Here is a 122,190-nt window from a genome sequence, read left to right as displayed (position 1 = left end):
ACACATACATACATTGGAAGTATATGTTACTAATAAAATTTATATTTGGTGTATGTGTTACTACTAAAATGTATATTATTACTAAAAATACTACAAACTTACAATGTTTCGACAGATAATTTTGTTTCTAATAATTTGTTCTTTATCTTTGTTTAAAAAATTTGTTTTATGAAAAAAATTTGTTTAGATTTGTATGAATCCTTTGTTTAAAACTAAAAAAATGAATTGTAATTTCTTTTCCAGATTATTCATATATTAGTTCCATCTTGTTCATCTTCACCATTATTCTACTATTGATTTCAACTAAATTTTCCTGTCGTTTTCAATTATTTAATTTATTTGTAGAAAAATAATGTTATATTTCATCCTACCATGTAATAAAATTCAATTCGAAATATAGTATTTCAATCATCTATGTATTATGTAAATTCAAATATCATTGAATAACAAAACAGGTTCATATGATTGTAAGTTTGTAATTTTATTAATAACGGTGTACATTTTAGTAGTAACACATAGAAAAGATATACATTTTAGTACTAACACATACATCCAATGTATGTGTGGCCCACATACATCGAGTGTATGTGTGGCCCACATACATCGAGTGTATGTGTGGCCCACATACATCGAGTGTATGTGTATCATCTCTCAAAATTTGATATTGAAAACGGATTCAAATAAGTGTTTTTATTTCTAAATGTTTGGTATAAGTGTTAAGTCATAAATACCGGTTCTGGGGGGAAACGGAATTCCCCAATTCGCTACCCTTATCAAACTAGTGGAAACAAATTATCTTTCCTTCCTTAATCATAAACCTCAATTGTTTCCACTCCACTAGGATACCAAACAACTATTAAAGGTAACAATTATTATTTTCATTTCTCCTCGTTATTCAAATCATTTCCATTCCATTTACATTGATTATACCAAACGCCCCCTAACGAAGGAAAGGTAATTTGTTTCCACTAGTTTGATCAGGATAACAAATTGGGGGATTATTTTTCCCTCCAAAAACAGTATTTATTACTTAACACTTATATCAAACATTTAGAAATAAAAACGCTTATTTAAATCCCTTTTTAATATTAAATCTTTTCATACCAAACACTCTTATAGACTTATCTTCTTTTTATGTGCATAAAAGAAAATAGAATATATAGTAGTAGTGATTTAGCAAGGAACACTGGAACACTAATAATGCTTTCATGAAGCTTGTTTCCTTGCTTGGCATATAATTGCCACTTGCCAGCACTGCGGCTTAAGTTACGACTAGGAAAGTTCCTTAAGAAGATGGTTTTCTAAGCTTTAAGCACTATATACAATGAACGAGGATATCTACCAATAATTGCTTTAACATTATGCTATGATCACCATTCCTCGGACTGATTAAAAGCATACATGTTTGATTGTTTAATTTATAATTTATGAGTGCATAGCCCCTACATTATCCCAAAATAATGTATCAACTAGTTTGTTTTTTTTCCAAGATGTCACGGATCAATTACAATTATCAAATATATATTTATCAAAAATCTTATATTTGATTTTATTAGCTTTTTTTAATATTTTGTTTAGTGTAAAATTGAAAAATGGATGTTATGACATGATAAGTGTTAGAGATCAAAAAATTTGTCTATATCATCATTATGCTTACATATAATTATGAGACTTTATTATGTTTTACTTTGAAACATTAAGCATTGAAATTGTAGTGGATTAGTGGTTAGTTGGACACTCACATTTTATTTCAAAAGTCATGTGTCTGAATCCTAGTTATTACATATAGTTAATATTTTTAAATGAGATTATAAACATGTGTATTATTAGAAGTTTGAGCAGAGTGTCATGTGGCATCGTTCCTTTGATAGGAACGCCTTTTAATATATTTGTTTAGATAAAAGGAATTTATTACGTTATATAACATACTCCCTCCGTCTCATGATATAGTGCTCACATTTAGGGATGGGCAAGGGTAGGGTCTGGGTAGGGTCCAGCCGGACCCTAGACCCGAACCCTAAATTTTTTTGCAGACCCAGACCCGGACCCGACCCTAAGGGTCTGAAAAAATTGGACCCTGACCCAGACCTTAGGGTCTGAAGGGTCTAGAGGGTCTAGAGGGTCCAGGCTTAATTCTTTAATTTGCCAAATTTTCAGCATTATTAATATCAATAATCATCTGAAATTCGCATGACACAAACAAAAAAAATCGCATGAAACAAACACAAACATATAAATTGAAAAAAGAAACAGACGCAAACTTATAAACTGAAATAAAAACGAAACAAACACAATTCACAAACGTATAAACTGAAAAAAAAAACAAACAAAAACATACAAACTGAAAAAAAACGAAACAAACACAACTTACATAAGAGTTCAGAATGGGTGTTTTGGTGTTTTGGTTTAGCTATTAGTCTTTTAGAAAATCAATTCGTTTTTTTAAAAAGAGTAAAAATGTATATATTAAATAAGTTTAGGGTCTAAGGGTTGGGTCTGGGTAGGGTCTGGGTCCAAAATTTTACGACCCGGACCCTAAAAAATTTACTTGGACCCAGACCCGGAACCGGACCCTTAGGGTCTGAAAAAGTTGGACCCAGACCCTTAAATTAGGGTTGGGTCCAACAAGGTTCAGGTAGGGTCCTGGACCCATGCCCATCCCTACTCACATTCCTTTTCTGGTGTCCCAAAATGTTGTGCTTGTCTTCTTTTCTATTAATTTGCTTAGACTAAATTATCCTCAATTTCTACACAAACTCTCCAAACTACCCTACTTTCCTTTCAAAATATGTCCCCTATTTATTGTTTTGGGAAATTCTCACTGGTACCATCCAACTATCGACTTTTCTCAATGGTAGGCATTATTCATTTACCTTCCCAATGATACCACTATGTTTATGACTTCTTAATTAAATTGATTTTTTTTAATTAAAGAAAAGTTAAAATTATTAATGGCTATAAAGTACTCCCTCCATCCCAAAATATAGTTCCCATTTCTTTTTGCACAGTCTCCGAGACGTATCTTTGACCTATTATATCTTCTATTTCATATTAGTTAAAAATATAAAAATTGATATTATAAATGTACACGTTGAGAGGAATCCAACAAGACAGCACATGAATATGTTTTCTTGTATACATTAATGAAAATATTTAGTCAAAGATTTTAAATTTTGACTCCTAAAATAGAAATGGGAACTATATTTTGGGACAGAGGGAGTAGAAATAGAATCCTACCCATTATCTTAACTTTTCCTCCTATAATTCAACATCCCAACGATTCATCACATTCCAATTAACAGGGGAAGGTCCAATTTTGATGAGGATGAATTTTTGGTGTTGGGTAGTGCGTATGACAGCCAAGTATTAGATTACAGTAAATATTTTTTTTTAATATTTATTAGTTACATTTAAAGTTTAGCCTAATTTCTGTTAACAATAAAACACTTTAAATAAAAAGTCATAAATATAGTGGTATTATTGGGAAGAAATAAAAAAAAATGTCTACCATTGAGAAAAGTCGATAATTGGATGGTACTAGTGAGAATTTCCCTTTACACTATTTTAAGAAACATTCATTGTTTTTTGATCTTTTTTAAAAGAAAAAATAAAATAAAGTGCTAGTTTCAAGACAAAAGTACCAAATAAATACTTTCTTAGATATATTTTTTTAGAAATCCTACCACTCCTATTTTCCTTAATTCTTGTAAAAAATGAGAAGTGTGCACTATATTATGAGACGGAGGGAATATTATTTTGCATAAATCTTAAACTGATTTTAGTTAATATGACGAACTTAGTTTTTTTTTTTTTTTTTTGACAGAAAAGAACTTAGTTAAAATAACATATACATTGGTAGAATCATAAGAAAATTGATCGGCTTATAGAGGTTTTGAGTTATTTTGACAAATTTCTTTGGTTATCTTGTTTATTGTCCTTCTTAAGTTGTGTGTTATAGATACGAGCACTTTACATTTTCTTGAAATAATGTAATAACAAAGGTAGAACTGAACATATGAATAAGAAGCTAAAAGTAAAGTAAATATCTGTTACATCTTGCATACCATATAGTAGTATTATAATATGAATATGCTTACTAATTAATCATAACCTTGAACAAAATATTGACTTCCTCTGACAAATCTTTTCATTCTAGAAAAAGTGCCAATACTTAATCAAAAATTATTAAAAGAGACGATCTGATTTTAATATAAAAGTAGAACTAGTCACTAAATAGATTAAATTATTCACGAAAAGAAATTATCCTACTCACTATTGGACTAATTCTCTTGTTAATATTGGACTAATTATTGCCTAATTTTGATTTAAAAGTAGACGGTCTCTTACAAGACAAACTCATCTTATCTTATGGCTTCCATTTGTCGTAAGTTTAGATCCTCTATCAAGCTCTAAAGCAACATTAGGATCTGATTAACAATTAGAGGTTAATCACCCCTATATAAGTTTATCTCATTTATTCTTTCAAAAAAAAAAAAAATTTATCTCATTTATACATTAATTATCAAACTATATAGTATATTATACTTCTATAGTTCTATATGCAATGTCCGAATTAAACTGATCTCATTCCCCCAAATGCTGATAAGCTATTATGGGAGATTGGGAGTATTAAGATAATAATACAGATCAATAAATCCAAACCGACCAAGAATTGAGGGGGTCCTTCGGTTTAAGATAAAAAGGTTGCAGGCCTACATTAGGTAGATAATATAGATTAGAGATATTTTGTGATTTGTAAATTTTATTTATATAATTTCATAGGATATCAACTAGTTTTTGACTTGAGTTATGTCTTGAATTATTGTATGCAATATATCGATGGTCTAATTGGTAAAATTGTATATTCAAATTGCAATAGTTTACCTGGATTTTAAGTTTTTTAGTTTTTAGCTTATACTTTCTTCGTTTTAAAATACATGTAACATTTTTTAAATTGCGGATTTTGAGGTAATTTTTCCTAGTATACAATTAAATGGGAAGGGGTATGTGATTAGACTAATAAATAATATAACTGATACATTATAAATTACGGATTTTGAGGTAATTTTTCCTAGTATACAATTACATGGAAAGGGGTATGTGATTAGACTAATTAATAATAATTAATAATACAGCTAATACATTATAAATTGCGGATTTTTTGAGGTAATTTTTCCTAGTATACAATTAAATGGGAAGGGGTATGTGATTAGACTAATTAATAATACAACTAATACATTATAAATTGCGAATTTTGAGGTAATTTTTCCTAGTATACAGTTAAATGGGAAGGGGTATGTGATTAGACTAATTAATAATACAACTAAATTATAAATTGTGGATTTTGAGGTAATTTTTCCTAGTATACAATTAAATGGGTAGGGGTATGTGATTAGACTAATTAATAATACAATTAATATATTATATCAACACCTAGGATCCACAATCACCACCCTACCATCGCCAGCCGCCACCACTCCGCCAACATCACCACCAAAACCACCCCGCCAACACCACCACCACAACCACCCTGCCACCACCATCTTCCATTTCACGAAAATTCACCAAGATTTTCATCTTCTATGTGAGCAAATTCAAAAAAAAAAAAAAAAAACAGATCTAACCACAACCCATTTAGGATGAAAAAGAGCAAATTCAAAAACGAATTCCGACGAGATCTAACCACAAACCGATTCAGATCTACTAGTAGTCAAGCCCTCAACACCAAAATTTCCACAATCGCAGGAGAGAGAGACTCTTCTTCTCCGACAACCTCCCTCTTCCTCGTCCTTTTCCCGCCATTAACATATCTCTCTCTCTCCGTCCCTCTAGATCCAACCTCCAATCGCAAAAATATCCCACTTAAATCAGAGAGTGACTTTTCGCCTAAAATTGCAGCAAATGATGTCATCAATGTGAAATTCATATTCAAACGATGAGAGAGAAAGGGGAGAGAGATATTTTGTTTCCATTGAAAGACACGGGAAGTAGAAGAGGAGATAGAAGAGTTTCGATCGGAGAAGAGCCATGGCAATTGCTATCTTCATCGATTCAACGGAACTTTTCGCCGTCGTTGGAGCCCTAAAATTTGAATAAAGAGAGATTGAGAAACGAATAGAAAGAGGACACAGAAATTGTTAATACTTCCTCCATTTCTTTTTACTCGCTACACTTTCCATTATGGGAAGTTTCACATTACTTGCTACACTTCTTTTTTTGGGCAATAAACTCTCTCCATCTCTCTCCTCCCACATGGGTCCTTTTCTTTTTACTTTCTACCTCTGTCTTCTCCAAAAATTGCCTAGGAGTCCGTGAAATGAGAAGTGTAGCGAGTAAAAAGAAACGGAGGAAGTAGATAAGAATAAGTAATGAAATTGCATCTCTAACCATTGACAATATGAGACATAAATAATGCATTCCTTTTTCTCTCTCTTCAATTCTTAGTTACTCTCCTAATTCCCAAACTCATCTCTCAATTTCACGCAATTCTTTTTCCCTCTCTATATAATTGAAATAATGCAGTCGTCACTTTTTCTCTCCTTTTCATCATCTTCCTCAATTCCCCCCAAATCAAACCACACACTCAATTTTCATTTTTAGCTAAACCTCTAAATCTCAATCTTCGCTTCTGTGGACTTCGAAGAGAAGCATTGAGTTCTCTCCGAGTTCAGCTCCTGAGTCGTCGAGTGTACACTCCCGAGACCTTCAATTATGATATCGTCATCATTGGAGCTGGCTTTCGCTGTCATTGGCGATGCTCTTCATATCGTTGATAAGGTATTTTTACATATCGTGTTGATGGCTGAAATTTTATTTTGGGCACAAATTTTTGATTTTAATATATGGGTTGAAATATGAGTTGATGGACCAAAACTTGTGCCCAAGTGCCGGTCTCTACTCTATAGGCTCCAGCCAAAAAAATATGATAAAATCTTCCAAATGTCTACAATAATAAGAAAACAGCCCAACTTCATAAAAACCCACAATTTACACAAATTCTACCTTCTTCATTTCTTCTTTCCTAAACAATTCAACCTCCAACAAAAATACCCGCCAAAAACTCTCTATAACAAACAATCAACAATGGCGCTCAAAACCTCCATTTTCTCTCTCCTCACTTTCCTCCTCATCCTCCCCAATTTAACCCACTCACTTGAATACCCACAACATTTACTCGACGAAACTTACTTTCAAGACTTATACAACATGAATATCCACTTTCCTGTCTCTGTCTCCCCTGCATCTTCCTCGCTATCACCCAATGCCAAAACGCCTCGCGTTCCGGCGTTATTTGTTCTGGGAGATTCCTCTGTTGATTGTGGAAATAACAACTTTCTGGGTACTTTTGCTCGAGCTGATCGCCTACCTTATGGCAGAGATTTTGATACTCATCAACCTACTGGAAGGTTCTGCAATGGCAGAATTCCTGTTGATTTTCTTGGTCTGTTTTTATTCTTGATTTCTGATTATGGGTTCTTTCTTGATTCTGGTTTTTTGCTGAATTTCACTTCTGGGTATATGTGCATTTCCATTTCTGATTCTTGGGCTTCATTTAGTTCATAATTTTAATGTTTCAAGTTTCTGTAAATCATGGGAAATTTTTTTTTAATTTCACTTCTGGGTATTAAATTAGCGCATTTTTGTTTCTGTAAATGGATGTTTTTTTGTTTATCTGTGAAATTTGGTGGAATTTCTCTTGATTTTGGCTTTCTTGATGAAATTTGCTTCAACTGATCACATTAATTTATTTTTTTCTGAGTTTTGAGTGTTTATATGTTAGTAATTCTGTGATTAGTTCCTTGTAGAACAAAATAAGTTGGTTCATTTTAGGTATAAGCGTCTTATTAGGCTTGTTCTGTGCATTTTGGTGCATTTTCTGATCTTTTTTTTTTGTCAGTTTACTGATTGTAATCATTGTAGCATGAGTAATTCGTAAACTATGGTACTGTAATTTGTCTGTAATGCTGATTTGGGTAGTTTAATTTGTTGTTTAGCAATGCGATTAGGGCTTCCATTTGTGCCAAGTTATCTAGGAGAAGTAGGAGCAATTGAAGATATGACTCATGGGGTAAATTACGCTTCGGCTGGAGCTGGAATTATTTACTCAAGTGGCTCTGATCTGGTAAAAACCCTCAATGTTAATCCTTCCATGTTTATATTCTACAAATTTTATTTTCTGGCTAAGTTGTTTCATGATGAATAACTGTTGTTCTGCTGAATTAAGTGGTTATTATGTAGAAGTAGTACATTTCTTGACTGGGATTTAGTGATCTATGGAAATTTGGCACCCTGATGTATTGAGTATTAACTATCAAGGGAAATATCACGTATGACTTGTATTACCAATGAAATCTTCTTATGGAAAGTCTATGTTACTCGATTCTTTAATTCACCTCAAGTATCCGTGTCAGATGCTCAACAATTTGACATGAGCATGAGAACTTTGACACTTTATTTTTCAATAAAATGATGGAACTTTTACTTAAATAGCCAAGACGGGTGTTTGGACACACACCTATAAGTCTATGACCTATGTCATATACAAATACTCGAGTCTAAGAGACATAGATTCAAGTTATGTTCCATGAAGCATAGGGATATGAAATGAAGCATCTGTGAGCTATTTTTTAGTAGGGTTGTAATGATCTATGTATGGAAGTAAGAAAATTATTCATATAGCCATAGAGTAGAATTAGGGAATATAAAATGGAAGCATTCTCTGAACTTGAGGGTATTCATGAAGTAAGTGATGCTATAGTGTTTTACTAGTATATCTGTATCCTTTAATTATCACCTATAAAGATCAACTGGTTTGAGTAAATAAGCTAGTGGAATGGTAAGAACCATGTAGTATGCTGTCATACTAGTGTCTCTCATGAGTCATGAAACAATGGTAAGAATCAGTTAGTATGCTGTCATACTAGTGTCTCTCTTGAGTCATGAAACATAGAACTTCAGACGTCCAATTATGCGGTGAAAAAAGCTATCCTGCGGTCAAGAAAGCGAAATTGGAGTATGGCTCACACCAAGTAGATATACTAAATAACCACCCTCTGGCCTCTCATCTTTTTGTTGGAGATCAACTGTTATCCATTTAGCCATATTGATATGCAGTGCAACCTGATCTTTGTGTGTGTGTGTGTGTTGCAGGGGCAGCGCGTCTCCTTCGCTCAGCAAATACAGCAAGTTACAGACACATTTCAGCAGTTCATGATGACCATGGGTGAGGATGCTGCAAATAGTCTCATCTCTGATTCAATCTTCTATATATCTATTGGAACCAACGATTACATACATTACTATCTTCAAAATGTATCTGGTGTTCAATCTATGTATACTCCGTGGAATTTCAACCATTTCCTGGCAACCTCATTGAAGCAGGAAATTAAGGTAACTACCTCTGCCTAATTCATATAGTTAAGGTCATTTATATAAAGATTTACATTTAATAGCCTTGATATATTTTGAATCTAACATATATGTTTACATATCTGGGTTAAATTTGACAGAATTTACACACTGCAAAAGTGAGGAAAGTAGTGGTAATGGGAATAGCACCTATGGGATGTGCTCCTCACTACCTTTGGAGATATAAAAGCAAGAATGGGGAGTGCATTGAAGAGATCAATAACATGATAATGGAGTTTAACTTTGTGACAAGATACATGATTGAGGAGCTTAACCAGGAGCTTTCGGATTCCAAAATTACCTTCTGTGATACGTACAAAGGTTCTATGGATATAATACAGAACCATGAAAGATATGGTAATGTCAAAAAAACTAATTACTTAAACTTACCCCTGATTTGATTGATTTATCACTAGTTATATACTATGTTACTCGGACTTGGGTAAGAGAGAGTATGCGTCCAAGTATCTTATCCATGGACCATGATTTTAACGCATAGTAAAGTATCGAAATATACATACTCATATGTATTGGGGAGCCAAGAGTATGATACGGGTAAGGATGAGAGCTAGCTCATGTGGTAGAGCACTCCCTCTGATCTCTGAGGTCAGGGGTTCGATCCTTACCCCCAACATTATGTTGGGGTATTTCCTTAGCCTGCTTTACCAGCCAATGTGCTGGTAGTTCCTACAAGGCTAGTAGCCTTGCAGGGGTGGGGTTATCCCTTGGGCTGACTTAATTTCCTTATAAATAAATAAAAAGAGTATGATACGGGTATTTAGTATAAAATAAAGAGTCCGAGTAATATAGTATGATAACTAATAAGCAATTAATTGGTTTATATTAATGTAGGGCTCCAAGTTACAAGGGAGGCATGCTGTGGATTAGGAAGGTACAAGGGATGGATTATGTGTTTGTCACCTGAAATGGCTTGCAAGAATGCTTCTACCCACATCTGGTGGGATCAGTTTCATCCAACAGAAGCAGTAAATGCTATATTGGCAGATAATGTTTGGTCTGGATTGCATTCAACTATGTGCTATCCTATGAACATCAATGACATGATTCCTGCAAACTCATAGATAAATACACTGTGTTTGTGACAAAAGTTAGTAAATCATGTACATTACCAACATATTTTGTTAAGGGGTATTTTTTTTTGTACTATATTCTGGTAAGTATATAGATACGTGAATGTTAAGATAGTTCATGGTATTATAAGCTTCTTAAGGGTATATCCTGTAATCTTCTTCTGTGTCTTTCCTTTGCACAAAGATTTAGAAGATTTTTTCCCACTTTCTGTGAAGAGATTAAACATTTAGATTACTTTGTTCTAATTGTCATCATTAAAACTTAATGTTCATGTAAGTGAAAAACTTAGAGGTGATCATGCGTTGGGCCGGGCCGGGTTGCGGCCAAAAAAATTGCCCAATGGTCGGGCCGGGCCTAAATTTGGGCTGAATTTTTGTGTCCAAACCCTGCTATTTCGGGCCTAAATTAGCGGGCTTTGCGGGCCAAAACGGGCCGGGTCAAAAAATATACTAAAAAGTCATTTTTGGCTTGCTCAAAGCCCAAAAAAATACGGACGAGGCCGGGGCCGGGGCCAGTCCACGGGCTGAAAAATTCTGCCCAAAACCCGGCCCAAAAACGGGCCGGGCCAGGCCAAAATGATCACCTCTAGAAAAACTCCAAACTACTAACAGAGTAACATGTAGTCAGTAGTAAGAAGCAGTAATATAGAACTTTCTTTGGGGCATTGGTACTAAGAAGTGATTATCTAGTACTAGAAACTGTTCCAATAAATAATTATGAATACGACATACTTTTTGAAATTTGTATGGTACTTGGTATTTACTTGGCCAGTACCAAAAATTGTTCATTCGTGCCTATAGTGATAGTAAAACTAGTATTTGGACCCGGACGTTACCCCGAGTTGGTATTGTTTTCGAACTTGATATGTATTTTTTTCAATTTCCATTAAAATTTATTAAGGAAAACTCAATATTTGAAAGGTACAAATATAATAATATGAACACTTAAAGCATGATTAAAAGTTGGTTGAGATGGTAATTATATCACACACGCCGTCCGAAATAGTTGTCGAATTGTTAGTGACTAAGGGCCCGTTCTCCCCAGTTTATGTTAAGTTCAATTTAGTTCAGTTCAGTTCTGGACAATACTTTTACTCTCATATATCACTATTCATTTCATTTCAATTTGGTTCAGTTTACTCCAATTTAATTTAGTTCAATTCACTTCAACTGTTTTGCGCTGGAAAAAAAAAAAAAAGCCCTAGGGCAATCTCCAACAACGTCAGCTGTTCAAGGATATAATGTTATCCTGGCGAATTGAAGAAAATTGTAGCCAAGATTGAACTCGTCAGTATGCAGAGTAAAATACATGAGCTCCTTAAAGTGTGTCTTTGATCCCACTATCTCTTTTAAATTAATGACAGATGAGAGAAGTTGAGTGTTAATTAAAGTTTGTATCTTTGATTCAATGAGTTCCTTCGTCACTAAACAGGATTTGATGGCTTTTACTTCTGAGAATACCAAATAAAGAAATCTAGACATTTGACATCTGTTGTTGATGTTCAACGGTTCAAGCACCAGTGTCGACTTAAGTAGTGAATGAAACCATCATCAACTTTGCAGCATCCACTTCAATTGTAAAATTTATTAATGCAAAGTAAAGAAAAGTTCCAAGAATTATAGGACACAATGAACATATTATATACATTTTCTACTCTAAGAAGCTCCATAAATTTATTAAATTGGTGACAACTGACAAAATGTGTTTTGCTAACTTAAATGTCTTAAGAGCATGTTCTCCTCAACTTATTTTCAATTCAGTTTAATTCGGTTCAGTTCAATTCAGTTCGGTTTAATTCATCTGTTTTATGCCGAAAAGAACATGACATAACTCCTAATAATCCAAAATTTATGCATAATTTTCACTTCTTTCTCTCAATGTTCTTTTTTATCTCAATGTTGTCATTTTGCTTAACTATGTGCAATTTTCTAATGTATAGGTTAATATGGGACGGGGATATAATCTTTCATGAAATTTATTTATCCAGAATATGCATGAAAGCTTCTTGCACGGAAGGAAAGGAAAATTAAATGTTCATGCAAGAGTACTAGTCATGGGGAAGACAACATGTTTTTTTTTTTTGCTAGATTGATGAACGTTCATTCTCTTCATCTTAAAAAACCTGAACTTATTTGAAGTGAACTGAACTTATTAGATCTGATTGACCCTTATCATTAGACTTGCATCGAACTTATTAGACCTGAAACTTATTTTTTAAGTTGGAGAAAACGCACTAGTAGAAAGTTTGCTAATTCCGAATAATGAGCAAAGAGACATAAGTTCAAGTGCGTCCATCTCCAACTCAAGTACATCAAGTTCGTATACAAAATTTCTAGGGGGAAGGTGACCTTTAGCCATTACGATATATTCTTCTCAATTTAATTATAGAAATTTCAGCCAAATAAGTTAAGTTAAGGTAAAATAAATTTAATTAGCAATTATAAATAGATTAATAAAAAATTATTAAAAAAGACGGTATAATGTTAATATAAAAGTAGACCTAGTCACTAAATGGATTAAACTAGTCACACCGAAAGAAATTAATGTAGTCATTATTGATATAGATTTTATAGTACTGCTTCAATTCCTTAAATATCCCAGTTTATTAGAAGAATTTGCAAGAAGACTAAGTGACCTTTACCACTCATTAGGCTTATTTGGGCATTGTTATTTATATATATATATTATGTAGTATGTACCTAACAATTTACTGCTTTCATTGTCCACTTCAACCATTTACCATAGTCATCTTCCATGAATCCATGTTCTTATTGGAAAAACTATATTCTAAGGAAATATCGAATTTACTAAAGGTAAAGCATCTTTTTGTTCATTTCTTTATTACCAAATTAGCAATTGAGCTTTAGCAAGATTTGGGTAATTGTTCCCAGATAGAAGGCCAAAGCCAAGCATGATACTTGAATAGTGATTATATATACCAATTTTTTAATACCAACTAATTGTACAAAAATTATTAAAAGATCGACGGTTTAATCTTAATATAAAAGTAGACCTAAATACTGAAGGAATTAAATTAGTCACCGAAAGAAATTAACCTAGTCACTATTGAGCTAATTCTCTTTTTAATATTGGACTTATCATTGCCTAATCTATACGGAGTTTTAGTTCATGTAATCCATGTACAACAAAAAATTAAGAAATTACATAATATAGGGTTTGATCTTGAAACCTCAAGTACATATACTAAAGTTTTATTCACTAGGCTAAGTTGTATTTAGTGTTATTATAATAAAGTATTATATTAATTAATGAAATTTTTTCTTACCCGTGATATTGCCCGGGCCTAATAGCTAGTTTTAATTTAAAAGTAGACGGTCTTTTATAAGATAAACTCCTAATTGTAACTAGTGGGTTATCTAAATTTTAATGTCAAATGTAGGTTAAGCGCATGAATAGCACGTTAAACATCTTAGTCACTGAATCAGCCACGCACTACGTGGAATTTTCAGCATCATTAGCTCAAATGTCTTTCGGGTGTTGCGAGAGACAACGGTTCTATCTGACCCCTTTCGATCACCTCATCCCACCATAACAAAAACTACATACACAAATACACAATTTTAATATATGTTGTGTAAAGTTTAGCAACTTTAATACTTCCTCCGTTTCAAAATAGATGGTACATTGTGATTAAAACGGACTCCTAGGCAAAATTTCATAAGTATGTTTAAGTAGTATAAAGGGTGGTAGATTAATTCTAGTGGTCCCATGTGAAGAGGAGGGAGAAAGAAAAAGTTGGGGACCACATGTATTAATTAAGTAAAATGGTAAAAGTGTAAGGCAAAAGTAACTCAATAAGGAAAAAAAAAACAATGTATCATCTATTTTGAAACACCCATAAATAGACAATGTATCATCTATTTTGAAACGGAGGAAGTAGTATTTTCAAACTTATACAACAACAATAATATCCAAGTCTTAGTCCTTATTCGATGACGTTGTCTGCATAAGTTAAAATTTTGTTTTGGTATAATCTTGGTTTAATAGTCGTCTTTAAAGATGGTAATGGGTAGGATTTGGACAACGTCCTCTAGGATCCAAATGCATTTTTTAGGCAAGATTCTGATCCTACCCGGATTCATTGAGTAATAAGAATGAGGATCCAGATCCTATGGATTCTACGGATCCGGGTCCAAAATAGATCCTTGCCTTATTTCTTCAAACTACCCTAATTTTCACTATAATTAAAGATTTTGAACAATAAAGTCATCTAATATTAACCAAAAGTTACATTTAATTTCTGAAAAATAACCATTGCAACAATTTACAACTATTTAATTATCAAATTGTAGATTAATTAAATATTTCTAAAAGATTAACAATTATCAACCGATTTTTCAAACTCAGTAATCCAGTAAATTCGCACATTAATAATTCGAAATTCAAGCAAAAATCCATTATTACATGTAATAACTAATATTATAATATTAAATAATAATACTATTATAGAAACGAATAAATGGATCTGGATCCGGGTAATAATTTAGGACCCCGTCCAGATCCATTTTTTCCAAAGAGGATCCAGATCCTACCTGAATCCATAGAGTCCAAAATTTGAGGATATAGATACGTAAAAAATAAATCTGGATCCACGGATCCGAGTAGGGTTCATTACCCACTGACATCTCTAGTTGTCCTATAGAATTTTACCGTTGACCTCAAGGGTATGCTATGATCGTAAATTTTGTGATATGAACATACGAAAAAATATAGTCGTGTGGGATCTTGTTAGATTTGTCTTGATACATCCTTTCACAACACTTTTTGTAATTTTTACATTTAGGGAGTTATAGATATCTATAGTTAAAGTTTTGCATTGACAAGTGCGTGCCTACTGCCTAGAGAAGTGTGTCAAGTATTTTGAAACAAATGAAGTATATAATATGCATAAATGATAAAGGGTTATTAGTCATTAGCGGGGATGAATTTGGGGATCCCATTACGCAAAGAGCAAGAATCGAATCCTAATACAGAAGTGGAAGGAGATACTTTAACCAATTAGGTCAACCTTAATTGTAAGGGGGAAAAAAGGTAATATAAATGCTAGATATTGGTTCCTAACTTCTTATACCAGTAAGACAGTAACTTACCATCTATAAGGTGTTTAGGTTGTGTAAAAAAAAATTTTATGCAAAAAAGGGACAAACAAACTAAGAAATAAAACGGAGAGTAGTAGCTCCCATGATATTTTCACGGAGAAGGGATAGTATAGAATGCGGAGGCGCATTGTAATAGACAAAATAGTTGTAATATCAAGTTATATTATGCACCTAACAGGCTAACACTTATTGCATTCCTGGTTCCACTTCCATCGACATCATCTTTTTGAGTTGTGAATCTTGTGATTATAGGAAAATAATTTCCAATGGAATTATGAATTATTAAAGCTAAATCCTCCTTTTGTTGTTTTTTTATTCATCAGTAAAGCAAGTGACACACCCATTTTGATTATGTAGGTCCTAGATGTCAATATACCAATTTTTTTGTATAAAAAAGTAATAATTGATCCATGTTACTGTAATATCAATTGCAACAAATGGGATAAATGTGAGCAGAGGTAGAGAGAGCTTGTATGAGTCAATAGATATTTCTATGCAACTAATACAGGGCGAAGATAGCAAGATGAGTAAGAGTTGTAACCTGCCACAGGTTACACTCTTTATGTTAATCTCATACGGTCCGTTTGGTCAGTGGTACTAAATGGTAGTAATAGTAATGGTTTTTAGTGTAACTTTGTGAAGATTTTTTTTTTGATCCATATGAGCCACGAAAGCGGTAAAAAGTACAAAGAAGGGGAGGGGGGATTCGAACTTGTGACCTATTGTTCACAGCACCTCAATCTTAACCACTAGGCCAAGAGTCCAAGACATCCTTGGTACTTTGTAAAGATATTTCCAAGTTAATATCCATGGTAATAAAACTTGATGTCAAAACATGAGTTTTCCTTTATAAATTGTCATTACCACTCAATACCACATTCCCAAGTGGAAATAAATGGTAATGAAATTTTAGGAAGAAACAAGTATTTTGGGATAAAGTAGTAATACCATGGATGTTGACATAAAAATGCCTTCACGGATTTATACTGAAAACCATTATAATTACTATTATTTAATACTACTGCCTACTAACCAAACAAGCCAATAGAGTCATAGGAAATATCGTGGATCAACAAAACAATCGAATCCTGAATTCTTGGTAAGATGAAAGGTGTTAGTTTTATAAAAAAACAGTTTAAAAATGGCCTCAAGATAAGATTTTGTTAGCTGAAATTTTGTCAAATAGTACCATTCTTATAAAGTATGTTAGATGGTTGTGGTCGTGGGGCTGTGGTGATATGTTCTTATTGGCACTTCAAAAGCTTCCGACAATAGTGAAAAGACTTGTGGTAATCAACGAGATAAGTATTGATAAACATACTACAATTTATCACCTTAATTACATGTTCTAACAAGGATTCAAATCTTTTTTAGAATGGATGGAATATGATTTTGTTAAAATAGAAAATCAACCTATCAACATTTGAAGAATTCAATTTTAGTACGACATTCAACAATCAATCAGGTATAAAATTCATGGACTGTTTGGTAATCACCTTACACAAGTGCTGATACTTCTACTTGGTACGTGACAAGAATCGAACCTTTATCACAATTTACAGGTGTAGGAGGCCCTACAACCAACTTAGGTCAACCTTGATTCTTAGTATAGAGTTAATATGAATGCGAGATCCCTCATTATCACCAAAAAATACTATAAACGTGTAGATGGATAACAAGCGCCAATAGAGTAACTGATTGTACATATACTACTTCTGTAATTTTTAATTGTACATTTGCTTTTCACATACTCCAACATACTTTTTTGGATATTAATACTCCTTTATCTAATTATATAAGTAAAATTATTAAAAGCTCATAATTGAAATCCTCCTATTGAAATGAATCTAACAAGATTTTGCTGGACTATAGTTTTTCTTACATAAGTTGGTAGATGAATAGTGTCAAAAATACTATACTATCATTTGAGCGTGCGGAGTGTCACATCCAAACAGGTTGTAAATTTGTAGTAAGATTATTATTGCGTCGTATATCATGAAACAATTTCTGAATTACTGCTGATATATATATAAATGGTGCTTGGTGAACTTCTAACACAAGCTGCTATAGTCAAATCTCATCCTTCCCCTCATCCTGAAGCAGCATTAGCTGGTAACTTTTCCAGCTTTACACGAAGTTCAATCACAGCATTTGTAGCGCATTTTGAGTCTCCCTTGGAAGCGCCTTTTGCAGGCAGATAAAATTTCTTCCCAGCTGAGACACATAATCTTTACCAGCGCTGGCTATTTACTTTTTAACAAAGCTCGGATATACTACACCAACATCCCTGCAAAAATATAGAATGAAAGGTTAAGCTTCTTAAACTGAAAAGCATCAAAATGACGTACGTTAGTACGTTACTTAGGCACAGGTATGGTTGTCATGTGGTAAAGGTTCGGTCCCATAACTTCAAGGTCACAGGGATCAAATCCCACTATGGGATCTTTGGGGGTGACTGGTGAGGATTCCCTTACCATCCCCCTCCTCCCAAGGAGTCTGACGTGCAAACCTGGTTGGCTGTGTGAGGTGTCAGTTCAGTAGGGTCCGTCATCTTATCAACTTAAAAGAAAAGGTATGATTGTCATGTGCGGATACATAACCAATCCAACCTCCTAACTTCTGTCAAGACTTGCTATCTAAGGATTGTAACAGGCTTTATGCCATAACTCTTTACTTTATGAATTTCCCTAGTTCACCAAAAAAAGAAAAAATACGTACACAAGTGTCAAGTACATACGGTATAGTAGACTTGAATATTTTAAATACTAGGCTATTAGTACATTGTCCCAAAATTGGACACAGTTGTAGGAGATGACATTCATGAAACTTGTACATAAACCGATAACACATCTCAAGTTGACTTTTTTGCTAGTTTTTGTTATGAATAAAACCCTTTTTCAATACGTATCACATAATTTTCTCTTCACCTTTTGGAGTAATAACTGATGAGTACATGAGTACATATGTGACTAATGTGAGACAAAATGATTGGCGAAGCAACCTAGAAAATAACCTATCCATTTAATCCTTACCGATCAGTCTGAGTGCTTGAACTTCATTGAAATATCAAACCTAAGCTAGAATATCGATGATTTAAGAAAATAAAAAGATCATTATTCTCTATTTTCGGATATAAGACATACATTAAATATGGAAGCGTCATGTTTTTCAGAAGTGATGGATTGTTTGCCACAAATCCTTTCCATTCTTCTAGATCGATCTTCCCATCTCGTTTGGAATCTGCTTCCATGAAAGCCTGTATAATTAAAAGCACGATAAGATTTTCATTTTCTTGTTGGTCATGAAGAATAAATTAGGTTGATATACAATCAGTTCTAGCACACAAAGCTTTCCATAAAGAAGATCAAAGTAAGTATGAAAGTACATTTTCTACTATTGCTTCAACAATATCATCTGGTAGTTCTAAATCCGATTCTTCAAGAATAGCCACGACCATCTTTTTCACCTGCGAAGATCAAAAGATACAGAACTAATAAGAGACCAGAAGAATGAATCATAACAAGTTTTAGCATCAAATTTAGTAATGATTTCAGAATTATGAATGAATATATGCTAGTCTTGTGAACAAGTAAAAGCTGTTATTTGGATGAGGATCAAAACTAGTGCAAGTGTGCAAGTGTGCGCTCTCCATATCTCATAGAATGACGTCACTTTGATAGACTTATGAAAGGCTGCAGGTTTTAAGAAAACTGAGAATCTATAGGTGAAGAATGAAAACAAAAGTTAGACTAATTGAAAGACAAAAGATATTTACCTCTTCACGTTCAATATAACCTTTGTTATGTACGTCGTACATATTGAAGGTAACTGCATCAAGAAAAATAAATCTTCAGTGAATTATAAGTCAAAAATTGCGCTTAACTTTTTAGTAATATATATGAAAACATAATTATAGGCATTGATGGCATTTACATTAAAAACTATAAAAGAAAAAAAGAATTAGGAAGAACAAGGAACAAAGAGAGTACATTTTATTGACAATTTTGAGTTAGCTTCTTACATGAAATCTTGTCTGCTATTGGAGATTTGGGGTGGAAAATACTGAGTGACAGAACAAACTCTCCAAATTCAAGTACGCCATTATGATTAAGATCAAACATGTCAAAAACCTGTAATAAGATTCCAAGAAGCAAGAAAGACGAGATTTAATGCATTAGCTTCTTCAAAGGAAGTGTTTAGCACATAAATTAGAAGTATCAATCAGCAAAGTGAGCAAGGTGCACTATGTCTATATGAACCGCAGCCATATTTTTTCCCAGCACTATGAGATATGCAAGATGTGAATTCCATCAGCATAACCATATCATTAACTTTAACACATTTCTCTAGAAATTGAATTTTTGAAGGGGAAAATGAAGCTTAGTGGCACATACCCTGTCTACAAAAAGATTTGGTTTCCCACTGTTCCTCAGAAGGGCTTGTCGAAATTCTTCCTGCTCAAGAAACCAAATAAAAAGTTAATGCAGAAATAAACAATGGTAAATATGAAGCCTAAGGATGTTCTTGCCTTTTATTAATACGAAAAATCATAATTGTCCAAGAGATATTAAAGAGCCTTTATTCTTTCAGAACTTGTTTTGGTTTCGTGAGGTGAGACCCAAGTTCCAGGGGGAAGCTGTTTAGTGTTGGGTGTGTGTTTGAGGGGAAGAGGTGTAGCTTAAGTGGGCTTGGCTTTTTACTTGAGAATTGAGATACATTGCTCCAATGGTACACAAACCCTCTTTAATTTATCTCAAGTACGATTGTCAGATCCTAGACTCTCCAGCATGAGCATCACACTTGGACACTTCATTTTGGGAAAATCATGAGAATATTTTATAAAATAGCCGACTAGGACACATAACACGTACCCTATCTGACACAAGTACCTAATTCCGATAGCATAGGGTCTCCCAGCCCAATCCCGTATAACTATACAAAAAAAAAAAGATTGTCTAGAATGAGCATACCTTACGAATGAGGCCATCGAGAACTATGCAACTGCACACTTTCTTGTAAAGGACATATAAAGCTTCCACTTCACTTGCAGAAACTGGGTAAAGTAACAAACACAATAAGAACAAATGTAAGAAGTATACAATTGTTAGCAGTCAGGTGCATTGCACATAAAAAATGATCACAGCAGGTTATAGTATCTTAATATTGATTACACTTATTTTGTCAGCTAAAATTGTCAAGAGAACTTAAAATTCTGCCAATCTGAAAAGGAACATGTTCAATTCAACAAACTTACACATTGTTTCAGATGCAAGAAAAGCAAAGTCCTTGTAGTTGGGATCTGTTCTACAATTTTTAGAGGAGTTGCAACCCATTGAAGCTACCAAAAACTTTAATCAAAGATTCAAAGTAATGAGCTCTGAATGTTGAGTGGGTGCTTGTCTCAATAATTTTTTTGCCACAATAAACAGAGAGAGAATGAGAGACAGAGAGAGAGAGCACTTTGACTTAAGAAGCTCTGACTCTCTTGTCAATATGAGGCTATACCTGGTTGAATTCAAAATGAAAATGACACAGGCAGATATATATAACAATGCCCAGGGACCCAGATAAAGTGGCATGGAAGTTTCTATCTAAGAAAACACGTCCGCGAGCAGTAACACATTTTATATGAGAAAACAGGTCCAGAACCGTAAAATCCTTGATATTGTTGGATGGGCCACAGGCTGAATTTTATGATCCCGGCCCATGAAAGCCTGTTGGCAAAACCGCCCAACCCACAGAAACCCGGCCCACGAAACCGTTAATATTTCTATTCATTTTTATTTAAATTATGAAAGTGTATATTGTAATGAGTAAGATGTAAGGACAATAAAACTAAATATCATTGATCATGAAAATTACTAATCGTTATTTATTTAAATTACTTTCCAAGTGTAAAAAATTGAATGTTATGATAGCAAAAAAATTATTAAGGCCAAAATCACACAATAAATGCTATATATTAATATACCATTAACATTACTCAACCGCTAACCCGTCTAGCCCATTAAACCCATGGTCCGCCGATGAACCGGGAAAGCCATACCAGACCGTCGTGGGCCGAGCAAACTGGCCCACTAGACCAGCCGCCCAGTCCACGAAACTCGTGGCTAGATGATGGGTCATGGTGAGCCCGCCCAACCCTCCCATTGGCCACCTCTACTTCCCACTAGGCCACTATGCAACACTTCTGTCCCTATCCTCCATAATATCATAAAAAACCTCTATGCATCCTACGTGACGCAACCAATTAACAATTACCCGTTAAGCAATCAAATAAATGTTAAATCCTTCTCTTTTTATTCAACTTTTCAAAATCACCCTTCTTTTTTCCAAGTTGAGAGAAGGTTAAAATCTATGTTTTATTCATAGGAGCTAAACCAATATACCTCGTAAATAAAAGAAAAAGAAAACCACCAATAGTCAATAGACAACCACTATGTAGCATGGGTACTTCTTTTAGGTCATGTACTCTTACTCGTACCCGTGCCCGATACATATCCTCTATGGGTACGCATACCCATTCCTAAAATTTCAAAATCTTGTCGTTTTCCGTCTCCGTACCCGTTCCCGTATCCGTCTCCGTGCAACCTAGGACAACCAAAAGAAAGGGGAAAATTTGAAAACCAAAAAAAAAACAAAATGAACCAATGAAAATCCAATCAAAAATTTTGCACAAAAAAGAAGTTTTTTTTTGGATCCCCCTTCCGGGAACCCCTTGGTAAGAAAAATTTCCCCTTGCCCTCGCACAAGGTCGCTCACCCACAGGATGCATCGTACTATCATTCTATATACTTATTACTAATTTATATCCTGTACCTAATCATTTTTTGCTTTCCTAGGTCGACTTCCACTTATCATCATCTTCCACTTTTAAGAATAATATTTTGAGGGAACTCTGTTTAAGAACCAAAGATAAATTATTCAATTTACTTAATTTCTTATAATCTGAAAGAGGCAACTGATCCTTTGCTTACCACAGCAAGATTTAGGTATTTGTTCCCACAAAAAGGACTAAATTCTTGTTCAATCATTAACTTATTACCACTTTACCAATTTCTGCTGCACGCAAATAAATTGCAATTAGTGGCTAATCTAGTGTCAAAGCAACATTGACTAGAAAGAAAGCATGATTCAGCATTCAAGTCTCTGAATCAGCCACGCAGAACATCTAGATAAACTCTAGCCTGGCTGTGTACGTCACTTGAGATACTGCAAGGGACCATGGCTCTGACTAGCTCTCTTGCTAATTTGCTATCTTGTCCCTTCCCTTCATTCCAATGAAAGGAAAATGATGACAGTTAACAAGGAAAAAGGAGAACAAAAACTTTAAGCATCCACTAACTGCAGATAAAATTTTAAACCATTTGTCATTGTTTAATACCTGTTTGTGTCATAGTCATAACTAGGAAATATCCGAGCCATGATCGATTTTTCAATCTACAGTATATGAAATTTTTTGGAGTAAATTCTAAATTTGAAATCTATGTATATTATCTAAAATTCAAATCCAACAAATTTCATGATTAACTTACATCCCACAATACACCCCCCAATTATTAAGGAGACCCAACATTATATTCAATTATCTCAAAAGTTATAGCCAATAATACCTGGCAGCTCATGTGGCCCGTCAAAATTGCTGGAGCAAAAGTACACACGTCTACTGCTAATAGTCCTTCCTTCATTTGCTTGCTCCATACCCATCAAAATATCTAGACCAACCATCAAACACACACTCGGGTGACTAATCAAACCCAACATTATCATACAAGTTTCAAGTACAATTGTTAATCTTCCCTTCCCCATTTAGGTGTTGCATACCCATGATACCACATGTACATTGTACTCCCTCCCTCCCAAACAAATGATACAAAGTAAACAATAAAAATCTATGTGTAAAGACTCTGACATAAAACTTCTCATTTGAAATACAAGCACACTAACCAACTAAACAATCTCATATTGGTTTGATGTGGAAAAATAGATATTTAACGACAAGATAGCATACATCCAAATAAAAGTATTAAAAAACATGATAACAACCCTACAACTATTGAATTCAGTAATTGCTAATTTCTGAAGAAATAGAAAACCCATACTCTATAATATAAAATGAAGTGTTTTAAAGCTAAACATATCACCTCTCATTTGAAATGCAAATGCATTAACCAACAAATCTACAATATCATATTTGTCTTTGTAGGGGAAAAAGTTATTTATAGACAACATAATATTTGAATTTCAAAAAAAAAAATTAAAAATTATATGATTGACATATCTGGAAAGTTTATAGCTTACATTTCATAATTTATAGCTATAAACTACATTGCTTCTAATTTAAGAACCAAATTGTAACTACAACAAGGGTGTTTAGGATACCCGATACTTTTGACCCATCAACCTGAAAAAGATAATAGATATGAAAATTCATTTTTATGGGTTGGGTACCCGACTCGGAAAAGATGCAAGAATCGGGTCAATTAATGTACTTGCTTTTAAGTTACACGTGTATCCCGGATGAACGCATCATCAAATTTATTTTCTCTTTCTTTTTTCACAGTATATTTAATCTCCTCTTATATGAAACAATTTTGAAAAATGTATTGAGTCAGCTTATTACCTACCCAATACCACATTATTGTGTTTGTGGCTTTCAAAGGGAAAAGAAAAGATGAATAATAAGAAGAATCAACATTTTATAGGAGAAGTTGGATCAGACGAATCAACATTTAAAAAAATGGATCGGGTGAATATTTACGTTATGATTGATTAATAGTAATTCCTTTTGAGGAATGAGGATTAGAATTGGCATGCAATTGACACTTGGCACTCATGGTAATACGATAATAACCCAACGAAACAAGAATAAAAAAAGAACGACATAACCATGTTGAATAACTATATGTAATGCAATAAGAAGAATCAACGACCAGGTCAACAACTAGTTCAATACATAATGCAATAAGACCTCTAATTACACTTCCATGATAATTGCCTATTAATTCTTGACATGCTTAATTAGGAGGGAAATTAAGAGTGAAAACCAAATTTAAGGGTCTTTGATTTGGTATAAAGGATAGGAGTTTTTATAGGTCTTTCTCTGGTGGAGTCGTGGAGACTAAGTATCTTTCAGGTAAATTAAAATAATTTCTTGCAAAAAATAGTAATCAAAAGTGGTTTAATTGGGTGCCTATTTTATATCTTTATTGAATTGGTACATTAAGTGATTTAATTAGTACAGAAAATGGTTTAACTGGTACTCGTATTGATACCAATTAAACCACTTTAGGTACCAATTAACAACAAAATAACAAAAGAGGTGATGATAGATACTTCTAATTTTAATACTTCCACAGATAAATGTCAAAACTTTCTTCAGGGACAAAACCTGGGGGAGAAACAACATAACTCTTCTATAAAAAGTTGGGCCACTCTTTCTAGGTGGATCCAAATAGAACTACAATTTCAAGGGAAAAGAAATTATAATTCCAAAATCAAGTGGTGGCAAGGACATTGCTACAATACCTACCGGGTAGACAACCTGCTACTAGAAGAGCATTAAAAAAATATATGTTGAGTTGGATTCCATTGCCACGACCCTCAACAAGTCTTTAATAATGGTGGGTAGTCTACGTAGTGGCCAGTGGGTAGACAAAGTTTTTTCCAGGTGGTAAGGGAACCCACTCTTCCCAAGCTAGATCCCCCACAGCTCATCAAAGCTATAGCTTTGGTCAAAACTTAATAGTTCAGACTGGCATGTCCATATAATTCCTGCAAACATGTATCCCCAAATGTTATAAAAAGCGCTTCTAGTTCATATTACTAGAGATCTAGGGTGGTATTGAGAAAATAGAGTGTGATATACTCAATAAGGCCGGTCGAGATACTGCTTTGAAATAATAGAGTATCAGATATATTGGACACAAAAAATACCAATCGAGTTGACTTGACAAAAAAGAAGTTCACATTTTTTCAGTATGGCATAAATTTGTATGCAAGGACCATATATTCGCATAAAACATGCAATAAGTAACATCATTTGATAATAGGTATTCATCTCCCAGCCATGTATTCTCTAAATAATAATGAATATCCCACAACTGACCTATAGTACTGATTATTCACATTCTTCAATAAGGTAGATCATCGCGTGCATCATGAGACATGGATTTTTGTCAAAATGTTTTTCTACTCATCTTGATCAATCTTTTTTCCTGTTTAAGATCTCCTCCAAAGAAATTCTGAAACATACACAATAGCAGATCTGATAAAAAAGATAGAAAGTGATAAAAAGATGCACTGTGTTACAAGTAACTAAAGACAGGTTTAGCATGGATCATCTTATCTATTGTACCTAATGTTGCTTCTACAGGTGTACTTGAAAGTATGACCAATTGACCACTACTAGATGTCTAAGAATTGCAGGAGCATCCCACACACAAGTGACTAGTCAAGAATAATATACTACCAGTCAGCAGATCAAACGAACTAATAGTACAGAAGATTAGAAAATATGATTGAGCCATTGAGGAACAAAATACTACCATTCATAGCCCCCTTTGCCATCGATGATCGCCTTTAGGCTACTCCCAGGAGGCACCTCGTGCAGACGAGGTGAGTCGCTATTTAAAACGAGATATGAATCTAAAACTTCAGCATTCACAAGAAAACTTGGTAATGCTGTAGTAGCATCGCTAGAAAGATCACTCCTACCATAAAGTATAAGATAAAATACCACAAAGATTGTAAAGAAAAAACTTTTGTATTAATGCGTCAACATATCTTCTAAAATCTGTTTCTTTTCAGAATGTGAGAGATAGTATGAGAAGACTGAAAATTTTCATTCCACCACTCAATTTGGAGATGGCTTATGTTCAAATATATGACCTTAAACCAATTATATTGATGGATAAAGCCATTCAAGATGTATAGAATATTGCTCTTGCATCAGGGAGGCAGAAGTAACTACTCAAGCTAACTAGCAAGGTTTTTTTTGGCTTTCAACAACGGATAAATATCTTAATGTGTAATGTGTAAAGTATGGTAAAAAATTTAGAAATAAAACAGAAAAAGAAGACAAATAATAGATCCAAGGAGAAATTTACATCAAGGTTCAAAAGGACATTGATCAGCAACAGGAGCATATTTCAAATCAGGATTGAGCTTCATACTTGAAACCTCATCTGCATCAGAACACAGGGGTGGAAAATACTCAGTGACAGGACCAATTCTTAAATTCAATTAGCTCGGTCTGCTTGAGATAACACGATTAAAATATCTGTGTTTTTATTTGGTGAATAAAAGCAGAAGGAATATTGCATCAGCTTCTTCAATTTATTGCAATAAATCTTGAACTTAGTGATCAGCAGTCCTATGTTAATTAGTGGAAGCAGAGAAAGGAAATGGGCAAGCTTCCAAAATTGGCCCTCAAAAACACAACAAATAATTACACGAGCTAGTTAGAAGGCAATTATGTACATAATTAAAGGTTAGTATTTTGAGACTAGTTACTAATTAAATATTCGAGGTCAGAGAGATAAAAGAGCATTGAGACAGAAGTAGAAGTGTCCTCTAAGTTACTAGAGCAATTACATAAGAATCTAATAGATCCTTCAAACTACTTCAACCCTCTGAATTTTTCCTTCCTTTGTTAAGAGACATTAGAAGAAAAGAAGAAAGAAAACAGCAAAAAAGGTAGTCCAGGCATAATATAAAGAACCTAGGAACAGCATATCTGCAAGTCTGCCTTAAGGATGTAATAATATATGGCAACCCCTGCACTCCAAAAATGGTATCTGCAATGGTATCTCTAAGGTAGTAATTGTAAATGCAATATGTGAACTTTACAGTAAAACAGCAGAAGTGCTGCTAAACCTTGCTTCCAAATTTTCCTCCTCACTGTGTAACACTAACGTCTGCTGGGAAGCTCCTCGATAGTCAAGGCTTAGAAAGATATAGAGCCGAAAAATTCCTTCTAGTTTCCCCTTATTTTCTTTTCTATTAATATTAGCACCTATTTTATTGAGTATAAATCTAACAAATGTTGCCGCACAATCCAACAAATATTACAAAAAAAGGCTGACCTCTTCACTTAGCATGTGAGCCAAAACAAATACTCCAGCAACCTCAAGAAGAAAAGGTTCCCACAATTTCTCTCTAAGATCCCTTTTACTTTCCATGTTGCTTCAATAGAACTCCTACAAAAGGTAAGGGAGGTATAATGTCCATCTAATGGAATACCTAACTTTCACTAATATATAGATTGCTGTCAGTCATTTCTCGCTTATAGCTATCTAAAATCCAAAGCCTACTTGATACGATGAGTATATGACCAATGTCCTGAAACCGAGCTAATAATATCATATTCATGTAAAGAAGATATGAGGGCATCAAAACATGGCTCATAAAAAATTGACAATTAGGACTCAGTATGAAGCATCTAGAATCATGTCAGGAGAAATCTAGAACGCTATAGATCCATTTCTTGTCAGATCCAAAATCTGTACATATAGAGAGCTACATTACAGGAAAAATTATATGTCTTTCCATGAGGGGGTTGATCATTGGCATAAAGTATCGCTAATTACACCGTCAAATATTGTCAGATTCGTCACCTAGGCGATATTTGGCATGAAAAGTAAATCAGTAATTCACTCCCTAACTCGCATCACTAGACCTCGTACCTAAATTCTCAATCACCAAAAGGTGAAGAGAATCCCGCTAACTATAGGCCTTTAAGTCTTGGAGCAGCCAAGGTTGCTCCTTTCTCAAAAGTGTTCATTGATGGTAAAATTATTTTCATTCATATTAAGCAAATACCTAACTAATGGCAGCAATAACTAAGTTACACAAAACCACCCTTAAGTCCCAATATCTATTAATTCAAAACCTATTAACATTTTTGTGCAAGCAGACATCGAAAGTTACATCAAAAAACATATTGACACGCAATTTTTTCACCAGCTTTCTGTGTCCTTGTTCATGTATATATTCGCCTTGAGAAAACTGAATTTTGCTTACAAGTGAGGGGTGAATATGAGTTCCAAGAGGTTGTTCAAATAAAGATGATTAAAGTTGATATCACCACTTAATCTTTTCTTTTTCCACATTTTTAGAGTTTGAAGAGAGTGGTTTTCAGATTTTCCTTCATTGGTCATGTAAATAGAAAACTATTTGGTTGAACTAAAAAGAATGTCCTAATAACGGAGAAATGCCACAATTTTCACCGTATCTCGTATCTTCCTCCTCTCCTCCCATATATCCCCTTTCTCTCTAACGATATAGCAAGTTACTAGAAATACAGATCCATATATTAACTCCCCTAGTGAATTCTGCTAAGAATCATTAAATGTATTGTGGTCAATAATATGCACCAATTTTTTGAGCAATGCCTTGCCATAACAAGTAATAAGATCATAATTACATGGTAACAAGATCATAATTTCACATCACGACAGCACAGAATAGAGAAGATAAGAGGGCTGCAATAAACCTATGTACCAAAAAAGGAGGAATGAAAAAGATTTGGAAAATAGCTTTGCGAATCTAGAGGAATAGAGATTGTAGATCATGGCCTCTTAAGCCTCCTTGAGGGGAACTCAGAGGAGGATAGGATAAAAGTTCGTCTATTTTCAGTGATACATGTTCGATTCCCCCCCCCCCCCCCAAAACCCCCCTTTCCTTCACAGCAGCTATGGCAATATCTTGTTATAATATAAGGCAACTGTTTTAGATGTTGATTTAATATACCAGCAGTTTATTAACCCGTTCTATACTTTATTCAACATCCCCTTCCAGGTTCTTTGCCAATACTTTGTAAACTGTGGATCACGTAACTACGACTCTAGATCTCTTATTACATGCATTGATTATCTAGAGAGATAGTAATAGGGACGTATTATACAGCAATTATCTACGAAAAGGTTTAGCTTCCCACAGTACGCAAGAAATGCCAGCTGAAGTTCTTTCTGTGAAATGATTATTAAAGATCTCAATATTCTCCAAAAGAAGGGCCAAATGAGTAGCATGTTGTTTTGCTACTATCTCAGCCAGGTATGGAGTTCGAGAATACTATTGTAGATCAAAATACTTTTTCACACTGATAAAAATATGCTTCTGTCAGCATAAAATCCTACGCAAAGATAAAGATTAAAATTGGGTAACAACTGAATTTGTACGCATTGCAGGAAGTAGAAGACGTCTATTTCAGGATGACAGATGAAAGAAGAGAGAAAGAGAGAGGGGCTTTGAATATTAACTTTTTAAAGCATTATTCGAAAAATGAAACATTGAAATAAGAATCAGTGAATAACTAAATGCGTTGTTAGTCAGGCCTTCATCAAAACAGAGCTGCTAAGTCTATTATAAAGAAGATATAGAGTTATAGACCCTTAACCTCGTGCAAAGAACTTCTTAGCAACTTCAAAAATAATAACAATAGTAACAAGAGCTTTACTATTTTCATCAGAATTTCGGCATCAGTGGTGACTAATATCATGGAATCAGCCCAAACCATCCAAAGATGTAGAACAAGGATCACGAGTCACTGCTTAAGAAGTAAGAACACACAAACGGGAGTAAATAGAATTTCAATTACTGAGACTTCCAGAGAAAACATCACTCTTCAGCAAACTACTCTTTTCTGATGATTAGTTACTCTCAAGTGAACTCTAAAGACCTTTTCTCCACATAGACATTTCCTCTAACACATGTTTCATCCATTTTGTCTACATTATGGGGTGTGTGTGTGTGAAAGATTGAGATGATTATAGGGACTTACAATATGTTTCGAAAGCAAATGATGCAGTCCCAAGCCCCAGGTTTCTCTATCTTTCTTTAACTACATGCAAATCATGGAGGAATCAAATTCAAATCCATATCACTCTCAGATACGGATATGCACTCCTTCCCATCCTATGCAATATAGACCTTTCGAAATAGCTATCTAAATGCCAACAATATGTCAGCAGACACCAGCTATTAAATGATACTTATTGAGATGTTTGTATCCAAAATCGTTGGAGCTCCGAGCTAGTCATACTGCATTTTGCATTTTTCTTTAGCTTTTACAACTCGTACATGCCTGTTACAAGGTCGCAAAACTATTGCAGGTCAACCATTATCAAATCAACCCATGAAAAACTCCAAAGCTGAAGGTTGCCTAAAACATAATATGACAATAACAAATGTCAATGAAGATGCTACTTTGGTGTGTGTAGAGCATGCTCATACCATGACAGAAGCCCCGCGCCTCATGTGTATTGTACCCTTTAAGTTAGTCATAACTCACAATTGACCTGTATACTTTTACTCCCTACCCATTTTAATACCCAATGTCCTACCACCAGATAAAACACCATGTGGGACAGGAGGATCCCTATAGTATCGCCTACCTTAGGTAGTCGGATGTTAACAATCATCTCCCATAAGTCACACAAAACCCTCTATCATGGCTCCTAAATCCTAATCCATCAATCTTATTACAAAAAATAACGGGTTTTTCTACGTAGTGCCCCCATATTTTACGAAGTTCTATTTTGTACCCGGACATTTTGAACTCTCCACATTGTACCCCTAAACTTTCTAAATGTAACACAAAATATCAAAATACCCTTACTAATAGAAAATCCTATCCCAAGCCTCACTTAGCTTTCAATTTATCATATCATATTCCAAACCTCAGTCAACTAACAAGGCTAATGCCCACAGGGTAAGAAAGTCCCAAAATCTACTGTTTGATATAGTGTAGAAGGGTATTTTGGGTAACGTTTAGAAAGCTTAGGGGTACAGCTTGAAACTTTCAAAAAAGCCAGTACAACATAAAATTTCGTAAAACACATTGACACTACATAGAAAAACCCAAATTAAAACATGAAAGCAAAAGGAATAACCCAGAACGCAACTAAGATTAGAAAATTCCTTCCAGCTATGTCCCCTAGCTAACCTACATTACATGCTTACTGCACTTCAAAGATCAGCGAGGGCCATTAACTAAACTAATTAAAACAAGATGAAAGTTTGTTGAGATCCAATTTTTAATACATGTATTGCAAATTGCAATATTTAAATGCAGGATTCGAATATGTAATGTAGTATCCCAAGAAAACGAATTTGTAAATTGTTTGATAATCAACTATGAATATGTAATAAACAATGCCCACTAACCAAATTATAGTATCATAATCATATAATTACCAAGGAAGAGCCACCTTTTAAATCATAACTCTTGATATTAGTATTTTTTTGACGGTTAGATCATACCTTATGAAACATGAGCAACAAACAAATGAAGTTTTCTCTGGGACATTTTATCAAACACTTTTGGGGCATAGCTGATTAGCTGGTCTAATATCAAATCGATCTCGATCAGCATATTGTTAGTCAGAGAATTTGTGGGTTTAGAATTGTCGTTGGAAAGGTAGAGCTTTCAATCGGATTTAACTATGAACAATTTGTAAACGCGAAATTGGTGAATGGTGAAGCAAGAACTACTTGGGAAAAAAAAAATTAGTACATACCCACGTCCATGCAATTAGTAGAAGTGTGTACATATGTAATTGTGCAAAATCGGATGGTACTTTCAAGCATAGAGCTATGCTTTCATATAAGAATTTTACCGATATACTGAATTAACAAGAATTATGGTAAATTCTTGTGAGATAAGAAAAAGAATCTCTAGAGTTTGATTGATGACAAATTACATACACTACTATGTAAGGAGAGTCATCTAAAAATAAATCTCGTTAGGCAAGTTTGTGAATAATTCTAACCCCATTCCATATGTGACATTTAGGTAAGATTTACAGAAGAAAAGACTGAAAGCACACAACCTTTCATACGAAAAGATATGCACCATTTCACGAAAGAAATGCTTCGTCAGAAAAACTGACGAACGTGGAGCCAGCGTTCCCCTGTGGAGCGAGCACTCCTTAGCCTTGGGAAAGGACTTAATTCTAATTCCAAATCCATGCCAACTTTGTGCGTGCACTCTACTGGAAAGCGAGCGCTCCCCATTTACCTTTTCATTATTTTTCTTCTTTCTCACTACGTTTCATTACACCACACCATCGAAACATAATCATCAAATATCATCAACAAACACATAACTATAAATATTCTAACAATGATGGGCATTATATACGCATGATGAACATGAAAGACTAGATATGTACATACAGACTATTACCAATGAACATGTACCAACATAAATGTACATTTATTTAATTGGCTTGTTATCCATGTGCATGTGTTCATTTGGCTTTATCCATGTACATTTTAACTTGCTATCAGTGTGCATGTGTGCACCATGCTCTATGTACTAGCGTGTGCACCATCTAGGTTTTGTGAAAAATGCCTAAATCTGAATCATAATCGTTTTGAATATTTTTTAAATTAAAATTATTTAATTAATCCAAAGACTCAAAGTTATAGGACATCTTTAATAGAAGTCAAAACTGATACATATATGTCAAAATGAAATAAAAGCAATTCTATTATGACAAAACCACGATAGTTGAACAGATGTAACACTTCTGAAAATCCTCGACTTTCACATCATTATCTGGTGCAGGTATGTGGCCTTCTAGAAGGAGGTCTATCAAAGTCGGTTTGAAGTAGAACTGCCTTTAATTCAAGTGATTGAAAACGAAGTACTGACATTTGTTGCAACCCCGCGCAAATTTAGATCAACAAATCAATCTTTTAAATTGCACAAAACACCAAAAAGAAATTCCCAAACTTTCACATGGAGAGGATAAAATCCAATATATGTGTAGATACAACCTAATATATGGGTAGTAAAACTCTGAATTAGTAAGAGATTGAAGTTCATTAGAAACAATAATATAAAAACTAGTAAGAAATGGAAAAAAAGGGCCTTACCAAGGGTGGTGATAGCCCTTGGGTTTAATATTAGAACATTTCTACGTTGTCCCCAAATGTTTTTCTATTTTCAAGTTCTGCTCATCCGTTTATATTAGTATATTTGTATAAATGGATTATGCCAACAACACACTTACTTTTATTTATATTGTCGGTACACTCAAAAGGATAACATCTTAACTATCATAAATCATTTATTAATAAGGGTTAACTTTTATTAACTAATGTCATTAGCAGTAGAAAAAACTATAACGTCTCTATCTAAACAATTCCCTCCATGATTTTCCTTATCTCTATTATATAAGGGAAGGGGGGAGCAATGGCGTCCTCTTTTGAAATGCCTAATTTGCCCCCCTTCTCTTTTCTAAATTACTAAAGGATTGTCAAAATCAAAATCGACACTAAAAAAAACTACCGAAAATTAATTTACAACACTCACTCACAAATCACTTAAAAGAAGAAACTTTACAAATCACTCATACAGTTGAGAAAATCACGTTATAAAAAATCACGCAAATCACTCAAATAATCAGGAAACTTTATTAAAACTTAAAATTAACATACAAACTAAAACTAATAACTTAGAACGTCAATACATACAAAAACATTTACAAAAATTTACTTACAAATCACTATTCTCAAGAACCATTCACAATTAATTATTTAGAATTTAGAAGTTAGAATTAATTATTATAGTGAAATCAGAATTTAGAAGTTAGACAAGGAAAGAAATTATTTACTTTTTTATAGTGTTTTCTATATATAATAAAAATTACATATATTTGGAGCTATCTTTTTCTATTATATAATAGCGATCAATTATCAAGGTAAAAAAGTTTATGTAAAATATCATTCAAGAATTAAAGTACAACATATCTCTATTATATAAGAGAAGGAGAGCTATGGTGTCCCCAAATGAAGAGACTATGTTACCCCCTTCCCACTCTAAATTAAAAATTCACTTACAAATCAAATGAGGCTTCAAACAAAAATACCAAAAATATAATTATAACAATCACTCACAAACTACTACCTATGAAAAAATTGACTTGAAATCAAAGTGTCCACTTTCTTTACAATTTATGAAGTATCGTACTTAATTCAAAAATCAACAAAAAAATTATAATATTAGAAATCATAAATAAATTCAATAAAATTTCTATTTTGTCCATAGAATTTAACTTTGAAAAGTAAAAAAACACAAAAAGGATGGTGAGAGACTTAAGTGACAAAAACTACACCAATCAAATTTTGCAACTAAAAACAATTATATACTTCGTATGTCTAATGTTCAAATTTTGACTTTTATGTCGAAGAAAATCGAGTTTATGTTTTGAAAAAAAATTCAAGTACGCATCGCGTGCAAAAAATTCTAGTTTTATATAGTAGTAGTGTGAATTCCATTAAAAAAAGAAGTTTGTTGTAATATTATGCTACTTAGAATTTACAAATGTATTTGAGAATTTGAGGAAGATGGAAAATATAATGGAACAAAGGAAAAAAAGGTGAGAAAAAAAAAAGGAACAAACCACTGCGACATGTTGAATTATACCAACATATGATCATTCTGGTTTATTTTATATATATAAATATATATATATGGAAAAGCTATATGCAGCTCTAAGGGGTAAGGGTTGTATATAAGAAGCTAAAAATGGGAAATTTGCATTAAATGATCATTTATTACATCGGTTGATGCAAAAAATTTCCATAAATTCACAACTTATTTCCATTTTAAGTAGTGTATTTATGTCTTATATGCAACCCTATAGCATAGTTCATATATATATACTCAATTCTTTTTGCAGTTTTTCCCACTATTTATAATTTTTTGTGGAAACATTTCACGTTTCATGCAAGATGTTTCTCGAATCTTGCAGCTGTTAATGGAATCGTCTATCACATAGTTTAGAGAAGAATATATTCTTCATCTAACAATGTGGACCGCATCCAAGTTTCTAGTACCTTCACGTTAATAATCTTAAACTTGTACCAACAGGAACAATTTCTTATACCTACAATCAAATAATCAAAACTCACAACTCTTATATGGGAGAAGGGTACCTCCACAACAGAGACATAAATCTCATAGCAGGGTTCGAAAACCTCTAATAAATAGAGACTAATTTATTCAACGAAACTATAAAATAAACTAAAAACAAGAGGGAAAAAGGTCTTATCACGAGTGAGAACATTCATGACAACCCCTCACAGATGCAGAGAAGAAAAAAAAAGGCACGGGAAAAGAAAACGAGAGATTAGATTTTTTTAAAAAAATTTAAGGCGATAGTCTTTCCTATAAAGCTATAACAAGATAGACCCCATATTTGGTTTTCGAACCAATTATTTTTTTAATTTTTTAAAATTATACTCCCTCTGTTTTTTTTTTAATCTATACACTTTCCTTTTTAGTTTGTTTCTTTTTAATCTATCCTCTGTTGCTTTTTCTATTTTTTGTAACATATTACATCTACTTTCTCCTCTTTTTCCCACCAATGTCATTCACTTTTTTATATTTTTAAGCACTCTTTTGTTTCTCTCTCATACTTTTGTACTTTATCCTTTATTGAGTTTATTCTCTTCTGAAGTGAAGCGAGTAAATTAAAATAAAACGGAGGGGGTCTGTTCTCTTCGGCATAAAACAGCTGAACTGAACTGAACTGAACTGAATTGAACTGAACTGAACTGAACTGAAATGAATAGTGATATGTGAGAGTAAATGTATTGTTAAGAGCTGAACTGAACTGAACTGAACTGAACTGAAAATAAGCTGGGGAGAACAGGGTCCGAAGTAATAAGTTAAATAAATACCCAAACACACACATCCAAACACAGAAATGAAAAAAACACGTTGTTCATCTCTTTTGGCCCACCAAGCCTACGACCTTTGAAGGTCGGAAATTCTGAACGTTGAACACTTGCACCGTGTCCGTGTGTAGATTTCCACTTTATAGTTGGACTTCACATCGATATAAATAAAGTATACTACTATTAAAATACGTTTCTTTCTAACAGCAAAGCATCTCTATTTTTTTTTTTGAAACCTCATTAAATTAAATAGTAATTTCGAAAGAATACTTTCTTCTTCCAATTTTGACTACATCAAATTATCAGCAACAATCTTCCAGCAATGGCACTCTTCATTTCTCACTCTTTGCGCTTCTTCCAGGTTTTTCTCTCTCTTCCAAATTCATCAATTTCTTTCAATCGCTTTTTTTTTTAATTTCATTTCTTTTTGCAATAAATTAACATGATATGATCTCAACTTTCGGAAACCCTAAATTTTTAGCTCATCGCTGAAATTATTCGGATTCCTTGATATTCGTGATTTTCTTGTCGTGAATTTGATTTTCATTTCAATTTTTGATAATTTATTTTTAATTTTGTTGTTGTTATTATTTATCATTTACAGAAAGTCCTGAATTGAGTTGGAATTGTCAAAGAAGGAAATATGGAGGTTGAATTATTCAGCAATGTACTGTCAGAAGAAGATACAGTTGAAGTTGATGCTGAAAATGTATGTTTTTGGTGGAGTATTTAATTTTGAGTTGCTTTCTTACTGATCAAATAGTTAAATTGTTGAATAGTTTGGTATAGATAAATTATCATTTTGATGAAGTTGTGGAGTATTAGAGCTGCAATTGTGTTTGAGATGCTCAAGCTATTATCTGGTGTGTGTTTTGGTTATAAATGCTGATTGAGATAGGATTAATTAGACAGAGGAGATCAAATGCTCAAGCTGATTGGGAAAGGCGTGACAGAATAATTTATATGCTAATGCACATGGACATGGTCATCTGAACTTCCACTAGAATCGTTTGTGCACGAGTTTGCTCTGTGTCTTTATACCAATATTGTTGGATTTACGCTCAGGAATGAGTTCTGATAGTATCGGATATGGAACCCTTGTGTTGTTTGTGTTGACAATGTGTGTACGAAACTACTGTTTCCAAAATGCTAAAGTTACTAATTGGATATATATAAATATCAGAGAAAGTACTTTTAATTCTCAAAATCCCCCCCCCCCTTTTCTCGCTGATGTTTTGACAACAAAAAGTTGAGTTTTGAAGTTGAACATTACCTTTCGATGTTAATGGAACAGAGAAGTTGCTTTTGGTTTTTAGGATAAAGCTGTTGGCTGTTTCTTTTCACGCCTTTAGTAAATTGCTATAGGACATAGTACATACATTTTTTTGGAGTAAGAAACCAGGGGAGTAATCACTTTGAAGGTGGGAGCTTAGATCCGTAAGACTGAGAATATTTATTTGCTTTAGTTTAGCTGTTTAAAATAATTTCATTTTCTCCATAAACAATTTAGAATTTGATAAATCCAGCTCTTGGGTTTGTAGAAAACAAAGCATTGCCTTAATCTCTAGGAGTTGCCTGGCCTCCGTATCTGTGTGATGTTCCCAGTTTTTTTTTTCTCATTGGCCCTAAATGGTGGACTAAGGTGTTTGGAATAAAGGTCTAGCTTGGGTCTGGCCTGTCGCTATTGCTAATAATACGTAGGCCTAGCTTGTTGGTTTGCATAGAGGAAGGAGATATAGCTCCATGTAATGATTGTCTTGGTGATACTTTTATGCATCTTATTAGAAATGATTTTTTTTGGATCTCCTCTCTTCCATTTCTCTGTCGTCGAACTGGGCACTCTACCTATTTTCTCTTTGGTCTAGGGGAGCAGGGTTTTGTAGTGGTTTCCCTAATTGACATTCAGTACAATCGGGAGATTGAAAGTCTTATTCTTCTCTGTTCTTATGTTTCTTGTATCTTTTGCAACTTTTTTTAAAAAATGTATAACTCTTGTAGTCATGTTACTTATTAATTTATTGCCATTTGACTTTCTCTATGCAATACTTTTTGTAATTTATGAATCCTTTTGTATCCCTTCTGTGAGATATAATTGATTTAGAGGCAAACCTTTGTTGGTTGTCTGCAGGACAATTTGGGTGCTGAAGGTGAAAGATGTGGGATATGCATGGATGTTGTAATTGATCGAGGAGTTCTGGATTGCTGCCAACATTGGTATGGAAGCTTCAATGTCTTTGAAGTAACTTTGTTGACCTGTGAGTTTAGTTCGAGGAGTAATTGTCCTCTGTTCTGATTTCAGGTTTTGTTTTGTTTGCATCGACAACTGGGCCACTATCACAAATCTTTGCCCATTGTGCCAGAATGAATTTCAACTTATCACTTGTGTTCCAGTGAGTTTTTTCTTTATTTGTTGTTTGGTTTCTTTGCCCCTTATTTGTGTCATGGTCAATGGATACTATTAACTAGTGGCAGATTTAGAAACTGTATGCAACGGGGTCACTAATCATAAGTATCCCAAATAGTAATGTTAATGTAGAACGGGGTCCTTTTTTAATGTTGAGTGGGATCCCTTTTACTACTAATTAACACTTTTATCTATATTTATACATAAAAAATTAGGTTTTTTTTATCATATTATTTTCCCCCAAGCGAGATCAAGTGACCCCTCTTTCATGAACTTGCATCCGCCACTGCTATTAATCCCTTGGATCTCAAGTCACCTCAGCTTATTTTTCCTAGACCTCAGCTTATGTGATTATTGATGTTTTTCTGAATGTATTGCAATTGGTATATTATCAACTTCATGGATCAAGAAAACTTAAAAACATCTGTACTTGAGATAATATAGGTGTATGACACAATTGGAAGCAGCAAAAATGATGAGGACTCAGATTCCAGGTATAAATTTTCCCTGCATTGTCGTAAGATTATTGTAATAGGTCCATAAATGACAATTGACTTGCGTGGCTTGACTTCTTTGCAGAGATGAGGACTGGTGCGTTGAGGGGAAGAACAACACTCTTTCCTTTCCATCATATTACATTGATGAAAATGTAATTGTTCTCTTACTTACAAACTTGTGCACTGATAGTAACTTTTGTTGCTGAGTAATCCTGAAATACTAATGTGCTTGTGTAAGCTCACCAGGAAATGTTTTCAGTTTTTACGTAGTATCAAGTTTCATATGACTTACTTCATATATAAGTATATAATTATGTATAAACTTATTGTTTTTTTCTTCTGCATTAGCCGTCCAAGATCTTTCTTTATGTAGTGGGAACTGTTTTTTCTAATCTGAAGTTCTGGCTCTTCTACATGCACCCAGTACCCAAGCTGGCACTCACAGAAGCTCTCCGTTTGTGTCTTCATTATTATAGCTCTTATTAACTAGCATTCATTGGTGCCTAATTCTTCTATTCGCTTTGCATCAATGGGTTTCTTGCCACAGCGCCACCATTGTGAAGTTTTTAAGCTTATTGGTAGATTTTATAATTTCAGTTTGCTTTCTTGCTGGAGATGTTAATTCGGATTGCTTATGTGCTATCGGCTGCATGACTTAGACACCAATGCTAGAGTATGCTTGTAATTATTTTCATTGGTGAAATTCTGCTATGTTTGCAGATTATCAATGTTTAGATTTGCTTTGTTTAAAGAATTAGAAGCTTATGTTTGATAATATGGTTGTGAAGGGTCTTTTTGCTGTCTAGTGAAGCTGTCGAAAGTATGATAGGTTGATTATCGTTTTCTGTACAAGACAATATTATTGTGGCTAGTATTTTGCCCCGGTGCTTGAATAGCTTGTTTTGCTTTGGAGCAATTTGTAGGTTGAGCACATGCTAATCTTGCTATGCAGGCCCGTCTCGAACTATATAGAGGCCCTGTGCGATCTCGTATTTGAAGAATTCAATAATGTAATAGTTCATCCATACTTCACATAATCATATTATGAAAAAAAAAAGTAGTCCAAATAAGTAGATAAACTTTTTCTTTTTACTACTTGAACTTTCTCTATTTTGGGGCCCTCACAATTAAGGGGCCCTGTTCCATGGAACATGTTGAACATGCTAAAAGCCGCCCCTGTTGCTATGGATGCTATTATTGTTATCACCTTTTAAAGTTTGTAGCTAAAGGGATGGCTGGTGTTTTAATTGTGATCCTTAATGATGGTTTTGATGGAGTTCTAAATCGTGGCTGTTTCGAGAACTATAATTTTCTTATATACCGCGAATGTTACTAGTTGTCATAAGTAGATACCTTAACCTCAAGATGTTCTATGCTGCGACATGTGATGACCATGCCAGTGATTGCCTTGTTGGTGTTTGAGATAAAATTGAGTGTTGCTGTCTTGCTGCTGAGTGCTGAGTTGCTGACTCTTTATTATGCATTATTCATCATGGTATTCGAGCTGTAACTGAGACTGATTCAAATTAAAAGTTTAGGTGTTCTTGGTTTCTTGAAACATAGCCCTGATGATCATCCAAGCTACCTATTATTTTTCAAATATTAATTACAAGCCTCTTATGTCTACATCCACTATACCAAACAAGCTCTTATTTTTTTCAGATTTTTGTCTGAGTCATATGTTTGCTTATGCCTATATATTTGACTTCTTTGTGTATGAGCTACACCTCATTCCAAGTGATGGAATGATTTCTGGTCATAATGAAGGAGATTTTATCTGATTACTTTGCACTCTGTGTGTAGGCAGTTACCTGCTTGGATGGAGATGGCTGCAAAATCCGAAGTGGATCAGTGAGCTATGAAGAAACATTGACTCTTGATACTTCTATTGCTTGTGATTCATGCGATATATGGTACTATGTTGATTTACTTGCTATTATGTCAAATATTAATATATCTATGCTGTTGACCAGGAGCTTCTGCTTCTTGCTGTTTCCTGGATGTTAGTGCTCAAATTCCCAAGGCAGCATTGATATATGGACAAATTTTTTGAGGCATTTATTCATCCATTAGCTATTGCTGTCCCGTCTCTTGCTTGATCCATGTGGGACAAAATATCCATTATGTTGCTTTTTACCCTTTCTTGTATGGGACATGTTTGACATACAGCTAGTAGCTATTAGTTCTCATTTTCACTCTTTTGTTGACTCCTTTTGGTGGTAAGTATAACCTAGAAAGTTAGGTTGTCATTGTTTTGATGACTTATTTTTAGTGCTAAGAAAATTCGAGGAAGCTAGGGTATAATGGTGTTGCTGTACTCATTTGTTGCTTAATTTTTGCTAGCATCTTTTTTCTTTTCTTTTTGTTTTTGTTTGTGGAGGGGATGTTGGACTCAAAATAATTGATCAAGAAGTGATTATTTTCTTTTCTCATCTTTGTCATAGAGTTTTGGATTGTTCAAAGTTGCTTCTTAGCAGTTATGTTGCTGAGGTCCACTGGTATCTGGCAGTTCGAAATTATGTTCTGACATATGGACTCACATGGTGGCAGGTATCACGCTTTCTGTGTGGGATTTGACCCTGAAGGTACAGGTGTAGATACATGGTTGTGCCCTAGGTAACTTTCTAATACAAATTCATCCATTTCATCATCAAATTAACTTAAGAGTGTTTTTTTTAGTGTGAACTGTGTTGCTTGACTTTTATGTCAATGACTGTTTCCATATGCACAGTCGTATTCTGCTTTTTTAAGGCACCCAGCATAGGGTTGGCTATGGATTCAGGGCCCTACTTGGACCTTACCTGCAGGTCTAAATTTTTTCATACCCAATGGGGTCCTGATACGGTCTGGGTCTAGGTCTAGGTGCTAACAAAAAAACAATTATAGCATATTCATAACCCTATGCAAAGACCTCTTTTCATTGAGGGGTTCCCCCAATTTAGAGCTTCTCTTACTCTCTAGTCTGAGTAATTCAGCAGCTCATCAAGTCACCACCAAGCTGATGGTTGAGTATGTTTGTATGGTTGCTCAAAGTTTGCTGATGTGCTTCATTCAGTTTCAATTAATGGTAGACATTTTGCAGTTTTCACCTTCAGGGACAATGGTGTATCTGCAGAGTTTGCCTGCTGCATTGTTTTGTATCAAGTAGGGATGGCAATCCAGTCCGGATCCAACCCTACTTCGCTCCGAACTAAAGGAAAAAAATTCGAGTCGATTCCGACAAAAAAATCATCCGAATCCGACTCTGTTTGAAAAGTCCGGCTCTCGCCTCTCAGTCGGAGTAGGGTCGGAGTTGGATCCCATAAAAAAATCCCACATCTGATTCTGACTTTAAGGCAATTAAGCCTTTTTTTTATTTATAGTTATGTATTATGTATGTATAATCTGACTAGTACTTTAAGAAATCGTATTATTTGAGATTTTAACATTGAAGAAATGATTGTTAAAAATAATAGTAATGTTTAGATTATTTGTACTATATATGGTTTCTATATGATTATTAAAATATAGTACTCCCTCCGTCCCATAATATAAGTCCTGATTCTGTTTTTACGCGGGAATTAAGGTTAAATGGAATTTTGTTGTATTTGAATAAAAAAAATTATTTTTATTGAGAAACACTTGCATTATTTTTTTCTTTTTAACAAAAAATAAAAACTGTCATTTAATGTTGCATAGTTTAATGTGTAGAGGAGTTCAATGGGTAAAAGATTTCATTTTGTCATTAATAATGGTGCATTGGAAGCTGAAATTATGATGACATTTTGGGAATTAAACTATTTTCATGGGGGTATTTTGGGAATAATTGTTGATTGAAAATAGAAATAAGACTTATATTTTGGGACACCTTATAAGGAAACATGACTTATATTATGGGACGGAGGGAGTAATAATTAGTTTATTTGTATTATAGAAGATTTTTCTATGGAATAAATGGGGCGGAAAAAAAAGTCACATCAGAGTCGGATGTTAGGATTTTAATTCGGGTCGGAGTCGGATGTTGGGATTTTAAGTCGGATCGAACTCGAATTTTCGGAGTCGGACTCAGATTTAAAATCCGACTTCTTGTAGGGTCAGAGTCCATTATAGCTAAGTGTACTAAGTGACTTGCTTTAAACACTTTTTATACTGATGACTTTTGACTCCTTTGTCACTTTGATGTAGATGTTTAGTTAATGAAGCAGGCCAGGCGGCAGATCTGAAAGAAATGTATGATACTGAAAAAGTCTTCAATAATCATCATCTTGTTGACACATCTTCTGGAAAAGTGTCCGTAACTGTTGCTGATACTGGAGAAACAGCTGTGGTAGTCTCACGGATTAATGGTGAAATTGCTGACAATGAACCAATTATGAATTGCCTGTTCAATGAAGAACTCACTGATGATTGTAAAGTTGAGAAATCCTTGCTGGCCCGTGAGTGTTGCTCATCAGAGATGAAAAACTCGTTGGATCAAGGGATTACCACTAACCAACTAGAAGCAAATGTTCCTTCTGCTACGTTTGGGGAATGTGTTGTAAAAAGTGAGCCAGTCGAAAGCGAAACAAGAATGTCTCTTGACCTGGGGCTATCTTTTGCTTCTTCTACCTTATCTGGTAAATGTACTAATTATGCATTATACTTCCTCTGTTCCAAAATACTTGCAATGCATTCCTTTTTAGGATGTTTTGACATACCTGCAAGTTGCAAGATTACCCTATGGTTGTGGGTTCTTTCTATTTCTGTCCTCACCACATGGGGTACTTTTTTTTTCATTTCTCTCTTCTTAGTAGATCTGCTCTTTTCTTTAATCTCCACTGGAGCACCCTTGTTGCAACTAGCGAGTATCAGAGAACAGAAGAAATTTTTTTGAGCATATAGTCATCGAGAATACTCCTGAAATTCTGTCATTGACATTGACTTTTTCCTATTTAATGTTGTGAAAGATGACAAAGGTAACAATTTATCGGTGCGAGATGAATCTCTGCATGATGCTTCAACAGATGAGCACTTGGAAGATATGAACGCTGATGTGGCTCCAAGACTCGGTGAGAAGCGGAAGCATCCGGGGAAGAGGTATCATTCTTATAAGAAATACTTATTTTTTCTCCCCGTTTGCCTTGTCTAAGCATGCGTGTTTTCTTGGTGTTTCTGTTGACCCAAAATATTGTATGACTTCACTCTGACAGAGTTCTAGGTGTACTGTCTCTGAAGGGTAAATGATGTTGCAGAGCTAGGTAACTTTATCATCTCAACTCCAATACAAAGCATGATCATTCAACATAAAAAGTTTTTCCAAGGTGGTACGGAATTTTATTTGGAAGGATGATGGGGCCACTGCCTGGGAATGTTGAGTATGGTGGTTAAGTGTAGGATTGAAGCTTAATATACAAAGGAAGACAAAGGAATCAGATATCCAAGAAATAGTTATAATATACAAACAAAATAAATAGAAACCTTCTTATAAGAGGACTCCCTTAAACTCCCATGATTAAATATCAAATGAATGATTACATGATACTACAAATGTGGTATACCTGCAGGAATGGCTGGCTTCTGGATCTTAGGTGGTAGAGTGGGTTATATTACAGCTCAATTTTCATTTAGTTCCTGGTGCTCATTGATTTGGGTTCTAGACTTCCAGTTCCATTACCTTTTTGCTGGCACTAATCCAGTTCAGTATTCATAAGAGAGTTGGGATAAACTGGTAAAACCAGGTCGAATTCTACTTGATCCAAGTTACTCTAAAATGTCACGCTTTGGGTATGGATTGCTATTTTGGGATTACAGGTACCTTATTTTGGACCAAAACGAACTTGTGCTCTCTTTCTCCCTTTTTTTTTTTTTTTTGTTGATTTACATGTCATTCTCTAGTTTGTAATTTTGAAAATTATAATTCTAAACGGGGCTATAATTAAAAGTTCTCTTTTGTAATATTGTTCTATATACCGAGACTGGGAATACAGTTGCTGGAAGTTTTTTTTGTCTACGGGCGCACAATTTCATCTGGCCTGAACTATTAAAAGTTCTTTGGTTTTGGTATGAGTAGCAGATTTTTGATATGTGGAATTCTTGGACTTGGAATTCGCTCATGCACAGCCCTTATTAGTGGCTGCATCTTGCAGCACGTAATTCTTTTGGACTAGGCAGTTAGCAAAAATTTTCTTCACATGTACCTTGTGTTAACGGTAGAGCTGTGCTTTATCTGTAATTCTGAGGCATACTAATATTATGTTCTTATTTTCACTCTTTATCAGCCTCTGGCTGGGGTCAAGCTTCAGTTAGGGGTATTAGGTTAGACTTACTTCATGGATCTATATTACAGCATCACCCAATAACACCTTTTGGTTCCGACTTAATAGTTTGGCGGGGCCTGGTCATGGATAGGTAGATATCAAATTGGTGAGGTTAACGAAAAACTTCATGTTTCCAGCTAATCATATTAAGCATGTAAAGAAATGATGGTGATGAGGCTGACAAATAGGGAAGCGGGTGATCTTAGCATTCCCTTGTTCCCTATAAACTCTAATTTGCGCTTTCCTTTTGTGTCTATGAAAGCAGTTTTCAGAAAAATGATGACTGTGGGCATAATGGATTTGGGCTTGCGGGTGCATCTTCATCAAAAAAGGTAAAAGTTCAGCGACGTGCCAGGCGTACTTCTTTGAATTGCCAAGCAGATGTCTGTTCCCCTGAGGACTTTCAGAAAAACAGCAAACTGATAGAAAACTCCGCAGATGAAATTAACGGGAAAAAAACGGTGAAGAAAAACCAATCTATCGACATAATGAGTATAGTCCAGGCAAGGAAACTCGGAACAGAAAATAAGCCTGTACGTCAAAAGGAGGCTAGTAAATGTGCCAAAGTTGAAAAAAATGCTGCTGGACTAAGAATGAAAAAGATCATGAGAAGACCTAATGAAGACAAAGAGTCATATGATGTAGTACAGAAGCTGAGAAAGGAAATCAGAGAAGCTGTTCGCAAAAAGCCGGCAGGTGATATTGGGAAAAGCATCGTAGATTCCAATCTGCTGGCTGCTTTTAGAGCTGCAGTAGCAGGACCTGTAACTGAACCAGCTAAAAAGTCCTCTGCGAGAATAGTCAAAGCAAAGAAGTTACTGTTGCAGAAGGGAAAAGCAAGGGAGAATCTCACGAAGAAGATATATGCAACATCTAGTGGAAAGAGACGACGTGCATGGGATCGTGATTGTGAAATTGAATTCTGGAAGCATCGATGCTTGACAACATCTAAACCAGAAAAAATTGAAACTCTAAGATCAGTTCTCAACCTACTTAATAGGAATCCAGAGACCAAAAATGTGGGACAAACTTCTCGTGAAGATGAAGCTCCAATTCTTTCAAGGCTGTACCTAGCCGATGCATCTGTTTTCCCTCGAAAGGATGATATTAAGCCTCTATCTGTTCTGAAAGCTGCTGCTTGCTCCAACCAGAATGAAGTGCTTTCTTCTGGAGAAAAGTGTATTGAGTCTCATCCAGATAATTGTGCTGTTAAATCTTTGGGCAAAAATGAGGATCCTGTACAAAGTAACATTGGTTTCATTGATGACAAGAAGAAGAGTGTTTGTTCCAGTAGTACGGATGGAGTTACTCCTGGAAAACTCCATCGAGGTGGAAACCTGGACAAGGCATCTCCCCAGAAGAAGATGGTTGGTAAACCAGATGATGTAAAGATTGATAAAAGGAAATGGGCCCTAGAGGTTCTTGCGAGGAAAACTGGTTCTGGTGCAACAAATCCAATGCATCAGAAACAAGACGATGCTGCATTAAAAGCAAGTTATCCTTTGTTGGTATGTCATTTTCTCTTTTTGTAGTTAGTCTTCTGTTATCCATTAGAAACTTGTTGCATTCTTGTTCTTATGAAATTCTCTCGTTTTGTTTATTGAGCAGGCTGAATTACCAACAGAGATGAGACCCAAACTAGCACCCACTCGTCAGAATAAGATTCCTGTTTCAGTTCGGCAGGTATTACCTCTCACTCCTGAGCAACAACACTATGTTATCAGGATAGCTTCACATGCTAGTTCTCCTCTATTTTAGGCATAAAATTGGATAAATATATTAAAAGCAACGGGAACTCTTAGGTATATATAGTTAAAGCACCCCCCTGATAAGCTTGTGACTCGTCAGAACATGAAAATGCCTAACTCTAAGGTTTGCCAATAGTCAACAACAGTAGCATGTACTTCAAGTTATAGACATCAATGTGATATTTACAATGACAAAATGAATCTGGTGAATATAAAGAACCAGACATTCAAATGAATGAAAAATGAAAAGCGAAGCTACTGAAAAGGGCTTGAGCCTTTATCATTAATACAGTACCGCTAATAGTTGTGAAGGCAATGCCCATGCCACGGGATGTAGCAATGCACATATTGTGCTCTCTATAATCTATATCATACTTTTCTCCATGTTACTTTATATCCTACTTAGTTACAGGTTCTGTTTAAGAATTAGTAGTCTTTTAGAGAGGAGTGGCAAAACTAAGAATTATGCTGTAGTACTGTACCATATTGAGGAAACCCAGCATCTAATATATTCAATAATCAATAATTAAACATATGGGCAAAATTGTAGCCCATCACGTGTCCCCCCCCCCCCCCCCACCACCACCTTCCTTCAAATGCTTACAAACATTCTTTGAAAACTCGTCTCTACTCATAAAATTAAAAAATGTGTGTAAGAAGTCTCATATTCTTAACCTTTCATATTGCAAGTCTTATCCAACCACCAAGCTAAGACTCTTGTGACATTTTGCAGCCCCGAACAACACATTCTTTTGCCTTATTAAATCTAGGTGCATCGCCCGGGCCCAACAACTGATCATCTTCTATGAATTGGATCGAGGGAATATAGTAGATTCTTGTTTTGCATCAAGTGATTCATTGGTTAAATGACATAGAGAAATTGAATTGCCTAGAAATGCAACCACGCCTTTCTGTTTGTTGTTAAGATTTATCTGCAGCCGCCTATATGGTGGGACATGTTGTTCGGTTTCTAATTTCTACTTGTGCTTTCAAACTTATAATGCTGTAAATGTGGAATTGGGTGGTATGAACTCACGACTCATTCGAAGCTTGGGAAGGGTAAATTGGGGGGTTTCTGAGTAGCACCTGATGTTCTGACTATAGCACGTGCAATGATTCCAGAAATACAATGTATTTTTTAACTTACCATTTTATAGACTATAATACCTACATTGAGCAGTGATGGACTTCCGATTGTCAGGAACTTCCAGTAGGCTCAATCTATGACACCATTGCTCCCGCATCTTGCAGTTCTTGGCAAAGGCAGTGGGAAAGATCCTCTTGCAGGCTATATACTTTTATTATGTTTCCATGCTGCACAACTAGAAGGATTTTCATCTAGGGATGTTACGCGGTGGCACATATTTGGGTCTCTTTTTCTTTATCTTCATTAGATATGTAATGACTAAATTTTCATAACTCACCACTGGACCTCAGCTTCAGGGAGATGTTTCTTTGCTCTTTGTTTAGTATCTGACTGACACAGTGGTGAGTAGGTGGGGACGCAGGGTGATCTGTGTTTTTTCCACCTTTCTGATTAACCTTGCAAATGACCCTCTATATGTAGTTGTTTCATCTACATAGGATTTGAAATTTTATTTTTCTGCTAATGTGTCTATTATAGTATTATATATGTGCCTTGTAATATAGTTGCTTGCTTGTGAGTGGTTTATACGTACAACCCAAAATCTTCATCAATTATTTAAGCCAATTTTTGATACACAGGCGCAACTTCATCGCTTGACAGAACACTTCCTTAAGATGACAAATTTGTCGTCTATGCATCGTACTGCGGCAACTGAGCTGGCTGTTGCGGATGCAGTCAACATAGAAAAGCAGGTTGCAGACAGGTCCAACAGCAAGGTCGTCTATTTGAATCTTTGTTCGCAGGAAATTCGAAATCATACAAATTCTAGTAGTTCTGGAACTCTGTCTGAATCTACCCCTTCAAGCCCAGTACCAGTACTCTCCAAAGATGACCAATCTTCAATACCATCTCTTGATTCTGACGCCGAGGCAGCTTTGAGAGCTGCTGGTCTTTTGTTCGATTCTCCTCCAAGCAGTCCACTCAACAAGGTTGAGTATCGCAATGGTGACGATAATCCCTTAGAAGAAGTCAAAGAGGAAGAATTAGAGAGTATACTTGAAATGGAGTGTCATCCAGATCTTGATATCTATGGTGATTTTGAGTATGATTTAGATGAGGAGGACTATATTGGTGCTACTGCCATCAATGCCTCAAAGGCACAAACGGAAGAAGCGGAGTCAAAAGTGAAAGTTGTTTTCTCCACTGTGAGTTTGATTAAAGTAGATAATGATCCAGGTGCTAAACAGCAGGATTTGCGAAACACTGATACACTCTCAAGTATACCAAGCTTGCTTGGATGTCCCAATGTTAGTGGTAGTGGAAGCTCACCTGTGGAAGAGAAGGTGGAATCACTATCGCTTCCTGGAGACTCGTTTCTGGAAGGGGAGCGTAAAGAGCTTTCGGTTGCAGAATGTGAAGAGCTATATGGTCCAGACAAGGAGCTAACCAATAAAATTTCTGACATTTTTCCAGCCAAAAGTTCAGCTTTGCCGGGTGCCAATAATATTGACAGTACTAAAATTGACGAGAATAAAGTGATTGCTGATTATACTCATAGCATTGTTGTTGGGGAAAATTCTTCCAGCTCTTCTGACCCTAGAGGAAAAGTTGAGGTAGAGAGGAATAACGATTCCAAGATTGACAAGAAAAGCGAGCATGTTGAGTATGTGCTTAAAAAGGTAAGTATCAAGTTATCTAATACTCCCTCAGCCCTCCATTAATTGTCATGTATACTATCTTAGTCCTCAAATAACTTTCATGTTACCTTAAATTAAAATTTTCCCCCACCCAACCCACCCAATTTATGTGATGCGAACCCAAACCTAAAATTAAAATTGACATACTGCTTTTTAGCGTGTTCCTTGTGTTTGCCTTGCATGGGTGTGGATGTTGAGTAAGACTTCTTCATATTTGATGCAGGTAGAAGCTTATATAAAAGAGCACATCAGGCCACTGTGTAAGAGTGGCGTGATAACAGTAGACCAGTATCGATGGGCAGTGGGGAAAACATCCGAGAAGGTGATGAAACATCACTCTAAAGCCAAAAATGCAAATTTTCTCATCAAGGAAGGCGAGAAGGTGAAGAAGCTTGCTGAACAATATGTCGAAACAGCTAAGAACAAGGATAATAAGTAGTTTGATAAAAAGCCTCATTTCTATAGATTGTAATTTGTACAGAAGAACAGGCTATTGAGCCAAGCGCACAGTTTTTAGGTAATTGGCTGAAGATGTAACCCAGTACATAATGCCGGGAATTGTAAATATTGGTCGCAATGATACTTCAGCATTAGATGTTCATCCTTCGTTAGATTGAGTCACCTTTGACAACATTTCAATCAAACAGTCCAAGCGTATTAGATTGATCGCACATGTCTCTTACAATTTTTTAGATAAAAGCACTAGATTCATCTTAGAAAAACTAACTATTCTTTTTTTTTTGGGGGGATACCTGAACTTTTCAAAGATATACCATTACCATATACCTTTTGAGGTGCTTATTCTTTAATGATGACGAACTGCAATGTAAATCTTTAATGTTCTCGAAGCTCTACAATTATCTTTTCAACCTCCCAGCTGGAAAAAAAATTATCTACCCAGTGGGTCAACAACCCACTACTAATAAAAATATATAAATAGTGAAATTCAATCTAGCAGTTCCAATAGTTTTTTAATGCTCTATTTTTAGTGGGTTAATTACCCACTGGGTAGATGTAGCATTACCCTCCCTAGCTCTATATCATAAGTTTAGAGGTAGATTAGTATTCACTCTTCACACGATATAGAAATTTGTAATTTGTTAGTCATTCAAGGAAATTGGTGTAATAATTTCAAACTTTAGGGACACATGGTACATTTGTGAAAAAGCCGGTAATATATGGTTAATTATTTTAAACGGGTACGAAATGATCATTGGAAAAATATTATAATAATTAACGGTAACCCCTTATATTATAAACGCCTTACGAAAAAAATGGAGAAAAAACTTTTAAATCCAATAATATGTAATACTTTCTCCGTTACGTTTTAAATGCAACAAAGGGGTATTTTTTGTACGATATAAAATATTCCTTTATTGCATTTAAAACGAAATGGAGGAAGTAATTTCAATTTCAGCTTCATTTGCACAGGAGCAAACTCAGCAGTGGAATGAATTTCATTTTGAAGCTTCCGTGTGATTCATTCTTCAGGAAATTGAATTATCCCTAAGACTTTAGTTCACTGCCAAGTCTGCCACCACCTTTTTGCTCAAGTATTGGGCACATAGTGACAGACATTTTGCATGAGATAAAATAACTGTTGCAAGCAGGCTTTGGGAAATACTTAGATTTGAATTCAGAGTGGTGAAACACCCAAAACTAGTAAAATGTGTAAGCAAAAGAAAGAGAGCGTTTCGAGATGTTAAATAGCTTCATTTTACACCAAAGAGTATGGTTACACAACTCCCAATATATCTTCCAAATCGTTGGAAGAAATACGCAGTTGACATCCTAAATCACAATTTCCTCATCTATAAACCAGAGTTGCAGAATTCGGTCCACCTTTGATTCAGCTGAATCGATTTTCTGGAGCCACATGATATTTAATACATTTATGAAACAGAAGAAGCGTGTTCCTGACCAACGTAAATATAGGCTCTCTTCAGAAGCCTCTCTCATCAGCACAAACACTTCCATCCGTCGTCTATCTGATCGTTATCAGGACACGTGCATACAGCCAGGTAAATGACGGATTTTACATGGTTTTTCTTGTTGACTGTCAACAGCTAAAACCGTGAATATGACCAAAAAAACAGCACGCCATGTAAAAATGATCCTTTAACTACAAAGATTAGATATCGATGCTGCAGATTCTAGATTCTGTTCCTTCCAGATTCTTCCAGTAATCCGAAGCTTTAGCTCTTTTCGATCCCCACCCGAAAAAAAAAGTGCTAATTTACGATGTATCACAAGACCATCATGACTATCTCTAACCTTCCTGTGGCTATCACGAATGCTTCGTGGGGTCCCCTCCCATGTCAATTTTCTCCCACATCCACCCACCTCTAAGCTATATGTGTACCTTCGAGCATCAGTTTCATCACCCATGAAACGGAGAAATGCCATATAAACTGGAGCCCCGCCAAGCTGAAATGCTTCAAAATGCAAGCAGAAATATTGGCCAAAACAATGGAAGACCTGAAACCAAGGGAATTTTAACCAAAAATAAGAACTCTATAAATTGTTCAAACCAGCATGAATATACACCAACCAATCCTTTTTTGAAGCTAATATATCATGAAGCTATCACCACACTGTTTGGTGGTGAACAAGAGAGAGGACAGGGAGTGCGGCCCACAATAAGTGAAATTACCTCTTATCCCCCACTCTCTGTTGTTCACCACCGCACTATTTGGTGTTTAGCCCCACTTCATAAACATCTTCATATCAACCATTTGCAACTTAAGGAGACTTTAATAGACTTTATATGCAATGATCACACATTACTAAATGATGGCAGATCAGATTCCTGGACCTGTGGTAAATACTATGTAATTAAAACATTTTAAAAGCTATCGCACTCCCTACCATGCCTCAGCCCATTTCTGCCATTATAGCTAGTATTAGCTACTGCAACTAGCACATATAGATTTTGCAGCCCATGCTTACACAGTTTTGGACACTGGTTGGCATTCAAAAAGGTCTTCCGAATTTCGTGCACAAACTCAATTCGCAACCACCACCATCTTTCATGAGGTGCTTGCTCTTTGTTTCATACCAAGCATTAGAACCTCCCGACAAAAATAATCATCAAGAGAATATTTTGAAAAAATTCCAACTCATATGGGAAGGAGTGCATCGTAATCAGAAAACCTGCATAACTTAGACCAATGTTACTTGGACAGTTCATTCCAGCTAATACCAGCATCTGTACCATTGAGCACCAAATATCAAATGACATTTGGTCCTATCAAGACCATAGGAAAGAACCACAAAGCAGCCAAGCCTAACTACGAGATATCAGCTTGTACTGGATTTTTATATATACCTTAACTGAATGTAGCACTTTGCCTAAACAAACAAACGTGCAGCTCAAATTTACTCATCACCTAACTTCCTCAAATCATGGAAATGCATTTAATACAAACTATAGGGGAACATAGTAGTAGCAATTACTTACTGTTAGCATCCAGGTGGCATTGTCAACTTCCAGGGGATTAGACTTGACATAGCGATGATTGAATGTACAACCAGTGTGCATATCCACTTTATGATCATCCTTCAAGTGGGAAACCAAGTAAGGAATATCACCAACAACGGAGCATTCATAACCAGCATATGGGCAGCTGAATGGTCTAAAGTTACAAAGTGCTTCATGCTTAAGTTTACTATAGTAAGGAGATATCTCCAAGCAACCAAATGAGCTATATTTGCAAGGGAGTTCAAGAGACTCGGCCACCTTCTCCAGTGCCAAACATCTGATTTCCCCAAGTTCTTGTCTACAAGTAGGGCACCGATTGTGGACCCTTGTCTTACATTCTGAACAAAGTGTGTGTCCATTATGACACTGTAATAGATACAAATTAGAAATGTAACATGAAACCTATTCGAAAAGAATGCAATTAACCAATCACATAGATCACTAATTACCCCAAACAGAATCTGTATGAGCCTAGAAGCCTCAATTTTCAATTGATAAGCAAAGAGAACTTGCGTTCCATAGATGTTTATAAAGAGAACAGAAAGCAATCAACCGGTTGATGTAATATAATGAACAAAATATAATAAAAGGAAAGAAATCCACATATGAGCCATTGGGGGGAGAAAAAGAAGGAGGATATTCAACTTTCGCCATAGTGTTAAAAAACTTTAAGGTTTAAAGCTATCAAACATGTTCATACCCACAAGATTATCAACTAACTTACACCAGTTAAGCATTTCCAGTGCTAATCATTTTCCTGTAGTACCTGACAACTAGAACCCCCTATCTGAAGTCTGAACTACCTTCTCTAACTAACATCATAAAGTAGAAGAAACTCAATCCTTTTCCACAAAAATGATGTTTTTTTTGTACTGAGACAATCTGTTGTTGGACAACTTATCCTCTTCTCACAAAGTACAATAATTAAGCAGTATACCACATAGTATCATCCACCATAAATTATAAAAAGCTGCAAACTTTACAAAATAATCAGCTTTAAGAGATCCCCTTAATATCTCAGGATTCTCAAAAAATATTAGAAATTACAATTCACAATGTAGACCTAATTATTATAACCAAAAGCCACAACATTCGAATCCTGCTGACCATATTCTTCCCTATTACAATTTCAAGATGTGGGTATTTTTGTGTCATTTCATCATTCATGAAAAAAATCACAAATTCCACAAAACCCATCTTCACACAAAGTACATCAAAACTCATCCCACAAAAAAATAGGGGAAAAAACTTACAAATCCACAAAATCCTCAATACACATATTTAAACCAACTTAAATTTTGATTTTCAATCTATAACCCATATATAAAATGCCCAAATTACATTCAATAATCAGCAAAACTAAATACAAAAAAAAAAGGAGAGAGATGAGAGATAACCTGGTGAATAGGTGGGTACATAGCATTAGCACAAACTGGGCATTCAAAGATTTCAACAACAGTATTAGCTGAAGAAATCAGGGGTGAAGCAACTTTTCTCCTCGACTTTGAAGCTTGATTATGATTATGATTATGATTGAGGTTATGATTATGATTAAGATTATGATTATGATTTTGTGGGTAATTGACATCTGCTTCATACAATCTCTCTGAAGACGACGTCGTTACACATTCAATCCTATCCTCCTCCATCTCCTCAATTTTTTTTTCAGCTCTCTCTTTCTAATTTCCCCTTTTTTTTCCGATCCAACCCACAAAATAAAATTAAATACCCATCAACCAAAAACTCAAAAAGATTAAAACTTTCCAATCAATTAATTGGGATTTGACAAGTTTTGGTTGTTTTTGTCGGAAAATGAGGGCCTGGATAATGGAAGATTGTCTTTTGTAAAAATTTCGAATGTTGGAGGAGAGAGAAAATATGAGGAAGAGAATGAAGAGGATGAAGAAGAAAGAGGGAAGATGCTTTGCTTTCTTTGGTTGGCTTTTTCTTGAATTTTTTTGAGGAAAATAATTTTAAAAAAGGGAGGTGGTATGTTTGATTGAATGTAATTATAATAATAATAATAATGGAGATGATGATGAATATAGGAGTATAATATTATTGATTATGGTAAAAAAAAATAGGGTATAATTAATTTTTAAAGTATTAGGTAGGGTAAGAAGAAATGAGAGGGGGACACATGAGTCAACTTATCAGAAAAATTTGCCATTAAATGTAAAAATTTGGCAGTGTCTTCCCCAATCACCATTGGAGTTATGACTTCTGACAGCCAAGGCTTAAATGATGGTGTATTGTCCTCTCTAAAAGAGGTAAAGTTTTTGAATTTGGAAATTTTTAAAAATTGTTGAAACCAAATATACATTGGTAAAAGGAATTCCACTAAACCTGTTTGCAAATGGACAAAAATTGTCCAAGGATTTCTCTAAGCAAATACTCTTTTTTTTCCCAATATTGTTCATTTGTTACTCCACATGAATTTTTTTATTGACAATCATTAGTTTTTACTTTTTACTTTATCTTTTTCTTTCTAAGAATGTGTTCTATTTAACTTATTGGTCCTGAATTTATCTGAACTTAATTTATTGAACCTCGACTAAATTGATTGGAACTTATTAAACCTGATTGAACCTGATTCAACTTATTGAACTTGATTAAACCTAATTGAAATTTATTAGACCTTACTAGCCCTGATTGAAACTTATTAGACCTTATTGGACCTGGTTGAAACTTATTAAACCTTATTGGACCTGATTGAAACTTATTTGATCTTATTAGACAAAAAAATTGACAAGTAATAACATAAATATTACCCCTAACGTAAATAGTAGTAGAACTCATTAATTCTCACTCCACTATTTGTAACTATAATAGAAGGGTATTCTCTACCGGGTATTTGAGTCCATATCAAGAGAAAGGTTTGAAAGTTCATAAACCTGGATTTAAAAATGGTTCTCCACCAAAGGAAAAGTTAGAGCATTTTAATTATCGACATTCTTCATTATGTGGTACTGATGAAAGAATTTTTGGGTATACTTAGATGGAAGGTTCTAAGAATGATGCCGAAGATGGATGATGCTTACCAGTTGGCTATCATCGTGGCAACATGCACACTACATAATTTTATTCGTTTACATGATTTAGGGATTTCAGTTTCGCAAGTAGTTGAAACCATGGAACCAAGAGCTTATTCAAATTTGACTTACAAGACGAGAACAATGAATATGGAGATTACTCGGGTGAAAATTATAGATGAATTATGGTTGGATATTGGTGAAGAAAACATATTGATTGAAAAGGATGATGTAGAAGATGAAGAAAGATACTCCAACGAAGAAAGATACTCCGATGATGATAATGAAGCAATCAATTGATAACATTTATATTTTCGGTTTTTTTCACCATATACCCCTGACAATTATTTTTTTTGCACCATATACCATTTCAACTTTTGCCTTTCAAAAAATACATTGACTTACCCTTAATGACTAATGGCGTTAAACTTCGTTAGTCATTAACCCCTAAATCCTCCTCTAATCATAATTAACTAACCTAAATCTAACCCTAACCCCTAATCTAATACCCTAACACTAACCCTAACCCTAACCCTAAACACTCATCCCATACCCTAACCTTAAGTGAACCCTAACTCTCTCACTAACCCAGCCCACCCACCCCACCTACCCCAAAACCCACCACCCGCAAACCCAGCCCCACCAACCCCCCCAACAACCACCGCAGCCCCACCAGCCCCCCACAACCACCGCAACCCCCAACCTCCCTCCCCCACCACCGCAGCCTCGCCAGCTCCCAACCTCGCAGCCCAACAACCTTCCACGCCCCCCTTGATTTTCTCCCCCAACCCAAACATCCTTCCTCCACTGATTTTCTCCCTCACCCCTTCAATTTTTGCCCCAACCCAACCCTCCTTCCCTCACTGATTTTCGCAACGGGGTTGATGATGATAATGAATCTTGGTTGTGTTTCAAAAAGTTTTGAAAATCTGGATTAGGGTCGCAAAGTTTTGAAAATCTGGGTTTAGGGTCAAAATGTTTGGAAAATCTAGATTTTGTTTCGTGATTCAATCAGTGGAAGGGGAGGGGGTTACGAGACTGCAGGGGGGATGGGGACTGCGGGGGAAGGGGGAGGGAGGGGGGACTGCAGGGGAGGGAATAGGGGTGGTGGTGTAGTGGGGGAAGGGTAAGGGATGGGGGAGGGGTGGTTAGGGTTAAGGTTAGGTATTAGATTAGGGTTAGGGTTAGGTATTAGATTAGGGTTAGGATTAAGGTTAGGGTTAGTTAATTAAGGTTTAACGGGGGGTTTAAATGTTAATGAGTAACAAAGTTTTACGCCATTAAGGGTAAGTCAATATATTTTTTGAAAGCTGGGGGGTATATGGTGAAGAAGTTGAAAGAGTATAAGGTGCAAAAAAAGATTTGTCACGGGTATATGGTGAAAAGATCGTTATATCTTTTATTGTGATTAGTAACGAAAACATGATATCTCTAGTTATTTAAAGACGAATTGCAAAATATTGTAATTATAATGATTATTATTGTTAACCTTATTTGACCGCGATTATAATATTTTTTAATAATATTATAATCAACTAATAGTAATATGAATAATCAAATAATAGACAATAATACAAGTATAATACTATATATTGTTTGATCGTTCTAAACTTCCAAATGGTCAAGCCTCTTTCGGTTTTGTTATTCGTGATTCAAAAGGGAAAGTTTTATTATGTGTTGCTGGTGCTTTAGACTCGTCGATTTCTATTCTTGTTGTTGAAGCTAGGGGCTTAAGAGAAGGTATTAGAGGGGCTATTTCTTCGGGAATTAGAAATATCATTATTGAGGGTGGTAATCTGGTTGTTGTCAACTCAATTATAATATTTGAAAAATTCCTTGGACAATTAACGCTATTATTTTAGATGCAGGTGAAGATTTGAAGCAATATGAAGATGTCCAAATTCGTCATGCTTTTCGGGAAGCTAATGCTGCTGCGGCTGGATGGCTCATCGCGGCCACACGACAATTAATACTACTTATTAGTTTGAGGTTCCTGATTTCCCTTTTGCTGTAAGCATCTGTAAGGATGCTTTTGGGTGGCCCAATTTTTGGGACCCCTCCTAGTTGTTTCTTTCCTTCTTCAAAAAAATAAATAAAACATAATACTATAAATTGTTGTACTTTAATAAAAAATTCTAATAATAGCATAATCAGCTAATAGTAATATGAATAATAAAATAATAGGCAATAATACAAACATTTAATAAAATAATAGACAATAATGCAAGTATAATACTATATAATCATTGTGATACTTTAATTAAAAATCTAATAATAACATAATCAGCTAATAGTGATATAAATAAAAAAATAATAAACAATAATATAAATGTTTATGAAATAATATTGACTATTTGGACCTTATTAGACTTGATTGGAACTTATTACACCTAATTAGAACTTATTGGATTTAATCAGAACTGATTGAAACTTAGTGCATTTGATTGAAACTTATTGAACCTTATTAGACTTGATTGGAACTTATTGTCCTGATTGGACCTGATCGGACCTGATCGGAACTTACTTATTTGTTTGGATAGAGCGGAGCAAAAATCATTTCAGGCTATCGTCTTCCTCGCGTTGCTGCTCACATGGTGTCTACTGTGGTTGCAGAAGCAGATAGAGAATAATACCCGATAAAACACTCCAATTTGTTCATGTTGCTGCTCTTCTAAACCCTAATTTGATGAACTCTACTCCACTTTAACACAAACAATGTGTACAAGAGACACTATTTTGTCTGCTAGGGTTTATCAACCCTTTTCTATAAAAAATCTCAGCAGATCAAGCATTACTTCAATTCGAGTTCGAAAACACTCGGACCAATTCAATTCATCGAAATTATTTAGTGTTGGAGTTAATTTCACTCGTCGGAAACCCACTTTATATTGTAAATCGACTGAGAATGCACCAAATTCGGACACAGAAGATTTTGTGACTAGGGTTTTGAAGGAAAACCCTAGCCAAGTAGAACCCAGATTTCAAATTGGTGATAAAGTGTATACTTCGACTGAGAGGGAGAATTTGAAGAAGAATAAATATCGTTTTGGGGCTCTTGAGGTGTTAAAGAGGCTAAAATTGAAGGACAAGGTGAGAATAAACGAGGCGTCGGAGGAAAATGGAGATAGAAATTTGGAGGGTAATGTGTATTTGAATGATATTTTGAGGGAATATAGAGGGAAGCTATATGTTCCTGAGCAAATGTTTGGGGTGGATTTGTCGGAAGAAGAGGTATTTGATCGGAATATCGAGGCGTTACCTAAAATGAGCTATGAGGAATTTGTGAAGTTTATGGTTAAGGATAAGGTTAAGTTGTTGAGTTTCAAGGAGCAGAGTGGAATTGTTTCTGGGGATGAAATGAGAGATTTTATTGTTGAGCTGAAAGATACTCCCGGGGAGAAGAGCTTGCATCAAATTCAATGGTGAGATATTGATTGATTGCTCGAAAAGTTTTGATTGGTTTTGAATGATTTTGATGATAATGTTATGCAGTTATTGGCAGGGCAATGCAGTTGGGTGCTGATCAAGCAAAGGAGCTCTTGGCAGAGTACACTGGTCCTCAGTATGAAATAGAGACACGAGCTATGGTAATTTTACTCCTTAATTTACTGTCAATTTTGGCTGGAAGAATGAGGGTTTCTTATCTTACTCAAAGCACAGGTTCACAAATTCATGTATGCTAGATAAAGTTGTTGGAAGAATGAAAATGCAAAATTGTGTTGTTTTACATGTTTGCAACTGTAGATATTGAGTGGTTTAGAGATAAGTTTGTTGGATCTATCATAGTGAATAGCTGTTATATGAGCTACTTGTCATGTTTGCTGTTAAATTTCACTAATTTCTGTAGGGACTTGGGTTGTAAAGAGATATTCTGCAACAAATATGTATAAATAATTTTTTCAAAATAAAATCACATCGCACTCTTAATCCTTGCTGTTGAGACCTCATATTCTTAATTGTGTAGGCAAGACATTCTTGTGAGGCACCTGGGTAGTTATGGTTTGACAATTTTCATTTATGCCTTGTATGGATGGCCTGATTATTATCATTTGCAGGAGTTTAGATTTCTGCGCCCTTCTTTTCAAGTGTTTCATATTGTCATGAGATGGCCCATTATTGTGAACTTAAGTTATGTAAGTCAAGGGTTATCATGCTCTTTGTCTGAAAGTGTTTCCTTTTGTTCCAACTTCCAACTCTTGATTTCCTATCATGGAATGCATTTACCTCACTGCTTCCTTGCTGGAGATTCTATGGACATTGTCGAGATATCAGATTGCAGAGTATTGAGAAAGGAAAATGTAAAACTCTCAAAGTGTATGGAATTCGTTTTAATCTTTGGCAGTTTTAGGAATTAGGATCAATTTCTTTTGCTTCTCACCATGCTTCAAAATCTAGAGGTGAGATAGAGTTTATTCCTTCTCTTTTATTCTTTTTTTTTTTTTTAATCTCTCTCTTTAGCATAATGAGGCGTTGTGTACTCGTGTCATATGTATTTCCTTTGTACTATGAATATTAAGTATTTGTTTCATTACTTTCTGCTCTCCTTGAAGAAGCTATGTCCCAAATGATGCATGATTTTTTTTTTTGTTTGCATTGAAATGAACCTTTAGCTTCCCCCCCCCCCCCCAACAAACAAAAGCAAAAAACAAATGAAAATGGGTTGCACAAGAGGTGCAATGTGCACAACAAAATCTACTTTTCTAGAATGTTGTTAGGAATATCAAACCTCTTGCTAACTTTATGTCTTTTGGTACAGACATCGATTGTGAATTCGCCCGAGTACCCTAATCCTGTTGCATCCTCCATTTCGAGCAGAATCATGGTGGAATTTGGAATGGTTACAGTCGTCATGGCAGCTGCTGCAGTTATTGTTGGAAGCTTCCTCGCTTCAGCTGTATTTGCAGTCACTAGTTTTGTTTTTGTTGCCACTGTGTACATTGTTTGGCCTGTAGTCAAGCCTTTTCTTAAATTTTTCTTTGGCATCATATCTGGAATTGCAGAAAGTGTCGGGGATAAATGGGCTGACATTTTCATTGATGGAGGGGTTGTTTCCAAGTTACAGGAATTCTATATTTTTGGTGGTGTATCTGCCAGTCTTCAGATACTAAGACCAATCATGCTAGTCCTTTTAATTATGGTTCTCCTTGTACGTTTTACTCTTTCGAGAAGACCAAAAAATTTCAAGAAGTGGGTATGCCACCACCTCTCTATCATATATAGGTAGCACTGAGTAAGTTTTTATATGTGGCTGTTATCTGTTCATGCTAATTTTTATGATGTGTGTATCGTGTAGGACATATGGCAAGGTATTGATTTTTCACAATCCAAGCCTCAGGCTCGAGTTGATGTAATTTCCTTTCACGACTATGCATGTTTTTTCCCCTTTTTTTAAAAATTTATGTCATACTTTTTGATACTTACTATATTTTCTTGTAGGGTTCAACTGGGGTTACTTTTGCTGATGTGGCTGGCATTGAAGAAGCAGTTGAAGAACTTCAAGAGGTAAAATAATATCACTTTGACTGTCATGCACACTATAAAGGAACTCTATTTGCAAATAATAGTATTAGATTGAGAATATTAATCATAGCAAAAACTGGATGCTGTTACTGCTTAAACTTCCTTTCTCATGTTGAGGAACATGGGTTTTTCTAGTAAGAATGCATTGTTTGACAAATAAAAGAGAACTTGGTGGGTAGCTTTTCCTTCTGGTGGTAGATTGTTCTGGTCTCAGCGTAAAAGTTACTAGTTGTCGTCCAAAGTTATAAGGAGCAATAATTACTGAAGGAGCTTGAGTCATTAAGAATGAAATATTATTGTCTTATGACTATGTCTATCGTGGTCTGTATACAACTGTACACGTGTTTTTCCTTTGTGAGATTGGGCAATAGATGATCAACGTTTAGTTAAATAGGCCTTTCCTGGACTGCTTGACGGCACATGACTCTACGGATCTCTACATGACGCATTTTTAAGCAGCATTATTTTGCATGTGCTTCGTCATTGCCTATATATCTCTCATAGCTCCACATATAATCATTGCAATATTTCCACACCTTGTTTCTTTGGTTTAAGCGTCGTTTGGGAATCTAAATTTCAAGAAAGTTATTCATTTTGCATAGACAACTTTTCTGGAAAGATTGAATGATTCCATCTCCCAAAATGTGTTTATGTTGTGCTTTTGTAGTGGTGAGACAGAGCTACCTGCTGTTTTTGAATTAATTTTGGGGTTTGAGTGTTTTTGTCCATCCACGGATTTATTACATGTTCTTTATTGTGCATTGGGAGAGAGAGAGAGAGAGAGAGAGGGGGGGGGGAGACTAGAAACTAATAAGTAGGAGAGGTTCTCTGGCTAATCTATTTTCTGTTTGGACTAGGACTACAACATTATGGCTTCTGGTGACGTGGGATAGAATGCTCATAATTTATACTTTTACTTTGGTGCTAAGATGCTCTGGTTTTCTCGTGTTTATTAAATGATGTACATCATGCTTGGCACACACACTTTTCTTCATTGTTTGATTGACATGATCTAAGGCATGGTAAAGCAAGAGAACTTTGAGTTATCTAGTGGTGACGTGTTTATATTGGTATAACAGGAAACAGGCTTCAGGTTCTGGTGCATGACAGTTATTTTTAATACTTCACTTTGGTCCTAAGTTGCTCTAGTTTTTCTGTGTCTATGGAATGATGTACAGCATGATTAGAGCACACACTTCTTTCTCCATCTTTGCTGTTGGGAGAGATCGGTCTTTTGTGCTGTATAGTCTTCTTCTCCTTTAATGGGTCGCTTTAGAATGTTAATTGATCAAGCAGCCTCCCTTTTGATTATGGAACCTTTGTTTTTCAATTTTTAACTTCGTTGTCTTTTGAATCTCTGAGGTATTTTATTGCTGAATTCATTACTGTTTATCCTGTATACATTTTGTAGTTGGTGAATTACTTGAAGAATCCAGATCTATTTGACAAAATGGGGATCAAACCTCCACATGGAGTCCTTCTTGAAGGGCCACCTGGTTGTGGAAAGGTAATATTGATGGTGTTTTATTTTGTTCTGTTGGTACATGCAGTGTCCAAATATTTATCTTCTGTCTGGCAGACATTAGTTGCAAAAGCTATAGCTGGTGAAGCTGGTGTTCCATTTTACCAAATGGCTGGGTCAGAGTTTGTTGAAGTTCTCGTTGGTGTTGGCTCTGCACGTATCAGGGATTTATTCAAGAGAGCCAAGGTAAAACTGACATGTTCCCAACCAAGTAAGATTGTGATGCTTGTTTCTTACATTGTGTATTGGGTGGAAATTTATCTTGGACAGACTGATGCTTGCATTGTGTATTTGGTGGAAAATTATCTTGGACAAACTGATGCTTGCTTTGTGTATTGCGTGGAAAATTATCTTGGAAAGCCTGATGCTTGCATTGTGTATTGGGCAGAATGATTCTTGCACTTTCTTGCCTCCTAATAGAACACGTCATATTTATCGTCAGAATCATGTAGCACGCGATGTCGCTTTATAGATGCTATTTGTATCTGACCTTTGATTCACGAGTTTGGGTCTTTGGGATCCCTTCTGCATAATGTTGCTATGAATTAACATAGCTTGGACAGATTATAATCATAAAGAGATCAAGGAAGAAGATGAACTTTGATTGAATAGTAATAGGTAAAAAGCAAAAGTAACAGATATTCAAGCTTTCGAGAGGCTTGATTCTCTCCCAATTGAACTACAAGAGTTCACTAATTTTTCCTTAACAATTTTCAACATACTTTTCTCTCTCTAATTAGCCCTGTATATAGAGTAACTTCTTTAACACAACTACCTAGCTTATTCCCCAAGCTAACTAATGTAGATAATATCTAAATTACCCTTCCCTCTAATATTGATTCATAGCAAATGTTTCCTGAATAGCAGAGGGTTCATGTTGTGCCTAATCTGTAGATAATTTGAGAAATTCACTGGCAAGGGTGGCAGTAATCATCTATTTAATCGTGTCTTGTCCTTGTGGGTAACTATGATACATGCTTCCTGGAGCTGATAAGATAGAAAGTGTCAAAAACAATTGATCTTCATCATTTCTGATTACCATGAACTTTCTTTTTGCAGGTAAATAAGCCATCAGTCATATTCATTGATGAGATTGATGCATTAGCTACACGGTACATAGCTTACTGTCAGTTAGTTTATTAAAATATGAGTTTTTTTTGTCAGGAAGTACCTAATTAAACACAAGTTTTGTAGGGAAGGACCTAATAAATTTCTTTTTGTCTAAAAAGACCTATTAAAATACTTCCGATTTATGAATTTCAGGCCAAAACACCAAATTCCGGCATTGACTTTTTTTTTTAACTCCAATTGACTGTCAATTCTTTCATTCTGTCTTACCGCTCATTGCTGTAAGCTCATCTGCAATCAACGCCATAGTTTGGTGTTTTGGCCTGAAATTCATAAAATGGTTGCTATTAACAACCAAAAGTATTTTAATAGGTCTTTTTAGGCAATTTTTTATTATTAGGTCCTTCCCTACAAAACTTGTGTTTTATAAGGTACTTTCTGACAAAAGACCCTTAAAATATTGTAAATCATATGTCTATTGCGCATCTTGTTCTGATTCTCCTGGATCTTGTGGATTCAGACGTCAAGGAATATTCAGTAATTCAAGTGATAATCTATACAATGCATCAACTCAAGAGAGAGAAACTACCTTAAATCAGCTTTTAATTGAGCTTGATGGTTTCGATACTGGAAAAGGTGTCATCTTTCTAGGTGCTACAAACAGGATGGATTTGTTAGATCCTGCACTTCTTCGACCAGGTCGTTTCGATAGAAAGGTTTGTATTACCTTTAGAAGAACAGTGTATTATACTACTTGTACCCTTGGCTTTACATACTTTCGATTATATTACAACTTATGAACAATCATTTTATACTTGTGTCTGTTATCTCTACCTTGTCAAATCAAGTTTGAGGCTTTGAGCATAAATAAGTTGAGTTTTGCAAAAATAAGTGAAGTTGCCCAATAATAAATAAGTTTGGCAAGATAAGTTCACCAAAGATAAGTTCACTAGAAGCAATTAGGGTATATGCATACCAATATATTTGTTGTAGTCAGTTAATTTGTTGATACGCTGCCTAGGTAAGTTATTTTAGTTAATGTGTCCGTTTAGCTTCTCTGGTCTCATCCTTAAACTGTTTGCCTAGCCTACATGATGCAAGTATTTTTAAAATGAAGGAAGTTCAATGTTAGTAAGATAGGCTTAAAAGAACCTACTCTTAATTCGTATGTGCTGAATAGATGAATTTTGTATATGGTAACTCTTTTTCTTTTTCCCAGCATTTCTGTATGGTACTCTATATTCTCTGACTATCTCAAAATTTTCTTCTTTTTTTGTAGATAAGAGTTCAACCTCCTAGTGCTAAAGGAAGATTGGAAGTCTTGAAAGTTCATGCTCGGAAAGTAAAATTGTCACCTTCTGTTGACTTGTCCACTTATGCAAATGACCTACCTGGTATGGCAAAGTCCAAAAGTTAACATATGTTTTCAAACATGTTCTTTTTTAGTGAAGGAACTCTTTTGGTATTTTAATTTTGAGATGATGAACTATCTATAGGATATATTGACCTCTATAGATGTGATTGTATGGCTTGTGAATAAAGTCAATATGGATAAGATATGTTATGCATGTTCAGGATGGAGTGGTGCTAGGTTGGCTCAGTTGTTGCAAGAGTCTGCTTTAGTAGCTGCTAGGAAAGGGCATGAAGAGATTGAGCAGTCTGACATTGATGATGCTGTGGGTCGACTAACAATTGGGCCTAAACGTGTTGGCATAGAGTTGGGGCACCAAGGACAATGTCGCAGGGCTACAACTGAAGTTGGAACTGCTATGACATCTCATTTGCTTAGAAGGCTTGAGAATGCAAAAGTTGAACCTTGTGACCGTGTGTCTATCAACCCACGTGGCGAGGTGACTTTTTCCCCGTTTCTTTCCTGGAAATATATTTTGATAGCTACCTTGTCAGCCTTCAGTAAGCATTCTGTGTAGAGAGCACGGCTGCTAGAAGAAATCAGATTTCACATTCTAGATTTATGACAAGTTTTTCTGTAGGACTGTTGCATAGTAAGAAATGCTAACTTGAGTTTAGATGTCATACTTTCTATATGAAAGAAGCCTCTCTTAATGACTGCTTCATATCTCTTGCTAAATACTACTAATGAACAAGAGCTCTTGTTTCCTTAGTGCTTGGAGGTAGGTTTCTTTGATGAGATATTGAACTTCAATTAGTTTCAAAATATTAGTTCATGCACATTATCTATGATGTTCATTTGCTTTCTCCAAAATTTCTATTGACAAGGCTTGAAATATGTAGATCTTAGTTGATTGAATGATTGACTATTGCTTGGAAGTAGGATGGTTAGTTTATTTCTGTAGAACTGTCAAGCAATTAACAGAAATACTCTGATGGTGTTGTGTAGGTGTGATCTACACCACTCCTCCTAACATGTATTGAGTTATTTTTGCAGACATTGTCTCAAGTCGTGTTTCATCGTCTGGATGATGAGCTGTACATCTTTGAGAGGCGGCCCCAGTTGCTATATCGTTTACAGGTCAGACATTAGGATTTCTTAGCTTATTTAGTTTTTTGATCAATTTGTTATTTCTTTGTGGCTGACCTGCTTTACCTGGAAAGATATTACTCGGTGGGAGGGCTGCTGAGGAAGTTATATATGGACGTGATACATCGAGGGCATCAGTTAATTATCTTGCTGATGCAACCTGGCTTGCCCGGAAAATAATAACCATGTAGGTTCATTTCTCAGCTTCTTGTTCCACTTTTATATGTTTGCCTTCATTTTTGATAGATAAGTTTTCTGAAATCTCTACCAGATGGAATCTAGAGAAGCCTATGACCATACATGGGGAACCACCTCCCTGGAGGAAGACGGCTAAATTTGTGGGACCCAGACTGGATTTTGAGGGATCGTTGTATGATGATTATGACCTTATTGAACCCCCAATTAATTTCAATTTGGATGATCAAGTTGTCAAGAGGACTGAAGAATTGGTGCAGGAGATGTATAAGAAGACTGTAACATTGCTTAGGCGGCACCATGCAGCTTTGCTCAAAACTGTGAAGGTATGTGCATGTACATATATCGTTATTACTTATTAGTATATCAAAGACATTTTCACAAAATGTTATTATATATAAGCGAGGGTGATTACTTGTTGCTAGCTGCAACAAGTTTATATAAATTGATTAGCTCATTGAAGGAAATGAGGCTAAGAACTTCTGCCAGCTTTTCTTCTCTTTAAGTGCCCCCAACATGAGTATGGACCCTGCAGTTGGATTTTTTCACTTTTGTACCTTTGAACATACATGAGGGGACCCCTTTCAGTTCTTGGCCAATCTAAGGGCTCTCAATGAAGTCTCATTTTACTCTTGACGGAATTTGTAGCTCTCTTATTACTCAAGACGCCGATGCTGATTTATATCTTGTTGGATGGATACCTTGGCTAAGAGAACCAATCTCATCCTGATGGACGGGAATAGAAAACTCGTCGGGTACACCCTTCACCATTAGTTGGAGTCTCCAGCAAACTGCCTGTTCTTTTTCCCTCTTTTGGTTATGCAAGTGTCGAATGCTATGCAAGTGTCAAATGCTACATATATGCAACATGGTCAAGTTCTGTAATTCTCGTCTCAGAATACATTACCCGTTTGCGTTAGAGACAGATATTTAGCAGAGTCCAAGGGGGAGAAGGTAGTGATGTATGATTGCTCACCTAGTTGTTGTGGAAATGGATACAAGTTATGGGCTAGAATGTAAGGGTTCTTTGAGGGTAGGTATTCCCTTATTCTTCCCCTCTACCCCCAAAGGGTCTCGCCTGCTAAGCTAGACTAACTGACCGGCAGGCGGCAGATGCTGGTACAATAAGGTCCATCCTCGTAATTCCTGAAAACTTAGTATGTTACAGCCATTCTCACATCTGTTATGTTTCATTTTCAGGTTCTTTTAAATCAAAAGGAGATCAGTGGAGCAGAAATCGATTTTATCCTCGACAAATACCCTGCTGAAACACCCGTAAACCTTCTTTTGGAGGAGGAAAATCCTGGTAGCCTTCCCTTCTTCAGAGAGGAGCAAGGATATGAACTAGAGTATGAATTAACAACTCCATCAAGTGGTGAATTGGTGTGAAATCTGGCTTTTCATAGATCATCTTGCCCAACTACGTTTTTTATGCAAAAAAAATGCATTTATGCGCCAATCAGGCAAAGATGAAAAATGCATGTAAGTATTTTGTAAGCTCTCATATGAAAATGAATGTTGAGATATTAACATGAGTTTGTAAATTGTAAGGCTATGTTTTCTTTGTAGTTCTGAACTTATTACTTTACTAGTTAAAATCATATTAGACTGAAACCAAACTAGAATTATTCAGACCAAACTAGTTTAGACTTCCTTAAATCTGTTTAGTTATTACTAAAGGTGCGTCTTCTTTACTTTACAAAAATACTTCCATTGTATTTTTTCTATTTTAACATTTGTTATTTATGAAAGTTTAAAATTAATTGTTACTAAATTTGGCTAAAAACTATCTCTATCTTTCTTCTATCACATTGGTTTCTTTATTTATTTTGTTTCTATATAGCCTCATTCGTAAGTGTCAACATTCAATCTGTTAAGAAAAATGTGGAGGAAGTAAGTTCTTGGGTTGATCAAGACTAATTAGAGTTAATTAGATTTGAACATAAGGTCAAATTAGGATTGGTCAAGTTTAATTACGTCTAATATGTTTATTTTAGATAAGTTTAGATAAAGAGGATGTACCCTGAATATGATAATTTCATATTAGTGAAAATATTACACCCGTTAACAAAGAGTTACTCACAATGTAAAATCATGTGGCATAACAACACGAGATCTAATAGTTTTACCTCACCCAACTTATGTTCATCTAAAAAGCTATCTTTTATGTTTTAAGAATAGAAATTTTCTGTAATTTCTTGTTATAGGCGCTTGTATAGTCAAAATCATGGGGGATAAGCAAAGAAATGGGGAAAAAATGAAATGTGGGCCCCACCTAATTTTGGATGGATTTAACCTAAGGATAGCAATAATACTTTAGGAACAAAAAAGATAGTTATTTCAATAAAGATTATATAAGAAATCCCTTCAAAAAAAAAAAAGATTATATAAGAAAGATGGTTAAAATAAAAAAATCTTTTTAATTAATAAAAAAAACATTAGAGGATTAAGTGAGAGTTCAATGGTAGAAAGCCTACCTCCCAATTAAGAGGTTGGAAGTCCTGGTTGAGTCTTCAAATTTCAACCCCCGAAATTTGGAATATAATAGGTTTCTTTATAGATGTATACTCACAATTATCGATGTTAATGGATGATGTTTTTCCAAATACTTTGTCTTGATGGATGATGTTTTTCTAAATACTTTGTCTTAATTTTATGATAGTAAAAAAAAATCACGATCAATAAATAGTAATACCTCCATTTTAGTATTCAATTTCATTTTAAAATCTTCAACTCTATTTATGAGTGGTCAAATATACCCTACTTGAAATGGTAATAGATATCCTATCTACACCTACCCTCCATAACTCACTCCCTCTCTTCTTTTTAAGCATTTTTATAGACTATTTTACCATTTATCTTTTCCACACCATCCACTAGGGGTGAAAGTTATTCGGATAAAATCCAAAATTCAATTCAATCCAATTTGAATTAGTAATTTGGATCGGATTTGAACTGTGTTCGGATTGGATTCTGATCGAGATTTTTTGAAAAATTGGATTTTCGGATCGGATTGGATTGAGGGTAAACGGATCCAAAAATCCAATATAACCAAATAGTAATATGCCTTATATTATGTATCTGGATTGGGCGTAAGTGCTTAACTGATTTTTTTTTTTATATATAAAACTTATGCCATAGCCCAATACACATAGCACTTCAACCCTTCCCCTAAAACACTAAGTGTACTTAATTCCTCATTTTCTAAATTTACTAAGTTATTGTTGTGCTTAATTCATTTCATCGAAAAACTAGAGTTTTAAAAATATCGAATTTTCGGATCGGATCCAATCTAGAGAAAGAAAAATCGGATTGGATTGGATTGGATTGGATTCAAACCCTAATTGGTTTGGATTTGGATTGAAAATTTGAAATCCAAATTTTATTCGGATCGAATTGGATTAGGCCATAATCCAAACCACACACCAAACTTTCACCCTTACCATCCACCACCACCTGCCACCCCTTGCAACCACCCGCCATCACCTACTTTTCACTGCCACCCGCCACCTCCTCCACCACCCACCTGGAAGCAGTGAAAATTTCTTAACGCGATGGGTGAACATCTGGCCTGGACGTTTGTCCCATGGAGCGAACGTCTGGCCTGGACTTCCTCCCCATGGAGCGAACACCTGGCCACGACGTTCGCCCCAATGAGCGAACGTCCAGGCCAGACGTTCGCCCATCGTCCTAAAAAAATTTCGACTCCTTCCAGGTGGCTGTGGCAATGTGGTGGTGGTGGCAGGAGATGGATGGTGGTGGAGTGAGGTGGCTGGTGGTGCGGGTGGTGGTGGCGGTTTAGGGAAAAAGAAGGAAAAGGTTAGAGATGTAATTTCAACTTTTTTTTGGGGCGATTTCAAGTACTTTTGGGGAGATGAATAAAAGTTCGGTTTTTAGCATTAGAACAACTATAAAAGTTGGACACCTCCCGAACTACAACAAGAAATAAGAAGATACCATCACATGTCGCAACTCGCATAGGACCATGTACGAGGTTCAAATATTCAAATATTTGCGAGGATCTAAAATATAGGAGAGTGAGATTATTGGACCAGTTTAGCAATGTAATTAGTAAAAATAAATTAGAAGGTAAAAAAAAGTTAGTGAAAAAATGATGTGGAGAAAAAAAAAGTGTTACAAAAAAAGAGGAAAAACTATCTGCAATCCTTAGGGTTGCATGTGAGAAGCTAAAAATGGAAATAAGTTGCATTAATTGATCATTTATTATATCAGTTGATGCAAATTTTTTCCATAAATTTACAACTTATTTCCACCTTAAGTAGTGTATTTATGTCTTATATATAACTCTAACGGCTCGTTTGGTAGTTGGTCATAAATGGTGGTAATGGGAATAAATTTGTGTGTAAATTTGTGAAAAATATAACTCTATCATTCCCATGGTAATGCTAATTCATCCTAAAGTGTCCACTTTCCTTCTTGAATTTTCATTCCCATCCAATACCACCTTGTAGGGTGGTAATGAGTGGTAATGAAAATTGGTTCCCCTTGGAGACAAAAACACAAGTTTAGGGGTGAGATTGCTTACCCATGCATGGAGAAAAAATGTCTCCCCATGGAGATTTTAAGGGTTTTTCCCTAATAAAATTACACTTAAAATTCATTCCCATTACCACAATTTATTAACGACTACCAAACGGACCATTGGATATTGGATAGTGAAAAAAAAAAAAAAAAAAGGATAGAGAAATTATGACTTATGAGCATACTAATGTCAATTGTCTAAGACCATAACAATGCCCACAAATTCTCATTTGATTTCAATTAGTATAATTTTGAACCAAACGTTCATCTGATTCCAAGTAGCTCCCCTAAAATACGGACCAAAGAGTTTCCGACGAAATTGGAGATTTTTAAGTTGTGATAAAACAAAAACAAATTTCACAAAACAAAAACAAATTTCACAAAAGTTACCCAGAAAAAATCCCTTTTTTGTTGCTCTTTTTTCAAATTAAATTCATCCCTTCTCTCTCTCCACCACCTTCGCTCTACAACAACTGACTTTCAATAGAAATAGTAAGAAATTACATTGAAACATTAAGAGTTAAATTTACACTATTAACTTCTTTATAATTATTGTATTTTATGGATGAGAAATGAAGAAGGCTCAAAATGGTGGATTACATGTGAAAAAATGTAGCATTAAAAATAAGAATTGTGATGATTTTGGAGATAACAACAACAACAATAACAACGAGAACAACCGAAGCAACAACAACAGCTTTTATGAACTTTGTCTTTCATTAATTTGGTGTTTTGTTTTCTTGTTTTATTGTGAAGTTTGTCTCAGCGATGGACATGGAGGTACTTTTTATCTTTCTTTATTATTATTTATTTAAATTTTGCCATTTTGATGTGTCCTTAATTTCTGGGTTTGTGTTTTTCGTTTGTTTTTATTCATACCCATTTTGTAATTTGTGATTTTAGGCAACACCCAGTTGTTCCTTTTCCCTGATTGTTTTTGGATTACAATGTGGGACCATTTTAGGTTTTCCTTGATTACTTCTTAATTATATTGTTTTATTATGGTATTATGAGCTATTATTGTTTTGCTTTTTTAAAATTTGTGGCTAGATTTGTTAATTTTGTCATGATGTAGTAATTAAAGCTTTGCCTTTTTTGATTTGTATGATTAATGAGCAATTGAGCATCTTATGGGTTGTATGATGAAATGAATCTGTCTTTTGAGGGTTGTAATTTGGACAATTATGATACTCTTTTAGGAAATGTTGTTGTTTCATTACAATCAACTTCATGGATTCTATATCTTTTTGTAACATCTCATTGAAAATGCCATTTTTGGGGAATAGACGAGAGAGAGCGACTAAGGGTAGTGATGTAGACGTGATTTGTTTGCGCGACTTGATTGGCTAACCTAGGTGGCATCCACATGAACAATGTTATTTTTATTAATAGCTCCTTAAGCTCCCATAGACCCCATTATTAGATTTGTATTAAGCCAACTACCTATAGTTATTAGTACAATATATTAACACGATCAGTTTTTCTTAGTTTCTTACAGCAATCTGTGCTATGACCTTAGAGATGCATTTTGTCCATCTATGTTGGCATTGTGTCATCACCTATTGCTGTTGTTGGAACATTTTGCTTCCTTGTTGGCGTATATACAGTTCAATTGGTGCAGTTAATTTGCTGCCTGCTTAGCCCCAGTGAAGCTAATGACACTGACTCAAGTTCATATTTATTGTCCAGAGACTCATCACTACCCTAATTATAGAAGCACGTCATCGGAAGCTAAGCTTGCTGGCAATGGAAATTCGAATGTCCATAAAATCGCTGTTGGTAACTTCACTGACAGCATGTTGTTAAAGGTTAATATATCAATAAACGTCAACATTTCTACCATTCAAGGGCTAGGTTCTTCCAATTCTAGTTGCTCACTTCCTAGGCATAAAGGGGTGGAAGAATTGGTCTTTTACATATTAAGATTAGGATACAACGGCTTAGTGTGCGAAATACCTCATCAAATAGATCAAAGAATGAACAAACTAGAGGACCAGCAACATGGTATGGCTCTGGATACTACCTATTTAAAGCTCGATGAGTCCCAAAATACAACAATATCAGGAAAAGGGGTGGTAACCTCTAGCGAACAAACAAATATCACCCATCGACTTGAACCCGATGGAACAGCTTACAATTTTGCCTCTGCAGCCAAAGGGGCAAAAGTTGTGGCTCATAATAAGGTAGCAAAAGGAGCAAGTAACATTCTGGGGAAGGATCACGATAAATACCTTATAAACCCTTGTTCTGTATCAGACAAGTATGTTGTAGTTGAGCTTGCAGAAGAAACGTTGGTTGATTCTGTCAGGATTGCAAATTTTGAGCATTACTCCTCAAACTTTAAGGAATTTGAATTGTGGGCAAGCTCGACTTACCCTACTGATTCATGGACCTTTATTGGAAAATTTGTTGCTGCCAATGTCAAGCATGCTCAGACCTTTGTTCTGCCTGAACCCAAATGGGTAACTTTTTTGAACTTGAGTTTGGTTAGTCACTATGGATCTGAACATTACTGTACATTGAATGTCTTGGAAGTTTATGGTGTTGATGCTATTGAGCGGATGCTTGAAGATCTAATGGTGACTTCTGGCAGACCGTTTCCTAGTGAACAACCATCAAAGATTAATACAACAGAAGTTTCATCAGTAAAGCCTCAGGATGTTACAGGTAATGAGAAAAATGGTAGTGAAGTTCTTAATGGAAGTGATTCTTCTGGTAAAGGAACGGGAACAAGTGATGAGCCAAAGGCAAACATAGATGTGACTAAGAGTCCTGGCACCTCAAGCAAGGTCCCTGATCCAGTCGTGGGAAAGTCAAATAGCAGAATTCCTGGCGACACTGTTCTGAAGATCTTAATGCAGAAGGTGAGGTCGGTGGAGGTCAATTTGGCTTTGCTAGAAGAGTATCTCAAGGAGCTAAACCAAAAACAAGGGGATATTATCCCTGAATTCAACAATGAAATCTCGAAAGTTACTTCACTGCTCGACAGTGAAAGAAAAGGAATCAACGAACTAGTTGAGTGGAAGGAAGAAACGGTATTTTGCCTAACTTTTCTGAAGTTAATGAGTCTTCTCCATATTCCATTCTATCTTAAATGTTTGAAAAAAGAAATTCCTTTTTTTCCCAGGACAAGCATATTGAAGACTTCGAGTTATGGAAAGCAGTATTCTCATCACAAGTTGATGAATTGATCTGTGAAAATAGGATCCTCAGGTCCGTTGCCTTTTCAGCTTGCAAGTTTTCTTCTGTAGCTGCTACGTAGTGGTTTGGTTTATGCCATGACACCATATGCATTTTTTCCCGAATTTCTTTTTTTTTAATGGGTGAAGCTTCTAGTTAAATAAATCATTACAAGTTGATGGTGGCTTTCTTTACTCTGCTGCTTGGAGGGGAGTAGAGTGATAAAGAGGAAGACTCAAATTTCCTCCTACCCTTTCATTTTGGCATATTATTGTAAAAGATCTGTCTGATGGTTAGTGTGTCATTTAGTCAAACAAAAAGTAACAAAAATTGCAAAGAGATATTGTAAAAAGCTTAATAGCTACCCCAAATCTATAGATTTAACCAGTTACAAAATGTATACTCAGAAGTTAAGGAAAAAAAGGTAGAAAGTTAGTGGTATGGTGACGTTTTTACCTGTTTTGGATCGATCTAATATTGACCATCTTTGGTGCTGATCTCACTGATGGAGCAAGTTTCTCTCCTCGTTTGATGGCTTCTTTATGTTACATCTTCTTTTTCTCCTTCGATGATCTGACTACATCTTTTATTACTGCAGATCTCTTGTGGAAAACATAGAGAATGACCACACTAGTCTACAGAACAAGGAGCTTGCTGTTTTATTAGTGAGCTTCTTCTTCTTGTGCATAGCATTCCTCAAGCTAGTCTCCAAGCGGGTTTTGCTCTCTTTTGGAGCTTCTCGCGGTAATGATGCTTCTAGAACTACCGGAGGCTGGTTGTTAATACTCCTTAGCAGTGGCATCACGATGTTAATAACTTTGATCTAGTGAATAGCCATGTGCTGATGTGCGTGCAGTTATTCACCATCTCTGAAGAACTGCATGGAGGACAGTGAGTCGGTATCATAAGATTCAGACGGCTTCCTGCCCCTTAAGTCGGGGCAGAGATGTATTAGGTAGAACGAGCATGCATCTTTTGCAGAAGTAACTCTCGTGAAATATGTTCGGTTCTCTGATAGTAAAGGATCCATTTCATCATGTCCACTTGGTACTTGGTACTTGGTAGGTTAAGACATGGTTGTTAACTTGTTATAGGCTTTGAATTAGGATTAGTTAGGTTGCTGCCATTATATATGTAGAATTCAGCCGAATGCAGGGCTCAATATTGCACTTTCACTGAAAACTCAATAAATATTAAAAAAACAAGATCATGTTTGTGTTGTTTTATTTTTCAGTATACGTTCCTGTGTTCAACTTAGATTACAGGTTGAATGCTGTTCTTGGACAATATCTTAATCCAAGGAGCTATAGCTTTGTTTTTAGCAGAGTAGATGTAAGCCAGGAAGTAAATCGTGAATACGGGCGCTTTCGCGGTTATCGATTACAATGACGCAAAAGCGTTTGTAACAGATAAATGGAACGGATTGCGGTTAACGCAACATGAATTAAACGAGTAACAATATAGCTTCAACAATATAATTACAGTAGATCGACACGTGATATAGTTCAATGTATATGTTGTAGTTTGATTAATAGGAACAAAATCAATGAAATAATAAAGGTGAGAAAACAATAAAGATTAACAAATAAAGAACACAAGGATTTACGTGGTTCAGTCAAACTAGATTGGGTCGGGCTCGGGCAATCCATGGGCCAGTTCGGCCCATGCCCACCTCTACCTCAAATGATGTGAAATTCTGTCATGAATTCATAAACTGATTCCATTTTAAGACATGTATTTAGGTTCCGTTTGGTAGCGCGTAAAATGTTTTCCCGGAAATTGTTTTCCTCCATTTTCAATTTTAAATTGTTTGGTTGGCAAAATAGTGTAAAATAATTTTCCCTTGAGGTAAAATTACTCTCCCAATGATGGAAACCATTTTCCTTTCAAAACGAAGGGAAAGCTATTTTCCTTATCTCTCTTGTACATTCCTCTCACTACCTCCTTACTTTCCTTTCATTTTTCTTTCATTTCATCATTTTCTTACATCGAACCAAACAACGGAAAACTAATGTTGAAATTGTGTTGTCCATTGTAAATTGTTTTCCATAAAAATCATTTTACAAAGTATCTGGGACATTGTCCGGACTTAAAAACGAGTGCAAAGTAAAAACTCAAGGCATCGTCCAAACTACACACTAGTTAATAAAAAAAAATACGACATCATTTAACAACCTAAAAAATAAATTTGGGTAAACCATAATAGACATGAGAGTATTCAACGAAAAAAATTCAGTTACAAGTTAGTACAACTCACACTAACCTTCTTCCTCCACATCCCATTTCCCCCTCTCTCTCTCTCTTCCCTCTGCAAATTCCATTAAAGAAACGAAGCTCTAGGGTTTTACATCACCTACAAAGCTACAATCAAATTCAGAAATTCAACGCAACACCGCAAGAAATTGACGAATTTCCCCCAAATTTTCAAAAAAAAATCAGCGAGGTTTTCTAGGGTTTTTCATGTACATTGAAGCTTTAATGTCTTGTGAATGGAGGTTCCCTTATCATCCTTTCTTTCATTTCATTCCTTCATTGTAGCCGTTGCCGCCACCATAATTTGCTCTATTTTCGCCGTTTTCGCTCTTCGATTTTCTCTCTCCTCCTCTTCTTGGTCTTTTAAAGCTGATACAAGAAGAACGAATTTCACAACAGAGAAAGAATTCAAAGATACTACTATTTGCGCTTCAGATTCTGGTTGCTGCTGTAACGGCGTCGTTTTGACCTCCGATTCGACTGAAAACGGCCTAGAAATGCCGGCGTTATTAGCTTCGGAAAAGCAAACTGGTGCTTCGATGATGGAGCAATTAGTGCCGGAAATTACGACTCATGCGCTCAGTTATCTGGATTATCCTAGCTTATGTCGTCTCTCTATGACTAATTCACACATGAGGAAGGCTGCTAATGATGATAATGCGTGGAAAGCTCTTTATCATAAGGTATAATTATAATAGTAACAATTTTTTGTGGAGTTTAAAATTGAATTCGCTTGTTTCTGTTGTATTTTTTGCATGTTTGTGGTGTTTGTTGTTTTATCTGGAATTACATTGCTTGTCATCGTATAGTGGATCTTTTTTCATTATTTCTGATCGACGGAATGGTGTGTGAAAATTTAGGTAAATTTGATAGCTTAGATTTGTCGTGAATCGTTCGAATTTGGCAACCATGGCTATGTTTTTATGTAAGTGTGGAGAGGAACCATATAAGAATGTCGTTTTGAGAATAGGATGTGGTTTGTTTTTGTCACTTGTGAGTGTGTTCTTGAGTCTTGTTTTTACGTGCGTGCTCTGAGTGTCGCACATATTGAGTGTTTTGGAGATGTGTTCCAGGTGCAATTTGGGCTCATGGAGTCTTGATATCTGTTGGAGGGTCTAGAGTTTCTAGACCGGAGTTCCGTAGTACATTGTCATAGGGGAGCTTCAAGGCAACGTATGGTAGCTTGTGAAGCATATTTTTTATTTAATGGAGGTAGTATTGATGTGATCAATAGTGCATTTATTGCATTCACATGCTTCGTTATGCTGAATTTATGTTGTGTGACTTGTTACCATGACGGCATAGCATGTGTACTCTTTTTTGTTATTATGCCAAAATTGGAGAGATTTGTGCGTATGCTTTTGATAAACTGGGGAAAAGCAGAAATTGGTTTCTTGTTTGTTGTGGTGGAGGAGTTTGCTAGCTAGCTTCTCATTATGGTATCTTGGATATTGTCTGGATACTTCGGTTACTTTTGTATGTAAAGTCCCTTTGTCATGGTGCTCTTAAAGTCCCAATTAACAAGACATAAGTTAGACGACTACGTTTTTGACAAATTTCTTAGCAATCTCTCCTAGTATGCTAGAGACTTACTTAAGTAGACTTACGATTCGGGATGAGATGGTTTTGATTTCTTAGCATTGGTAATGGTGCTGGCAGTTCTTGATGCTCTGGCATCCTGAGTCCTAAACTAAGCTAGTCTAAATCTTGATATGTTGATACAGTAGAAACAATGCTCTTTGCTACTTTTGTTGTGTAGACTGCGGAGCTCTTTGAACTATTTGGACGAGGTTTTTTGTGATATGGCATTGCTACTAACCTAATATAATAGTATAATACTACCTCTGTTTTTTTTTAGTTGCAACAATTTCTACTTTTAGGTGTTTTTTATTAGTTGCAGCATTTCCCTTTTTAGGAAAGCTTTTGGGATAATTTGACTATATTACCCTTCACCTACTCTTTTGAACCTGATTAGTACTAGTAGCAGGGGCAAGTGGTCAGTGGGTCAATTATACTTTCTTTTCTCATTTCTTTAAGTTTGTGCAAAAAGGTGAATGTTGCAACTAAATAAAAACAGATGTAGTAGTACTTGGTTGTGCGTTTTGGGGTATTTGACTCTAATTTTTTTTTATTGGATTTGGAACCTTGACTATGCTTATAAAAGCTTTTCCCCATCTGGTTTGCCACATTGCACGCCAGTTTGGTCGTTATACAATTAGTTGAACTTTTGACCAGCTTTGGTATATTGTCCACTACTTCTGCATAGACTGGAAGCTTTGAAAATGAAATACTAAGATATACTTTTGAGATGTTCCATATAGTTGGCCCTATTTCTCCTGAAGTGATATTTTTTCAATTGTTTGTATCTTGCCATCCTTTTTGCCATTGTTTTTGTCTTCCCATCTTTCACCCCAATGTTTGATCAACCATGTTCCTCTGTAAACACAATTACTTAAATGAAGTATACTGGTTACTTGATTGCCTTACAATTTCCCCATGTAATGCCTATGGTATGATAGATATTTTTTTAGCAGATTTTTCCTTAAAGTTGCGGTCACATTTTGTAATATCAATGTTGCCCCTTTTTTTTTATATAATCTCAATGCTCTTCTTGATTTTTTTCAACATATACAAGCTTATGGCTACTACTCAATCTGCTTTTCCCTTTGTTAAGTCTCACTTTTCCTTCTGGGATGTGTTCTTTTCTTTTATTTTTGTCCCAGTTTTACTTCTTCTTTCACAAAAATCACTCTCGTGACTCCTATGACCCTGCCATTTATTCTTGTTCCTTGGTTTGTTGTGGAAAAGTGAAGTGGGACTAAGAAGTCAAGTCTTAAGACGGAGGGAGACATAACTAGAACTTCTATCTGGGTGTGTCAGAAGATGACACTCGATAACAACTGGTTAGGAGATTAGTTTATAGCTTTCTTGTTCCTTTATTTTAGCTTATGCTTACATCCATTGCATTTTGTTAGCTGCCCAGACTTTGTTAAATCTCATATTCTAATGTCTGCATGAATTACTTTCATCGATTCTTGTAGGATTTTACTCTGGAACAAGATTCTGTCAGACCAGCTAATGGTTGGAAGGCTTACTATGCAGCTACAAGAGCAATTGTGAATATCAATGCAGAATTCTTTAACATCATCAGGGAAAGATCAGTTCAAGCAATGAGTCGTTTCTGGCTTAATGTAGACTATGTGAAGTGTATTCATGCTTCAGGAGAGCTTTTTACGGGGTATGTACCGTGTTATCTGTTTATTGTCATTTGGAAGTATTTCATATGTTATGTGGCACGAGTGCAATTGGTCCTGCGACGTGCATTCTAAATAGTCCTCTCTTCCTAGTTCCTACTTAGTCTTTTTATGTGTACTGGATCTTCGAATCTGTTCACAATGACTTGTGGTTCAATTTATGGACCTTTAAATTGTGCTTGATCCTGTATCAAAACATTGCATCTAAAAGTAGACTCGAAAGTGGACTCACATATTAAGTTTTCATTAGGTTTAATGTGGGTTAATGATTATTTCTGAATCACTGTTCAAGCTGTTACAGATATTTTTCTCTGCTGAACTCCTTTGTTGATGTTACTTGTAATTTAATTGACTGATTAAGTTACTTCTTGCAGTGTTTCTTATTAACTCATTTGGTCAAATTTAAATATTTCAAACAATCTATAAATACTAATTTATAATTTAAAATTGTGTTTGCTAAATTAATCTTCAAAAGTATGTTTACAAAATGCATCTTTAGATAATTGATTGGAGCAATAATTATAGATCTACAAGAAACTATAGTTGAAGTTTGATCGTTATGAACTGCAAATGTCCAGTAGGAACATCTACATGAGTGTATGGGGCAGGACTGCAGGAGTATCTGTATCACATTAATGTGCTGATTACTTCCCAAGTTCCCATTGAGATATACTATATGTTATAGTTTAGGCACTCAGGTAATTTAAAATATTCAACAAGTAGTGTTCTCTGAGGCTCTTGCTTTGTTCTGTTGAAAGTTGAAGGGGTCAAGGAAGAGGGATTTCTGACATGCTCCAGCTATTTTAATAGATATGCACATACATGGTTTCTTTACTGGCTGTGCTGGTTTTGTTCGATTGATAATTAACAGTAGGTCGCAAGATGGTTCACTGTGGTTCTAGCGCTTCATCATTCTAGTTAAATGCAACTTATAGGAGTCTTTTCATGCTGCTACAAGTCTTCATAAAGTTAGACTGGTTCTGTCCAGAAATAATAGTAGTACTATTTTGGGATGTAAGGGAAAATTACACAAATAGATTATGTTTTTATGAGTAATGAGTAGATTTTTTATTGCATGTTTTGTATTAAGTTCATCTGTACGGTCCTGGAGGAGATATATGAGTTGAAAAGTCAAGGGGGGAAATCTTCATTCCAGTTCCTGCAATCGTAGTTTTTTTATCTATTACCCTAAGATTTATAGGGGTGGAGTTTTACTGGAAGCTGACCACCTGTTTATACACCTGCTAGGTATAATGCAGTTATAGAGAGTTGGCAGATTGCATTTAATTGGGTGCAACAAGCAGATGGCTTCCAACTTCGTGATGTGCGAGCTAGGATTCTGACTGACATGGCTTGGGTTACGATGAAAACCTATGTTGACGTTAATGCTGGGCCATACAATGTGACCAATGTGTTCGAGCATCACAACGGGAGGTGGTACATGGTCCATCATCACTGCTCGATGATGCTGGTTGATGAAGATGTTGATCAACAGATTGCGCATGCATAAGCCACGTAGGAAGGAACTAATAATCAATGAACATAGTAGTAACCGGGAAAAAAAGTAAAAAAATTAGTACAGCATCATATGTCTTTCGTGAGATATATTGTGGTTCCATTTGAATGATCCAATATGTTAATTGTTTCCCCCAGTTTTGGCTGCTGTTTCACGAGTAGGGCGATGTCTGTGTATCGAATCCAACTTGGGTTTGGTAACGGTATTGATGTCAATACTTCGGGTGTTAAATGGAGAATTAGTTAGGCATTTTACTAGATTTGGAGCACATAAGAGATTCAAGTCTCAAATGATTGTCTCTACTAGTACATAATAGGCAGTCAGGCAGTTGCTTAATTCATGAATCATATTGCGTTCGAAGTATTTCTCGGGCTTCAAGTTTTCAATACTGGGAAGTATTCAAAATCGAGATTTCAGATTTTTAGTGCAACAAGGGAGCACTTTTTTGGCGTTAAATTAACATTACACTCCCTTGTTTCTAAATAGAGTTCTTACTTTTTTTGGACACAAAGATTAAGGAGAAATAATAAGTGAAATTTTAGTTGTATTAATTGATAATTAAAAGTTAAAGTTGGTACACTATTTATGAATTGCTTATTGAGGAGAGAGAATGTGGAGAAGTGAATAATATAATATTTTAATTAGTGGATTGTTACACTAAATAAGAAAATGAGAAATCTATTTGGAACAGATAATTGGAAAGACAAAAACTCTATTTAGAAATAGAGGGAGTATTTCCTCTATTCACTTTTACTTTTAATATGGGAGCCGAAGGAATAAAAAAATAAAAAATGGGATCCATGTAATGAAATGAGACACAAGATTCAATCGCAAGTAAATGAGTAATAGTGTTGTAACTTTGTAAGTAATTCTATATTGTCTTGAAAGACTAAGTGTTGCAAGTGAAAGTGAACAGAGAAAGTATATGTTTGATCTTGTAATTAAAATAAGGAAACAAAGCGATTATAGGGCCAAATAATCTGAGAATCACGTGGGTGTCCAATAGTTGGAGCTCCCACCTCCCAACTTCATGATCGAGAGTTTGAGGGTTGAGCTTACTTGACCAGTTAATTACCGAATAAAAAAAAAAATAGAGCCAAATACTCTATTTCAGGATCCTAGGAAAATGGGGTGTTATTTGACAAGACAATTCACTAATATATAATAGAATAATATAAACTTTCAAGCGGTTCCATGGTCTAGTGGTTAGGACATCAGACTCTGAATCTGATAACCCGAGTTCAAGTCTCGGTGGAACCTAAATTTTTCCCCCAACTCACATTTTTTTTTAAGGAATCTTCCAAATTCTGTGTCAAAAAACCTGAGCTTAATCCTCAACCACTAGTCCAACAAAGGAGTGTGGAAGAAGAGAGAGTAAGAGAGAAATCAAGACTGTAGTTTGTAGAAAAGATTTAAAAAAAAAAAAAAAAATGAGGTGTATTGTATCTTCTTCACCACTTTCTCCTTCCATCTTTACATTCTCTAATGAATCATCTCCTAAATTTTTACAGTTGACAACTTCTCAGCAACAACACAAGAAAGTTGGTTCTTTTGTGTTTCTCTCTTCTTCAAACTCTTCATCAGTTGTTGAAGATCAACAAGATTCTTCTTCAGTTGTTCAATCTGTTAATAATGATAACAGTTTCAGGTACTCCATTTTATGCTTCTTGTTGTTGTTGCTCTATTAAGTATTAACTTAGTACAAAGTACAAAGAAAGTGAGGGGGGATTTGAACCTGTAATCTATCGTCCACAGTACCTCAATCTTAACCACTAGGCAAAGATATCCTTGGTTTTTTAAGTATGTTTATTGTACTAGTTATATACTTTATTTTGAAGATGATGATCATTTACTTTAGTGATTACATTAGAGTTATTTTGATAAAAGAAACTGGGTGTTCATTAAAATCATTTTCTGGGGATTGTTTAAGGAGATAAGGAATATGGGGTTTGTGATTGATGATTTTGAGTAAAATTTTGTGCAGTCATGATGGATAAGTTTTGCTTGGAAGAAAATATTTCCACCCTTGAATACTGTTTTAGCTTGCATAATTGCTTTAATCTAGGGAACCAAACACAGCCTTATGGAAGGGAAAAAACTTTGTCTACTCACCGGGTAGACTACCCACCATTAATAAAGATTAGTCGAGGGTTGTGGTCATAGAATCCAACTCAACGTAATAATTACTTTTTTAATGCTCTATTAGTAGTGGGTTGTCTACCTGGTGGGAAAGTGTAGCAATGTCCGAAAGGGAAGTTGATGAATCAAAGATTTGGAAAATTTTCTTATTTTTAGGGATGCTTTTGGTAGTTAATGGTCGAAATTAGCTGTCTTGGAGATTCATTTGTCCTTCCTCACCTTATATGAGCAATTGAGCATGTTATTAACTAGTACTTCTTAAGTTGAAAGCTTCTATAAGGCAGGTTTGGTATTGTTTCTTAATAAATGACGAGCATTAGAACTGAAGGACTCAACATTCTGAACTTATTTGAAATTGGTAAAATGATATTAAATAAATGTCCATTTAGATTTCTAATTTTGAAGAGTTATGGTAAATGCTTTTTTTATAGCTTCTTATTAACTGAATTGAACCTTCTTGTAAGTTGTAAGTGAATGCTTTATAATGGCGTTAATTGATTAAATTGAATCTTATGTGACGGTTTAGTTGTTAAGAAAATGAGTGTCTCAACTGGGGATGTTAAAGAGCTCAACCGAGCATGAAGTTGAGGGTGCTGAGCTTGGTTCGTAATACTTGCATTTGAGCTTGAGCCACAAGCTTTTTCAAGCTTATATTTTCAAGATCACCTTATCGTAAGAGTCAGCTTGAGTTGATAATTTTGACCATGGAATTATTCTTGACCTCTGCTCAACTGATGAAAAATTTGAGCCAAGTTCAAATAGTTCACGAGCCAGCTAAGCTCATTAACAATTAGCACCCCTAGTTTCACCCTCCTTTCCAATCCTCATTTATACTACTACTGTATTGTTTTCGAAAGAAGGGGTTCTGTCATCTGCTTTCAGATATCTTTATCAATCTATATGCATCAAATTATGGTGATTTAACGCGTTTGTCTGCATTGTAATTGTTCGTGAAGTGGCTGTAAGGCTTGTGGTAGAGAGCAGATAGAAGGAGGCTGCAATGGTGAGGGACGGATTCAAGGTGGGATTGCTACATTCCCAGGCTTAGGTTGGTGGCCAATAAAGGCTTATAGGCCTTGTCCTGGTTTTCTTGCATCTGGTGGCAACTACAGGAGACGTGGCCAAAGCATGGACGAGGTTGCATTTGGAGGGGGAAGAGGGAGACCTTCCATGGATAATTTCGATGAGCTTGAGACAGGGTATGACTCTTATTATCAACACTAATTAGTTTACATAGTCTTGAAGCATAGCTCATTCAGAGATCAATTTGAACAACTGCTGTATATGTATTAAAATATCAGTTAGGAGATATTTAGTGCTTTGTTTTGTGATAGTTTTCTGATCACGCTATACTCTAGTCTTGAAGCATAGCTCATTCAGAGAACTTGAACATCTGCTGCATATGTCAAGTTTCTGATCATGCTATACTCTAATCTTGAAGTATGGCTCGTTTAGAGAGCCCGAACAACTGCTGCATATGTCAAGTTTCTTATCATGCTATACTCTATCCTGGATACACCCCGTCTGTATTCTTTTTGTTCTTTACACTTGTTTTGCACTATCTGTCTGTCTCGAGGGCGCATATTTGACCATTAAGTGCATATCTTTGTTGAAAAAAATTGAAATACAGATAATTTGAATCTAACAAGATTTAACATACATTTTTTCTCGTATTTCTTATATGAAGTATGTTCTTCGAAATATGGTCAAGATTCTGATTTTTGACAACGAAATTCTGTATGAACGGGACAAATATAGAGGGAACACACGACATACTTAAAACTGTTCATGTTGTGGAATACCAGATGAATGCAGTTGTATCTCATTGAAAGTTGCAATATTTCACTGAATTGCTATCATTGTTTTAATCTCTCAAGCTGTATTTTATCTATTCCCTGTTGTCTCTAATGATTGCTATGGTTATGTACAGGAAGAAAGGAAAGAATAGAAACCAAGTCAAGGCAGAATAAATCCTCACAAAACTGAAGATCAAAAAGTGTTTGCTTTAGAAAAATTCACCTGATTGAAATTTTGTAAATTGTCATTGCAAATATATAGAATGTTATAGCTTAATCCTTCGTTTGGAGAAAACTTGTATGATTCCTAACATCATGTTTTCTTGAACAATATCAAAAGTCTCTAATATACATTGCATTTTGAGATTTTTGTTACTCAGTTATCAATCAAATCACTACCTGGTCTTTATGTTGAAGAATAAATGACAACACAACATGGTCATTTGCGGGTGCCTAGATAGATGAGACAAGGATGTAATATTACCAAACTTCATCTATTCGGAGATGGTACAAAGTCAAGCTTGGCCAAGTAGTTGGAATTGTGTCTTCCAGCCTTGAGGTTGGGGGTTTAATTTTCACTATGGACACTTTGAGGGTTGGGATTTCCTTTACCCTCACCCCTACTTTCAAAGTGTCTAACATGCTAACTCGGACCGGATAAATCTATGCGAGGTTTCGCTCCGTTAGGAAAACTCATCTTACCAATCAAAAAGAGAAAAAATCAGCAATGATTGTCATTTAAATCCAACAATGTGACGTCTCAGAAATAGGTATATTATTAGGATTTTCATAGCATTGGCCATTATGTAGGAGTCATTGAAGGCAGGAGGGTTTATTTATGCAAGGTTCCTCGATCTTGCTCCTCCTTACCATCAATGTCAAAACAGTGACATTTCTTTTTTAAGAATGCAAAACCTTCTTCATTCCTACAAATATTGTTTTTCACTTTTTACACGTCAAATAAAGGAAAAATGGAAAAACCATTATCTTGGACATGTTTTCCTCCCGACCAAACACTCGCTGAGCTTGGAAGGATGAATCATCAGATTGTTGTACTGTATTCTCTTGTCAATTTACAAATTGAATAGCCGCTTTACAGCATACAAATGATTTAGAGCTGCTTGCAGCATGAAAGAAAGACAGAGACGGTTGTATGGGGAAATGATACATTGTACAAATTACTACATTATTGCTATATTGATAGAATTGAATAAATAGAATCTTTCAGCTACCCAATTTGAAAGCATCTACAAAAAGGCCTAAGCAAACACCGGCTTTCCAATAGTTAATAAACACAACTAAAGATTGCAACCTCCCACTTGATAACGCAGATTTTTTGTACATGAGCATACCTATACCCTCGATGGCAGCAACTACAATACCTGCAACCAACACGTCCCAATCCCCTGTCTGACCAAGTATTGTTGCTAGTGCATTTGCGGTGTAGAATCCTAATAACAGAAGAAAAACCTTCATCGGAAAATTCTTTCTTGCTGAATTTAACTTCCCTAGCAGCTGTCTGCCACCTGCAATCACAATTCTGCTAAGCCGTGTCTGCCCAAGACCTGGGGAGTCCTCGTTCACATCATTTTCCTGACCACCATTGCTAGGAAATCCACCAGTATCCAAAGCGAGTTTGATTTTCCAACAATGCCTTCCATTCTGAAAACTGCTCAGGATAGCAACAGGGACACGGGGCATGGCTTAATTAAGTGAGGTACCAATGAATACATAAGTATACAAGGAATGAGTTCTAAGACAATAAACCATATAGGGAAAGAGAGCACACTCCTCAAATAACAAAGATATTTGGGAAAATGTACGAGAAGACATAAATTACCGCTTCAAAAGAAACAGAAACAAACAAGAAATTGAAACACAAAATAGATTTTTATATGACTGTAGAAATCATATACCAACAATCCAGAAGGCAAAAACCTGCTGACTAATTCTTATGACTGCACAGTTCAGCACAAACCTAAACCATCGGAAATCATTTTACAACTCAAACCCACACTATCGGGAACTCTCTTACACCATCAAGAGGAATAGGAACTTTGTTAAATTTCCATGGTTTTCCAGATTCGAAGGTGCCCAGACTGATGTGCAGTGACATACATAGGTGTACAAATACAACTACAGCATGAACGTGGAGTAGTTCTGCTCTAGGTGGACAGGGGACTAGAGAAATCAGAAAATTTATTTGTCATGCTGATGCTGAAGAAACTACAGCAACTCACTAGAAATACGTGTGGACAATGTCTAACTCAATTTTACTTCAACAAATGCATTCCCTTTTCCACCAGACTGAGATGTTATAAAATCAACTGCATGTCGTCGAACAAAGGATACAGTTAGTTTACAAAAAACAAACATACTCACTGGAATAATATAAACTCCAAAATGAAGATAAAGCAAACATCCAATGCAACTGCAAAACATAACCCCCTTTATCTCATGCAATATAAAATAGAAAGAGGTAACTTCTGTACAAACCAAAAGAGCTTATAGCCTTATACTCTTTAGACCCTGAGATTCGAAAAAATATATACTTCCAGGATACTTACCTAAAGACATACATAACGCGATTCAGCAAAAGAATTTTACTTTTATATTACGGACTTCTAGTGGGTCTATTACCCAAATCCGTAGATATACTCCTAGAGTAGCATTCTCCAAGACCAACATCCTCATTTAGTATGCTAACCTAGAATATCATACTATTTAAAGCAGTGTATAATTCTTCTCTCAATGAAGTGGAAGTCTTATATTCCTACTAAAATGGAGAACCAAAATTTATCAAACAAGATAACACAAACCCCCTGTGCCGCTTTTCGGAGAAAGAGTGATTACCAGCAGCAACTTAGAAATATCACACAATCTCAATTTCGAAACACAAAAGACCTCATGACAGCAACATATCATTATATAATATAACTGAGCTAAAGTGAAGAAATTCAACCAAACACGGCCTTAGACTAGTTGCATCCAATCTCTACGCACCTTCCCTTGGAGAAAGACGGTGATTTTGGAGTAGAATTTGTCAAAGCCTTTCTAAATAATAACTTGTTTTCTTCGTTTGAGAAAATCGCCGAAGCACAATGCTGCTTCAGGTACAAATCTTTATTAAATATATGCGGCATTACCTGCAAAATTAGTGTTTCAATCTCAAAATTATGACAGAAATCATATCAGAGCTAAATTCAGCCAAACATTTTATACCCACAACAATAAGTAATAATTGCACAATCACTTCATTGTTAATGAACACAGATTCTTGCTGTTACAAACCCTAAACTAAAAACCCTAGAATTACAGTCAAACTGACACAAAATTGGAAAATAAATGTCTAGTGGAGTGAATTAATGGAAGGAAGAACTTGCCTGGGATAATGAGGGAGGTGAGAGAATCATGACTGCTTTCTATAAGCAGGTAGATGGATAAATCTGGGCCATTGAAGATCTTCTTGCCGGGAAATCAACGGAAAACTGACGGTTGAGAATACCAATTCCAGAACTCGATGGATTTGAAGTTGATTTTTTGCAACTGCCTACTTTTTCAGCAGCTTTCTTAGAAAGGATTATGCTGTTTCTTTTGTTGGGGTAAAAATGGAGTATGTATTGGTTCGAAATCTACACTAATAAGATGTAAACAAGTAACGCTGCCATGTGATGTTCTTTTCGTCTTTTTTGACTTTTGGGGGCATTTCAGGTAATCCAAATAGTTTAATCTCATGACTTCAAGTTATATTAAAATCTTGACTAATAGACCAAGTGATATTATTTCAAAGTATAATATTAATAATTGAACATTTTCCTTACCTGCGAAATAGTCCGGTCCTAATAACTACTTAAATTATTGAAAAACCGCAGATTGATTTTCGCATCATAAACGACATTATGGATCTTTCATGGCACCTTTATACTCCCTTGATTACATGATTGCCTTTACTAAACATATTGGAGAACTCATAACTCGATCGCCTTAATACATTCTCTCATGGCTAGAGGGCCATGAGAACACATCCGTTACAGGAAATGGCCCTAGAGCTTATCAAAAGAACCTTTTCACGTCTATTAACACAAAATCGATAGTTGAAATTTTCTGGCACTCGAACAATTACTCAAATTTTCTTTTATGGAGTTTATGAGAGAGAATTTGAAAGACTGAATCAGGATGGAGGAGAACGAAGAATGATGAAACAAAGAAGAAGAAAAAGGGGCGCTGATGTATATAAGCGACACAGAGGGGAGAATGGTGGCATAGTGGGGGAAAGAGAGAGACAAACATAATAATACTTTTTTGAGGAAGAGAAATGAGTTTTTTTAATGCAAAAGTATTAATTTAATTAAAGTTAATAAATAAAAGTAACGGAAGTTAATTTAATTAAAGTTAACAAAACGAAAGTAAAAAAAAAGTAAAGAAGGGGATGAGGGATTCGAATCTGTGACCTATCATTCACAGTACCTCAATCTTAACGACTAGACCAAGACGTGTTAAAGAGCATGGTACACATATGTACATGAATAATAATCAAATGTACATGTATAATTAGCCAAATGAACATTTTTATTAAAGCTAAGATGAAGTCCCTTGCAAGGAAGGGAGAAAATTGGGGATTCCTCCTTACAAGGGGTGAGACTCGATCCCATAACTTATGGGATCGAAGGTGACACCAATATCACTTTGCTATCACCTGCTGCTCATTAGCCAAATAAACATATGTACATAAATAACAAGCCAAATGAACTTATGTACTTCTCCAGTTGGTACATGTTCATTAGTATCGACATTTGTATACATAATCTAGTTGGTACATGTTCATTAGTATTAACCTTTGTATACATAATCTGGTTGTTCATGTTCATCGTGATTATCATTCCCCCTTTAAAGACAGGAGTTAGCTCAAATGGGTAGAGCACTCCCTCTTGGTCTTTGAGATTAGGGGTTCGATCTTTACCCCCCAACATTATGCTGGGTTATTTCCTTAATATGCTAGCTTTGTAAGAGTTAACCCTTAGACTGACTTAATCTCTACAGAGATATGTATCATGTATGTACTAATTTGGGCCATATTGCAACTTTGGGCAAAGATTAGTACCCAACTACCTTGAACTCAAAAAATTTGGGTACGTGTCTACCCGGTGAACACAGCAGCACAGTTTCCCATGAATATGCATCCATGATAACTCCTCCCTAATCATCCATATTCCATAACAGTACCGTCTACAGAGCTGCAGACAAAACAATCAGAAAACACATACCACATTCACGGCAGTAGACAGAGAAAATTAAGGTGAAAATGGACGCTGCAATGAAGCAGAAAGTAGAAGAAACAGTGTTAGAAATCCTTCGAAGCGTCGACATGGTAAAGATGTCGGAATTCGATGTTCGCAAACTCGCCGGCGAAAAACTCGCCATCGACCTCTCAGAACCTTCTCGTAAGAAGTTTGTCCGACAAGTTGTTGAAGGTTTTCTTCAGCAACGATTACAGGAACAGCAGCAAAACGACGCCGTTGAAGGAGCTGCTGGAGGTGGTGAAGTCGAAGAAGAAGAAGAGGAAGAAGAGAGTAATAACAGACGCTCTGATGGCAAAGAATACGATGATGACGGCGATCTCATCATATGTCGAGTTAGTTTCTCTTGTTTTTAATTTCTTAAACCCTAATTTCTGTGAATTTTTGCAAATTATTGTAAACCCTAATTTGTCGGAGATGAGGTGTTTGTGTAATTGTGGCTTGAAATGATTTAATTTTTCAGTTGAATTTTTGAATTGGTCAATTTTTCTTATTGGACTTACATTCATTAGCTTTGAACAAGTCGAATTGGAATTTAGGGTTTTATTAGAATGGGTTTAGATGGGATGAATTTTTTGTGCAGTTGTCGGATAAGCGAAGAGTGACGGTACAAGATTTCAAAGGGAAGACATTGGTGTCAATTAGGGAATATTACGAGAAGGATGGAAAATTTCGTCCTACCTCTAAAGGTATTACACTACAATTTTACTTCCAGCTTTTTGTTGCTGCTATCTATCATCGTATTGCTAGATATGTGCTGTTGTGATGTTGCTTATGCTTTTCGGTCTCTGCTGCTCGCTGTTTTATGCGTTGCTTACGGTAATGGTGATCTTGCTGTGGACTTGTGCTGATTGTGTGTAAATTTTCTTCCCCCGATTGTCTTTCTTTCAAATGATTTTTTGTAATTGTGAACTTTGATATCATTTGAAATCCGTGATTTTCCATGTGCTGTCCTTGAAGCTGAACTAGGTCAAGTATTCCTAATCTACAGTGCATATTATGATGGAGCTGATCGTAAGGAGGTCTGTGTAGGTTTCGGTGTTTAGGGAGTCATAAAGGACAAAGATGTAACAAGATTCGATCTTAGATTTCAAGTACTCTAAACTTTAACCAACTATGCTAGATGGCATCCACCGTGAGGAAATTCTTATCAATTAATTTTGTGAATGATTCTTATATGCGAGTTGTCGTGCTACTTGTACCAATATACCCTATGTTACCAAGATCCAATTATTAGTGTTAAGACACGGGTACCTGTCAGGTTGTCTATCTGTTTAGGTGCTGCAACTTTATACACATTTTGGTCCATATGGAAGTGTCAAGTGTCGATAATTGTGTCGAGTTTCTGGTAAGAGTCTAAGAGATATAGATACGTGAGGTGAAAATCTTACTCGAATCGCCTGCCTCCCCTGGCCACCAGCTCCTCAATAAATGGTATCATTATCCTGCTAGATCTATGAATCCTGTTATTGTCAGGGTGATTGGTTCAACAAACAAAAGAGTTTTTTATATTTTTTTTTCAAAAGAATATATGTGAGAGTTACTTGAGACAAAACATTAGGTGGGAGGGGGGGGGGGATTTGGCAAAGCACTAAGGTGGTCTAACTAACTTAGATATACAATTTGGATGGAGCAAAGGGAAGTGGCAATAAGGTCTATAATGATTCATTGGTTATGGATTATGTTCTTTTTGTGGTCTTCAAACTTACATGTGGATATTAATGATACCCTTGTCTTGAGCGACATTACAAATGAGGCAGGTTGATTGTTGAATAAAGAAAATTTCACTTGCATAATAAAATTATTGTATGTGTGTATAAATGTATTAGGGCAGTTAAAAAAATCCGATCTGAAAAATCCAATATCTGTTCTGGTATTTCAAGTTTTGTTTTTTCTGTATATTTAATCAAGCTACCCGAGTTCATGAATTATCAATGTTGTGATATTTTTCTTTTGTGGCTATGTCTTTGTTTCTAAATCCTAAAGCCTCTGCTTTAGTCAGCAAGAAGTCAATAATAGCTTGAAAGTTTGCAATGTGACCGGCTATTCTGGAATTTCATGTTTCGATATTATTGTTGCGAATTTTTTATGAGTTGTTCGTACCTTTAATGTGTGTAGTTATTAATCTTGGTAGGCAGTTAAGTGATATGTTGTCTGGGCTTTGCCAGAATCCTGTATTGTATACATCAGTCAGGTAGTTTGTGTCGTCTATAATCTATCTTTAGTTGGTCTTGTGGAAGTTGTTGATATATTGTATTAGTGTTATTACCTTCATGATAATGAGGAGCAAGTCTTCTCAGTGTTTGCACTGCACCAAACTGTTATTAACCAATTTGGATTGTTTGTGATTCCCAAAATAGGAACCAATTTGAAATCTCATCCTGTGTTCTTTCTTCTATTAGTAATCTTTATGAAGAGACTGAGATCGTCATACTTGCCTATTTATTTATCTTACCCATATTTATGCATGAAAGTACTTTTTGAGCTTTTTATAGCTGCAGTAAATGTCCTACTTACTTATTGCTCTCCATCAAAGTACAATCTGTAATTGAGTGGTCTAAGCTGAAATCTAATTCTTGCATAATGTATCCCTTTTCACCCCCTGTCAAAAAGGAAACAAAGAAAAAGAAAACCTAAAATCTGGCATATTCTGAGGTACACTATCTCTCCTTCAGCTTCTAAAGCTTAGATGAAGATGATGAGGTAGAGAGCATTTGATCTGAAATGGTCCTTAATATTATATTCAGGGTACCTGCTGTAGATTTCACAGCTATGGGCTGTGTTTCCTTGCAAGTTTGTGCAAATGTAACTCTCTATCTTGCATCTTCGTCAAGCTCATTTTGAGTAATTGAGCTTCTCAACTTCTCAGTATCATCTACATCAATTTGAAAGAGGCCTCAGCTCGTTACCTTGCTAAGTCCTAAAAACAATAATCGTTTGCATTTTCTGGAAAATGCTGTTCTTCTTGATTATTCGTTTCCAAGGCATCAAATTAGGTGAAAATAATCTTAAAAAATTGTGTGTGCAAATTCAATTGAAAACAAGGATGACATAGAACTTGGCAGGCAGGACGATAGCTTTGAAGTTTGAAGCCAAATAAAGTCTTTTTTTTTTTTTTTTTTTCCGTTCTCCACAATTGGAATCTTATTGTCAAACATGCAAAACTTCATCTATATTTGGAACAGTCTACATACAGCATTGTGGATCTCAAGGTACCAAATTTATGGGAGTGTTACTGATACCTTCTATAGTATAGTCAAATGTGTGGATTGGAGAGTGCAAAAACAAGTTTTAAGGAACAAAAAGCTACAGAGTATGCAATAGTATTGAGAGGGTTCCTCATCAGGGAAACCGGATTCATTGTATTGACTATATAGTCTATATGTATTGTCATGTGGCTTTTAGGGATTCATTTGCAATTGTGTTAACAGTTTAGGAAAGTAATGTGCTTTAATTGTTTTGGTTCATTAATATATCCATATCCACGAGTAACGGTTCGACATTCAGGAATTAGCTTATCTGCTGAGCAGTGGTCCACCTTCAAGAAGAGTTTGCCGGCTATAGAGAAAGCTATTGACAAAATGGAGGCAAGGTTGAGCTGAGGCCAAGGTGCAAATGAACAGAAGATGAATGCAATTTAATGGAATCATCAATCAGGCATCCGTAGCGTGATTAGTGTTGTGGTTCAGCTTTATTATCAATTGCGAATACATTCCGAGCTTTTCGAAATTCTGGTGATGTTTTAGTTAGTATTACCTGTGAAGTCTCTTGTGTACAAGACTATGCTGGCCGTATAGAAGTCCCATAAATCCATCAAAGTTTGATACTTATTACTTGTCATGTGTTTTTTGCCCTGTAATGTTTCTTGAGGAAAGAATTAAGGAGTATTGCTGTATCGGTATTCTATTAGTAGTATCATTGAGATCAAGCTGGATCATAAAAATATATACTCTTTGAGTTATCATTCATAAGTCGGACCATAAAAAATATATAAAAAAAAAATCATTCATTACAACTTAAAAAGTAGATGGGTTTTCAGTAGATAACCTAATAAAAAGTAGATCAGTATTTTTGCATGAATTTGAACATTGCATGACTTAACTTCCAATTGACCATGATTCATGCGAAGTAAATGACTATAAATCTGAATATTCTGAACAGAACAAATAACAAGAGCCTAAAAACTAGGACAATTAATAAGTGAATATTCAAAAGAGATCACGGGCTTACTAGTGGCTTTCATTTTCATTATTGGGTAATTCCCGCTTCCATTCTTAAATTTAATTTTTTTATAATAATTTTTTTTGTTCATAATTTTTTTTTTTTTTGTATTTGCAAGCTTATTACCCCATATGAAAGCAATTAGATATCACATTGTCGGAGGCGCAACAGGTTTTGAGATCAATTCTGATCTCAAAGGATGGTCGAACTCTACTACGTTTAGAGTGAACGATATGCTTGGTGATTTTCTATCCTTTCTATGTTTTAAATTATATAAATTTTATTATTTGGTTGGATTATAAGACTATGATAGTTTGTATGTGTGTTCTTTCATTAACGTTAAAAGAGAGTATATATAGAGTACAATATGATCATGGGAATAAATTTTAAAAAGGTTATTAATTATTATGTTATGGAAAATGGTTAGAATGTCCTTTTACAGCTTGTTTGGTAGAAAGGATTTGGAAGGAAAAGAAAGGAAGTGGAAGGAAATTTGTTACTTTCCAATATTTGGTTGATTAAAAAAAAAATTAAGTGAAAGGAAATGGAAGGAATTGGAAGGAAAGACTCTTTAATAAAATTTCACTTTCCTTTCCTCCCAAAAGTGGGGGAATTTGGAAGGAAAAAGAAAAATTATACCAAACATGAGAAATTAAGGTTTTTTTCCTTTCTATTCCCTTCTTTTCCTTTACTAAAAATGAACCAAACACACTGTTAAAGATATTTTTTTAAAAAAAACACAGGTTATTTTACAAAACTACTTATAAGTGGGAAAACTTTAAAAAACACTATTAAATTTAGAATTTACTAACCATATTAACTATTTCCTCTAATTATCCCTCTAATATAAGTTAATGAAAATACCCCTTAAATAATCTAAATATAGAATTAGACAATTAGTCTAAGTTAGGCCGTCGGTAAATCTCAATTACTGAGGACGATCAGATTGACTGCCTTTCATACAATCATCTACCATTTTGAGCGGTCGGTCTTTAGGATTTTGTGTTACTATATTCTCTCTACAACCTAGTTAACAAACTATACACAGTCAAAGATAAGGAGATACAAATAATTTAGAAAATAATGAACATAATTACTATGATGAATAAAGTTGTGTAATTCATGTCAAAAAAAAAAAGTTGTGTAATTTTGTTTCTTGTTTGTTCAACCATCTTATAATATCTAAAATTTATAACTTGAATATGGTAACATATATCAAATGTGAGAAATTCAAATGGTAATTAGAAATATAAGTGCAATAACTTGCTGTTTTTTCCTTTGTAGTATTCAATCTGGTGGAAAATCAAACTGTTGTTCAAGTGACTGAGTCAGAATATGAGAGTTGTATTGCAAATAATCCAATTGACATCGAGGATTTTGATGACAATTCGGGTCAAGCCATGATAAAGCTCATGAAAACTGGTTGTCAGTATTTCATATCTGACACGCCTAGTATATGCAAAATGGGGGTAAAAGTGAAGGTTTTTGTGGTTGACACTCGTAACAATAAGGCGAGTGAGATGATTTCTTATTTAACCGTCGCAAAATATATAGGGTTTTCGTTTCTTTTAGTCTTTATATAGTTGTGGGTCTTGGATATTAATGTTAGCGTTTCAAATAGCTAATATGTAGTACTATTACTACGTCTTAGTTTGAATGTCTTGAAGTCTAATAAGAGGAGAGACATTGGTTTTAACTTTTGGTACCTTGATTTGTAAGAAGTTGGTAACTATGGTTTTTCAAGGATATATGGAGTGACACTTATGTTTTATAAAAGTTCACACTTTACGGAGCTCCGGCTTGAATAATATAGAGGCCCTATGCTCAAAGTTAAAAATGATATTATGAACCTAAGTAGTAATGGTGTTCTAAATTTCTAATTTCTGTCCAACACAAGTATCTCATCACGCAGCTACTACAGTTGCTACTCTAGGGGATGAATATAACTTTACATGTAAGGTATCCTTTCCCTTGGATGAAATGGACGCTAAATAATCAATTTCAACATAGATCATCCTAACTACTTGAGTAATTCATACTAGAATCGTAAACCAAAGCAATCAATTTCTTGTTTGATAATTTCATCACTTGTTGATATAACCTGAAATTCTCCTTTATATCATCAAATTGATTCGTCACCATTAAACACATAAATAAAACTCCCAAAATGAAATGAAACCAAGCTGGATTACAGAGAGCAAAATAGTGTTGTGATCTCACACTACTTACATAATGTTCTTAGTATAAATGTTTTCATTTTTTTACTTGTTGAATTTATAGTTCACTATCTATTTATTGTCTCGGTGGGCTTGTACATATACCATTAAACACATAATGACATCTCCCAAACATGCACATTTGCTTTAATTTTTTTTAAGGTGCGAAATTTTGTTCGAAATATTATATTATTTTTAGGATGTTCGAATTTTATTTTAATTCGAAAACTATTTTTGGTCCGGCAACTATTTTCGGTCCGAAATTTTCTTTTGGTCCGAAAACTCAACCAACACTTGTTTGAAGCTCAAACACCAAAACACCAATACTGACAACAAAAAATCTCAAACAACACTAACAAAATTAAAACTAAGCAATTAAAATCAGTAAATTAAACTAACCAATACCAAATTTGCCAATTTAATTGGGATAATTTGGTATTTACAAAATTTATCATGAAAAAAAAATCAAAATTAAACTAACAAAGTTTAATTACCTGAATTACTAAAATTTCATATGTGAATTGAGAGGAGATGATTTTTTCGTTGAAGAAAAAGATCAAGGTGATGCGATTTTTAATTTGCCGTAGCTTCATTAAACAGACAACAAAGATAGAAAGAACTAACTTTTTGGGGCTGAATTTCGACAATTTCGGGTAACAAGAGAGAAAGTAGATGGGAAGAACTAAAATCCAGCTGTTGACAATCGAGTCTATGAGAAAATCAAGAAGAGAGAAACAGAGAGTGAGTCAGTGAGAGAGAGGGGGTGAGGAGAGAGAAACTAAGCGTTGGTCGCTGGAAATCGAGGCTTATTGGTGGAGGAAAGAGAAATTGGTATGTGTGCTTAATACGTGCTTGATACTATTACTCGCTGGGCCTTAATTCTTGGGATTCTTTATTTTTTTTTTCTAAAACTTGAGACCCCTCTAATTATGAAGGCCCTTGTCTCATTTTGGGCTTGCTCAGGGCCGGGCTAGGCTTCAAGGGACAACACATGGAAAATCGCATTCAAATCAAAGTTAACAATTACAAAACATCATTGGAAAGAAAGACAATTGACAGTTGGTAAAGGAAAATTTACACAAAATCAGCACAAACCCAAAGCATCTCATCTACCAAACCTTGAATTTCCTATTATGCTGGAGAATTTCGTGTTGCATGACCTTTATGTGTAAATCAATCTTTACGCATGGTAATTAATAAGGGATAAGTGTCTCTATATAAAGAAGATTCAATTAATTGTATGTTCTTGCTCTTCCAATACCAATTATCTTCAAACACATACCTTTTCTCCTAAAACACACCTTAATTTATCATACAATGTTAAATCTAAAAGTATCTTTTCTGTTTTACTTGCTTTTGCTTTTCATCTTTCGAAAGGCCATGACTACTTGTTTTATGTAGTAACATGACCTACAACATTCTGCCTAGACATAGCTCAGGCGCCTCTTAACCCTCATTGTCTTAGACCCGTGAAAACTGATAATTTCATGCTATTATGGAAATTGGCGGATAGCCAAACCAGAATCTATTAGTACTGCATTTGTTATAGGCCAACTAACAAACTTGGAAATACGGCTTAATAGTAGTTGGATCAATAACGCCAATCGAAATGATAATCAACAGTTCTGGGAACACAAATGAAATGACCACGACATCCGTATGCGACCTACAATGACCCAAATTGAATATTTTGACATTGGTTTATCGTGGTGGGATAAGATCAACTTGTTAGATATCCTCACAAAAAGTGGTCCCTGGAAAGTTGCACGATATTAATCAAATGAATAACAGACTTATTAGGGAGTTAGGCCGTGCTCCGATCATTACGTGTTCGTTTATTAATGATCAACTTTGCCTAAAGGACATCCGTGTTTGCTTAACGAAGGACGGAAAAAATATTAGGAAATGTCCTTCGCAAGCCAATAAAAATACTTGTCAATCTAGAAAATCACAAATTTGTATCCCATTGTAAAATTCCAGTTTATGTCACATGAAGGGATACAAATAATTAAAATTTGTTTTCTAGAAGCTATTTTCAATTATATAATTTTTCCGTTTGTGCATTATGGAGTATAAAATAAAACGTCTAAAAAAAAAGTAGTACGAGCATTTATGATAACTTAATGTACTTCGTACTTGTACGGTAGGCAATTAATCATTGATAAAATGCATTAAAGCGATATAATTTGAGACTTGAAAAAACCATTTATTTACTACTAAAGTTCTTCAGAAAAAATACACGTGTCGAGCTCTAGAAAAAACTTCCCCTCCAAAACAATATATGATAGAACAAAATATGCACAGTTTTGATATAGTAATTTATTAAAAAGAAATATTACGATTTTTTCATTGAGGCTATAAATACAAATATGATAAAATGAGTGTTCATAAATAATAAAATGTCTAATACACCTTTTCTTTCTTAGCAATTCTACTTTATTCTAAAATAATTGTAATAGTATTAATTTTCTTTTTAAGGGGCAATATTATTTAAACCCTCATATTTTCTGTTCAAGAAATGTCTCAAAGTAGTTGCAAATTTTTATAAGTGCTCTCACTTTCCCTAACGACATATCACATAACCCAACATCTTTAAGATCAAGCGATACTCCAAAGAGCCCCTAGTGGGATCTACATCTTTTATATATTATATATTATATATTATATATTATATATTATATATTATTTATTATATATTATATATTATTTATTATATATTATATATAAATATTAAATATATATTAAATATAAAATATTTTTGTACTGGAGTGGACTTATTGGACTCCAAAGGGGTGAGTCCAAATCCAGTCCGAAAATATTTGGACTCGAAAATTTGAGTCTGACCAGTCCAAAAAAGTTTCAGTCCAATCCAGTCCGACAAGTTTGGACTGAACTGGATCGGACTCTGGACTTTTTGCAGTCCGTTTACACCTCTAGCGCTGGAAATCGAGGCTGATTGATGGAGGAGAGAGAAATTGGTATGTGTGCTTGATACTACTACTTGCGCTGGCCCTTAACTCTTGGGATTCTTTATTTTTTTTCTAAAACTTGAGACCCCTCTAATTAGGATGGCCCTTATCTCATTTTAGACTTGCTCAGGGCCGGGCTAGGCTTCAAGGGACAACACATGGAAAATCGCGTTCAAATCAAAGTTAACAATTACAAAACATCATTGGAAAGAAAGACAGTTGACAGTTGGTAAAGGAAAATTTACACAAAATTAGCACAAATCCAAAGCATCTCATCTACCAAACCTTGAATTTCATATTTACTTGGAGAATTTCGTGTTGCATGACCTTTATGTGTAAATCAATCTTTACGCATGGTAATTAATAAGTGATAAGTGTCTCTATATAAAGAAGATTCAATTAATTGTATGTTCTTGCTCTTCCAATACCAATTATCTTCAAACACATACCTTTTCTCCTAAAACACACTTTAATTTATCATACAATGTTAAATCTAAAAGTATCATTTCTTTTTTACTTGCTTTTGTTTTTCATCTTCCGAAAGGCCATGACTACTTGTTTTATGTAGTAACATGACCTACAACATTTTACCTAGACATAGCTCAGGCGCCTCTTAACCCTCATTATCTTAGACCCGTGAAAACTGATAATTTCATGCTATTATGAAAATTGGCGGATAGCCAAACCAAAATCTCTTAGTACTGCATTTGTTATAGGCCAACTAACAAACTTGGAAATACGGCTTAATAGTAGTTGGATCAATAACGCCAATCGAAATGATAACAGTTCCGGGAACACAAATGAAATGACCACGACAGCCGTATGCGACCTACAATGACCCAAATTGAATATTTTGACATTGGTTTATCGTGGTGGGATAAGAACAACTTGTTAGATATCCTCACAAAAAGTGGTCCTGGAAAGTTGCACGATATTAATCAAATGAATAACAGACTTATTAGGGAGTTAGGCCGTGCTCCGATCATTACGTGTTCGTTTATTAATGATCAACTTTGCCTAAAGGACATCCGTGTTTGCTTAACAAAGGACGGAAAAAATATTAGGAAATGTCCTTCGCAAGCCAATAAAAATACTTGTCAATCTAGAAAATCACAAATTTGTATCCCATTGTAAAATTCCAGTTTATGTCACATGAAGGGATACAAATAATTAAAATTTGTTATATAGAAGCTATTTTCAATTATATAATTTTTCCGTTTGTGCATTATGGAGTATAAAATAAAACGACTAAAAAAAAGTAGTACGAGCATTTATGATAACTTAATGTACTTCGTACTTGTACGGTAGGCAATTAATCATTGATAAAATGCATTAAAGCGATATAATTTGAGACTTGAAAAAACCATTTATTTACTACTAAAGTTCTTCAGAAAAAATACACGTGTCGAGCTCTAGAAAAAACTTCCCCTCCAAAACAATATATGATAGAACAAAATATGCACAGTTTTGATATAGTAATTTATTAAAAAGAAATATTACGATTTTTTCATTGAGGCTATAAATACAAATATGATAAAATGAGTGTTCATAAATAATAAAATGTCTAATACACCTTTTCTTTCTTAGCAATTCTACTTTATTCTAAAATAATTGTAATAGTATTAATTTTCTTTTTAAGGGGCAATATTATTTAAACCCTCATATTTTCTGTTTAGGAAATGTCTCAAAGTAGTTGCAAATTTTTATAAGTGCTCTCACTTTCCCTAACTTGTTGACATATCACATAACCCAACATCTTTAAGATCAAGCGATACTCCAAAGAGCCCTTAGTGGGATCTACATCTTTTATATATTATATATTATATATTATATATTATATATTATATATTATATATTATATATTATATATTATATATTATATATTATATATTATATATTATATATTATATATTATATATTATATATTATATATTATATATTATATATTATATATAAATATTAAATATATATTAAATATAAAATATTTTTGGACTGGAGTGGCTTTATGGACTCCAAAGGGGTGAGTCCAAATCCAGTCCGAAAATATTTGGACTCGAAAATTTGAGTCTGACCAGTCCAAAAAAGTTTCAGTCCAATCCAGTCCGACAAGTTTGGACTGAACTGGATCGGACTCTGGACTTTTTGCAGTCCGTTTACACCTCTAGCGCTGGAAATCGAGGCTGATTGATGGAGGAGAGAGAAATTGGTATGTGTGCTTGATACTACTACTTGCGCTGGCCCTTAACTCTTGGGATTCTTTATTTTTTTTTCTAAAACTTGAGGCCCTCTAATTAGGATGGCCCTTATCTCATTTTGGGCTTGCTCAGGGCCGGGCTAGGCTTCAAGGGACACCACATGGAAAATCGCGTTCAAATCAAAGTTAACAATTACAAAACATCATTGGAAAAAAAGACAGTTGACAGTTGGTAAAGGAAAATTTACACAAAATTAGCACAAATCCAAAGCATCTCATCTACCAAACCTTGAATTTCATATTTACCTGGAGAATTTCGTGTTGCATGACCTTTATGTGTAAATCAATCTTTACGCATGGTAATTAATAAGTGATAAGTGTCTGTATATAAAGAAGATTCAATTAATTGTATGTTCTTGCTCTTCCAATACCAATTATCTTCAAACACATACCTTTTCTCCTAAAACACACTTTAATTTATCATACAATGTCAAATCTAAAAGTATCTTTTCTTTTTTACTTGCTTTTGTTTTTCATCTTCCGAAAGGCCATGACTACTTGTTTTATGTAGTAACATGACCTACAACATTCTACTTAGACATAGCTCAGGCGCCTCTTAACCCTCATTATCTTAGACCCGTGAAAACTCATAATTTCATGCTATTATGAAAATTGGCGGATAGCCAAACCAAAATCTCTTAGTACTGCATTTGTTATAGGCCAACTAACAAACTTGGAAATACGGCTTAATAGTAGTTGGATCAATAACGCCAATCGAAATGATAACAGTTCTGGGAACACAAATGAAATGACCACGACAGCCGTATGCGACCTACAATGACCCAAATTGAATATTTTGACATTGGTTTATCGTGGTGGGATAAGATCAACTTGTTAGATATCCTCACAAAAAGTGGTCCCTGGAAAGTTGCACGATATTAATCAAATGAATAACAGACTTATTAGGGAGTTAGGCCGTGCTCCGATCATTACGTGTTCGTTTATTAATGATCAACTTTGCCTAAAGGACATCCGTGTTTGCTTAACGAAGGACGGAAAAAATATTAGGAAATGTCCTTCGCAAGCCAATAAAAATACTTGTCAATCTAGAAAATCACAAATTTGTATCCCATTGTAAAATTCCAGTTTATGTCACATGAAGGGATACAAATAATTAAAATTTGTTTTCTAGAAGCTATTTTCAATTATATAATTTTTCCGTTTGTGCATTTTGGAGTATAAAATAAAACGTCTAAAAAAAAGTAGTACGAGCATTTATGATAACTTAATGTATTTCGTACTTGTACGGTAGGCAATTAATCATTGATAAAATGCATTAAAGCGATATAATTTGAGACTTGAAAAAACCATTTATTTACTACTAAAGTTCTTCAGAAAAATACACGTGTCGAGCTCTAGAAAAAACTTCCCCTCCAAAACAATATATGATAGAACAAAATATGCACAGTTTTGATATAGTAATTTACTAAAAAGAAATATTACGATTTTTTCATTGAGGCTATAAATACAAATATGATAAAATGAGTGTTCATAAATAATAAAATGTCTAATACACCTTTTCTTTCTTAGCAATTCTACTTTATTCTAAAATAATTCTAATAGTATTAATTTTCTTTTTAAGGGGCAATATTATTTAAACCCTCATATTTTCTGTTCAAGAAATGTCTCAAAGTAGTTGCAAATTTTTATAAGTGCTCTCACTTTCCCTAACTTGTTGACATATCACATAACCCAACATCTTTAAGATCAAGCGATAATCTAAAGAGCCCTTAGTGGGATCTACATCTTTTATATATTATATATTATATATTATATATTATATACTTCCTCCGTTTCTAAATAAGTGCAACACTCCTTGTTTTCACGTTTGCCAATGCATTATTTTAACCATTAATATCTTCAATTATCAATAAATAAAAATTATATAAAGTTGATATTAAAAAAATCCACATTCAGACGAATCTAAGAAGATCCCACATGACTATGTTTTTCCTAAAATGTAAATCACCAAAGCTAATTAAAGTTTCAACTGTGAATAGTAAACACTATGCAAATGTTGCACTTATTTAGAAACAGAGGAAGTATTATATATTATATATTATATATTATATATTATATATTATATATTATATATTATATATTATATATTATATATTATATATTATATATTATATATTATATATTATATATTATATATTATATATTATATATTATATATTAAATATATATTAAATATAAAATATTTTTGGACTGGAGTGGACTTATTGGACTCCAAAGGGGTGAGTCCAAATCCAGTCCGAAAATATTTGGACTCGAAAATTTGAGTCTGACCAGTCCAAAAAAATTTCAGTCCAATCCAGTCCGACAAGTTTGGACTGAATTGGATCGGACTCTGGATTTTTGCAGTCCGTTTACACCTCTAGCGCTGGAAATCGAGGCTGATTGATGGAGGAGAGAGAAATTGGTATGTGTGCTTGATACTACTACTTGCGCTGGCCCTTAACTCTTGGGATTCTTTATTTTTTTTTCTAAAACTTGAGACCCCTCTAATTAGGATGACCCTTATCTCATTTTGGGCTTGCTCAGGGCCGGGCTAGGCTTCAAGGGACAACACATGGAAAATCGCGTTCAAATCAAAGTTAACAATTACAAAACATCATTGAAAAGAAAGACAGTTGACAGTTGGTAAAGGAAAATTTACACAAAATTAGCACAAATCCAAAGCATCTAATCTACCAAACCTTGAATTTCATATTTACCTGGAGAATTTCGTGTTGCATGACCTTTATGTGTAAATCAATCTTTACGCATGGTAATTAATAAGTGATAAGTGTCTCTATATAAAGAAGATTCAATTAATTGTATGTTCTTGCTCTTCCAATACCAATTATCTTCAAACACATACCTTTTCTCCTAAAACACACTTTAATTTATCATACAATGTCAAATCTAAAAGTATCTTTTCTTTTTTACTTGCTTTTGTTTTTCATCTTCCGAAAGGCCATGACTACTTGTTTTATGTAGTAACATGACCTACAACATTCTACCTAGACATAGCTCAGACGCCTCTTAACCCTCATTGTCTTAGACCCGTGAAAACTAATAATTTCATGCTATTATGAAAATTGGCGGATAGCCAAACCAAAATCTCTTAGTACTGCATTTGTTATAGGCCAACTAACAAACTTGGAAATACGGCTTAATAGTAGTTGGATCAATAACGCCAATCGAAATGATAATCAACAGTTCTGGGAACACAAATGAAATGACCACGACAGCCGTATGCGACCTACAATGACCCAAATTGAATATTTTGACATTGGTTTATCGTGGTGGGATAAGATCAACTTGTTAGATATCCTCACAAAAAGTGGTCCCTGGAAAGTTGCACGATATTAATCAAATGAATAACAGACTTATTAGGGAGTTAGGCCGTGCTCCGATCATTACGTGTTCGTTTATTAATGATCAACTTTGCCTAAAGGACATCCGTGTTTGCTTAACGAAGGACGGAAAAAATATTAGGAAATGTCCTTCGCAAGCCAATAAAAATACTTGTCAATCTAGAAAATCACAAATTTGTATCCCATTGTAAAATTCCAGTTTATGTCACATGAAGGGATACAAATAATTAAAATTTGTTATATAGAAGCTATTTTCAATTATATAATTTTTCCGTTTGTGCATTATGGAGTATAAAATAAAACGACTAAAAAAAAGTAGTACGAGCATTTATGATAACTTAATGTACTTCGTACTTGTACGGTAGGCAATTAATCATTGATAAAATGCATTAAAGCGATATAATTTGAGACTTGAAAAAACCATTTATTTACTACTAAAGTTCTTCAGAAAAAATACACGTGTCGAGCTCTAGAAAAAACTTCCCCTCCAAAACAATATATGATAGAACAAAATATGCACAGTTTTGATATAGTAATTTATTAAAAAGAAATATTACGATTTTTTCATTGAGGCTATAAATACAAATATGATAAAATGAGTGTTCATAAATAATAAAATGTCTAATACACCTTTTCTTTCTTAGCAATTCTACTTTATTCTAAAATAATTGTAATAGTATTAATTTTCTTTTTAAGGGGCAATATTATTTAAACCCTCATATTTTCTGTTTAGGAAATGTCTCAAAGTAGTTGCAAATTTTTATAAGTGCTCTCACTTTCCCTAACTTGTTGACATATCACATAACCCAACATCTTTAAGATCAAGCGATACTCCAAAGAGCCCTTAGTGGGATCTACATCTTTTATATTTATATATTATATATTAATATTATATATTATATATATATATTATATTATTATATTTATTTATAATTATATATTATATATTATATATTATATATATATATATTATATATTATATATTATATATTATATATTATATATTATATATTATATATTATATATAAATATTAAATATATATTAAATATAAAATATTTTTGGACTGGAGTGGGCTTTATGGACTCCAAAGGGGTGAGTCCAAATCCAGTCCGAAAATATTTGGACTCGAAAATTTGAGTCTGACCAGTCCAAAAAAGTTTCAGTCCAATCCAGTCCGACAAGTTTGGACTGAACTGGATCGGACTCTGGACTTTTTGCAGTCCGTTTACACCTCTAGCGCTGGAAATCGAGGCTGATTGATGGAGGAGAGAGAAATTGGTATGTGTGCTTGATACTACTACTTGCGCTGGCCCTTAACTCTTGGGATTCTTTATTTTTTTTTCTAAAACTTGAGGCCCCTCTAATTAGGATGGCCCTTATCTCATTTTGGGCTTGCTCAGGGCCGGGCTAGGCTTCAAGGGACACCACATGGAAAATCGCGTTCAAATCAAAGTTAACAATTACAAAACATCATTGGAAAAAAAGACAGTTGACAGTTGGTAAAGGAAAATTTACACAAAATTAGCACAAATCCAAAGCATCTCATCTACCAAACCTTGAATTTCATATTTACCTGGAGAATTTCGTGTTGCATGACCTTTATGTGTAAATCAATCTTTACGCATGGTAATTAATAAGTGATAAGTGTCTGTATATAAAGAAGATTCAATTAATTGTATGTTCTTGCTCTTCCAATACCAATTATCTTCAAACACATACCTTTTCTCCTAAAACACACTTTAATTTATCATACAATGTCAAATCTAAAAGTATCTTTTTTTTTACTTGCTTTTGTTTTTCATCTTCCGAAAGGCCATGACTACTTGTTTTATGTAGTAACATGACCTACAACATTCTACTTAGACATAGCTCAGGCGCCTCTTAACCCTCATTATCTTAGACCCGTGAAAACTCATAATTTCATGCTATTATGAAAATTGGCGGATAGCCAAACCAAAATCTCTTAGTACTGCATTTGTTATAGGCCAACTAACAAACTTGGAAATACGGCTTAATAGTAGTTGGATCAATAACGCCAATCGAAATGATAACAGTTCTGGGAACACAAATGAAATGACCACGACAGCCGTATGCGACCTACAATGACCCAAATTGAATATTTTGACATTGGTTTATCGTGGTGGGATAAGATCAACTTGTTAGATATCCTCACAAAAAGTGGTCCCTGGAAAGTTGCACGATATTAATCAAATGAATAACAGACTTATTAGGAGTGTAGTTAGCCGTGCTCCGATCATTACGTGTTCGTTTATTAATGATCAACTTTGCCTAAAGGACATCCGTGTTTGCTTAACGAAGGACGGAAAAAATATTAGGAAATGTCCTTCGCAAGCCAATAAAAATACTTGTCAATCTAGAAAATCACAAATTTGTATCCCATTGTAAAATTCCAGTTTATGTCACATGAAGGGATACAAATAATTAAAATTTGTTTTCTAGAAGCTATTTTCAATTATATAATTTTTCCGTTTGTGCATTTTGGAGTATAAAATAAAACGTCTAAAAAAAAGTAGTACGAGCATTTATGATAACTTAATGTATTTCGTACTTGTACGGTAGGCAATTAATCATTGATAAAATGCATTAAAGCGATATAATTTGAGACTTGAAAAAACCATTTATTTACTACTAAAGTTCTTCAGAAAAAATACACGTGTCGAGCTCTAGAAAAAACTTCCCCTCCAAAACAATATATGATAGAACAAAATATGCACAGTTTTGATATAGTAATTTACTAAAAAGAAATATTACGATTTTTTCATTGAGGCTATAAATACAAATATGATAAAATGAGTGTTCATAAATAATAAAATGTCTAATACACCTTTTCTTTCTTAGCAATTCTACTTTATTCTAAAATAATTCTAATAGTATTAATTTTCTTTTTAAGGGGCAATATTATTTAAACCCTCATATTTTCTGTTCAAGAAATGTCTCAAAGTAGTTGCAAATTTTTATAAGTGCTCTCACTTTCCCTAACTTGTTGACATATCACATAACCCAACATCTTTAAGATCAAGCGATAATCTAAAGAGCCCTTAGTGGGATCTACATCTTTTATATATTATATATTATATATTATATATTATATATTATATATTATATATTATATATTATATATTATATATTATATATTATATATATATATATATATTATATATTATATATTATATATATATATTATATTATATATTATATATATATTATATATTATATATTATATATTATATATTATATATTATATATTATATATATATATATATATTAAATATATATTAAATATAAAATATTTTTGGACTGGAGTGGACTTATTGGACTCCAAAGGGGTGAGTCCAAATCCAGTCCGAAAATATTTGGACTCGAAAATTTGAGTCTGACCAGTCCAAAAAAATTTCAGTCCAATCCAGTCCGACAAGTTTGGACTGAATTGGATCGGACTCTGGACTTTTTGCAGTCCGTTTACACCTCTAGCGCTGGAAATCGAGGCTGATTGATGGAGGAGAGAGAAATTGGTATGTGTGCTTGATACTACTACTTGCGCTGGCCCTTAACTCTTGGGATTCTTTATTTTTTTTTCTAAAACTTGAGACCCCTCTAATTAGGATGACCCTTATCTCATTTTGGGCTTGCTCAGGGCCGGGCTAGGCTTCAAGGGACAACACATGGAAAATCGCGTTCAAATCAAAGTTAACAATTACAAAACATCATTGAAAAGAAAGACAGTTGACAGTTGGTAAAGGAAAATTTACACAAAATTAGCACAAATCCAAAGCATCTAATCTACCAAACCTTGAATTTCATATTTACCTGGAGAATTTCGTGTTGCATGACCTTTATGTGTAAATCAATCTTTACGCATGGTAATTAATAAGTGATAAGTGTCTCTATATAAAGAAGATTCAATTAATTGTATGTTCTTGCTCTTCCAATACCAATTATCTTCAAACACATACCTTTTCTCCTAAAACACACTTTAATTTATCATACAATGTCAAATCTAAAAGTATCTTTTCTTTTTTACTTGCTTTTGTTTTTCATCTTCCGAAAGGCCATGACTACTTGTTTTATGTAGTAACATGACCTACAACATTCTACCTAGACATAGCTCAGACGCCTCTTAACCCTCATTGTCTTAGACCCGTGAAAACTAATAATTTCATGCTATTATGAAAATTGGCGGATAGCCAAACCAAAATCTCTTAGTACTGCATTTGTTATAGGCCAACTAACAAACTTGGAAATACGGCTTAATAGTAGTTGGATCAATAACGCCAATCGAAATGATAATCAACAGTTCTGGGAACACAAATGAAATGACCACGACAGCCGTATGCGACCTACAATGACCCAAATTGAATATTTTGACATTGGTTTATCGTGTGGGATAAGATCAACTTGTTAGATATCCTCACAAAAAGTGGTCCCTGGAAAGTTGCACGATATTAATCAAATGAATAACAGACTTATTAGGGAGTTAGGCCGTGCCGATCATTACGTGTTCGTTTATTAATGATCAACTTTGCCTAAAGGACATCCGTGTTGCTTAACGAAGGACGGAAAAATATTAGGAAATGTCCTTCGCAAGCCAATAAAAATACTTGTCAATCTAGAAAATCACAAATGTATCCCATTGTAAAATTCCAGTTTATGTCACATGAAGGAATACAAATAATTAAAATTTGTTTTCTAGAAGCTATTTTCAATTATATAATTTTTCCGTTTGTGCATTATGGAGTATAAAATAAAACGTCTAAAAAAAAAGTAGTACGAGCATTTATGATAACTTAATGTACTTCGTACTTGTACGGTAGGAATTAATCATTGATAAAATGCATTAAAGCGATATAATTTGAGACTTGAAAAAACCATTTATTTACTAGTAAAGTTCTTCAGAAAAAATACACGTGTCGAGCTCTAGAAAAAACTTCCCCTCCAAAACAATATATGATAGAACAATATATGCACGGTTTTGATATAGTAATTTATTGAAAAGAAATGTTAGAATTTTTTCATTGAGGCTATAAATACAAATATGATAAAATGAGTGTTCATAAATAATAAAATGTCTAATACACCTTTTCTTTCTTAGCAATTCTTCTTTATTCTAAGATCATTGCAATAGTATTAATTTTCTTTTTAAGGGGCAATATTATTTAAACCCTCATATTTTCTATTCAAGAAATGTCTCAAAGTAGTTGCAATAAATTTACTTTTTTTTTTAAAAAAGAAAATAATTGCAATATACTTCTAAAAATACAATATTTTTCTAGCCTTTAAATAATCAAAACCCAATTTTTATAAGTGCTCTCACTTTCCCTAACTTGTTGACATGTCACATAGCCCAACATCTTTAAGATCAAGAGATACTCCAAAGAGCCCCTAGTGAGATCTATATCTTTTATATTAAATATATATTAAATATAAAATATTTTTGGACTGGACTGGACTTATTGGACTCCAAAGGGGTGAGTCCAAATCCAGTTCGAAAATATTTGGACTAGAAAATTTGAGTCCGAGCCCAGTCCAAGAAATTTTCAGTCCAATCCAGTCCGACAAGTTTGGACTGGACTGGATCGGACTTTGGACTTTTTGCAATCCGTTTACACCCCTAGCGCTGGAAATCGAGGTTAATTGGTGGAGGAGAGAGAAATTGGTTGTGTGCTTAATACGTGCTTGATACTACTACTTGCGCTGGCCCTTAACTCTTGGGCTTCTTTATTTTTTTTTCTAAAACTTGAGACCCCTCTAATTAGGATGGCCCTTATCTCATTTTGGGCTTGCTCAGGGCCGGGCTAGGCTTCAAGGGACAACACATTGAAAATCGCGTTCAAATCAAAGTTAACAATTACAAAACATCATTGGAAAGAAAGACAGTTAACAGTTGGTAAAGGAAAATTTACACAAAATTAGCACAAATCCAAAGCATCTCATCTACCAAACCTTGAATTTCATATTTACTTGGAGAATTTCGTGTTGCATGACCTTTATGTGTAAATCAATCTTTACGCATGGTAATTAATAAGTGATAAGTGTCTCTATATATAAAGAAGATTCAATTAATTGTATGTTCTTGCTCTTCCAATACCAATTATCTTCAAACACATACCTTTTCTCCTAAAACACACTTTAATTTATCATACAATGTCAAAATTAAAAATATCTTTTTCTTTTTTACTTGCTTTTGCTTTTCATCTTTCGAAAGGCCATGACTACTTGTTTTATGTAGTAACATGACCTACAACATTCTGCCTAGACATAGCTCAGACGCCTTTTAACCCTCCTTGTCTTAGACCCGTGAAAACTGATAATTTCATACTATTATGAAAATTGGCGGATAGCCAAACCAAAATCTCTTAGTACTGCATTTGTTATGGGCCAACTAACAAACTTGGAAATACGGCTTAATAGTAGTTGGATCAATAACGCCAATCGAAATGATAATCAACAGTTCTGGGAACACAAATGAAATGACCACGACAGCCGTATGCGACCTACAATGACCTAAATTGAATATTTTGACATTGGTTTATTGTGGTGGGATAAGATCAACTTGTTAGATATCCTCACAAAAAGTGGTTTTGTCCTCGGAAAGTTGCACGATATTAATCAAATGAATAACAGACTTATTAGGGAGTTAGGCCGTGCTCCGATTATTACGTGTTCGTTTATTAATGGTCAACTTTGCCTAAAGGACATCAGTGTTTGCTTAACGAAGGACGGAAAAAATATTAGGAAATGTCCTTCTCAAGCCAATAAAAATAGTTGTCAATCTAGAAAATCACAAATTTATATCCCGTTGTAAAATTCCAGTTTATGTCACATGAAGGGATACAAATAATTAAAATTTGTTTTCTAGAAGCTATTTTCAATTATATAATTTTTCCGTTTGTGCATTATGGAGTATAAAATAAAACGTCCAAAAAAAAAAGTAGTACGATCATTTATGATAACTTAATTTACTTCGTACTTTTATGGTAGGCAATCAATCATTGCTAAAATGCATTAAAGCGATATAATTTGAGACTTGAAAAAATCATTTATTTACTAATAAAGTTCTTCAGAAAAAATACACGTGTCGAGCTCTAGAAAAACTTCCCTCCAAAACAATATAGGATAGAACAATATATGCACGGTTTTGATATAGTAATTTATTGAAAAGAAATGTTACAATTTTTTCATTGAGGCTATAAATACAAATTCATACCTTTTTCTTTCTTAGCAATTCTACTTTATTCTAAAATAATTGCGATAGTATTAATTTTCTTTTTAAGGGGCAATATTATTTAAACCCTCATATTTTCTATTCAAGAAATGTCTCAAAGTAGTTGCAATAAATTTACTTTTTTTTAAAGAAAATAATTGCAATATACTTCTAAAAATACAATATTTTCCTAGCCTTTAAACAATCAAAACCCAATTTTTATAAGTGCTCTCACTTTCCCTAACTTGTTGACATATCACATAGCCCAACATCTTTAAGATAAAGAGATACTCCAAGGAGCCTCTAGTGGGATCTACATCTTTTATATTATATATTATATATTATTTATTATATATATATATATTATATAAATATTAAATATATATTAAATATAAAATATTTTTGAACTGGACTAGAGTGGACTTATTGGACTCCAAAGGGGTGAGTCCAAATCCAGTCCGAAAATATTTGGACTCGAAAATTTGAGTCCGAGCCCAGTCCAAAAAATTTTCAGTCTAATCCAGTCCGACAAGTTTGGACTGGATTGGATCGAACTCTGGACTTTTTGCAGTCCGTTTACACCCCTAGCGCTGGAAATCGAGTGTGATTGGTGGAGAAGAGAGAAATTGGTATGTGTGCTTAATACGTGCTTGATACTATTACTCGCGCTGGGCCTTAATTCTTGTGATTCTTTATTTTTTTTTCTAAAACTTGAGACCCCTCTAATTAGGAAGGCCCTTGTTTCATTTTGGGCTTGCTCAGGGCCGGGCTAGGCTTCAAGGGACAACACATGGAAAATCGTGTTCAAATCAAAGTTAACAATTACAAAACATCATTGGAAAGAAAGACAATTGACAGTTGGTAAAGGAAAATTTACACAAAATCAGCACAAATCCAAAGCATCTCATCTACCAAACCTTGAATTTCCTATTATCCTGGAGAATTTCGTGTTGCATGACCTTTATGTGTAAATCAATCTTTACGCATGATAATTAATAAGTGATAAGTGTCTCTATATAAAGAAGATTCAATTAATTGTATGTTATTGCTCTTCCAATACCAATTATCTTCAAACACATACTTTTTCTCCTAAAACACACTTTAATTTATCATACAATGTTAAATCTAAAAGTATCTTTTCTGTTTTACTTGCTTTTGCTTTTCATCTTTCGAAAGACCATGACTACTTGTTTTATGTAGTAACATGACCTACAACATTCTGTCTAGACATAGCTCAGGCCCTCTTACCCCTCCTTGTCTTAGACCCGTGAAAACTGATAATTTCATGCTATTATGGAAATTGGCGGATAGCCAAACCAGAATCTATTAGTACTGTATTTGTTATAGGCCAACTAACAAACTTGGAAATACGGCTTAATAGTAGTTGGATCAATAACGCCAATCCAAATGATAATCAATAGTTTTGGGAACACAAATGGAATGATCACGACAGCCGTATGCGACCTACAATGACCCAAATTGAATATTTTGACATTGGTTTATCGTGGTGGGATAAGATCAACTTGTTAGATATCCTCACAAAAAGTGGTTTTGTCCCTGGAAAGTTGCACGATATTAATCAAATGAATAACAGACTTATTAGGGAGTTAGGCCGTGCTCCGATTATTACGTGTTCGTTTATTAATGGTCAACTTTGCCAAAAGGACATCCGTGTTTGCTTAACGAAGGACGGAAAAAATATTAGGAAATGTCCTTCGCAAGCCAATAAAAATACTTGTCGATCTAGAAAATCACAAATTTATATCCCGTTATAAAATTCCAGTTTATGTCACATGAAGGGATACAAATAATTAAAATTTGTTTTCTAGAAGCTATTTTCAATTATATAATTTTTCCGTTTGTGCATTATGGAGTATAAAATAAAACGTCTAAAAAAAAGTAGTACGAGCATTTATGATAACTTAATGTACTTCGTACTTGTACGGTAGGCAATTAATTATTGATAAAATGCATTAAAGCGATATAATTTGAGACTTGAAAAAACCAATTATTTACTACTAAAGTTCTTCAGAAAAAAATACACGTGTCGAGCTCTAGAAAAAACTTCCCCTCCAAAACAATATATGATAGAACAATATATGCACAGTTTTGATATAGTAATTTATTAAAAAGAAATATTACGATTTTTTCATTGAGGCTATAAATACAAATATGATAAAATGAGTGTTCATAAATAATAAAATGTCTAATACACCTTTTCTTTCTTAGCAATTCTACTTTATTCTAAAATAATTGCAATAGTATTAATTTTCTTTTTAAGGGGCAATATTATTCAACACCTCATATTTTCTGTTCAAGAAATGTCTCAAAGTAGTTGCAAATTTTTATAAGTGCTCTCACTTTCCCTAACTTGTTGACATATCACATAACCCAACATCTTTAAGATCAAGAGATACTCCAAAGAGCCCCTAGTGGGATCTACATCTTTTATATATTATATATTATATATTATATATTATATATTATATATTATATATTATATATTATATATTATATATTATATATTATATATTATATATTATATATTATATATTATATATTATATATTATATATTATATATTATATATTATATATTATATATTGGGAAATTCCCATTGGTAACCTTGTGTTTTTTCGTTTTCCCATTGGTGACCTTGTGTTTTTTAAAATCCCAAAAATAACTTTAAAATGTGATTAGCTTCACAAACGTGACTTTAATGAAGTGTTAGGCGTTAATTGTCAGTTAAGTTTATGTTTTTTACTTAACCATGGTTTAATGAATTTATTTCACCCCAAAAAATTACTCCACCTCCTCAACTTCCTTATTTTACTTTTCTCTCTCCTGATCAACTCTTCTTCTTCGTCTCTGTTACGCTTCTTCTTCATCTCTGCTACTCTTCTTCTTCGTCTCTGTTATGCTTCTTCTTCGTCTCTACTACTCTTCTTCTTCATCTCTGTTACGCTTCTTTCCTCTTAAATTTTTTTTTTGATTGCAAACTTTTCAGTGGTGTGGAACAAGGGTTGAAGAAAAGGGTGCGTTCGAGTTTCATGGTTTACTTGCGTTTTTGTAAGTTTTCTTAGTCTATGAATTTCGTTATTATTGTTTTTGTAGTTGTTCCTTTTTGAGTTGTGACTGAATTTCTGAAATTGGTGAATATTGCAATGTTTGAATTTAAATTCCATTGCTTTAGAATTTTGAATTGGTGAATTTAGAATGACTGATTTTAAATTGTGTTTTAATATTGGTACATCTTGTTGCTTGTTTGTTTGTGTTTAGGGTGAAAAATACCAGACATGGAAAATATTGTGCTAAGGTTTCATTATTTAGGGAAGAATACTGATGTAGTTGTGAAGGACATTGATAAGGTTTCTTTGATTGATTGCATTATTGACTACTTGGACAATGCAAAGAAAGATAACACCAAAATACCCACAAACCCTCAATTTCAATATGCACATAAGATGAAACATGATGTAGAATTGACTGATGACAAAAGTTTACTGAAAATGTTTGAGAACTTAGGAGCAAGGGATTTAATATACATTTGGGTGGGGAGTGTACCTAAACCTAGCAAAGTGTTCACAGCTGCAAAAACACTTAGAGAGTCACAATCACAACCACAAGTCACTCAGAATGAAACTGAAACTCAACAATCTAACCACCTATATCTCCTCCAAGACCACTGAAACAACCTCCAAAACCACTTATATCTCCTCCAAGACCACTGAAACAACCTCCAAAACCACTTATATCTCCTCCAAGAAGAAGTCCTAGATTTTAGCAAGTGTGGAAGAAGCTGTGGTCATCCCATCACAAGAAACTGATCCACCAGAATCACAAAATACACAACCAGAATCACAAATATTTGACCCAAGTCATTCACAAAGTTTGGAGAATATACATGATAACATTGTGGACAACCTTTCATACTGGGATAATATAGAACTGACTCCTGTTGAGGAATATGTCGGAAGGGGAAGAGGGAGATCTAGGCTTAGAGGGAAAGGCAGGGGAATTTGATCCTTTTGAGGGACCTATATGGGAGGATGATTGTGAAGATATGGACAATTACATGGCTAGGTTGTACAGGAATGGGGAGTTTTACAAGGAAGAAGAGTTTGGGAAGATTATCATCAGACCCTGGCAATTGTATACAGACAAGAAGCATTTGAGGGATGTGGTGAGAGATTATTGTATACAATGTGGGTTTGCTGTTGTTGTTGAGAAGGCCAGTAATTGGGTATACACAGTGAGGTGTAGTGATGTGGATTGCCCTTGGAGATTACATGCTTCAAAGCTTCCAGATGGGGTGACATGGAACATTAAGTCCATTCAAGGGTCTGAGCACCCATGTTTGGGCTTGGAAACAACAAACTCCATGGTGTCAGCTAATTGGGCTTGTAGAGTGTTGTTGGAAGACATAAGAGCCAACAATGACATTCCTGGTAAGGCTCTTAATGAGCTGCTTTGGACTAGGTATGGAGTCCAGATGAGCAAAAGTACACTATATAGGATGAAAAATATGGCCTTAAAGGAACTTCATGGTGGCCATGATGTATCATACTCTGAGTTACCTGCATATTGTGAAGCTATAAAGACAACTAACCCTGACTCTGTTGCAAGCTGTGCTTGGAATCCTGAATCACACCCAGAGAGTCCATTAGGCTTCAGTAGCATATTCATATGTTTCAAGGCTGCTTTGGAAGGTCTGTTTGGTGGATGTAGAAGCTTAATAGGAATTGATGGTGCCTTTTTGAAGGGCAATTATGGTGGGGTATTATTATCTGCTGTGGCCTTGGATGGGAACAATGAGATGTTTCCAGTGGCTTGGGGAATAGTGTCTGCAGAGGATGAAAAGGGTTGGAGCTTCTTTATTTACCATTTGAAGAATGTCTTGCAACAAAGTGACAGAGGCAATAATTGGTGCATAATATCTGATAGACACAAGGTAAATACACAATGCCATTACTTGCTTTTGTGGTTATTTTTTTATGAAAATTATTAGCTGACTAACATCATCTAACTTGTGCAGGCCATAGATAAAGCATGTAGGGAATTATGGCCAGAAGTTGGGAGAAGATACTGCACCAAGCACTTGAGTGTGAACTGGAAAAGGGTTTTTTCAGGCCCTAAGATGTGGCAACTTTTTGGCTTGCTGCTGGTGCCACATTTGAATTCACATTCAAAAAGGCAATGCAGCAAATTGAGAAGGCCAATCCTGCTGCTAGGATTTGGTTGGCAAACCTTGGAGAGCAAAAGAGATGGACCAAGCATCAGTTTGATACATCAATTAAGTCAGATGTGAATAAGACTAATTTTGTAGAGTCTTTCAACTCCACTCTAGGAATTGATAGGTGCAGGCCTGTCTTAACATTGCTTGAAGGTAATTAACATTAAACTCAAGTAATTAAGTTGGTTAATACTAGTATACTTGTTAACATTAAGTTGGTTTATACTAACTAACTAGTGCATTTGGTGATAATTTCAGGAATCAGGAGAGTTACAATGGTCAGAATGGCCACAAGAAGGGAAATATGTGAGAAATGGGAGAGGTCAGATATATGTCCTAATATTGTGAAGAGGGTGCAAGCTCTTTGTGTGGAGTCAAGGGCATGTAGGGCCTATCTGTCAAGCCAGGGAGAGTATGAAATTGTTGATGAGAAATCAACTCTCCCTGTTAGCTTGAACAATCACACATGTGTGTGCAATGCTTGGCAGCTAAATGGTATCCCATGCAGGCATGGAATGAGAGCCATTTTGATAGCTGGCCTTGACCCACACAAATTTGTACATGAGTGGTATTCTGTGAAGAGGTACAAAATGGCATATGCACATGGAATCAAATCCATCCCTGACAAGGATCAATGGCCTGAAACTAACCTTCCCACTATTCACCCACCTGTTCTGAGAAGGGGTGTTGGAAGGCCTGTGAGGAACAGAAGAAGAGGTGAAGAAGAACAGAGGAGAGGAAAAAGGAGTACTTCAATGAGGTGTGGAAATTGTGGTGATTTTGGCCACAACAAGTTAACTTGTCAAAGAGCAGCAACAAAGAAGCAGAAGAAATTGAAGGAAGCTGCTGTTGCAAGTACAAGTGCTGCTGGGCAGACTAAGAGAAAGGCAAGTACAAGCAACAAAGGAGCAACAACTAAGAAGAAGAAGAATAATTAGGCTTATATTAGGTTAAATCAATTATATTCTGCTCTATTAGGTTAAATCACTCTTAAGAAGAAGAATTAGGCTTATATTAGCAGCAACTGTACATTGACCTTTTGTGGTGAAAGTTTTTGACATTTCCTTTTTTGAAATTCAATGTCAATTTCCTTTTTTGGCAGATTATTCAATGTCATCTAAACTGAAACTCAATTGTATTGTGGGTGACATGTTATTTAATGGGAAATAGATTGCAATTTGAAGAATTTGGAAGAATGTCACTTGAATGTTGTTAAGCATTTATGATTTAATTTGGAAGAATGTCACTTGAAATATAGTTACAACCAAGGTAAAAGAACAGTACTTTTATTCCATCCAAATTCCATTACAACCTGAACCATTTAATTCACTTAAGAATCACACAAATTAAAAAGACAAAGAACATCACCTACCACTGCCAACTTCATTACAACATAAAATTTCTTCTCCAACGTCCTAACAATAGATTTCAACTCAGAGATGTCCCCAGCCCTTGTGTTGCTTGCTTCACCATTTTCTTGAGCATCAAACAGTTTTATATCATCTTCACCAACCCACGAAAACTCACCACAGTCATAGCACTTATAGTATGGCCTCCCAGGGTTGTTTCGAGATCCTGAAATTTTGATGAGGCAATACTTCATTGGCTGACACTTGCTGCAGTTTCTGATTTTCACCCATGCTTGACCTCCATGGATGAGCCTAGCAGCATTTGAAGAAAAGGAAGAAGATGAGAGTTGCGACATTTTCATAAGAGGGAAGAACGTTAATGGGGGCAAAGAAGGAGGGGTTTTATAGAGTTTAGGGTTAAAAGAGGGTGGGAAGCTTAACATCTGATTTTGGAGGGAAAAGGAAATAAGGAAAACCATGGTTAAGCAAAAAACATAAACTTAACTGACAATTAACGCCTAACACTTCATTAAAGTCACGTTTGTGAAGCTAATCACATTTTAAAGTTATTTTTGGGATTTTAAAAAACACAAGGTCACCAATGGGAAAACGAAAAAACACAAGGTTACCAATGGGAATTTCCCTATATTATATATTATATATTATATATTATATATTATATATTATATATTATATATTATATATATTATATATATTATATATATTATATATTATACATTATATATATATATATATATATATATATATATATATATATATATATATATATATATATATATATATATATATATATATATACTATATAAATATTAAATATATATTAGATATAAAATATTCTTGGACTGGACTAGACTTATATGCAAAAGGTTTTCATTTTGGATTCGGATACGATCACACCATCAAAGACTATAAGATCGTTGTTATTTGTCATTGGAACTCGCTCTATAAGTGGCCTTGCGATAAATTTTGGCATGTAAGGGTCTATAATAATGCCAATGATTTATGGACGAATATTTGTTGTCTTAAATATTATTGTTTCTATAGCTTATGTGAAGATGTACGTTTGGCTTTCCCATATATTGTTTCTGATCCAGAATTTTGCAACAACTTTATCCATGGAGCTTGTCATTGGTCAGGTGTGAAAAGAGATGAACATAAGGGTGAGGAGTTTGCATATTGTGTCCTAGTATTTAGTATGGTAGATCACTCTTTTAGGGGGTGTTTGGTATCATGTTTTTTCACAAAAGAAACGGAATCAAATAACAAAATCCGTTTCTACTTGTTTGGTTAGTGTGTAAAGTAACAATTATCGTTACTTAAGGGAAACACATCCCCCCAAGTTGTTTCCACTCAAAAACCTAAGGAAACAAATAACGTTTCACTCCTCAAACAAGATGAAAGGGAGTGGGTTATATTTGTTTCTATTCCATTAGGATACCAAACAACTAATAAGGGTAACACTTATTATTACCCTTTCCCCTCCTTATCAAAATCCTTTCCATTCCATTTACGGTATTCATACCAAACACCCCCTTAAAGTAATGGGTGGACCTCCAATTTTGTACGATAAATTAATACAACCAAAGATGAGTGTTTGGGTGTTTAAGGAGACTATTTGTTTTGTTGCAAGGTTTGTTGAGAAGGAAAAGGAAAATATTGAGGTTTGGATAATGAAAGAGTATGGTGTTGAGGATTCTTGGGACTTGCATGTATCAATTGCAACACAAACTCTTGATCCTGAGTTTGGTGTGGTTGGAATTTCAGATGATGAAAGGATTTTCTTAGGTGATAATAATGGACAATTGATTTCATATGGGCTTCATGATAATCAAGTTGAAGAGAATGGTGTCTAAATTAAACCTCTTGACTCTTATACTGGCACTTTAGGGGTGTTAAACTATGTAGAAAGCGTTTCACCTATCAACACACCCACTAACAACAACCAGCCACTATTGTAGTCGTAATTTTCTTCTTTCAATAAACTCTCTAGAATCAATTTTCTATATATCAATAAGGTATTGGTCTA

General features: G+C 34.7%; 10 protein-coding genes and 1 non-coding gene across 16 annotated transcripts; 8 read left to right on the top strand and 3 right to left on the bottom strand.

Annotated features, from left to right (window-relative positions):
• Positions 1–6,857: 6,857 nt before the first annotated feature.
• On the top strand, positions 6,858–10,551 carry LOC104892137 (GDSL esterase/lipase At5g08460). Its single transcript, XM_010677973.3, has 5 exons — positions 6,858–7,441; positions 7,995–8,122; positions 9,151–9,390; positions 9,510–9,765; positions 10,261–10,551. Exons 1-5 carry the CDS (start codon positions 6,940–6,942, stop codon positions 10,488–10,490), a joined length of 1,356 nt encoding a protein of 451 aa, XP_010676275.2. The 5' UTR covers positions 6,858–6,939; the 3' UTR covers positions 10,491–10,551.
• A 7,025-nt stretch (positions 10,552–17,576) lies between these two features.
• Positions 17,577–32,326, bottom strand: LOC104892136 (calcineurin B-like protein 7). 6 transcript variants are annotated; one of them, XM_048645221.2, is made up of 11 exons: positions 31,884–32,326; positions 26,729–26,806; positions 25,729–25,864; positions 23,234–23,367; positions 20,591–20,673; positions 20,015–20,074; positions 19,642–19,750; positions 19,396–19,448; positions 19,006–19,086; positions 18,764–18,876; positions 17,577–17,907 (listed from the first exon to the last, which is right to left on the bottom strand). In XM_048645221.2, the coding sequence occupies exons 4-11, from the start codon at positions 23,346–23,348 to the stop codon at positions 17,868–17,870; spliced, it is 654 nt and encodes a 217-aa protein (XP_048501178.1). In that variant the 5' UTR covers positions 23,349–23,367; positions 25,729–25,864; positions 26,729–26,806; positions 31,884–32,326; the 3' UTR covers positions 17,577–17,867. The 6 variants fall into 6 exon arrangements, with proteins under 6 accessions (XP_048501178.1, XP_057250851.1, XP_010676271.1 ...); XM_057394868.1 differs by having other exon boundaries at positions 32,141–32,326; XM_010677969.4 differs by having other exon boundaries at positions 23,234–23,335; positions 31,884–32,325.
• A 4,179-nt stretch (positions 32,327–36,505) lies between these two features.
• Positions 36,506–50,620, top strand: LOC104892135 (uncharacterized protein At4g10930). The gene is made up of 14 exons (XM_010677967.4): positions 36,506–36,672; positions 36,916–37,020; positions 38,440–38,525; positions 38,611–38,701; positions 39,160–39,209; positions 39,295–39,364; positions 41,016–41,125; positions 41,763–41,828; positions 43,377–43,807; positions 44,138–44,267; positions 45,753–46,995; positions 47,096–47,170; positions 48,961–50,001; positions 50,243–50,620. Exons 2-14 carry the CDS (start codon positions 36,955–36,957, stop codon positions 50,456–50,458), a joined length of 3,675 nt encoding a protein of 1,224 aa, XP_010676269.2. The 5' UTR covers positions 36,506–36,672; positions 36,916–36,954; the 3' UTR covers positions 50,459–50,620.
• A 1,008-nt stretch (positions 50,621–51,628) lies between these two features.
• On the bottom strand, positions 51,629–55,476 carry LOC104892134 (E3 ubiquitin-protein ligase SINAT5). The gene is made up of 3 exons (XM_010677966.4): positions 54,898–55,476; positions 53,480–53,866; positions 51,629–52,497 (listed from the first exon to the last, which is right to left on the bottom strand). The coding sequence occupies exons 1-3, from the start codon at positions 55,147–55,149 to the stop codon at positions 52,138–52,140; spliced, it is 999 nt and encodes a 332-aa protein (XP_010676268.2). The 5' UTR covers positions 55,150–55,476; the 3' UTR covers positions 51,629–52,137.
• Positions 55,477–59,072: 3,596 nt separating this feature from the next.
• LOC104892133 (probable inactive ATP-dependent zinc metalloprotease FTSHI 1, chloroplastic) lies at positions 59,073–69,111 on the top strand. The gene is made up of 15 exons (XM_010677964.3): positions 59,073–59,954; positions 60,035–60,119; positions 61,289–61,723; positions 61,826–61,879; positions 61,969–62,034; positions 63,464–63,559; positions 63,632–63,760; positions 64,634–64,686; positions 65,163–65,358; positions 65,922–66,036; positions 66,218–66,492; positions 67,050–67,133; positions 67,217–67,329; positions 67,414–67,663; positions 68,538–69,111. Exons 1-15 carry the CDS (start codon positions 59,248–59,250, stop codon positions 68,724–68,726), a joined length of 2,847 nt encoding a protein of 948 aa, XP_010676266.2. The 5' UTR covers positions 59,073–59,247; the 3' UTR covers positions 68,727–69,111.
• A 2,917-nt stretch (positions 69,112–72,028) lies between these two features.
• LOC104892132 (SUN domain-containing protein 5) lies at positions 72,029–76,285 on the top strand. The gene is made up of 4 exons (XM_010677963.3): positions 72,029–72,659; positions 73,569–74,914; positions 75,007–75,092; positions 75,658–76,285. The coding sequence occupies exons 1-4, from the start codon at positions 72,452–72,454 to the stop codon at positions 75,884–75,886; spliced, it is 1,869 nt and encodes a 622-aa protein (XP_010676265.1). The 5' UTR covers positions 72,029–72,451; the 3' UTR covers positions 75,887–76,285.
• A 986-nt stretch (positions 76,286–77,271) lies between these two features.
• Positions 77,272–82,454, top strand: LOC104892131 (F-box protein SKIP8). Its single transcript, XM_010677962.3, has 3 exons — positions 77,272–77,995; positions 80,354–80,550; positions 81,815–82,454. The coding sequence occupies exons 1-3, from the start codon at positions 77,549–77,551 to the stop codon at positions 82,074–82,076; spliced, it is 906 nt and encodes a 301-aa protein (XP_010676264.1). The 5' UTR covers positions 77,272–77,548; the 3' UTR covers positions 82,077–82,454.
• An 816-nt stretch (positions 82,455–83,270) lies between these two features.
• TRNAQ-CUG (transfer RNA glutamine (anticodon CUG)) lies at positions 83,271–83,342 on the top strand. The gene has a single exon. It is a non-coding gene; the product is annotated as a tRNA-Gln (tRNA).
• A 34-nt stretch (positions 83,343–83,376) lies between these two features.
• LOC109134980 (hypothetical protein) lies at positions 83,377–86,383 on the top strand. The gene is made up of 3 exons (XM_019249399.3): positions 83,377–83,730; positions 85,178–85,420; positions 86,152–86,383. The coding sequence occupies exons 1-3, from the start codon at positions 83,513–83,515 to the stop codon at positions 86,189–86,191; spliced, it is 501 nt and encodes a 166-aa protein (XP_019104944.2). The 5' UTR covers positions 83,377–83,512; the 3' UTR covers positions 86,192–86,383.
• Positions 86,384–87,184: 801 nt separating this feature from the next.
• On the bottom strand, positions 87,185–89,643 carry LOC104892129 (ycf20-like protein). The gene is made up of 3 exons (XM_010677961.4): positions 89,401–89,643; positions 89,021–89,163; positions 87,185–87,686 (listed from the first exon to the last, which is right to left on the bottom strand). The coding sequence occupies exons 1-3, from the start codon at positions 89,428–89,430 to the stop codon at positions 87,242–87,244; spliced, it is 618 nt and encodes a 205-aa protein (XP_010676263.1). The 5' UTR covers positions 89,431–89,643; the 3' UTR covers positions 87,185–87,241.
• A 1,475-nt stretch (positions 89,644–91,118) lies between these two features.
• LOC104892128 (RNA polymerase II transcriptional coactivator KELP) lies at positions 91,119–95,220 on the top strand. The gene is made up of 3 exons (XM_010677960.4): positions 91,119–91,649; positions 91,898–92,003; positions 94,822–95,220. The coding sequence occupies exons 1-3, from the start codon at positions 91,320–91,322 to the stop codon at positions 94,914–94,916; spliced, it is 531 nt and encodes a 176-aa protein (XP_010676262.1). The 5' UTR covers positions 91,119–91,319; the 3' UTR covers positions 94,917–95,220.
• The last annotated feature ends 26,970 nt before the right edge of the window (positions 95,221–122,190 follow it).

This window comes from Beta vulgaris, chromosome 5 (assembly GCF_026745355.1).
Source record: "Beta vulgaris subsp. vulgaris cultivar EL10 chromosome 5, EL10.2, whole genome shotgun sequence".
Lineage (NCBI taxonomy): Eukaryota > Viridiplantae > Streptophyta > Magnoliopsida > Caryophyllales > Amaranthaceae > Beta > Beta vulgaris.
This window is presented reverse-complemented; position numbering and strand designations above follow the sequence as displayed.

What these genes read in the sequence shown, in the direction of transcription:
- LOC104892136 (XM_048645220.2), bottom strand. Translation starts at nt 23,429, where the DNA reads ATGGGGAAGGGAAGATTAACAATTGTACTTGAAACTTGTATGATAATG. An exon ending in CGGGCCACATGAGCTGCCAG is followed by an intron (nt 20,674 to 23,233) that starts GTATTATTGGCT and finishes TACTTTACCCAG; the next exon opens with TTTCTGCAAGTGAAGTGGAA. An exon ending in ATGACGCTTCCATATTTAAT is followed by an intron (nt 17,908 to 18,763) that starts GTATGTCTTATA and finishes ATATTTTTGCAG; the next exon opens with GGATGTTGGTGTAGTATATC.
- LOC104892137 (XM_010677973.3), top strand. Translation starts at nt 6,940, where the DNA reads ATGTCTACAATAATAAGAAAACAGCCCAACTTCATAAAAACCCACAAT. An exon ending in AATTCCTGTTGATTTTCTTG is followed by an intron (nt 7,442 to 7,994) that starts GTCTGTTTTTAT and finishes TTTGTTGTTTAG; the next exon opens with CAATGCGATTAGGGCTTCCA. An exon ending in ACTCAAGTGGCTCTGATCTG is followed by an intron (nt 8,123 to 9,150) that starts GTAAAAACCCTC and finishes TGTGTGTTGCAG; the next exon opens with GGGCAGCGCGTCTCCTTCGC.
- LOC104892135 (XM_010677967.4), top strand. Translation starts at nt 36,955, where the DNA reads ATGGAGGTTGAATTATTCAGCAATGTACTGTCAGAAGAAGATACAGTT. An exon ending in CTGGATTGCTGCCAACATTG is followed by an intron (nt 38,526 to 38,610) that starts GTATGGAAGCTT and finishes TTCTGATTTCAG; the next exon opens with GTTTTGTTTTGTTTGCATCG. An exon ending in TGCTTCTTCTACCTTATCTG is followed by an intron (nt 43,808 to 44,137) that starts GTAAATGTACTA and finishes ATGTTGTGAAAG; the next exon opens with ATGACAAAGGTAACAATTTA.
- LOC104892132 (XM_010677963.3), top strand. Translation starts at nt 72,452, where the DNA reads ATGAAGAAGGCTCAAAATGGTGGATTACATGTGAAAAAATGTAGCATT. An exon ending in TCTCAGCGATGGACATGGAG is followed by an intron (nt 72,660 to 73,568) that starts GTACTTTTTATC and finishes TTTATTGTCCAG; the next exon opens with AGACTCATCACTACCCTAAT. An exon ending in TGTGAAAATAGGATCCTCAG is followed by an intron (nt 75,093 to 75,657) that starts GTCCGTTGCCTT and finishes TTATTACTGCAG; the next exon opens with ATCTCTTGTGGAAAACATAG.
- LOC104892128 (XM_010677960.4), top strand. Translation starts at nt 91,320, where the DNA reads ATGGACGCTGCAATGAAGCAGAAAGTAGAAGAAACAGTGTTAGAAATC. An exon ending in GCGATCTCATCATATGTCGA is followed by an intron (nt 91,650 to 91,897) that starts GTTAGTTTCTCT and finishes TTTTTTGTGCAG; the next exon opens with TTGTCGGATAAGCGAAGAGT. An exon ending in ATTTCGTCCTACCTCTAAAG is followed by an intron (nt 92,004 to 94,821) that starts GTATTACACTAC and finishes TTCGACATTCAG; the next exon opens with GAATTAGCTTATCTGCTGAG.
- LOC109134980 (XM_019249399.3), top strand. Translation starts at nt 83,513, where the DNA reads ATGAGGTGTATTGTATCTTCTTCACCACTTTCTCCTTCCATCTTTACA. An exon ending in AATAATGATAACAGTTTCAG is followed by an intron (nt 83,731 to 85,177) that starts GTACTCCATTTT and finishes TTGTTCGTGAAG; the next exon opens with TGGCTGTAAGGCTTGTGGTA. An exon ending in TTCGATGAGCTTGAGACAGG is followed by an intron (nt 85,421 to 86,151) that starts GTATGACTCTTA and finishes GGTTATGTACAG; the next exon opens with GAAGAAAGGAAAGAATAGAA.
- LOC104892133 (XM_010677964.3), top strand. Translation starts at nt 59,248, where the DNA reads ATGTGTACAAGAGACACTATTTTGTCTGCTAGGGTTTATCAACCCTTT. An exon ending in AGCCTCAGGCTCGAGTTGAT is followed by an intron (nt 61,880 to 61,968) that starts GTAATTTCCTTT and finishes ATTTTCTTGTAG; the next exon opens with GGTTCAACTGGGGTTACTTT. An exon ending in CAGGTCGTTTCGATAGAAAG is followed by an intron (nt 65,359 to 65,921) that starts GTTTGTATTACC and finishes CTTTTTTTGTAG; the next exon opens with ATAAGAGTTCAACCTCCTAG.
- LOC104892134 (XM_010677966.4), bottom strand. Translation starts at nt 55,149, where the DNA reads ATGGAGGAGGATAGGATTGAATGTGTAACGACGTCGTCTTCAGAGAGA. An exon ending in TGTACCCACCTATTCACCAG is followed by an intron (nt 53,867 to 54,897) that starts GTTATCTCTCAT and finishes TATCTATTACAG; the next exon opens with TGTCATAATGGACACACACT. An exon ending in ATGCCACCTGGATGCTAACA is followed by an intron (nt 52,498 to 53,479) that starts GTAAGTAATTGC and finishes CCTTGGTTTCAG; the next exon opens with GTCTTCCATTGTTTTGGCCA.
- LOC104892131 (XM_010677962.3), top strand. Translation starts at nt 77,549, where the DNA reads ATGGAGGTTCCCTTATCATCCTTTCTTTCATTTCATTCCTTCATTGTA. An exon ending in GGAAAGCTCTTTATCATAAG is followed by an intron (nt 77,996 to 80,353) that starts GTATAATTATAA and finishes CGATTCTTGTAG; the next exon opens with GATTTTACTCTGGAACAAGA. An exon ending in TCAGGAGAGCTTTTTACGGG is followed by an intron (nt 80,551 to 81,814) that starts GTATGTACCGTG and finishes TACACCTGCTAG; the next exon opens with GTATAATGCAGTTATAGAGA.
- LOC104892129 (XM_010677961.4), bottom strand. Translation starts at nt 89,430, where the DNA reads ATGATTCTCTCACCTCCCTCATTATCCCAG. An exon ending in CACCTCCCTCATTATCCCAG is followed by an intron (nt 89,164 to 89,400) that starts GCAAGTTCTTCC and finishes CTAATTTTGCAG; the next exon opens with GTAATGCCGCATATATTTAA. An exon ending in CCGTCTTTCTCCAAGGGAAG is followed by an intron (nt 87,687 to 89,020) that starts GTGCGTAGAGAT and finishes TATCCTGAGCAG; the next exon opens with TTTTCAGAATGGAAGGCATT.